The sequence below is a fragment of the Choloepus didactylus genome, chromosome 8 (assembly GCF_015220235.1).
Source record: "Choloepus didactylus isolate mChoDid1 chromosome 8, mChoDid1.pri, whole genome shotgun sequence".
Classification (NCBI taxonomy): Eukaryota; Metazoa; Chordata; class Mammalia; order Pilosa; family Megalonychidae; genus Choloepus; species Choloepus didactylus.
In genome coordinates, this window is record NC_051314.1 from 110,613,913 (window position 1) to 110,755,977 (window position 142,065).

General features: G+C 35.0%; 1 protein-coding gene and 2 pseudogenes across 14 annotated transcripts; 2 read left to right on the forward strand and 1 right to left on the reverse strand.

Annotated features, from left to right (window-relative positions):
• The first annotated feature begins 427 nt into the window (after positions 1-427).
• C2CD5 (C2 calcium dependent domain containing 5) lies at positions 428-97,202 on the forward strand. Of its 14 annotated transcripts, none has more exons than XM_037845255.1 (28): positions 428-598; positions 781-899; positions 10,016-10,102; positions 14,475-14,646; positions 24,446-24,541; positions 25,621-25,776; positions 32,035-32,233; positions 36,210-36,334; positions 42,209-42,336; positions 42,945-42,977; positions 48,691-48,799; positions 60,051-60,165; positions 62,754-62,849; positions 66,081-66,272; positions 69,031-69,217; positions 70,151-70,315; positions 74,143-74,283; positions 76,251-76,314; positions 76,698-76,759; positions 76,987-77,085; positions 77,573-77,662; positions 78,133-78,220; positions 79,160-79,246; positions 86,544-86,594; positions 87,507-87,608; positions 88,938-89,128; positions 93,053-93,199; positions 95,930-97,202. In XM_037845255.1, exons 2-28 carry the CDS (start codon positions 810-812, stop codon positions 96,056-96,058), a joined length of 3,201 nt encoding a protein of 1,066 aa, XP_037701183.1. In that variant the 5' UTR covers positions 428-598; positions 781-809; the 3' UTR covers positions 96,059-97,202. The 14 variants fall into 14 exon arrangements, with proteins under 14 accessions (XP_037701183.1, XP_037701187.1, XP_037701197.1 ...); XM_037845259.1 differs by having other exon boundaries at positions 42,251-42,336; XM_037845269.1 differs by lacking the exons at positions 36,210-36,334; positions 42,945-42,977 and adding exons at positions 37,318-37,469; positions 40,429-40,620 and having other exon boundaries at positions 429-598; positions 42,251-42,336.
• A 19,315-nt stretch (positions 97,203-116,517) lies between these two features.
• On the forward strand, positions 116,518-117,688 carry LOC119542879 (annotated as a pseudogene).
• A 3,581-nt stretch (positions 117,689-121,269) lies between these two features.
• On the reverse strand, positions 121,270-122,161 carry LOC119541220 (annotated as a pseudogene).
• Positions 122,162-142,065: the final 19,904 nt, after the last annotated feature.

Here is a 142,065-nt window from a genome sequence, read left to right on the forward strand (position 1 = left end):
TACCTCCCGCACCCGCACTTGCACTTCTTCCTGGCAGAAAGCTCGTAAATTGATTTCACGAACCACTAAAGAGTCGTTAAAGGAAGACTGAAAAACACGTGTTTCCGCTGCTTCTGTCAGTCCTTCCGAAACGCGGCACTTCCACCTCCGAGGGCAGCGGCCCGCGGATTCGTCACTAAGCAGCAAGCTTCCTCCCAGGAGGACAGACTGCTTTCCTTCAGGGAAGCAGCAGCACTGCACTAACCCCCAGCCCCGACTCGGTGGATCACTCAGTACTCGACTCAATTCCCTACCCTCGCGCTTCTTCGAAGTCTGTACCGCCCCCTTTATCTGTCCTCGGCGAATTTAATTTCTCCCCTGAGAAATGGGCAGAGCGCCGAAATATCGATGCTTCTTCCATGCCCACAGAGCCGCCATTTTTTGGCGGAGGAGAAACACATGTAGGAGCGGTAGAGGTTCGACGGGATGTTGACTGGGTTTTGCTTCTCTTTCCAGTACCACGGGAAAGGGGTGGAAGAACCCACCCGGGCTCTTCCTCCGGCTGCGTCTCCGGAATGAGACCTCAGCGCCCGCGCGACACAGCCCCACCTCTCCGAGAGTGAGTGGCGGGCGGCCACACAGCGCCCGTGCGCCCGTGCGCGCCCCCGCACGTTCTCCGCTGTCAGTTACCCCGCGCGCTCCCGCCGGTGCGCGCCGTTCCCCGCGCGCCCTCGCCCCTCCCCCGTCCCTCCCCCGCCCGGCCTGGTGCTCGGCGCAGACTCGCTTGTTTTCTTTCTGCAGGAGCCCTAGGAGAGGCCGAGGCCGAGAAGATGCCTGGGAAGCTGAAGGTGAAAATCGTGGCCGGGCGCCATTTGCCAGTGATGGACCGAGCTAGTGACCTGACTGATGCCTTCGTGGAGGTTGGTGCAAGGTCCTGCCCCTAAAAACACAGGAGGCGCCAAGCCCTGTGAAGGATCCTACCCGCCTCGCCACCAGCCCCTCAACCCTTTCGACTGTCCTCCTCCCTGCTGTGTGTGTTCAGCCCTCCCTCGAGGGATGACCACCTGGATTGCAGCCCATGTGATGGGTACACGGCTTGCGGGCGCCCGCGGCACACCCAGCCGCGCAGGGAGGCTGTTACTGCTCTGCATGCTGGGGTGACCCGATGTCAGGACTTACAATAGGCCACCTGCCAGTCAGGAGATCCCAAGGCGTGACTGCGCGGCGACGCAAACACACACCCAAACACAAACACGCACACACATCCTTCTTTAGGGGAAGGGTGACTCTCCACACCAGAGTGGCGGAGATTATTACTAAGAATGTAGATATAACCCTTTGCGAGCCTTTGGAGACCTAGTAGATGGAGAGAGCTACTCTTTAGAGTAATATTTTCTGAATCATCAATGTAAGTTCTAAAATACAACGGAAACTATTGCATAGACCGGTAGATTTGATGAGCTGTTGCAGAGTAGTTTATTGTCTTCAAGTAGGAAGTCAATTAAGTGCCTTGGGTTGAAATTGCAAAATTGTTTTTTTAAATCTAATGATTAGATTAAAATCATGTAAATTAGCACAGGCCTAGGGCCGGGAAAGTAATAATGCAGCGTTTGAAAGAAGCCAAGTAAAAATTGTACTAAAAATTATATTATGATGAGCCAGAGCATAAGAGCAATATTCATTTGGGCTATTATTGCTTACAGTTGATTGATAAATGGTAATATACAGCCAGATTTCATCTTTATATAGAATAATGTTCATGTTCCCTGAAGGTTCTCTTACCTAATCACTACACCCCCACCCACCATTGTTATGGTAAGTCTTAATCCCAACTTTATTTTCATTTGAGAAACAGTTACTGATGTGCACTTGGGCCAGATATTAGGTAATGAGAATACACAGATAACCAATGCATAGTTCTCGTGTTCAAGTATTTCAGGGACTGCCACATACAGCTTACATTAATAACTAATAAATTTCATGTATTGAGTCTCATTATTGCCAGGAATGTGCCAAGTACTTTGTAATTCTTAGCTCTTAGGACAGTCCTATAATAGGGGTATTGTTATTGACAGTATCACAGAGGGGGAAACTGAGTCCTAGGGGGGTTAAATGACTTGTTAAAAGATCTTGTTAAGTCTCCAAAGCCTGTTGATCAGTTCTCTTAACCATGTTACTAATACTGCCTCTCTAGACAAAGTGATGGGTGTTATAGAATATGGAAACTGAATTCTGACTCTGAAGGTCCAGAAAACTAAGAAAGTGACTTTGAGCTGGGCCTTGAAGAACACCTGGGATTTTATCAAATAGAGGGACATCAACGGCAAAGGCACACAATGATTTGTGGTATGTTCAAGGAATCTTCTTAGTTTGGGATGTGTCTGAAATAAAGAGGCATTTGTGGGGAGTAGGGTTGTAGGAGATGAGACTGGAAAGGAAGATTGGGGTGAAGTTTCAATTTCTATACTAAATAATTTTACTTTAATGTTATAAGCAGGAGTAGGCCAGGAGATCTTCTTAAAGCAGAAATAAAATAAGATCGTGTTTTCATTATTTTGTTTCTGTATGGTATGACCCTGATGGTGATGTGGTTGATGGTTTGGATAGATGAGAAATGAGGCAGGCAGATCACTTAAGAAGGTTGTAAAATTGTCCCGGCATTGTGCACACAGTGAGTATTAGAAATGGGAAAGGGTTGGAGGAGAAACATTTGAGTGACATTTCTTGGGTAAACAACTTGCTGAGTGATTTTTGCTGGTGAGAGAGTGGGTGGATTCAATGGTGATTCATTAATCCCTTCTTTCAACAAATAGTTGATGAGTGTCTGCTATTTGCCAGGTCCTGTGCTAGGCACTCATCTAGCTGCATATACAATGGTGAGCAAAACAGACTTGGTTCCTGCCTTTATGGAATGTATATTTTGGTGGGAGAGATGTTAAAAATGTAAATAAATGATTAAATATATATAATTACAAGTTGTGAGGAGTATCATGAAAGAAAAAAATAGAGAAAACAGGCAGTGTTTACTTTTGGTTGAGTGGTCCGGGGAGGCCTCTGAGGAAGTGTCAGTCAAGCAAAGACCTGCAGGATGAGAAGGAGCCAGCTGGTCCAAGGAGTATAATTGTGTGAGTAGGGGAGGGGTAGGGCAGAAGAGAGGCTGGAGAAGAGAGTCAGGTAAAGAGAAGATCTGAGGAGATTTCTTATGTTTTGGCAAGTGAAGGAAGCCATGTGTGGCTGGCACGTGGTGAGAGAGAGAGAGTGGTATGAGATAAGGTTGGAGTGTTGTCAAGGACAGAATCTTGCAGGGCCCTGGAGGCCATGATTAATAGTTTGGATCTTATTCTAAATTCAATAGGAAGCATTTATTAAGATGAATATTTTTGTTTCTGTGTGGAGAGTAGATTGGAGAGGGAAGAGCAGAAGCTGGAGGCGTATTAGGAGGTTCTGTAATAGTTCAAATAAGGGCCAAGGTAATGGTTTTGGAAATAGAAGTGGATGGATTCCAGATTTGCTTTGGAGATAGACTCTAGAGGATTTGTTGGTAGATTGGAGTAGGGGAGCAGGGAAAGGGAGAATAAAAGATGACTCTTAACTCCCTGGAGTCATTGGGGTCACTTCCTGAAACTCCCCTGATGTGGGGGTGGTAGGGATAGAGGGATGATAGAGATAGATTGAGGAGGTGCAGAATCAAGACCCATTGGGCATGACAGGTTTGAGATGTCCTTAGGACCTATAATTGGAGTTTTCCAGGAGACAGCTGGATTTGTGAATATGATGTTCAGAAGAGAGGTCTAAGTTAAAGATGAGCTTACACAGGCCAGTGCTTCTCAACCCTGTGGGACCTAATGCTCCCTTTTTATATAATAAGTATTTTATAATCTAACCTTTACCATTCTGGTATGATACAACTAGAAAATATAACTTACATACTCACAATTTAGAAAAATCAGTACAATGTTCAAACTGTAATAAGACAGAGAAATAAAAGTAGTTTTTAATATGTATTTCAGTATGGAGGTACTTGTTAATGACTATAGGAGGAGGCATTATGAAGTAATCAGATTGAGTCAAAATCATTGAGTCTTTGTATAATTAGGAACTTTACTGGGCCCTGGGAGATATGGCAATGAATAAAATAAAAATTTCTTTATTCATGGAACTTACATTTTAGTAGGGGGATGGAATTCATAAAGAAGATAATTAAGTAAAAGGTGTGGTATGTTAGATGGTGAGAAGTATAAGTAAAAGGTGTGGTATGTTAGATGGTGAGAAGTACCCCATATGGAGAAAAATAAAGCAGGGAAGGGTGATAGGGAGTCCCTCAGTTACATGTAAAGTCACGTGAATGTGACTTCCTTGCTCAGGGAATTGCAGTTGTGTAGTTTTGGCATCTCAGATACCATAGCCTTCATTGGCATTGGGTATTTGATAGTAAAGATCTCATGGTTGCATTAAACAAACATACAAAAACAAAATTTTAGGAAAACAGAAAAGGCTAGAGTATGTATATTGCCAAAATTGAGATGATTTCCCATCTACTAAAGAACCAGTTTATTCAGTCTTATTTAATTCAAAGGGGATTTTATTACTCAGCAACTAAGTAAATGTCTGAACACAATAGTATGGATTTACACTCGGTTAAAAAATCTAGGATTATAACTGAGATACCTTGAGTAAAGTAGAGGCATTTTCTTTCCCTACTTATTAGCCAACTTATAGTCAATTCATGACAGCATTGTAAACTAAACAAAGCAGAATTGTCCCTTGATTACATGATGGCTGTATTTCTTGAAAACTATGTGTTTAAAAACCATAAAATACTTTTATCTGTAAAACTGAGTTAGGTTCTAGGTAGTTTTTTTTTTTTCCCCTGCTTTTCTTAGCTGCTTGATTATCTGGTGGGGCATTTGACAGTAATGACATGTAACAAGTCTTTGTTGTTTGCGATTTTCTCTTACAATGAGGACATCTAGCTTCTCTGGCCCTTCCCCTCATAAACACTCCTAGACATTTCTGAAGTTCCCTTGGGAATTGGTTCTGTCCCTTTTGCAACCTCTGACTTAGGGGAAAAAGAAGAGGGATAGATCTTTGAGGAAACTTGGCATTAAGAGGTCTATTAGAAGAGGATGACTTAGGGAAAGAAACTGAGATTGTCAACCACTGAATGGGAGAAAAATTGGGAAGGTAATATCTCAGAAGGCAAGAAAGGATTGTTTCTAGAAAGAGGAAGTCTTCACTGTCAAATGGCACTGAGAGGCCAAGTAAGAGGGCAGAGAAATCATTGGATTGGACAACATGGAGGTTGTTACTGATCCTGACAGGAGGAGTGTTGTGATTGAAGCCTGTACTGTAGTGAGTTAAAGAGGGTTAAAATACATGAGTAGTGAGGATGTAGAAACAGCATAAAGAGGCACTGTTTCAAGAAATATGGCTATGAAGAGGAGAGGAGAAATATTGTGGTATTTGGGGGAGTATTTAGCTATTAGTACTTAAAAAAATAATGTTAGAAGGTACTAGAATATAATTGCATACTGATAGGAATAATCCGGAAGAAATGGACAAATTAATGCAGGAAAAAGGGGATAACGAGGGATTACAATATAATGAAGGACTAAATTGTGTGATGCAGACTGGAAGTACTTAATAAGCTCCTAGGAGAGGAAGATAATGAAGCCTGGGCTAGTCAGGAGAAATATTTGTGCTGGGCTTAAAGGATGGTAAAATTTGGATAGGTAGAGAGAATAAAGGGGAATTTTTCAGGTGAATAGGACAAACTTGGTAAAAGCAAAAGAGGAAGCAGAAACATGAGATTAAAGGGAGGGTTCTTTTTGAATGGGAGTAGGAAATAAATTTGACTAGGTAAGGGGGTTACATAGTAATGAATGGTCTGAAAACAAGAAAGAGAAGTCTCAACAGTAGAGGTTCTTTTAACCAACTTCCCTGCTACTTGCTGCAGTCACCAGTGCTCTGTAGTCCTTCCATAAAGCTAATTCTCTGATACCCCTCTACCATTAGACTGTCCCCCATGTGCCTGTGGCTGTTTTTCCCATCAGTTAGTTGATAGGCTTTACCAAGAAGCAGTTATCTTTATTCCCAAACCTGTTTATGCCAATTGTGTTTGTTGTAATTTATTTATACATTGTTTAAATCAGTGAAATGAGTATGAAAACAGTGCCATGTGAAGGCTTAATGCAAACAGTTACTAAAAATTGCTCTCAAATTAGATGAAGAAAAGATTGTAAAAAATCTAGCATTCATATTTCTTTACACGTTTTCAAGTTGTACCACCGCATTAAAGAAACCCAAACCAGAAATCACAGATGATATATTATGGTTGTAGCATATGCCCAAAAAGATGATTGGGAACTCTAAACATTGGACCCTTACTCAAAGAAGAGGTCTTAGCTTTATATTAGAAGGCCGAGGAATAAATATGTGTCTGTTTTATCTAAAGTGTTTTTTTATTGATTCTCTTCTTTAACCAAGTTACTTGATTAACTTATTGAGTACTGATCCTAATTGCTTTGATTAAGAGAATTTCCACTGTATAAGATGTGAGGAGTTTAGGGAGCCAGAGAAGGCCAAGTAATAGTTAAAGATTATTTTTGCAAAAATCTCCAGACTGCGTAACATAGGTCCTATTCAAGAGAAGCATCAATGGAAATATATCCCAATATTAATGTCTATTTATAAGCCACTTGGCTAAACAAAATTGTCATTTTCTGTTTATCCAGGAGACTTTGAAAGAAAAGGGAGAGGAAAGGAAATTAATACTTAATGAATATTTTCTATGTATGTCTCTACATGCATTATCTCATGTAATGCTCAGACAGTAATCCCCCTTTTCAGAGGAGGAAACAGACTTAATTAAATAGCAGATTAAATAACTTTCTTATGGTAATTTATCTAATAAGTAGGGAAAGAAAATGCCTCTGCTTTACTCAAGGTATCTCAATTATAATCCCAGATTTTTCTTTAACAAAGTTGTAAATCCATACTATTGTGTTCAGACATTTATTTAGTTGCTTAGTAATAAAATCCCCTTTGAATTAAATAAGACTGAATAAACTGGTTCTTCTTTAGTAGAAGGGAAATCATCTCAATTTTGGTAAAATACACACTTTAGCTAGCCTTTTTTGTTTTTTGTATGTATGTTTGTATGTATGTATGTTTAATGCAATTTGGGAAAGACAGTATACTGGGACAAAAACTGAAGAGGGCTCTGAATTCTTATCTTAAAAAAGATATGCTGTTTTTGGCAGTAGAGCTAAAACCCTTAACTGTATTTGATTTTTGAATGGTTTATAAACCCTAGCAACATTTTACTTCAAATAAAACAATTTTTTAGATAAATTAAACAGTAAATATTTCCTTGATGCTTTGAACACCAAAATATAACATAATGCAAATTAAATTAGTAACTAAGCAGTACCTCTCTTCTCTTCCCAGGTTTTTTTTCCCTCATTCCGTTTTGTTTCTTTAACTTTGGTGATTTAAAATTTGAGAAGGTACTCAAGTAATATATGAATCCCTCCCATTATGAAAGGTTCAAACTACTTGGAAGTAAAGCTTGAAAGCCTCTTACATCCTACTATATTCCCTACTCCTTATCATCCCTTGGTCAAAGATGACTGCTGTCAGTACTTGGGCTGTTGTGTTCATCTTCCCCCATTAAAAAAAAAAATACTTTTACTTACACATCATATTTAAAAGAACAAATGTAATTATACATTCTGCTACTTGTTTTTTTCAGTTACTGTGTCTTTGCCATTTTCTCACAACTGTACATATATATACTGTATATATGTATCTACTCCATTCTTTGTAGGGATGTATGTGATTCATTTAACCACATTCCTGTTGAATGAATATTTATTTTTTTTTTGTATATCTTTTAGGAGTTGTGGGGGTGGTGATCATGTGAAAGTACTACTCTAGGATATATTATTGAAAGTAGATATTAAAGTCTGTAATTTCAATCAAAATAAAGTTACTGTCATTTGAATTGTATTTGAATTTTTGATGTTTCTGAATTTTAAAATAAAAAGTGACTAATATATGTACATGGTTCAGAATTCAAAAGGTGCAAAAGAGGTCAGGCTCCCTCTCACCTCTTTTCCTTAACCAAACTGTTCTGCTCTTTCTAGTGGCCACTGTTACCGTGTATCCTCCTAGAAATAATCTGTGTCTATATAGGCATAAATCATAACATTTTTCCCCCACCCCAAAGAATGCCATAGACACTGTTCTGTACTAGAAAGATGTATCTTCATGTTCTTCTGTATCAGTGTGTGGAGAGCCAGTTTCATTCTTTTATTTAGCCTTGCGTCATACGGCTTTACCATACTTAATTTAACCAGTTCCAAATTGGTGAATATTTAGGTTGTTTCCAATCTTTTGCTACTATAATGCTGCTTGTATATGGCATTGTGCACCTCTGAATGATAAATTCCAAGAAATAGAATTGCCGAATTAAAGGATATGGGCAACTGATATTTTGATATATGTTGTCAGACTTTTCTCTGTAGAGATTGTTCTAATTTACGGTCTCCCCAGCAAAGTATGAAGGTGACTTGACAATAGGATATTTTCAAACATTTTGATCTTTACTAACCTGATAAGTAAAAATGTAGTTTTGTATCTTAGTGTCAGTAAGGTTGATCATCTTTTCATATATTTAAAAGACATCTGTATTTCCAGTTTTTTGAATTGTCTGCTTATGTCCTTTGCCCATTTTTCTACTACTCTTTAGAGACGGGGGAAATTAGCTGTTCGTAGCATTTTTGGCAAATGCTCTTTCTTAGCTTGTTATGTATCTTCTGACTTTATCATAGACTTTACCAGTCAGTACATTATTATTTTACATAAATTTTCATGATTTCTATCCTAGAATCAAACTGCTTAAGCACCAAAAATTGTTACTGTGCTTGATAAATTCAAACTGAATGATAAAATAACTAGAAAAATATACAGAAGAGAAAAAAACAATTACAGTTTTGGATACTCTGCTTTTAGAAAGTATTCTGGACTGGCTAAACAAAATATGAGTTTTTATTATACTAAAGGTAGGATTGTAAATCCAAAAGGAAATGAGATTTCATAGATTACCTAACTCAACCAGATTACTGTGTGCAAAACGATATGCTGGGGGTGTTGATGATGAAGAGGATAACTTGTAGTGAATTTTGAGTTTAGGAGAGGTACTTGATGGTATGAACTGATGGAATTAGTGGAAGAGCTTGAAGAGATCAAATTTAGGAAAGGTGAGGAAAGCTAGGAATTAGTTGCCTAGCTATTTTGTGCTTAAGCTTCCTGAACACTTGTCATAGTCCCATCTGAGGTTTCACATTCTTCATTCTTTGTCTGAAATAAGTACCAGGGATTTAGCCTGCTTACTCCTTCATTTTCATATTTACTTACTTTTGGATCTTTATGATTTAGGGCCTGACAAAATTAGCTATGAAATAAGATCGTCTCCCTAGCCAACCCCTTTCATTGTCCCTGAAGACAGCTTTAAACCCTTAAAGGATAAGGGTTTATTACTGACTACTGTGTGTGCACAGTTAAGGGATTTAAAAAAATAACAAATACAGGCAAGTTTGAAAATACAAAGAAATATGATGTTATTATATATTAATGGGCTGTAGTTCTGTATTCCCTTACTGATGTAAGAGGAAGGTCAGTTGGTCTTTTTAACCCTCTGATTTTATTTTTGCTGGTGTCCCACTTTTCCCCTCTTCTTTCTTCTGAGCCCATGTAGTGAAGGCCATACTGATTTTCCATGCTGACACAATGATTATGTTTTTAACTTCCCTTTAGGGCAGATCAAAGCAGAACAGTGGATAATCCCTTGTTCCAAGTATGTCCTATAAGCTTACTGAGACCTACCTGTACTTCCTGCCCTTTTTGTCTCAAGGGATAGTATCTTTTTCCCCCACCATGGTTAATCCTCCCTGTTGCTTGGTTGACATGAAAATTTGGTTTTATTCATATTTTTTGATATTTATGTTTGAATTATTTCTTATTTGTTTTTTAGGTAAAATTTGGTAATACTACCTTTAAAACAGATGTCTATCACAAATCACTCAATCCTCAGTGGAACTCCGAATGGTTTAAATTTGAGGTAAGTTTTTAAATGTCAGCATTTTTTAAAAATGTAATTTTATTGAGATATATTCACACACCACATAGTCTATCCAAAGTATACAATCAGTGACTCATAGTATCATCACATAGCTGTGCATTCATTTCCACAATCAGTTTTAGAACATTTTCATTGCTCCAAAATAAAGACAACAATGAAAATAAACAGGAACACCTGAACCATCCCTACCTCTTATCCCCCCCCCATTATGTATATCTATTTTGTCATTATTTTATTACTCATTTGCCCAAAAAATGGGTAAAAGGAGTGTCAGTCACAAGGTTTTCACAACCACAAGGTCACATGATAAAAGCTATGTAGTTATACAGTTATCATCAAGAATCAAGTCTATTGGATTACAGTTCAACAGATTGAGGTATTTCCTTCTAGTTATTCTAACACACTAGAAACTGAAAAGGAATATCTGTAGAATGTGTAAGAATGACCTCTCAACTCTATTTGAAATCTCTTAGCCACTGAAACTTTGTTTAATTTCTCTTTGTTCTTTTGGTCAAGAACATGTTCTCAGTCCCATGCCAGGGCCGGGCTCATCCCTGGGACTCATGTCCCACGTTGCCAGGGAGACTTACACCCCTGGGAGTCATGTCCCATGATGGGGTGGGGGTAGGGGAGAGGTAGTGAGTTTATTTGCAGAGTTGGCTGAGAGAAAGAGGCCCCATCTGAGCAACAGAAGAGATTCTCTGGCGCGACTCTTAGGCATAATTTTAAGTAGGCTTGGCTTCTCCTGTAATGCCAGCATTTTTTGAGTATTATGGAGTGACTCTTTTTCCTCAGGAGTGATATGAGTACCTATTATTTCAGAGATAGTAGATTTCCTACCTCATAAACACATTTCCTTTTCTGCTTAATTTAGAATATTGAGTTTTAAAACATGACATTGCAGTTAAAATATAGTATGTTAATATAACACAAATGGAAAAATACACTATTTCAAGTGTATCATTATTCTAGTAGTTTTCTCTGGATTTTATCATATACCAAAAATCACTTAAGAACAAGATACAGATTTTTTTAGCTGTTTCCAAAATGCCAGTATGTATTTTTGAAAAAGGCTCAATACTGTCCATTTATCTATTGTGCATTTTAAAACTACATTAGTAAAGTAAAAATATGCAATATATGAGTCAGAAAGCAACAGAATAACTTATTGTTTACATGATTTCAGTCCAAATTAGAGTTACAAAGTGTATCTTCAGTGCTCTAATAAAACATTCGAATACTTATGGCTTTTTCTTTTGTCTAAAGCTAGAAATGGTTAAGAACAAATGATTTTGGTCAATTACATTGCTATTGGAATGGAAGGAAGAGGCCATCTATGTGTGTTAGAGTAGTTTTCATGATACTAAGAAATTAATATGTAAGTAAATGGAAATTTCGTTTTGTTGACACAATACTGGTAACTAAAGTTACCAACCATATCCCTTAAAAATTAGTAAGTTACTATTTTAACTATTACTTCTGATAATAGTGTGTATATATATATATGGTGTGAAAAAATGTGCTGAAAGTGTGTATTTATAGTTAACATTAGTTAAATGCTTTCTTTTAAACCTTATTTATCTGTTTTGAATTGCATTGTACAAGTATAGCAGTATTATGATCACTCAAAATAATGGCTTAAACAAAAGATGTTTAGTTTTCTCTCATGTAAAAGAGGTGTTGAACCAGGCAGTATAGGCTAGTATGAAATATTTGGGACCCAAGACCCCTCTGTCTCCATTATCTGTAGCCCATTGCCTCTATACAAAGTCACTTTAGGCCCCAGACTACCAGCTGGAGTTCCACTGATGACTTCAGTGTCTAAGCAGGAAGGAGTTAGGGTGAGTGGAAAGGGGTGAGTGTGAGTTAAAATTGTATACATTTTAGCTAAGCAAGCCCTCTTTAAGTAGTTTTACCCCACCTTACCTAGTTTTATGTAATATCTTGTACTCCATTAGCTGGAAGGGAGGCTAGGAAATGTAATCTTTTAGTTGGTAGTTTTGCTGTCCAGTTAAAAATTTTAAACATTTAAAAAATTTCTGAAATCTTAATTTTTGGTATTTCATAATTGGAAAAGGTCTGAATCTATTCAATATTCTTAGTTATTTTGTTATAATTAATTCCTAAATTTATGTAGATTATTAGTATTGTTAGCTATCTGTCTCTCTAAATAAATATCAAAAACTATTTCCGGTTCACTTAGCATAGAGCTCTATAATTTCAGGGGAAGATTCGTTGGTGTAGCATAAGAGAGATGGTAGTACTCAAAGATGAATAAAGAAGTGGTTGAAAACCACAAGTGTATTGATGGATTTAGAAATTGGAAGGAGGTCTTTGGAGGAATGGTTAATGGCTTGATTTATGATTCTTTTGTTTTATTAAATGTGTAGATAACATGGTAGTGGTAGAGAGAATGATCTCAGATGACAGACAGTTCAAAATGGAGTGGGATTCAAAATGATTATTTTAAACTTTTATAAGAAAAATTTCAAACATGCAAAAATAGTTTAGTATAATGAACTTCTGACTATCCATCATCCACCTTTAACAGTTGTCTTAATTCTGCTGTTTTTGTTTCACCTATTAACCCCTTCCCTCAGTTTTTTTTTCAGTACCATTTGAAGGCAAAATCAAGATGTTATGAAATTTCACTCATAAATTCTTTTTTTAATTAAAAAATTTTTATTAGCGCAATTGTAGGTTTACAGAACAATCACACATAAAATACAGAATTCCCGCATACCACCCCACTACCAACACTTGCATTGGTGTGGAAAATTCGTTTTAATTGATAACACTTTTTTTTAAATTCTGTTTTTTTACAGTATTTACATTTGTTACAATTGATGAAAGATTACTAAAGTATTACTGTAACTATTGTCCATAGTTTACACAGGGGTATTTTTCCCCCATATTCCTGACATATTATTATTATTTTTTATGCATGTCTGTATTTTATTACTTATCTACCTATACACTGGATAAAGGGAGTGTTAATCATAAGGTTTCTACAATCACAAGATAAAAGCTATATAGTTACACAATCATTATCAAAGATCAAGGCTGGTAATTATTGTATAACTATATAGCTTTTATACTGGATTACAGTTCAACAATTTCAGGTAGTTTCTTCTGGCTATTCTGATACACTAGAAACTAAAAAGAAACATCCATATAATGTCACTCATGAATTCTTAATTTTGAATTAACTCTTTCAGAGGACTCCCTTTTTATGGAAAAAAAACCACTTCAAATTACATTATCACACCAATGATATCAACAATAATTCCTTATGTAGAATATTAAGTATTCAAAATAATCTTCATAAACTGGATTGCTAGCCTAAAATCAACAAGAAGTTAAACAGGGTTTAAAGAAAGGCGTAATGTTTTATATTTAAGCTTAAAAAATTAATTATAGTATGATGGTTGCAGAGATACCACTTGACCAAATCATACGTAAGGAAGATTTAGAAATCTTAGTTAACCACCAACTCACAGTTTGAATTACCAGTATGTTATGTCTGCTGTAAAGACAAACAGTCACAGAGGTCATTTTAAAAGTGTATTTTGATCATAGAAAATACTAATCCTTTTGTCCATTCTAGCCACTACGTTTTATGAAGGATACTGGCAAACTGGCTACTATGTGATATTCAGAGAATGACAGTCAAATAGTGAACTTATCGTCCATGAGGGAGAAATGTTTTTTTTGTGTGTGTGTTTTTTTTTGTTTTTTGTTTTTTTGGCTTTGTTCTTCATTGTAGCCCCTGTGTTTGACACAGTGCCTGGCATATGACAACATGACAGGTACTTGATAATGAGCGAATAAAAGGTGAGAGGCCAGACATTTATTTCAGGATAATGTATATACTAAAAGTTTTAATTCATGAACTTAAATTCTTTTTTCTTACCGATCATAGCTTACCTTTGCATATAGTTTTATTCTCTGAAATTGTCCTTAGAAATTTTGGCATCATTTCGGTCATTAGCATCGTTATTGTCTTTAGGAATATGTGGACTCTATTACAACATTCCTTAACATTTTTGCTAGATACCATATAGAGAGTACTACAACAGAATAATGTGTAGAAAAGGAGTTAAAACCTTTTCATGTGTGTTTATCTCCTTACCTTTGTACTTTGAGGTATACTTACTTTTTCCTTCAGAAATGTGTTACCTTGTTTCGAAAAAGTGGTTTTGGTGTTAATCCCTCTCTACCTTTGAACTTGAAGATAAGTCTGTTAAGTTTTTTTCTCCACAAAGAAGTCATTGAAATTTGGTGTGTATATACATTTGTGATAATTAGTGTTTTAAAATGGTAAGATTTAACTTTTAAAGTATACTTTTAGGTGGATGATGAAGATTTACAGGATGAACCTCTACAAATCACAGTTCTTGACCATGATACTTACAGTGCAAATGATGCCATTGGTAAAGTGTACATTGATATTGATCCTTTACTCTATAGTGAAGCTGCAACTGTCATCTCAGGATGGTTTCCAATTTATGACACCATACATGGTAAGAACTAATAATTTAAGAAAATAAATCATAATCTTTTTGACTTATCATTAAAGACTATTGTGTTGTATTTTTTAAAACATTTTTTATTGTGAAATTTAACATATATACAGAAAAGTGATACATTTCAAAATACAGTTTAATAGGTAGTTATAGAGCAAATTTCAAAGTATTGAATGGGTTACAGTTCCACAGTTTCAGTTATTTCCTTCTAGCTATTCTAATACAGTAGAGACTAAAAAGAAATACCTATGTAATGATTCAGTAGTCATAATCCTGTGTTAAATCATATCTTATCTGTTGCTCCTCCTCCCTCTCATTTCATCACTGTCTCAATCATCAGAGATATCTGGGCAATGACCACTCTAACTTGTTCATATTGAAAAGGGATGTCGACATTATGGGGAACGGGGATGTGGCTGGTTGATGTTCTTGAAGAGGCTGGTGCCTCTGGGTTTCAGGACTTATCTGGCATAGTAACAATCTGGAGGTTTTAAGTGTCTGAAGAATAAACTTTAGAGTGAAACTTCTATAGAGTCTCAGATGGAGACCTGGGTATTCTTTAGGGTGTATGGGAATACTATTGGTTGGGGCTTGACATACTGTGGCAATTTGCAATATCTAGCTGATAACCTCCAGAATGACCTCTTGACTCTATTTGAAATCTCTCAGCCACTGAAACCTTATTTTGTTACATTTCTTTTCCCTCTTTTGGTCAAGAAGACTCTCTCTTTCCCATTACGCCAGGGCCGGGCTCATCCCTGGGAGCCATGTCCCACATGGCCAGGGAGACTCACTCCCCTGGGAGTCATGTCCTATGTAGGGGGAAGGTAATGAATTTATTTGCAGAGTTGGGTTTAGACAGAGAGAGGCCATATCTGAGCAACAAAAGAGGTTCTCTGGAAGTGACTCTTAAGCTTAATTATAGGTGACTTAGCCTCCCCTTTACAGAAGCAAGTTTTATAAGAGCAAGCCTCAAGATTGAGGGTTTGACTTATTAAGTAGGGGGTCCCTGATTTCACATAGCATATATTCTATCCAGCATATTAATAGTCAGTGTCTCACATTATCCTCACTTAGTTGTACAGTCATCATTTCCAATTTTAGACAATTATCATAACCCCAGACACCCTGTAACTCTTATGCCACCCACCCCCAGTTATTTACCCCCAGTATTGGTGTGGTACTAGTAAGGTATTCCTATTAAATATAGTCCATAGCATGCAATAGGTAGTTTTTCCCATATACTACTCTTGTTAACTCTGTACAAGTGTCATACCTTTGAAGTAGATGGTGCAAGAACTTTTTTATATTTGTAGTGCTAATCTCTGAGATACATGACTTAAAACAACCCCTTTCAATCATGTTCACCTTCAATACAGCACTGTTACCTATAATCCTGTTAACAAACTGTCACCACCGCTGTCCATTCCCATACCTTTACGTTCAACCTCATTGGCACCTCTGTACATATTATGTGACCACTCCACCTTCTTTAGCTTCTGTTTATCTCTAGGTCCCCTGTATTTTACATTTTAAGACTGATTTTACATTATCTAGGGGGTTTATATTAGTGGTAACATAAAATATCTCTCTTTTTTGTGTCTGGCTTATTTCACTCAACATTATGTCCTCAAGGTTCATCCATGCTGCCGCATGTTTCAGGGCTTCATTCCTTCTTTCCACTGCATAATATTCCATCATATGTATATACCACATTTTGTTTATCTGCTCATCTGTTTAAGGACACTTGGATTGTTTCCATCGTTTTAACAGTTGTGAATAATGCTGCTATGAACATCAGTGTGCAAATGTCTGTTTATGCCACTGCTTTCAGATCGTCTGGGTATATAGTAAGTAGTGAACTTGCTGGGTTGTAGGGCAACTTGATATTTACTTTTCTGAGGAACTGCCAAACTGTTTTCCACAGCAGCTGTACCATTATACATTCCCATTAGCAGTACACAAATGTTCCACTTTCTCCACATCCTCTCCAGCATTTGTAGTTTCATGTTTGTTTAATGACAGCCAGTCTTAAAGGTGTGAGGTGATACCTCTTTTTGGTTTTCATTTGCATTTCCCTAATAGCTAATGAAGATAAACATTTTTAATCTTTTTTTTTTATTATTCAGTTTTATTGAGATATATTCACATACCATACAGTCATCCATGGTGTACAATCAGCTGTTCACAGTACCATCATATAGTTGTACATTCATCACCACAATCAATTTTTGAACATTTTCATTACTCCAAAAAGAATGAAAATAAGAATAAAAAATAAAAGTAAAAAACAACACTAAATCATTCCATCTCCCCCATCCCACCCTATTTTTCATGTAGCTTTTGTCCCCATTTTTCTAATCATCCATCCATACCCTGGATAAAGGGAATATGAGCCACAAGGTTTTCACAACTACACCGTCACACTGTGTAAGCTATATACTTACACAGTTGTCTTCAAGAATAAAGGCTACTAGGTTGTAGTTCAACAGTTTCAAGTATTTCCTTCTAGCTATTCCAATATACTAAAACCTAAAAAGGGATATCTATATAGTGCTTAAGAATGCACTCCAGAGTGACCTCTCGACTCCATTTGAGATCTTTCAGCCACTAAAACTTAATTTTGTTTCATTTCGCTTCCCCCTTCTGGTCAAGAAAATTTTCTCAATCCCCCACCAGGTTCAGATTCATCCCTGAGAGTTATGTCCTGTGTTACCAGGGAGATTTACACCCCTGGGAGTCATGTCTCACATAGGGGGGAGGGCAGTGAGTTCACCTGCTGAGTGGGCTTAGAGAGAAAGAGAGAGGCCACATCTGAGCAACAAAGAAGTTTTCTAGGGGAGACTCTTAGGCACAATTATAAGTAGGCTTAGCCTCTACTTTGCAGTAACGAGCTTCATAAGGGCAAGCCCCAAGACTGAGTGCTCAACCCACTAAATTGGTAGTCCTCAATGTTTGTGAGAATATCAGTAACAACCCAGGTGGGGATATCCAACATTTCTGTATTTTTCCCCAGTTCCTCAGGGGGTTCTGCAAATATATTTTAATTCTCTGCCCAAATTACTTTGGGATGTAGAAGAAGAACATTTTTTCATGTGCTTTTTAGCTATTTGTATTTCCTCCTTGGAAAAATGTCTATTCGTATCTTTTGCCCATTTTATAATTGGGTTGTTTGTACTTTTGTCATTGAGTTGGAGGATTTCTTTATATACACTGGATATCCGTTATCAGATGTATGGTTTTCAAATATTTTGTCCCATTGAGTTGGCTGCCTCTTCACCTTTTTGACAAAGTCCTTAGAGGTACAGAAGTATTCAATCTTGGGGAGTTCCCATTTATCTATTTTCTCTTTTGTTGCTTGTGCTTTGGATGTAAGGTTTAAGAAGCTACCTCCTATTACTAGGTCTTGAAGATGCTTCCCTCTATTGTGGTATTAGCTCTTATATTTAGTTCTTTGGATCCACTTTGAGTTAATTTTTGTATAGGATGTGAGGTAGGGGCCCTCTTTCATTCTTTTGGATATGGATATCCAGTTCTCCTAGCCCCATTTGTTGAAGAGAGTATTCTGTCCCAGTTCAGTGGATTTGGGGGCCTTGTCAAAAATCAGTTGACCCTAGATCTGTGTGTCTATTTCTGAACTCTCAACTCGATTCCATTGATCAATATGTCTGTCTTTGTGCCAATGCCATAATGTTTTGACCACTGTGTCTTTAGAGTCAGGTAGTGTAGGTCCTTGTACTTTGTTCTTTTTTTAGAATGTTTGTGGTAATTTAAGGCCCCTTTCCCTTCCAAATAAATTTGAAAACTAGCTTTCTAAGTCTGCAACTAGGTTGTTGGAATTTTAATTGGTATTGTGTTGAATCTGTAGATTAATTTGGGTAGAATTGACATCTTAACAACATTTAGCCTTCCTATTCATGACCATGGAATATCTTTCCACCTACTTAGGTCCTTTCTGATTTCTTTTAGAAAACTTTTGCAGTTTTCTGTGTAGATATCCTTTATATCCTTGGTTAAGTTTATTCCTAGATGCTTGATTTTTTGGGTTGCTTTTGTGAATGGGTTTTTTTCTTGATTGCCTCTTCAGTTAGGTCAGTACTAGTGTATAGAAACATTACTGATTTTTGCTCATTAATGTTTTATCCCACCACTTTGCTGAATTTGTTTATTAGCTCAAGTAGCTTTGTTGTTGATTTCTCAGGATTTTCCAAATACAGGATCCTATTATCTGCAAATAATGACAGTTTTACTTCTTCCTTTCTGATTTTGGATGCCTTTTATATTTTTTCTTGCCTAATTGCTCTGGCCAGAACTTCTAGCACAATGTTGAGTAATAGTGGTGACAGTGGGCATCCTTGTCTCATTCTTGGTCTTAGGGGGAAGGCTTTCAGTCCCTCACCACTGAGTACTATGCTGCTGTGGGTTTTTCTTATATGCCCTTTATCATACTGAGGAAGTTTCCTTTGATTCCTACCTTTTAAAGTCTTTTTATCAGAAAAGGATGCTGAATTTTGTTGAATGCTTTTTCAGCATCAACCAAAATGATCATATGATTTTTCCCTTTTGATTTGTTAATGTGTTGATTTGTTAATGTGTTGTATTACATTAATTGATTTTCTTATGTTGAACCACTCTTGCCTATGTAGGATAAATCCCACTTGATCATGGTATATAATTAATTTCTGTGTCTCCTCTGGCTTTTTAATTTGGTCATTTGGCATGGCCATATCTTCTTGGATTTTCATATGCTTTGTAATTTTCTGTCGCTTTCTTGGCATTTGCTTATCTTAATAAGGTTATTTTGGGAGAGATGCAAATCTAATTAGACATCTGTATTAGATTGGCAGAACAGCTATTTGCCAGAATGCACTTTTCCTGTCTTCCCAGCAGATGACACTCTTGGGTCACCTTGTACCATCAAGCCCGCTTTTCCCTGACTGTGGCACCCTGCTGGGCAGGGTCCAAACCAGGTGGAAATCCAATCAGGGCAGCAGTTCTTCATGCCCACTGGAGACTGCCAGCCCTGGGGGTAGGGGGTGTGCACTGTGCAGTTCAGCGGGGAATCTACTTGAGGGCACGGTTGGTCTGATGATTCCCAGGCTTCCCAGTGGATTAATCTCGGGCTGTGGAGCTGTGAGTTTCACCTTCCCCCCGTCCTTAGCCATCTCAGAAGTGCCCTGCTTTTAGTTGGCCTACAAGATCCCAGCCCGCCATTCACCTGTGGGCCTCTGGGATGGGGGAGGTGCTATTGATTCTTCCATGTGGCACCCTCTCTTAGCCCTGCCTCTCCGTGGAGAAGGGATACAGGCGGCAGAATACAGACTGTCTCTTTCACCTGCTAATTGTCAGATTGGCTCTGTTCAGCCCTGCATCCCCTCTCCTCCTGAGGGGAGGGTCCTCCAGTCCTTTGCAAAACCAGGCCCCCGCAGCGGCCTTTCTCGGGGTTGAGTGGTAGGCAGCGCACCCTGCGGCAAGGTCTCTGTGTATGGCTAACACAAGTTTGCTCATTTTGGAGTTCCCTCATGGGAGCTCGGGCTGTGGGACTGGGAAGGGTTATCTCCCCAGCTGGTTGCGGAGATGGAGTGCGGGAATCTGGAGCTCCTCCCTCTCCCGCTCCGGCTGGAATGTAGCTGCCAGCCCCAGAGGCAGTCGTGATTGAATAAACTCACCCCGTCCTTTCTAGTCATAATTTCTCTGCTTTTTCATCCAGATCCCCCCTATATAGTGTAGAGGTCCTTCTTTGACTGCTCATACTCTGGAGCCACTGTTCTGGTCATTTTCTGCCTTTTCTCTAGTTATTCCATGGGGTGGGGGTGGGGGTTGCTCTGACTCTCCGGTTCCACCATCTACCCGGAAGTCTGTGCTATTTTTTTGTGTTTTAAAAATATATGTGTTTAAAAGATGCCTTTTTAAAATAGGCATGTAATAGTAAAGTAATTACCATTGATGAAATTGTTACTTCTCTGAACATAATTTGAAATAATGCCTTTTGTACAATGAACTAAGTAAACAAATTGTTTAAAAATCATCTTGGACTGCCACTCTATATTTCTATAATACATTTTCAAACTGATAATATTGACATTTTTCTGATTAAAAATTCTTTAAAGTCTCACTGATAAGAAATAATTAGAATAAGCAAATTCATAGTCAGAAACTAGGATACAGGTTAACAGAGGCCAAGATGAGAGTAGGGAATGGGAGTTAATACTTATTATGTACACAGTTTCAGTTTGGGGTGATAAAAATGTCTTAGTAATGGATGATGGCAATGGTAGCACAGCATTGTGAATGTAATTAATGCTACTGAATTATATATTTGAATGTGGTTAAAAGGGGAAATTTTAGGTTGTATATATGATACTGGAATAAAAATTTAAGAAAACCATAGGACAGTGTAACACAAACAGTGAACCTTAATGTAAACTATGGACTATAGTTAATAGTATTATTTAATAATATTGTTTCATCAATCAAAACAAAGTTACCAAACTAATGCAAAGTGTTTAAAATGGGGGAAACTGAGCATGTGAGGAGGTATATGGGAATTCTGTATTATCTGCATGATTTTTCTGTAAACCTACAACTTCTCTAATTAAAAAAAAAGAGCAAGGTAGACTCTGACACATAAGGCAGGCAGCAGTGCAGCTAGCCATCTCCCATCATACCCTGCTACCTTAACAGGCTAGCATCTTGGTACATAGCAGTGCACAATATTGTCTACAAATGCCAAAACCACAATATAGCTCCAGTTCAAAGATAGGTTTCCACTAAAGGTTACAAAAGAATCAGTGTGACAAACACAACCAACATAACACAACCCAAATGGCAATTGCAGCCTGCTTTACTCAGGTTTCATCATGAAGGGAAGCTGATTACTATCTTTTCTCCAAATCTCCTGAGTACAGTCTTTGAATAAATCTTGTAGTATGGCTTCAGTCCATTTCTCCTTAGGGGAAAACATCTGCGGGCTTTACATACTATTGGCCATAACTCAACTCCACATCCAGAGAAATAGCTGAAAGTATCTCTTACTCTCAGATGTTCTCTGCAGAAAGAGTGATGGTGCCTTTCCTAACATTGTTACCAATTACATGCTCCTTTCTCACCTGCCACACGCACACACACCTTGAAAGGCTTTTTGTTGTCTGAAACAGAGATCTCAAAATGTGGTCCACGGACACCTAGGAGACCCTGAGATTCTTTTACAGGGTCCATGAGATCAAAACTATTTTCAACACAATACTCAGATGTCATTTGCCAATTTTATTTTCATTTTCTCACAAGGGTGTGAAGGAGTTTTCTAGAGGTTGTGTAATGTCTGATATTACCACACGTTGAATGCAGAGGAAATGTGAAAATCTGTGTTCCATTAAGCTGGACTTTAAAGAAATTTGCAAAAATATAATATGGTGCCACTTTTTGCTAAATTTTCTTTGTTTTGAAAATAGTTATTTTTTATACAAATATTATTTATGTTAACATGTAATGGGTTTATTATTATTACTTTAAATAAAGTAATAAATTATTTTTTAAAACTCTTAATTTCTAGTATGGTAAATATTGAAATATATAACCCACAAACATAAAAACTCTTTGAAGTCCTTAATAATTTTTAAGATTATGAAAGTGTCCTGTGACTAAAAAGTTTGAAAACTGCTGGCCTAAAAGTATAAGTTTTCTTCAGAATGGCAAATGAACCCATCTGTAACTGACACATGCTTCTCTCTCTAATCTTGTATCTTACTGGCTATGTTCCTTTTTTGACCTGGCTATTCCATTGATGGTACTCTATTATATGAAAATAGGATGTTTGCTGAGATTTACATGCAAGTATCTTTAGTGTGGAATCGTTTGTATGCTGTTCTGGTTTGCTAAAGCTGCCAAAATGCAAAATATCAGAAATGGATTGGCTTTTACAATGGGGGTTTATTCACAAAGTTACAGTTCTGAGGCCATGAAAGTGTCCAGACTAAGGCATCAACAAGACGATAACTTCACTGAAGAAAGGTGGATGGCATTTGGGGGTCCTCTGTCACATGGGAAGGCACATAGTGACGTCTGTTGGTCCTTCTCTCCTGGGCTTTGGTTTCAAAATGGCTTTCTCCAGAATGTCTCTGGGCTTCTGTCTTAGCTTCTCTGGGTCCTTCTATTTGTTTCTCCAAGGGCATTTCTCTGTAAACATCTGGGTGGCCTCTCTTAGTTTCTCCAGGGCAAACTCTGGATTTCATCTCTTAGCTTTTCTCCAAACGTCTTTCTCCCAGCATCTGGTTATGTATTGGCTCTTTTAAGGACTCCAGTAAACTAATTGAATGGGTGGGGGCATAGCTCCATGTAAATAATCTAGTCAAAAGGTCCCATTCACAATTGGGTAGGGCACATCTCCTAATCAAAGATCCCACCTACGATAAGTATGTACCCACAAGACTGGATTAAAAGAGCATTGTTTTCCTGGGGTACGTAACAGTTTCAAACTGGCACATATGCTATTATTATTTAGTTCTATTTATAGTGGTAAAATAAATTAAAACAGTTATATAAATAAAGGCATTTATAGACCATGGCATATATACAGCCAGAAAAAAGAAAATGTTTTTAGAAAACACTTAATGGCTTAAGGAAATGTGTATGGTATATTATGAATTGCAAAATTCAGATTATAAAACATGATTCCAAATTTATTTAAAAACAAAAAAGTTGCATATATTTGGTACCATTGGAGACACTGGCAAAATACATTATAAAATGTTTATTCCTGATTAGTGTCAATTCTGGGTGAAAATCCTCTGTTTTCTTCTTCGTTCTCTTGCTTTTTCCATATTTTTAACAATGTACATATGCTTTCTTTATAATCAGGAAATAAAACCTGGTCAAATGTTATATTCCCAGTAAAAGAAGCAGGCCCTTGGAGAATTAATTTGGGCATGGATTAAAGGCAATAGCTATATGAAGAAATAAATTTTCAAAATATTATATATTAAATATTATTTATAGTTTGTTTAATATGTTTATGGACCCTTTGTTAGCAACATAGTCTTCTATTATTATATCAGTGGATGTATTAGCAAGTTGTTTTATAGAATGTCTTCCTCCATAAGTGTAAATTTGACATGAAGTCAGGACAGTCAATTGAAAATATTTAGTAAATGTTTAAAGAGAGGGGCTGGGTCATTCTTATTTATCAGAGCATGCTCTGAGAATCCTTATTCTTGGAATTTCCTATCTCATTTAACTCATTATATTCATTGAAATGAATAAAACTTTTGTTTTAGATCAGATTCTTGCATTAGTTGTTAAGAGCAGAGACTCTGAAATCATAAAGATCTGACTTTAAATTTTGCCTCTGGCACTTACTGTTTGATGCTGCACAGATAATTTAACTTTTATTAAACTGTAATTTCTTCCTCTGTAAAAGGGAAATGGTAATACTACAAAAATTATCTTGGGTTGATCTGAACATTATGAAATACTATATGTAAAGCATTTAGAACATCATCTATAAGTGCTCATCAAATGTTGTCATCGTCATCATTATCATCATCACCACTAATTTAAATGGGGCTCCTTTATAGTTGGTCTTTGTTCAAATAAATGGAAGCTTGTGGTAAAAATGAAAATTATTCAGTCTTTAATACATACATATTCTGCCTCAGAATGAAAACAAGCAGGGAACAAAGCATTACTATTATGCTGGATATGTTATTTTAAAATCATTAAATGGATTTATTTACTTGATTATTTGATTGTACATTATTTTCCTAAGAGAGAAACTTGCTTTTCTGTTTGGAATTCATAGGTATCCGTGGGGAAATCAATGTAGTTGTCAAAGTAGACCTCTTTAATGATTTAAACCGATTTAGGCAGTCATCTTGTGGAGTCAAATTCTTTTGCAGTAAGTAAATGTTTTATTACTCATTTAACAGGGAATTAAGTAATTGTTAAATATGAAATTAAATTAATATTTCAGAAGGCTAAAGGAAAAGCTATTATACTGGGTTTTAATGGCAAAGAGAAAATTGTTTATTTCCCAGAAGCTGTTACTGTTTAAGGACTGTTTATCTGATGTGAGAGTAAATGGTATTTAATTTTTATTAAAAAATTTCAGGATATTTTTCTCTAATATGGGACACTGAAAGGCTTCTATAGGTAGGGAACCCTGAGAACTCCATGAAATGTGGGTATTGGACATATCTGGGCAAATCAAAGCCAGTCTAGGTTAGTAAGGTCAACCCCACCAAGTAGTTGAGTACATAGATCCAAGGCTTCAAGGCTGATTTTTCAAAAACCTGGGATTGGGGAGGAGCTACTTAGAATAGGTGGGCATTGCCTTCATAGCCCAGAGGTATCTTGAATGTCTGTTTTAGGAGAATAGGTTGGTGTAGATGTTCTCAGATTCTCTCTTTTTTGAATCTGATCAAATTTTATTTAAATCCAGTGACATTTGGTGGTCTACATACCTAATGAGTTTTTAAGTAGTACAGTAACTATTGAACCAGTTGGTCAGATGGCCATGGATTATTAGAAACTGCAGGATTGCAAGACTCCTCAGGTTATTTCAAAAATGGAATTATTTGATTTTTGAGGCTGCATTATGTGGTGTTCAGAACTTTTGCAAAGGACTTTTCAATAATTAAAGATGTTTATATTCATTATCTGCCTTCTGCCTATTTATATTATCATCTAGCTGATTTTAATTCTGGTTTATAAACTGTATTGAATGCTATTTAATATAATCTATGACTGTTTCCTAAATTATAAAAATACATGCTTACATGATTATATCTAAGAATAAAATGGATTTTAGAAGATTGTTTGAGTGGAAGATTATTATTATAATTACTTTGAGATTATCACTGTAAAAGATGCTCCTCTATTATATAGCCAGAAGGTAAGAACTTAGATCCACTTTCTTAAAAAATTGAATTTAACCTTGTGAGAAAAAGAAACATAATAGAGAAATTGTTTTAACAGCAACATCTATTCCAAAGTGCTATAGAGCTGTGATGATTCATGGATTTGTAGAAGAACTTGTGGTAAATGAAGACCCAGAATATCAGTGGATTGATCGAATTCGCACACCAAGGGCATCAAATGAGGCCAGACAGAGACTCATTTCTCTCATGTCAGGTATTTAGAAAAACATTTCTTACTTGATTGACTTAATACTCGTAAAAATTTTATTAATGTGGTAGTTGATTTAATTTTAATTTCAATTTTTTTTGTTTGTTTAGAGCAACAGTTCCTTGTGTTTTGTGGAAGTTTTTTCCAATTTGTTTAATACATTCACCTTAAATAAGGGACATTATGTCTAATATGTTTGGAAAATGAACCTTTTTTATATATATTAATACATATATTTTCTCTATATATTAATGTATTAAAGTCTCTTGAGTTATCCAACAAGTCAAGTCAATCAACTTCTTTACCTGTGTTTAACCTAGTGCTTCTTCAACTTAATTGAGCACAAATGCTTTTTTTTTCTTTTTTTTCTTTTTTTGTCTTTTATAAACTTTTTATTTTAAAATAATTTTTAGCCTTAGGGAAACGTCACAAAAATAGTACATGACTTGACCTATATCCTTTGCCCAGATTCCCCTAATGTTACCAGCTTAAAGGACCATAGTACAATGATCAAACTAGGAAATTAACATTGAAACAAAGCTAACAATTAAATGATAGACCTTATTAAAATTGTACCCACTTTTCTCTTAATGTCCTTTTTTCTGTTCCAGGATCGTACACTGCATTTAAGTTTCTGTCTAAACTGTGACAATTTCTGAGTCTTTCATGACTTTTTTTTATTTTTAAATTCAGTTTTATTGATATATATTCACATACCATATAATCATCCACGGTGTACAATCAGTTGTTCACAGTACCATTGTATAGTTGTGCTTCACCACAATCAATTTTTGAACAAAAAACAAGAATAAACATAAAAGTAAAAAAGCACCTGAAAAATCCCATCCCCTCAACCCACCCTAATTTTCCATTAATTTTTGTCCCCATTTTTCTACTCATCTGTCCATACACTGGATAAAGGGAGTGTGAGCCACAAGGTTTTCACAATCACATAGTCACACCGTGTAAGATACATAGTTTTACAATCAACTTCAAGAATCTAGGCTACAGGGTTGCAGTTCTACAGTTTCAGGCATTTCTTTCTTGCTATTCCAATACACTAAAAACTACAAAGGGATATCTATATAGTACATAAGAATACCCTCCAGAGTGACCTCTCAACTTCTTTTGAAATTTCTCAGCCACTGAAATTTTATTTTGTTTCATTTCACTTCCCCCTTTTTTGTCAAGAAATGTTTCTCAATATCACGATGCCAAGTTCAGGCTCATCCCTGGGAGTCATGTCCCACATTGCCAGGGAGATTTACACTCCTGGGTATCATGTCCCACGTAGTGGGGAGAGCAGGGAGTTTACCTGCCGAGTAGGCTCAGGGAGAGAGAGGCTACGTCTGAGCAACAAAGGAAGTTCTCTGGGGGAGACTCTTAGGCACAATTATAAGTAGGCTTAGCGTCTCCTTTGCAGTAACAAGTTTCATAAGGGCAAGCCCTAAGATCGAGGGCTCGGCCTGCTAAATTGGTAGTCCTCAATGCTTGTGAGAATATCAGTAATTTCCCAGGTGGGGAAGTTTAATATTTCCACATTTTTCCTCAGTCCCTCAGTGGGACCCTGCAATTACATTTTTAGTCCCTGCTCAAATTACCTTAGGATGTGTTGGGGTTTCAAACTAACCTATCAGATCTCACTTCCTGTTCAAATTTCCATGTAATTTTGGTGTTTGAATAAACTGACCATACAAGTTAAATTATTTAGTGTGCTGCAGAAAATGTAGATCCTGCACCAAATAAACGTCTCTTCCCTTGGTCTCACATAGAAGTTGAGGTTTTAAAACACAGTCAGTATGACCCTTTACCCTTGGGCCTGATTTGCCTAAGTCCTACTAGATCCACTTCATTCATATCTCTAATTGAAGTCTGAACTCTTTTTTTAACAGTTGCTGTATGAGGTTATACTGACATTCATAGCTGCCAAACTCTAGCTCTGAGACTGAGGTATCACACAGCTACCCAAAGTTCCAGAGACCAACCAGGTCATACACGAAGAGCTCAGCATCATAGAATTTAGAGATAACCGTTACAACTCAGGAATAGACGTGACTGCTGTAAGAGCTTACAATCTAGGAACCTTTACAATAAGCCTTCCCCTGATAACCTGTGCTCTAAGATTCAGTTCTCAGAGTTTACACATTATAGTTAGTCCATGTTAGTGAGGCAACAGCATGCTTTTTAATTGTGCATACGGCAGGTGCCTAATAAGTATTTGTTAAATGAGTGAAGTGTCTACTAGACCACCATTCTGTCAAATACCAGTTTGAGAAATGTTTATTTTGAAATTACATGAAGAGATATATGTAGAGAATATTATCTCAAGCAAATGACTTAATTGATGCAATAATTAATATAAGGGAGATCTAAGAGCTAAGACTCTCATTTATAGTAATTTTTCTTTATGGTACTTTTAAATAATATTTTTTATTATAGTTGCAGAATATATTTAATTACCATTTAATATTAAAGTTCTAGTGATTACTTTTATGAATGAGGTTTGCTTCATTTTTGACTGTTTTTCTCCCCTCCAAGTTTTGAAAATATATTTTTATATTTCATGTTAGTTATATCAGTCTCTTCTTTCATTTAATAAAGCTATGCAATTTAGTGTTAAGCTGTGTACATTGTAGTATAGCTTCTTTTGTATAAAGTGTGTAAAAAGTTCCTAGAGAAACATGAATTTTTATATTTGTTTATGTTCATGGAAATAATTTTTAAATCTTCAAAATATTCATGTTTAATTTTGTTAATTTTTTAATGAAATATAATTAATATGGACAAGATAAATTCTAGTAGTATAAACATTGCCTCCCTTATTCTTCAATAGTGACGGGTTTCAGAAACCCTTAGTTTTTTGTTTCATATAAAAATAAAAAATTATGAAAAATTTAATAATATGGTCTATCCTTTTTTTATCAGATTGTGTGTATATTTATTCAACTGATAGTTGCTGCTAGGATTTTTGGAAGCTACTAAAGAACTCTACAAGTTAGAGTTATTTAAAATTTCCTTAAAAATTTAGAATAAGGAGCTATGATGTATATACTCAGGAAGCAAGAGCTTTAAATGTATCCATTGTTTCCTATTTCAGATATTGTCAGATTACTTTCTGTGGCCTTTAATAGGGAGAAGCTAGTGCTTGCCTGGAAGAGAAAAAGACAGGGAATATTCAACTTAAGTTTTGGGAATGAAACACTTGAAACATGAAAAATGCCGTATTGGCTCAATTCAGGCATACTTGCACAGATAAAAATAATTTTTTTGCATGTGGGAATGCATGGTTGCCTTCCCTGATAAAAAACCATGTCAGTTTTATAGGTATCTAATAAATAGGCTTGGGATATTAGGCAGATAGGTCACACAATTGGAAATTAAATACTAAAGAAATTTGGAAAATATTCTTTGTTAAAATTGAAAGAAACACAAATGAAGGAAGCATTATGATGCCATTTTTAAAATCATTTTTTATTGTCAAATATAACATATATACATAGAAGTAATAACTTTCCAAGTGCAATTTAACATGTAGTTAGAAAGCAAATTTCAAAAAATATTATAGGTTACAGTTCCACAGTTTCAGTTATTTCCTTATTATGAAATATGTAACATATGATGCCATTTTAGATCTTCTAAATTAGTAAAAATCCACCCAGTACTAATGACCCTATGCCAAGATATGTCACAGATTTGTTGGTGACTGCAAAATGATAAAAGCCTATTGGAAAGTGACACGTCAGTATATATCAACAGCCAAAAAAAAAGTTTGACCTGGTTTTCCCATTCTTGGAAATTCATCCTTAGGAGATATTCAGTAACAATAAAAAAGCCCAGCGATATTAATTATAGTGCTATCTTACTTATAATAGCAGAAACATAAAATCAATTTTAAATGTTTCCCATAGTAGAAAGAATAGTTAAGTAAATAAGCTCAATGGAATTCTTAGTAGCCTTAAAGTTAATACTTGTGAAAACTCTAAAACAAAGAAAATGTTTCTGATCACAACCAAATAAAGCAGAAAATAAAAATGTATGTACTTTAGACTATAAATGTGTAAAATACTTAAGCATATTTGAACAAAATTTGGAAGAGACTAAAAAATTAAAAGTTTTATTTGGATGTTGGGAATCATGGATATTTTAAATTTTAAAACCTTAAAAAATAAATCTGTATTAAAAAATGTAGGGATATAAATAAAACGACTTAATATTTATTATTATTAGTTAATTTTTTTTTTAACAGAAGCTTACCACACACTTTAACTTATGTTGTTTTGTTTTGTCTTTGTGACCTTGTGAGTTTGTCAGGGAGTTTTTAGTAGGTCTATTTTATAAGTTAAGAACCGAGGCTCAGAAATTAAGTGATATTTGTATTCAGATAGCTCTAACTCCATAGAATACCAGACTCTCTTATAAATCTTTATCTTGATTGAAATCATTGTACATTCTTGTTCCCACTTTTGTTACTGCACTTATGTAAATGTAGTGATATTGACGTATAGATGCTAAGAGAAAAATCCCCATCCTAGTACAGGTAACACAGAGAAATAAACAGATGTACTACATGTACTGGTAGTATCTTCTAGATTGCCACATATAACGTGGTTTGACAAGTGAGCAAACTATGCAGGAGAAACTTGGTTTCTATTGTAGACAAAATGTGTGTGGTCATTGAAGAGGCTGTATAGTATGTTAATTTATATGTTGAGGCTTGAATATGTAAGACTGTCTGCAAATGAACTATCCCATGTGCAAATGATAGATAGGACCTTCATATAAAGAAAACTTTAAAGATGATTAAAAAGCAGCGATATGGATTAAAAAAAAAAAAGCTTTTCTCAAGGCAAGCCATTGTACCTCTCAAGTCTTTTCATCTATGACCTTTGGCTTCACTCTAGATGAATTTAATCTCTGCAAACATCATGTGGATTGATGCCATATTTGCTTTAAAATATTCTATTTTGATAGAATGAAATGGAAACCAAATAACAAATATAATATTTAATAGAAGAATATCTAATAAAAAATAAATTAGTGAAACGTATGAAGAAAGAAGTAGTTACCCGTACTCTAGCTAATTTTTAATTAGCAGAATAAATCACTGCCTTTAGTTATTTGAAGTGAATACTATCCCTAGTTCAGTGCCAGAATGGTGTCTTGCTGGTGACTTTCACAGATTCTTTTTATTATGGATTCAAGATAGAGGAGGCAGGACTGGCAGAGAAAATACAATTTATGCAGTGCTGGGAATGTTTTCTTCCCTTCCTTTTGACATGCTATCTGAAATTTCACAAATAAGGCTATGGCCTGTAAGTGACTGGTTCCCTGCCCATGGCCTCATCCTCCTAAACACACATGCATTACCATCATGTAATAAGAGAAAATCTGAATCAGAAGCTCGAGTTCCTAACCAGGTAGAAAAGGAAATTGTGTTCATGAAATGGTATGGTAGAAAGAGTCCTGAACAGGGAGGTAGGAAATGCAGGGTCTAGTTTCATCCCTCGAGCATTTGTTTGTAGTTAAATCTTAGGCAAATCACCTATTTCTCTCTCTAATGCCTTCTGTACAAATGTTGTCTTTTCATAGTCTTTCCTTGACAACTTGTAACTCTGTTTATCCCCTTCCCTCTTTCCCTGCCACTCTTACCCCGTTACCTATCTTTGTTTTTCTTCGAAGAACTTGTTTGCCACCTAGATTTATATATGTACTCATATACACACATACACATCAGAAAACAAATAGGTAAACAAACGTTATATTTATACTTAATAAATATGTATATTTGTATTATATCTATGTATATTTATATTTGTAAGTAAATATAAATATGTATTGTATATAATAAAATATACATTATATTTAATTATATACAGTTATATAACATTTATATTTATTTACTTGTTGTCTGTTTCTCCCACCAGTATGTAAACTCCACTAGGTTTGGAACTTTATCTTTCTTATTAACATTGTATCTCTAGTACTTAGAAGAAAGGAAGAATTCTGGGCACATGGTACAAACCAAAAATTTTTTGGTAAATGAATATATGACTGAGAGAACCTTAATTTCCACATCTGTAAAATATAGCTAACAATATCTTACTTTCCTGAAAGGAGGAGGCTGGAGCAGATAATCTTTTAGGATCTCTTCAAATTCTAGAAATCTATGATTGCTTTGAACTGTCTTTTATTACTACCATATCCAGGTTTGTAGTGTGTAATGCAGAGATATAAAGAAGAATGAATTCTCTTCCTTTTTTGTAGGAGAACTGCAGAGGAAGATTGGCTTGAAAGTACTTGAAATGAGAGGAAATGCAGTTGTTGGGTACTTACAGTGTTTTGATCTGGAAGGCGAGTCTGGGTTAGTGGTACGAGCCATAGGAACAGCGTGTACTCTGGATAAATTAAGTAGCCCAGCAGCATTCCTTCCTGCATGTAATTCCCCATCCAAAGAAATGAAGGAGTAAGTATGCATCAATGAATTGTTCTTATCGAGAGAGCTTTTTTATCTTGTACCTACATATGTTCATTGAATTTGAAATATTTTAGTAGAGTTGCTCTATGTACATTTTTTTTTCCTGTGATGATTGTCTTATCAGAGATGATTGCCAAAATGTGAAGCTTAAAAATATTCCTAGTAATTAATTTGTACAGTCTAATATGAAAACCAAATTAGGTAATGTAAAATTACCTGTATTAAATGTATTCTAGATCTTTAGACACATAAAATGAATATTTATGCATTGTGTGGAATTTTACTTATCTTCTGGGAATGCCTGAACTCCTATATCTGTTAATCCAGTAATGCTTATTTTAGAAAACAGGAAATACTGACTGGTACCAAAATCTCAAACTCAAGTGTCTATAGAGGCCACACAGTTTAAATAAAGAAAAGTTTTGGTTGTAATTCAATAAGGAATACTGGCAGCTGTCTAAAGCAGAAGTTAGCAAAGTTTTCTTGCAAAAGGGCCAGATAGTGAATATTTTAGGCATGCAAGCCATAGGTCTCTGCTGCTGTTCTCAACTCTGCTATTTTGTAGTGAGAAATAGCCATAGACAATTCATGGTTGTGTTCCAGTAAAACTTTATTTACCTAAAGAAAAAAGGTGTTTGCCAACCCCCTAGTCTAAAAGGATTTAGATTTATATATATTTTTTAATACTATGAGTCATTTGACAAAACAAAGCTGTTAGCTTGCCTGTGTTCCCTCATTTGCATCTAGGGCATTGATTCTTAAGGGGATGGTAGTGGTACTGTCAACAGGGATTTTTTTTTTTTTTTTTTGCTGTTATGATGATTGGGTTGAGGGGATAGGGATAGGATCCTCTTGGCTTTTAGTGGATGGAGACTAGAGATGCCGACTATCCTATACAGCATGGGACGACCCTGCACAATGAAGACTTGTTCCATCCTAAATGCCAATAGTTTTTCCACTGAAGGACAAGTGATCTAGAGATTCTTGTACATTGCTAGTTGGCAGAATTTTTCTATAAAGGGCCAGATAGTAGAGGTAAACAATTTAGGCTTTGCTAATACAACTACTCAACTCTGCTGTTGTAGTGCAAAAGCAACCATAGACAGTATACAAACAAATGATTGTGACTGTGTTCCAATAAAACAGGTGACAGCCTAGATTTGGCCTGTAGTCTGTAGTTTGCTGGGTCCTGTTCTAGATCATCAGGTAGTCAGCATTCTGTACTCAGAAAACCTAAAACACTTCCCAGTTCAGCAATAGTTAAGTTGAAGAGAAAGCCCTCACAAACTTTTTTAAAATGAGACTTTCTTCTTTATCTTAAGCTTATGTTTGTTTAGTCATTTCCTGTCTCTTGGCTTTTAGTCATTTGGATTACATTTTAGTCAAAAGAGGGAACACAGAATACCTACACTGCCTAATTTTATTTGAAGATACAGTAACAAGAGAAAAAATTGTTTTAAATTCTTTGAAGCATGGATTTGCTTTATATCCTGTTTAAAATATATACTAGAGAGATATGAACTGCCTGCTGCTACTGGGAAAGTCAGATTGCAGGTGTAACTGTTTGAGGGATTCAGATCTTTATTTTCTCTTTCCGTAATGAAGTTAAGTAAAGACCTGGGTCTTTCCTTCTCCTAGTACTCTCCAGCTTTACCTGAACTGCCGTAGGAGTCTAGTTTTCCAGCTGTGATGTCTGAAGTTCTCCTCCTCTTTTCACTACATTACTTAGTGGAGAGAGAAAGCTGTGTCAACTATTGGTATTTTAGAATGAGCTATGGAGAGCAGGAATACGTTTTGCATGCATTCATAAAGAGTTCTATTAATGTAAATCTGGGATTGTGCAAGTTTTCTCATTCTCTAATTTTGTTGTCGTTTGCCCTAATTTATCAAACGTTTACTCCAGGAAGAATTTAAGTTCCTTCATCAAGATTTTCTGAAAAGCATCTTATTACTACTTAAGTCATATTATTAAAAAAAATAATAGTAATAACCCAGTACTCAGGCTGCTTTATTTCAGCCGACTTCTTTGTATTTTTGATAATGAAGCTATTTGGGCTCTATTTCAAAACTTATTTTACAATTCGGTGATTATAACTATTTTGGTACTTACTGCATAACATTGCTGATTCTAAGCAGGAATTTGCTAAAGATTATTTGGATTATGCGCCTGTCTGAATGGATTTAATATTAGAAATACCACAAGGGTGTTAATTTAAGGCCACCTTTCAGGCACAGAGACTGATAGAATTAGAGCCCCAAGAGTACGTTATGGTGGTGCTCACTGTATTTGAATTTTAATTATCATAATTTGAACATTTTACAATGTTCATTTTATTTTACCTTTTTTGCAGTTATGTTCTATTTAGTAAGTTCAAGTTTTACATTTGGATGTTTAGTGTAATGCACAATATAAATCTCTTTTGTGTTTCCAATTTTGATGATAGAAAGTGCTCTTAAATGTGATTTATCACTTCTCTACCTTAAAAAAAAGTTCTAAGAGACTTTAGCTGTAATTTCTCTGTATTTGCTCCTATTTACAGCACTGATTCTTAGACTTTTTAGTCCATTGGTCACTTCAGCAAAGCAGTAAAAAACAAAAAAACAAAACCTCACTTAGTTGTTTGTATAAAAATTAGACACCGATGAGATATTTGATTTTATCAATTACATTAAATATTTTAAATTTATAGTAGTGACAAATTAGAAACATTTGTCCCACTTTAAAATCAGAAATATCCCACTTTAAAATCAGAAATAATTTCAGAAACCAGCCTGGAAACTCCATGAAAGACTGTTATGACAAATAGTGATAGCCCATGGTTGAACCATGGCAAATCAAAGTTGTTGGGAATATTCACTGGGCAGTCAGTAGTGTAGCAATGGAGAAGGAAAAAAGGCTGTAAAAAGTTGGGCTCTTGGCCTGATTTTAATCTGAATTCTTAAAAAATGGTTATAAATTTTTTTCTGGTGTATACTCACGTATGATTCTTTCTCCCCATTGTGCATAAATGAAGCCACAGTGCAGTGAAACAATTGCTAATATGAAGTCCAAGATTCTTATTTATTGTAATATATTTTTCTGCCCCACCCAATATAGTATGCCCTTTTAGCAAAATTTTTTCTTGAAAATTTTAAATGTTATATGCAAATATATATCTGTATATATCTGTTTTATGTATAGCTATACAGACAGAGATGTGATCTATTGCAGGATATAGCTTCTATTTTACAAATTTTCAATTCAGAATAAAATTCAGTTTAAATAATATATTCTGCATGAGAAATCGACAAAATCATGTACATTGCTTCTTTATTACTGTATTTTTAGAAGCAGTGTTCCCTTGTTTTGTTTTGTTCCCAGCATAACCTGGTTTTAAGCTATATACTTGGTGGGCTGAAATACTGGACTGTGTATATCTGCTTATTTCCATTCAGTTCACTGCATTTCCCTGTGCTATCATTTTTCATATTCTTAAGTACCCCCATCTTGAGATTTCAGACAGAAACAGCTGTTAAGTAAACTTTCTTTATAGAAAAAAATATAATTATATCAAGAATTATTCATACCTCAGTTTTAAAGGTAATATGAGAACTTTATATTTGACTTTTCACTTTAATGGATGTTTCCCTCTATAAATATTCTAGAGTAACCTCTGTGGTGATCAAAATAGAAACAAACATTTTTCCAAATCTTAGTTTTTTTCTTGCTTAATTCCCCTGACTATTCTGCTTGCTATTTTTCTTATCTACAGTTATAATTTATTAATCTAATCCTTTAAAACTGTATCTTAACAAATTAATAATTAGCTCTTCCTTTTTTCATTTCAACTTGTTTTTGCATGCTAGGGATTAAAAACTAAGTTCTCTCCCCTAACTAAAGCTCCTTGAAATTATTTTAACATAACTTTGCAATTTGTTGTATGTATGTTTTCTTTTTTTCCACTTTGACCACAAATTCCCTCAGGTCTCCGCTGGTTCATCCTCCAAGCCATGGATGCCGCTCGACTCACAACAGCCCAATTCACACTGCTACTGGCTCACGACTTACTCAGAACTTCTCTGTGTCTGTTCCCACTCTCATCTATACTGGTACGAGACTGTTCAGACTCCAGAGCTGGGGAAAGGCAGGCCACGGGCAGAGTGGCTGCAGAGGGCAGGCAGGCAGGCAGTGTAGGCAGGTACCACAAGTCTTTGTTTCTTCCATTTCTCAGTTGAAGTCCAGCTGCAGTGAAGGACTTCTGTGTTTAGCTGCCACAGAGGCTCTAACTCTATGGAAGTGAAAGTATTCTTCTGGCTTCCAAAGTCTCTTCCATAGATCTTCTAAGAACCCTATCTTACGTATGTGTGCTATGAATTTTTAGGAGAATCCTCCAGTGTGTATTTTTGTAATAATTTCTGCATTGGCTTAGAAGTAAAATGGATGATTGGATACTAGATGAAGTAGCTACCAAAGCTTTCAATTTGCTTATTTTCTTTATGTATAAAACCTGTTACAGTAGGGTCTGTTTCTTTCTGTGGAAGAGAGCTATTGGAAAACAGGTAAGCATTTATTCTGTATAAGATGCAGTGTTCCTGTGTAGCTATAATTTGTTTTCTTCTCTGCTGTGTTTTTAGCTGTGGCACTTGATGCTGGAGGATAAGGAAACATTTTTTTCTTTTGAAGATATCTGTGTGTGCAAATATAAAAGCAACTGAGTATTTACACACACCATTTGCAATCATCATTTTTTCTTTTATAACTTAAAAAAAAGCATTGTTTATTTGAAAATATTTTCAGTCATATATTTATTCTTTTTGTTTCTCTTTTTAATATTTTTGCCCCCTTAGTCTGTCATTTCATGCTTTTTTGCTTTTTACTTGGCTTATTAACTGTTTCAATGCAGATAATACTTACCTGAAGAACGATGAATGGTTAAACAGTAATTGGTTGTCTTTGGCCTCATTCCCAGCTCCACACTTAAGAAATGACTACTGGCCCTGCCCCAATACTTTCCTGGTGTTTGGATCATGCTGCCATTTGTCAAACCCTTTGGCACATGATTACTTAATATTTCTCCACCTTCTTCTGGCAGGATTCCCTTCAATGAAGATCCCAATCCCAATACTCACTCATCAGGACCCTCAACCCCTCTGAAAAACCAAACTTATTCCTTTTCACCTTCCAAGTCCTACAGTCGACAGTCCTCTTCTTCTGACACAGATTTGAGTTTGACACCCAAAACTGGTAAGGCACCTCCACCCACCTTTTTTTTTTCTCTTTCCTTTTTTACAAATTTGTTTTCGTTTCTTATTGGCTTTCCATCCAAACCTTTCCTCCTGTTTTTGGCATTTAAGTTCAAAGAAAATGTGAATACAGATCATTTCCAGTTACTACGATTAAAATATGAAAATTTTGTATAGTTCAGAAATGACCTTGCTCAGAGATCTACATTTTATTGATTTAACCATAGTATAGAATCAAGTCCAAAGTTTATTTTTGTATGTAGACATTTTTCACTTCATGCTTGAATTAAGAGGACTCACATTATCTAGAAGCATTTGAATACAATATAATACTAGTAGATTGTAAAAAAATGTGGAAGCATTTCTGAATTCATTCTCTCTGCCTATTTCTGAAGTTAATTCTAAAGTTTCATTGTGAAAAAATCTTAACTAAAATATCTGTGTTGAAGTACATCTATTATTAACTTTTTGTTATTTAAAATGTTTGGTTTTGCTAGTCTTACTCTGTAAATAGCAGTTTTTACTTATTCCTGAAAATTTCTCAATTTATAAAGTTAAAAAATTTTTCCCTCTTCTATTTGTATTTTGGTGGATTATCTCTCTGTGGGTTTCTATGAATATGTTTTATGATAAAAAAACGAAATTAGCTGTATACTCCTTAAAATAGAATTGGGTTGTTTAAGCCATTAAATTAAGATTCTTAAGAAAAATAAAAAAGCTTAAAATTTTAAAAGTTAATGGTTTCTAACTTTTGTAAATAATATTTTCATCTCACAATTTTCCCACCATATTGATTTAAACATTTGGCATAGTTCTTCCTTGTTTGAGGTAATTTTAATTTGTAGTCTATAATAACCTTATTTTTGTGTTTAAGAAAGAAATTTATAAAATGTCCCCAGTTTTTTTGAAAACAATGAAAAAGAATCTCAGTCTGAAATTGGTGGTGCTTCTAAAGGAAAGAAAGGGTATTAAAAAAAAATAAAGCTTATACCTTTAATTTCTTTTTTTATAGATATAGTTATAATATGTAAATAAAATGATTTATAATACCTATTCTTTGAAAATAATAGCTTTTCATGTATTGTATAATTATGAATAATATAAAAAATAATTTGCTACTTTATGTTAATGGATGCATTATAATGTGGCACAATCTTAATTATATTTATACCCTAAAAACTGAACAATTCCAATTGTAGCAAAGTGTGGTTTTTTGTTTTTTTTTTTGTGGCAGGGGGGTGGGTGTTTGTTTCTTGTTTTTTTTTTTTAATAAAAAAACCCAAAATGAGACTCCAACCTTAAAAATGAGACTCCAACCTTAAAATTCCTGCAAGAAAAGAAAAGACAGGATAGTATTTGAAGAGTAAGTGTTCTTAAAAAATGTTTTTGAGGTTTTGATCCACTGACTGTTTATTGGTATATTCCAGGTCACTTTACAATAGTTTTATTTCTTATTTTTCTTTGCCACACCCCAGATAAATTTTGGAAGTTTTTCTGTGGTCTTTCTTTTTCTCAAATTCATCAAAAAAGCTAAGCATAAAGAAAATTAACTTAAATAAACTTAGGTTTCTGATAAATTTTCAGTGGTATTATCAACTAAGACTTTTTTGTGTCCCATATATTTAGTTTTTCAAAATTCATTTATTGTTTTAATTCATGACATGTTCTCATGTGATTCTATATTTATAAGCTGAGTCTAGCTAAAGTTTGTTTTACTATAATTATTCACTTCTTCAATAGCATATTTATAGAATTTTTGCAAGTTTTAATCCCTTGGCCTTATCATGAATCTCTAAAAATATCTGGGAGAAGCATTCCTGTTTCTCATGAAGATTTAAAACGACAAAACTGATTGTTCTAAAATTTCCAAAACTGTAATCCAGCATATACTCCATGATTCTCTGCCTTCTGCTTTACTGTATGCAAAATGAATCTCTTGAGAAATATTGGAAAGAAATAAGTGAATTAAGATTGATTTATTATAAGAAAAATGGGGAGCCAAGAGTAGAATCAAGGTAATAAAGCTTAGACTAAGTTGTTTTTTTAATCTTGGTAAACTTATCTGTTTTTCTGGTAGGTCTCATTTTATTTTTTAATTTTATTTATTAATTTATTTCTGTAGACTCTAAATTTTGGCAATTTTAAAGAGTTTATTTTCTTATTTTTTTCTAAGTACTCCGTTAGTAGGAATGGAATTTTAGAATGCTTGTGTTAGGACATTGAATTACATCTAAGTCTAGCTAATTTTTACTTTTTAAATCATGCTTTTACTACATACAGTTTTTTGTGTTCCAGAAAATATTTGACCCTCAGTATTCTTAAATCCCTTTAAATGCAAACAGATTTGGCAATTAAAAATTTTAGAGGGAAAAGAAAAGCATTAAAATACATCTTAAAAGCTGAACAGAAAAAAGTTAATATTTTATTTATTTAAAATTAAGAAAGGCAACTGTCTACCTAATATAACAGTGAGTCTTTATTTTTATTCACTTAAAATACCCATAAATGAAATATTTTTGTCAGTACATTTGAAGAATAGTACTTACCACTTTAAATAAATGTTTATATTTTAGACATCAGTATAACAGATTTCTGGCTTTAAAGATTTGTAACTGGTTCATAATTAATCCTAATAATTCTTAAGCAAAAAAGAAAGGTAATTTAAGTATTGAATTGAAGTCAATCAAAAGTAACTGGAAGTAATCCTAAATTAGTGATTTAAAAAGTTTTAATGAGTGCAAAGTTTGTGAAGCTTTTGTTAAGTTTTAGACTATGTCTTTTATTTACATTATGTTGGATAGATGGTCTTGCTAGTGACTTTCATATGCTACAGTAATTTGTCTATACATTTGAAAATTCATTTTTACCGTTATGTTTTGCTTCATCGTTGTTTTCCTTATCCTGCATTTTCTGATCATCTTCTAAATCTGCATCTTTTCTCTGCTACTTTTCCTCCACAGCACCTTACTCACAGGGGCCTAGGACTTACCTGTGTCCCAGATCTCCCTCTCTCTCTTGTGGTTCCCTTCATCTTAAAAAGTCCTGTCTCCTCCTCTCGGAATCTAGCCTTACCCCTCATCATTCTAGCCTTGTCAGCCCAGTTCTGAGGAAAAGTGTTTCTTTCAGTGAAGAGCTATTCCTGGCTGCTTCTGGTAGGATCAAATTACATCAGCTTTTTAATCCATATATTTTAAATCATCTTTGAAAACAATATTTCATACTATAAGGAATTACTGGGTGTTTTACACAGGATGCACTTCTATTATTTTCTTGTTGACAGAGTAACCAATTAGAATTAATGTGAAGGCATACTGAGTATTACTTGAGGGATAATTTGCCTAATAATATTCTTCTAAAATTATTTTGTATTTTTTTAAATTAAAATTTAAATTAAATGTCTAAAGACATAGATCTGGATATTTCCAGTAATTATTAGGTCCTCATTATTAGAGTTTCTGTTTTAGATGCTTTCCTTTACTTCTCTTCATACAACTCCATTTACATTGGACTTTTACCATCATGTTGCTAAACCATATGGTTACATTACTAAATTATTCTGTTTGAATCAGTTTAAGTCTCATTTTGGTGATATTCTTTCATTATCCGTTTTTTTCTATCCATTGCATAAATTATCAAATTATTCTGCTAAATTTTCTAATATTTAATTTATCTCTACAAATTTACATTTTGTTTTGTGGCTTTCACTATGCTTCATTTAAAGACTTTAGTTTTATTTCTATTTTTAGTATTGTATAGTCTCTAAAAATCATGTTTAGGTTACTATTAGAAAAAGAAATTTTTTTTTTTTCAATGTACAGATTGGGACTATACACATGCTAACCTTTGTTTCCTTATCCAAGAACAGCTAAAAATGTAAAGGTAAATTAGCTCTTTTTAAAGTGATTGTAATAAATCTGACTGTGTATCTTCAGCTTTGAAAAGAGTAAGATTGAACCATTAACTCTAGTCTGTAAAGCACTGGGTTCTCACCTATCCCCCTGCTTTCTATAATTTTTTGACCATAGTTGGTCTATTAGTAGTATCAAAAGAATAAAGGTAGGGAAAGAAATTTAAAATTAAGCTTTAAAAAATACATCCATGAGCTTGAGAAATACAATTCTTTCATCTGTAACTATGTACATTTGTGATGTGTCTGTACACGTCCTTGATTTTCAGTTTTTAAAAACCTTTATGTTGATTTTTACAAATGAGCATTGAAAAGTATGAATATAAATACTGTGTTGCCATGAGGCTATGTTTAGAAATAGAAAGTTATCAGAAAATAGATTTGACTACATTTCAAATTGCCTGAAATACATGCTCTTTAGAGAATTTCAGTGAGCACAATTAATACTTTTCCTTCCTGTATTTACTTTTAAACATATATTTAATATTTCTTTTATTTCTTTTTGTATTCTTAAAAAATGTTTGCATAGTAAATGTAATTGTTTTGGTTATTTTTTATTAGAAGACTCAAGTTTTAGAAATTTGAGTATTATTTAAAAATTCATCACCCTAGCAGAATTTTTCTTATAATTTTTAGAACAAATTCAGTCTACAACTCACTGTGGCAAGTAGGGCTTTAACTTCTTGTTTCTAACGAAAATTTTGTGTAAAAACTTGAGTAAAATAGGTACTTTATTTGCTGTACCTAGAAACTTTAAATGCTTGGATCTTTTCAACATATTTTGTGTCATGACATTATAAAGATGAAAACAACTAAACTTTCTGTTTCTGTAGTTGTTTTGTTTTGGTTGTTATTTATGTACCGATGTTCTGTAGGAATGGGAAGTGGTAGTGCTGGAAAAGAAGGGGGGCCATTTAAAGCTCTTTTAAGACAACAGACTCAATCAGCATTGGAACAGAGGGTAAGATTCACTTGACATTCTTTATTCTTATACTGTTAATATGAATTTATTATCTTACATGTCAACTTTTTTGCATAAAACCATTTTTAGTCATATATCTGTAATATTGTACTTGTGAAATCCAAAATGTATTTAAAGTTTCAAAATAATTTCTTTATAAATAATCACTTTTGATTTGAAATAATTCTTTAACTGTTTTTGTTTGTCCTCCAATATTTTACAAGAAAGATTCTATTTGGAAATAACCACTGAATGGCAAAGTCATTTCTAATTCTATATTAAAGTTGTACTATAGAAAAAGAGATAGTCAGCATTTTTATAGGAAAAATATTTCTGTTGTATTTTATTATATTAAACATAATTCTTTAGTATATTAATATATTTATTTACTGAGTTTGGCCAATCACTTAGGTGTAAGAAATGCACAGATTCCATATTTCTACAGATTAACATAAATAATATGGTTATTCAGTAGGCTAATGTGTTTTAATCATTATAAGTTTAATGTTTAGCTAAGCTTGTTCAGTAGGAAAATGAAAAGTTACAGTTTTTGGATGATTTTTCTCTTTTCTTTTTCTTCTTTTTTTTGTATAAACTTCATTGCTAAGGGAGGATCACCTCATAGGTTCTGTAGAAGGCGGGTATGTTTCTGAACATGTTAGAGCCTGTTTCCTGTATTGAAAGCTTTTCTAGTTTTAATCTTGATTATTTAAATTTTATTTAAGCTTTTAACAGATGTTGCCAGCTTTTTTATTTCGTAATGCAAAATTTTTGTTTTTCTTTTCATTTAATAACTCTTGTGAGGCTCATGTTCTTTTTTCTACATAACTAATACAGTGCATGATTTTATATGTCATGTCAGTTATTTTAGACACAGTTAATAGCTTTCATTATGTTTTATTTGAAAGCCATAAGCATATACAGAATTTTTTTCTTACGTGTTCCATTTTATAGTAGCATTTGGGAAAAAAAAAAAAAAGAAAAAGTGACACCCCCCCCCCCCCCCATAACAAGTACCTGTAAAAGCAAATTCCTTTTCTTTGTAGGTTGGCTCTTGACAATAGTATTTTTCAGATCCTATCATTACAAACAATATAACATTTTTTTTCCTGGATTCTCTTTCTATGTTCTAAAAGTATCTGTGTAGGCACTATTTACTTTTAGACAAGGATGGAAAGAACAGAGCTTAACTAAGCAGACTAATGAGATTTTAGCTGAACCCAGCTATGAATCAATAGTTACATTTCAGCTGCTCTCATAATTGCAGGCGTACCAACTACTGCCACCAAAAATCCACCTAAACATCCAAATCATCCACTGAAACCACATATAGAGAAACACTGAAAGCATGGTGGAGAAAAGGAGGACAAAGGGAAAATGGCTGTATCCATTTGTCATTTTTTTAGGCCAAAATGCTCTTATCTTCTCTCCCTTCCTATTTTTATATTTTCTGCAGAGATATTAGCTTTATTTTTCCTCCCCAATCCCTCACAGTAGGACTATGATTTCTTGTAATCTAATTACCATTATAGAATTCACAATAACAGAACGAATTGGGTTGCCACAAAATTTGATATTGTGGAGTTTGCCTGTATGTTGTGCCTGTCACCTTACTGTCTGTACCAAGAATTTTTTAATTCAATTTTATTGAGATATATTCACATACCTTACAGTCATCCAAAGTGTACAATCAGTCGTTCACAGTACCATCATAGTTGTGCATTCATCACTCCAGTCTAGTTTTTGAACATTTTCCTTGTACCAGAAAAAGTGAAAATAAGAATTAAAAAATAAAAGTAAAAAAAAAAAAAACACCCAAATCATCCCCCCCCACCCTATTTTTCATTAGTATTTTGTCCCCATTTTTCTACTTATCCATCCATACACTGGATAAAGGGAGTGTGATCCACAAGGCTTTCACAATCACACCGTCACCCCTTGTAAGCTACATTGGTATACGATTGTCTTCAAGAGTCAAGGCAGTTTGATAGCTTCAGGTATTTACTTCTAGCTATTTCAATGCATTAAAACCTAAAAAGGGTTATCTATATAGTGCATATAGAGTGACCTCTTGACTCCATTTGGAATCTCTCAGCCACTGAAACTTTATTTCATTTCATTTGGCATCCTCCTTTTGGTCAAGAAGATGTTCTCAGTCCCATGATGCTGGGTTCAGATGCATCCCTGGGAGTCATATCCTGCATTGCCAGGGAGATTTACACCCCTGGGAGTCAGATCCCACGTAGGGGGGTGGGCAGTGAGTTCACCTGCCGAGCTGGCTTAGTTAGAGAGAGAGGGCCACATCTGAGCAACAAAGTGGTACTCAGGGGGAAACTCTTAGGCATAATTATAAGCATGTGCCAAGAATTTTTAAATGCTTCTGACTTTAAAGGGAGAAAATGTTAATTGATGAAAATTGTTTCAAATTTAGTTTGGATAAAATTATGTTTTCAAATATGCCTTTAAATGTTCTTGAAAATTTCAACACATTAACGTGTTGGACATACATTATTAGATAATCTTTGTAGTTAACACCAAAGATGTGGAGAACTCTAGTTTTCATTTCAAATTTGGTAAAACTGAGTTTTTAGTATATCTATATTATCTAACCCTGTAGCAGCATATTTTTGAGTTTATGGGACTACTTCTCTACCCTGTTTATCTAGTAAGTAGGAAAAATATTGTTCTTTTTATATGCCTTCCTTTTCACTTGTGGCTGCTTTAGTATGGCTACTGTTTTGAAAAAAATTTGAAACACAGAAATATGAAGAATTCTCCTCATATGTTTTCAGATAATAGGCCTTAACTGCCAACTTGAACCTTAGATCATGCCTTTACTGCAGATCCACTTACATCATGTCATATATATATATATTTAAATATTCTCTTTTACCCCTTGCTAACCACCCTCAATAATTATAGGGTTTTTGTTTTTGTTTTTTGAGGAAAGAGACACTTGATTTGCTTATCTTTTATTTAATGGGTTTTCAAGTCGCAGTTCTCAAAAATGAAAGTGTTATTCTTTTTTCTCCATAAAGCATTCAAATAAGTTGCCAAGATCTTGGTAATAAGTCCCTTGTTATTGGGAGATGAGAAATAGAGATAAAAATTTTATTTTGATATAGTTGCCACCCAGGGACTATTTAACGTAAGGCAAATAGATTTTCCAATGAGACTCTAATTTCACCCTTAAGGAAAAGGAAGTTAGTTTTTAGACTTCGGGATGTATAATTTTCTTCAGTAAAGAAACCTGTTTGACTTAGTTTAACCTAGTATTTCTGAAATATATTTTACCATGGAACCCTCCTTTTAAAATACCTCTTAATGGGGAACACTCTTTGGGAAACACTTACATAAAGCAAGTTCTTTGGGTAAATTATGATCTTCTTGGAAGTAGGGGTAAATAAACTATAGTAGGAATCAAACATGGAGTTTTTTTCTTGAAAGCTTCCTTTTGTCTCTTGGGATAATAAAAAGAGTATTTGACTTTGTAAAAAAAATTATCTTCTCTTTCTAAAAGGTTTACTCCCATTTCTATACTTTATAAAAAGTATACTCTCATATTATTTTTAAAAAGTATCCCAATTTAAAAGTCTGTTCCTGTGGTATTGGGATGGTTTTTCAACTAGCCTACCTTTGAGCACATATTATTAAATATTTTTATGCTAAAAATATTTTTTATAATATCTTTGACTTGGTTTTTGTAAAAGCATCCATTATGTCAAGTCCATCTAGTTCCCATATGGAAAGATACTATAAGATAAGGGCTTTCCAGAGAAAATGTCTTCTACAGTTCCTGAAATTCACATCTAGGCATTGAAAGCAGGGTGGGCTGATCTTAAGGAATCTTCCCTTTTCCATGGAAGAGGATCTATAAATCCATCAGATGTAATAGACTATAGATTAAAACCAGATCCTCATTAATTCATTGTTCTAACCGGAAATGACAAAGAAACCAGATGCTAAGGTTTGTTGCTCAGAAAGAGTCGAAAAATAAAGGGTTTTCTTGACCTCAGTTTCCTTACCTGAAATATGGAGATAATAAGTTACCTCACCTCCCTCTTAGGGTTGTTGGAAACATTATAAACCATAGTTTTAAAAGACTTTGCATAGAGCCTGTCACTTCTAAGAGCTCGGTAGTGGTTGCTGGTGATGGTGGTGGAGGTGATGGTAGGTGCTTAACAGTCAGCTGTGGCTATCAGCAGTGGCTCCTTCTAGTAAGAGAATTGTCTGAAGAGGTAGTTTTGGTTAAGTAACAATGACATTTTCATTGACAGTAGGTTAAAGTTTTTGTTTTAAAGTGAATCAGTGTCTGATAACGTGATTTGGAGACATGTAGGACAGAGTTTACGTCTGCAAGGGCACCTTCACCTCTGGTCAGCTACTCCCCTACTTTTTTTCTGCTAGACCAGCTCTAGCATGATGCTTTCTCTCGCATTCCTTTTTCCCATCCCCCCCAAATTTGAAGAGAAGGAGTAAAAGAATCCCAAATAGAGAAAATCATTTAGGTTCATTTTTTTTCATACTTATCTAAAATCTTATATGCAGATGTTTTCCAATATGTGAATTTACCCAATTTCTTAGTTTTAAAAGGAAGTAATATACTCTTTTTAGCTTACTAACATTTTCAATGTATCTTGCCTAAATATTTAGAAGATTTAGGTGTAAAGATTACATATAAAGTGCTTTTTTACTCTCTGGGGCTATCACATGCCTCATATTTTGAGAAAAATGAAAAGTTTCAGTGTACTTAAAAATCCTAAAGCCCTAATTTATTAGGAAAAATAGGTAAAATTCTAACAATATAAGCTTATCTATACATTTCTCATGTGAAACATATTTTTAAGAATTCAGGTAGAATTTAGGATGCATTTTGACTAAACATTTTTATAATATATTTAAGTGACATCTTCCCTTCCCTTTTCCTCCCTTCTGTCTGCCTGTCAGGTGAGCCAAACCCAACCACTTGCATAGACTGACCCTTTTCTTACGTAGCCTAAGGATTTCTTGCCCTTACTAATATGAATTTACTTCTAAATAGATATAGACATGTATATGTGTGAGTACATGTATGTGTGTGTGTATGTGTGTATATATATATATGTGTATATATATAATACTGTGCCTCCCTGGGTTGCTGAGATGTGCAGGACTTATTTTGCCTTTGTGCTAAAGGAAGCCAAGTTGCTGTGCTTTATGAATTAGCTTTTGTGAGTTTGTATTCTTTGTGCTCTTAAGAAGCCTGTCAGTAATCTTGCTGCTTTTAATGTGCTTGCTTCTAGTAATATTTGTCTCCCTCTGTCTCTCTCTCCTAGCTTTTATTTGCTGCATTTAATCTGCTGCAGTCCAGAAAATCAAATAATGATAGATTTTAGAATTATGTGTTCCTAAAATTATATATTAATATATCGTGTGTTCGTATGACTTTAGTACTTGGAATTCTAGCTGTTCTTTTCACTGTTGAGAGCTGTGTTTTGCCTATTTTCTAGTTCTCAGTTATGTTCCAAAGACCTTAGTGAGGAGTTACATTAATCTCGTAGCTAGAAAAGTCAAATACTAAGTTTTCCTTACTCACGTCCAAATTGTATAATGTGAGGGACCTCTCCATTTGGGCCACCAAAGGAGCTCCTCTTTCTTCCTAGGTGCTATTTCTTAATTCTCTCTTGTATGCGTCTCTTTGTCTTTAAAGCTTGGAAGAGCTTGTGGAATTTTATTGCCTCCCCAGCTCCACACCTCTCCCCTTTTCTTAATAAATTCGTTTGCTTGCATTTGTTCTTGCTACACTGGTGGTGTTGATAAGAGTAAGGAGAGTAACTTCACACAGCTGTTCTCTACACTTCAGCTTGATATTTGCCCATATTCTCCTTCCTTTTTATGTATCTGTTAGCCCACACTGTTCATTCTCTAGTCACCCCTCTCTTAGGCCTCCTTTCTTTTAGATCTCTTGCCCCGGGCTTTGGGAGTCATTACCTATAGATTGTTATTGGGTGTATATGTGAGGGGGAGTCCACCCCACTGAGCAGTAGATATTTATTGGACGTTATATCAAAGTAGGAGAGTGAGAGGAAGGGAGAATGTATTCCAAATGTCTCTAATTGGAACGTTGAAAATGTTTTTCCTCATTGAAAATTTATAAGCAAGGTATTTGGATTCTGTAGAACATTTATTTCGGAAAATGAATTTGGAGCTCTAAACATCCAAGGAAACAATCATTAAACATGTGTAATGTATAATGGATATGATAGTCTTTTGTTTCAAGGGATAGTATATGTTTTCTTACGACGAGTTTTTAAAAAGCAGTTTTTAATACTTTACGCACAATCAGTTGTACCTTTTCCCCATTCTTTCTACTAGGAGTTTCCATTTTTTACCTTGACGGCATTTCCTCCTGGATTTCTTGTGCATGTTGGGGGTGTTGTTAGTGCACGTTCTGTGAAACTTTTGGATCGTATCCACAATCCTGGTATGTTCTTTAAAAGTTTGTTTTTAATTTGTTTAAAAGGTTTTTAATTGTTCATCTACTTAAATTGTGATTAAAGTTGATTATTATAATGCTTTTTTTAAAGCCAAACCTATTTGAAGAGAAATTAAAAAGAAAGTAAAAACTTGCACATATTACTTTAAAAATTTTGTAGTAATTTTAATTAAAAGTAACCAAACTATGTAGAAGTATATTTTAGTTAATTTTCTGTTAAAAAAAAACAGTCAAAACTGGATTCATTTTTAGCCAAGGTATCACTTTGATGTAATCATTAACTTTTGAATCAGCTAGTTTCTTTGGCCCAAGCAGATAAAAAATTTTGCAATTTGATCATTGTAGCCATTAACTTAAGTTGTTAATTCTTTTCACTAGCAATTTTTCTTCATAGATTAATTTACTTATTCCTGAAAAAATGTATTTTTAAAAAATGTACTTGTAAACATTGTATAGAGTAATTAAGAATTTAAAAATAAAACAAAAACTGATGTCTCTGGTTCCTTAGTTTCCTCTATGTATCTTTTTTTTTTAATGTGAGCGAACAAATAAGAATAGTAGGTCATTTCTTTGAAACATGGAGCCATGATTACAGAAAAAGATAGGCATCAAAATCCTACTAATTTCAGGCCCTTGGATTAGAAATGCTCTGGTGATTTTTCTAAATCTAAAATTAGCATGACGAATGATAGGAATTTTCCATGTGGAATGTATTCTTGCATATCACATTGACTGAATAGAATCTCATTCACTTGCTCAATCAAGCCACTTACTTTGATGATATACCTTAAACACTTGTGAATTGAGCAGTAGGACTCTGAAGGAGATTTCATAAAAGGAATACTAGCCAGGATTATTTAACTCTAAAGGTTCATAGATACATCTTTTAAGCATGTCTTCTCTTTTTCTTCTTTAGTTTATTCATTCTCTTTTCCTGTTCCTTATTTTCTGGTAAATTTAAGATCTTTTCTTCATTGTAGTATTTGTATATTCTTCAGTAATTAAAGGCAAATTCAGACTAATGCCAGCTTAATCTATTGCAATCTTGAAGACTATGCCAAGTTCCAACTCATTTTCTTAGGAACTTGAATAATTTGGAAAGTAAGAGGAAATACTGAGTTCAGATCCATGACAATAACTGTGTGACCTGTGTTTCTGTGGACCACTGGCTCAGTTTTGATATATGGCACCCACCATTATGATAGCTCCAAAAGTGGTTTCAGGAATACATTCAATTTTGGAAGTGTCTTCTGTTAACTGAAAGCAATTTTATTTCATTTCATTTTTTTCACACACCCTGAGGAAGTATGGAGTCTGGGAGAACAAATGAGGGCTAATTAAATTTAAGTAGAGAGCTGTACTTAAAATGTCATTACTTTTACAAAAAAAACCCCTGCTTCTGGAGGTTTATCATACTTGCCAGTTTATTCTGGCTGTGTGACAGATGTAAGAATTCAGGCCCAGGGAAGAAAACAGGAATCCTTCTCACAAAATATGTTTTGTGTATTGTAATTGCCAGCTCACACATTCTCTCTTTTCCTCCCTTTCAGAATATCTTTTCATTTGACATGTAGATTTTCAGATACTAATGGATTATTTTCTAAAAGTTATGGGCATATGTATATAAGTACTTTTAATGGTTTATGAGTTATATTTTCATTTTGTTTTACTTTGAATTAAATGCATATCAGTTATAAATTCTGTTGGTTCCAGTATAATATTATTTTAATTTAAAATAAAATCTTTGTTATATGTATTATACACTAAAAAACATTTCTCAAGGAAATCTTACTAATCTTCAGTACCTCTAAATAATTAATTATGAAAGAATGTTAATTTTTTGAAAAAAGCTGAATGTTAAAATAAAACAAAACAAAGTAAAGCTCTAAATTAGCATCTACCATAATGATAATGTATTAACTTTGTGTCACTGAGTTATTCTGTTGAGAGAAACTGATGATGGATTGAGATGCAATATGCTAAAGCCAAAAGTGCTGTTTGCAGTCTCAAATGAGTCTTCTAGCTATTTTTCAACTGGTGATTATGGGAAATTTTTATTTCATATTCAGTATAGAAAGAAATGTTATTTTAAAACTACTACCACTTATTAACTCTATAGCTTATTATTATTAGGATATTTATTTTTTAGAATGTCCTCTTTTGTTAAATATTAAGAAAACAGATGCACACAGCAAGGGAATAAATGGGGTGGTTTACAGAATCAATGTAATTGTCTTAAATCATTAGATTTTAGTTACTGTTAGATGACTATAGCATGCCCCCTCTTTCCTTTCTATTTCTACTATTTATTAACTTTGCTGTCTGTGTCTTTCCAGTTCCTGTCAAGTGGTGTTGTCAATTGTGTTCTCGTTTGTAGTGTTTTTTGTTTTATTCCTACTATTCTGTACCTAAAACTGATCTACTAATTTGCTGTTTTGAACTCAGCCTTTGTCGGAATTATGGGTAACACAAGATCTTACAAACTGCTAGACTGGAATAGTTTCAATTCAGGTATTTTAATGGTCATTCAGTACTACATATGCTGACAAAAATTATGGCAGCTCAGTGAAGTATTTAGAAATTTTCTAGATTAAATAGGTTTAATGACAATTCTGTTATACATAGTTTACAATTCTTATAATTTCCTTGGAAATGCTAATATAAAAATATGTTAATAATTAATCAAAACCATAGAAACACTATAAATTGTGACTGATTTTTTTAGGAGATTAACTTTCAGAATGATAATTTTAAATTATATGTATTATATTTTTGATATTTTTCTGTATCAGGTAGATGGCACAGGAGTTATTTTTAAGCAAATATTTGTTAAATATATTGTAAATATTAAATGACTTAATATTTGAAATAAAGCATATTTAAACTTCATATTGAGGTTTGAATTTAATATATTTAGTATTCTAAAAACTATAAATGTTATCACTTTTAGCATTTTGATTTATAATTCTAGAAGTGTTCTAAAACTTGATAACTAAGAGCAGATTTGGGGGATATTAAAAGCTTTCATAAGTTTCCTTCCTTCCCCCTTCTGCATGAGAATATAATTTTTTAGGTGATTTTATATTTGAATAGTCTATAACTTTTAAAGAAACCAAACCAAGATAGAGAAATTTACAGCTGATGATGTGGTTTAGAGTCAAAGTCAATTAATTTTTCTTTCTGATAGAAGTATATTCTCTGAATATATATATATAAATCTTATATTATCTATTTTTAAATTAAATATAATAGAACCATTTTGATTCAATATCAGAAGCTGGCACTTTTCCTAAAGAACTTTTTCAGTTCTTTGCATCAGAAAGTATTTGTTTATAGAAAAAGAGAGCCAAAAAACCCAAGGGGTTCATTATTTTAGATAATATCCCATAAGCTTTTCAATATTGTAAACTTTTTGTTCATATGCATTCAAGATGCAATTCTGCCATAAGTAATGCATGTTTGACTATGAATGACTCATGTTCATCATACAGATTTACTTAAATTCAGTCTAATAAACAATCTCATCTGCTCTAACCTTTGCAGAACTAGACTGACATCAAGTGGTAAATCTTTAAGGAAATTCCTCTATTTCCTGTACAAGTTTTTGCCAGCATTGCAAAAACTTGGTTAGAATTAAAATTCTCATTTTTAATGTAATGTCTTATAATTGATTTTTAGTGAGAAATTAAAAATATGCTTTGCTGGATTCATTTAATAAAAATAAGAATGTATTCTCAAAACATGAGCAGATTGGCTTAGTGGGAAGTGAAAAAGACTAATTATATAGGAAGAGGACATTGAGAACAGATTGATCATTGATAATTTAAGTAACTGAAAAGTTGTCAAGGCAAAGATGTTTATTTGGTTTCATGTATGTTAGTTGGATGATAGAACAATTTGAAAAGTAGAAAAGGCAAAACTGAAATGTTACAGACATTCAAAGGACATTAATCCATGTAAGCAGAATTACAAGAACTTGGCATGGGAAATATGGGTTAGGAAGCAGTATATCTTGCCATCATTTGAAATAAAGTCAGGTAGTAAATTTATGAAGAAAAAGATGGATCTAATTTATAGAATATTGAAAGAAAATAAAAGATAACACTTGTAGTTTAATATTCTCATAGTACTATGTCTTTACTGAAGTATTAGTTTCTTTCTGGTAATGTACATTTTACAAATAAGTGATTTTGAAATTAGTCTGGGAAAATTAACTTCATAATTCTGATAAAATATGACATATTTGGTAAAGATAGTCAAATTATTTTGTATTTTACCTGTATTTTGGAAATATTTAGTCACTGCTTTTCTATATTACCATAGAAAATCAAGAAATTGCCATAGAAAAACAAGTAAGAAAAATAATTGTTGATATGGTTTTTATTAATGCTAGAAATTGTTCATCCATACTTTATTTGCTGTTTTCTCTGATACCATGTATTATATGATTCATCATCAATTTAATGATAGCTTTTCAAGACAAAAGAAAAGGAAACACTACTATATTAAATATGCTTATTAAGTACACATTCTTGTTTTAGAAACATTGAAATGTGGGAAGATGTTTTAGAGTAGAAAAATGTGTTACACCACACAGTAATATATCATAAAAGTGGTGTATCACTCAAACATTTATTATAATTTATTTTGTGCCATGCACCGTGTTCAATACTAGGTATACAAAGATGACCATCCCCTTGCCTTCATGAAGCTCTTATTCTGGGAGGACAGATGAACATGTAAATGATTTCCTGTGGGGTGTGGGGTGATAAAACATACAGAGTTAAAGAGGAAGATATGATTCACTTTATGTGGCAGAGAAATTTATAGAGGTGGTTATTCTGGAGCTTGGTTTTGAGGAATATATAGAAAACGTGGATTTATATTTCAGACAGTATATTTACATCATGTTAATACTTCTTCCTTCAGCATGAGAATATAATTTTTCGGAAGTATGGTTCTGAAATGTCCAGCATTTGCATAATAGCATCCTGGCCAGTACTTGTTTGATGATGTTTACACAGTTATTTCATACTTAAAAAGTTTACCACCCAGTATACAATGTCTTGGTTAGTGTAGCTTCTTTTTTCTTTTTTTTTTTTCCTGTTCTCTTTTGTTTTGCTGTCTTGTTTGTGTTAACTGCAGTGAAAAAAATATTTTTATATAGCAGGAAGAAGGAAACTCAATATCTGAGAATTTATTTTAAAATTTTTTACCTTTTCTTATCTTGTCTCGTATGTTTGTGGCCCATGACAGACATTAGGAAGGCAAGGTAGATCCTGCTGCTAGGCAGAAGGATGCAGCTTTTATGGATCTTGTGTGTAACATGCCAGTAACAGTGAGTGCATGGTCAGATTTGCATTAAATCATTGACTACAGCAAGGAGAATGGATTTAAAGTCAGCAAGACTAGAGAAAGACTAGCGACCAGTTAGATTAGATAGTAGTCCAGGCTAGGTAAGTTATGTGTTTTGAGCTAGGGTTTGGTGGCGATAGGAAATGTGCCAGGCATTCAGAATTCCGAGTTACTTACAATTAGTAAGTCATTCAGTCCTCAAAACAGGTCTGAGGTTGGCACTATTCTCATCTTGTACATGAGCTAAGTGCAGCATAACGATTAGTCCAAGGCAAGATAGTTAGAAAGTGTCTGAACCTGAGTACTCTGGCTTTAGAGCTTACACTCTTATCCATAAATTCAAGAAACACTTAGAATGTAAGACCAGCAGGACTTAGCAATTAGTAGTAAAATGTGGGGAGAGAGACAGGCTCTTGGTGGCTTCCAACAGAAGTACAGGGAGGGATCATGATTGTTCCACATATCTCCAAGTCTAAAATCCCCGTAAGCTACTGATTCCTGTTCTTTGGAAACTCACGTTTATTTGAAAGCTGAGCTGTAAAACATATTTTAAGAGTAGGTTTTGATAGTTCTAGCTCATTATTTTTCAGATGGCTATCATCTTTTTTTTTTTTTCTCATAACCTTATCACTAAAAGTATTTCTGAATAGCTCAGACATAACTTTTTACTCACTAATGGGTAGATGAGAAAATATATTCTTTCTCTGTATATAGGATGCCTGCCAGCTGAGTTTTTCAGCAAACAGCAAGGGAAATATAAGGTGGCTGTTTAATGTGGTTTGAAAAGTGCTAGTACAAAATAGCTTCCAAACTTGGTAAATATTTTTAAGAGTGTTTTAAGTCCTATGCTAGTTAAAGCTAATTTTTAAAACTAGATAAGTTATCTTTTGTTTTTGCAAACATTTTTAACAAGGTTTTGTTTTACACAAATTGTAGAATTTAGGGCATATTATTCTTATTAGGATTTTCTCAATCTTATAATAGTAAACTTTTACTAGTGATAAGGCAAGCTTTAGATTAGTGGTCTGAAATTAGGAAATGTTACTACCTTCTCTTATCCAACAGAATTATAGTTGTTTAGAAAATTGACCTTATTTTTGGTGCAAAAATTAATAGTAAACATCTAGAAAAATAATAAGCATTATTATTGCTTTGAAAAGATAATTTAATTTTAAAAAAATGTGAGTCAGTTAATGTAAGGAAATATGTATAGAATGTATATATCAGTCTGTTCACCCAAATTAAATTTTTTTGTTTTTAGTTTTCAGTTTTTAGTTTTATTCAGTGGATTTTATGGAGTGCCTACTATCTGATGAGAACTGTATTTGGAACTGGGGACATCATTGTTAAGCCTGGCAGACATCCTATTCACACACCCAATCTGGGCTGTTTCTTACACCACTTTGCTGTGTGTGTGTGTGTGTGTGTGTGTGTGTGTGTGTGTGTGTATGCATGTGTGCATTATTTAAATGGAACTTGGAACTTGAATTCCACTGATGATCTCAGCAATTATTCTTTTCACTACATCTGAGAGATATTCATGAACAGATGTACAAACTAAGCCTTAAGTAGTTAAGCAGGTTTTGATTTTTAGTATTTTAATATGGTTTTCAGGAAATAGAGTTCAAGAAAGTATACATATAGCATGTATGATATGTGATCTTGTCTTCAATACCAGTAATATTAGAGTGATGAATATATATGTAATTGAATATATTCCTATAAAAAATTTCTTTGAGGAGTAGGTTACATATCTTATTTTTTTTTTTTTTTATTGATAGTAAAGATATTCTAGTTTGGTTCAAAATGGATTGTATCCCAGCTACCATCCTAACTAACATCCCAAATTACTGCATCGTGATGTTTACTCTGTATTAACCATATCACTTCTTCTGTAGTAAGACTCTCCTTCCATAGTTTGGTTCTGAATCTCCACCCAGTGTGAGGTTTTGTGCTCCCTTAATCCTGAACTCTCTAATTTCTATTTCATTAGGGTACATTTATCTTCTTCAAAAGATTGTTATGGGCTTAATTTTACTTTCATGTATTTGAGAATGTAGCTTTTCATGTTGTCCATTAACCTGATAGATTATCATTATATTAAAAACCTTTATTTGCTCCATCCTAACACTTTATCTCCTCTTATTTAGTTAAAAATTAGGTTTAATAACTATCTGTTTCCTTTTTTTCTTTCAACCAGATTAAAAGATTATTCTTAAGGGTAGAGTAATTGTCTCCCAGCGCTATGGAAAAATAGGTAGTCCAGGTTTTGTTGTTGCAAATGCATGATTACCTAAGAATCTCAAAGGGATAGAGTTTAATAAAAGGTATATTATATGGAGGGGTTCACTTCTTTGCTTTCTGAGATATAAACTTTTACTGTCATTTTAAAATTCTTTATCAGTTTACCTACACTTCAGAAAGAAGATAAAATGTTAAAAAGATGGCAAGATATCAAGCTATGGTCATACTCTAGAAAAGTAACAGTAGTAAAAATCAATTAATTGTGATGTTAACACAAGTAGACCTTACCCTTGAAAGGGACACCAGAGAAGTATTGATCTAGAGCTCAGTTAATTCCTCCAATTAGATCATATTAAAAGATTTACGATATTATCTATGAAGAGTTTTGACCCATTGAAAAGACAAAGTAGTATGCAGTATAATTTGAAGAAAATACCTTTATATAACTATGTATAATTCTTTAGATATTTGGGAGAAGATAATATTTAAAGATGAAGGAATTGTTTTTCTTGACATCTCTGAAATATTTATTAAACGTGATATCACATCTCAGCTGTATTACCTTTCAGGTGACTAAATTATATCCAGTTTATTCATTTATGACATATATAGTTGCCATAATTTTTTAAACGAGACTCTTTATTTTGCCTTTTATACGAGTGTGATAGACCCTTAATTTTGTACTTTAGTAGGGTAAATAAAAAATTCAGATTCACTATGTTTCTTATAAAAAATTAGTCAGCAGTTTATAAGCATTAAAAATTCCGTTGTAGGGATTTTATTTGTAATAAGTTAGGCTGATTGTAATTACTACTTGAATATTCTCTGACTCACCTCTGGCGTGAGTTTAATATAGTTTTTGAGGAAAAGTTTAACTTTTCTTTAATATTAAATAAATCGATTAATCTTAATTATACAGTTCCTAAATTTAATTGCTAAAGAGTTCACCCTTTGGCTTCTTGCTTACAGTATTAGATAATTATTGTTAATACAATTACTAGTTCGTGATTTAAGTGCTCCCTATTGTATGCTTGCCTTGCTTTCACCTAGAATTTAGGGCCATTACTTTCTGTAACCATTTCAGTGAGCTGCCATAGTTTTCAGTCTGTACTGTCACCTGATCCAAGCATGCGCCAAAATATCCACTGTTTTTGGCTCCTGTCTGCTGAATCTGCTTTGCAAACCCTTTTGTTCTTTGAGCTTTTGCTTTAGCTAAAAACCAAATTTAAGGAATTTTTGAAGTATGGACATACGCCATTTGCTTTCTTAGCTTCCATGTTATGTAAATCTTTAGCTTTTATTAAACTTGTAAATACCTTATTGGAATCAACAATGGCATCCCCATGTGCAACTGTGTGGCTCATGTGTCAAAATAAAGGCTGCTTGTGAATTTGTCAGAAGAATATGAATGCTACACTTGCGCTGCATTCAGTTTTTTGGTTTTTTGTTTTTTTAAATCAGCCACTTATTTCATAGTGTATGGTGTAATTATATGATTATTTTGTGTGTTATCCCAAGGTAAGTTTGATATAAATAAACTTTGTATCTATGTGGTTACACATATCTCATAGTAATTATTATTACTGATTTTTCTGCTTAGACATGCTGGCCATTTCTAAATAAATAAATTTTTAACTTCAAATAAGTAACTTCCTCCATCTTCATTATTTTAGAAACAATGTTGTGGATGACTTCCTGTAAATTTCCTTTTTAAAATAGAAACTTAAGCTACCATGTATTATTTGTTGTACAGATGCAGGCAAACCTAATGTAAGAAATCCATTCTTATTAAAACTAGTATACAATTATTTGCCTTAGCAAATAATATTTATACTTCGAAAAGTAAATAGCAGGTTTTGCTAGTGTGTTTAAGAAAAGTTAGACTTTTATTACATATGGCATTTCAGGAAAATAATTATTTTCTATACTGAGATATATTTCTAATTTCCTTATGCTATCTCTTTTCACAGAATCATAATTAATTTGATAGAGTAGACTTCTTGAATAATAGTTTATCTTATAAAAATTCCCTTTTAAGAGAAGATGATGGCTATTCACATTGGCCCACAAACATATCTCAGAAGAAAAAGAATGGATTTGAGAATGTATCATGTGCTGTTAATGTATATATTTCAGTTTGGAATATGAAGAAGTTCTCTTAATACAGGAGTGTATGTGCAAAATAGGACCACCTAATTGTCTCATACATTTTTAAATTCAAAATATTGATTGGTACCACCACATTGTAGTCTTTTCTATTTCTCTTCCTTATCTTTATTTTATCTCATACTTTGATCTTTCCCTAAGTTTTCTGGAGTCTGCATATCTTTCTCATCATCTGAAACAAAGCTTTAGAGTAGCTCTGTCTTGCATCAAAACCTTAATTCAAGAATTGACTGTCATCATTTGTAGTTCTGGCTCTTATCTCCTCATTTTCCCCCTTTGCTAATCTCCTCCCTGTGGAGGAAACAAAGTCACATCATATCAATGTGAGCTACAACAAGCCTCTTACCCTTTCTTTACTTTGCTGTTGTCAGTATTTTAGTAGTAAGTATAGTTCTACTTAGTCTACTTATTTGGAAAAACATTTTGAAAATTGGATGTATACTGCAATTCAAAAATAGAAAGTGTTTGGATTGTTTGATTTTCAGTTTTAATAGTGCCTTTTATGTGGAAAATTTACAATAAGAGCTTAGCATCCCATTTAGAGTTAATTACATTTTTTCCTATCTCACATTGATCCCAAATGGGAATTGCCACAGAAAGAAACTAATCAGGATATGCTGATTATAGACTGTTTCTGTTTTTGACATCTTTGCACATAAAAAGTTACTATAATCTGCAGCTGCTGTTCACCAATAGTTTGCAGCTAAATGGAAGTGATTAGAAAGTACATGTGGCAGATGCTCCAATTACAATGCTCCATTGCAAGCAATATTGGACTCCCCTATGGTAATAAAATACAATTCTGTGATTATAAGCCATTTTCTTAATTACAGAGTGATACAGGGAGTTTATAGTGTCCTGAAATTTGTCCTTATATACATTAATCGAATTGTTTGTATCAATCCTTTAAATGTGTTTCCTTTTGTTTGTTTGTGTGTTTGTTCTTTGTTTTTGATTGGGTGGTTCCTTTTTTTCTTTTAGAAGGATGGCTACAGATGGCTTTCTCTCTTTTAACATCGACAAATCTTTACCTTGGAAAGAACCCAGAATGTATTGGGTTATAAAAAATAGGTACCAGGAAATGAAATTAGAGTAAAATTAAATTTATGGATATAACACATAAGGTGTTCTCTCAGTGAGATGAGACATAGGATAACCTCTCAGTTTTAAGGTTATAAACTGGAAACTCTGGGTCTATATTTAAATTTTATTTGATAAGAAGCATTCTTACAGGTGTCCCTTACAGTAATAAAGCAAATAGAATTTGGCTGTTAGTTTTACAGCAATCAAGTTTAACAAGTTAAATATTATGCTTTTTAAGAAGTAGCATTTTAAAGATTTGAATTTTAAAAATCTGTTATAGAGCAATACTTCTGTACCCCCCCACACCCCAAATATGTTTATTTTAACTATTTCTTATTCATTTAGACAGTGTGCTATTGAGTAGTGAACTGATTTAAAATTTATTTTTCAGATGAACCAGAAACTCGAGATGCATGGTGGGCAGAAATCAGACAAGAAATAAAATCACATGCTAAAGCATTAGGCTGCCATGCTGTAGTGGGCTACAGTGAATCTACTAGCATCTGGTAAATGAGAATAACAACTTGATTTTCTAGATTTACACCTAGATTTAAATTTATACCTAATTTACTGAATGTCATCGGAAAAGCAAAAAGCTTTGTGCAAATAGAGAGAAAAGAAGGATAGCAAAGTGGTTAGGAGCATGGGCATTGCAGTATATCAGATCAAGGTTCAAATGTTATCTTGCCACTTAATCACTGTGAAACCTTGGGAAAGTGACAACTCTCCTGAGCCTCAGTTTATTCATTACTATCAAATGTGATTATTGAGGAATTAAATGAGAATGTAATACTGGCCCATAGCAGACACTCGAGTTTATGATTCTTCTTGCTCTACCCACTGGGACCCTTGCAATTCCTAACCTATTGTAAATGAACTCCCATGTATTTTTAAAGTTAGTCTGTAAATTCATTTTGCCTCCTTTCACTAATTGTAATGTAATTCTCTCCTGTCAGTAAATCATCCCTCTTTACTCTGCCAAGTTAGGAAGGGGCTTCCATACTCTTGGTTCCCAATTTCTTTTTCTGTTGACTTCATTTGAACAACCTCTTCTTTAAATTTCTCACCATTTGTGGTTCAGAGTTATCCACTTCCAAACTACTCTTCTGCATTTCTTGATTACTTCTCTTCCATCTCCAGTCATGCATGACTTTCTCCTAATAGTCTGGCATTGTAGTTTCTCATTCTCAAGTCCTCTGTCCTCACTTGACTTTCTGTTGTATTTCAGACATCATTATTTCTTGAAACTCTTCTATTTAAAAAATGTGAAACTATAAAATTTCACTCTCAGATCACAACTTAATATGTTTCTACCCATCCCATTTTCTCGTTGACACCTATTTTTGTTCTTGACCCTTATCTTAACCAAGAGTTTTCCCAGTTCATCCTTAGGTTCTGCATTCACTTAACCATTGTTGAACCCTACTTTCAGCCCCTTCAAAAGTTTAATTGATAGCACTTTGGAAACCTTTGACCTTCTGCTATCTTATTTCCACCTTCTATTCTTAGGTAATTCTTACTGCCAGATTTCTCTGCCCTTGTGATGATCATTATTGTTAGAGTAAATGAATTAACTATACTAAACGTGGACATTACAGAGCAATGCTATTTAATATTCTTTGGGCCTTTTCTTTTCCTTTGCAGACCATTTATTATATTCTCAAACTTTCCTGTTCCCATAGTAGTTTTTTCTTAAACTACTGACTTCATTATCCTTTTACTGCTCCACTCCCTGGTAGATTGTCCTTGCCTCATTCATTGATTTAGTGTCATGCACTTTCAGGTCCTAGGGATACTGTTTTAAAAGACATCCTTCTTGCCATCAGATTCATGTTCTCCTGGAGAATTATGACAAGTTTAATAAATTTTATGATAATAAGTATCCCTGGATGCTTTGAATTCCAGAGGGTGGAGTTCAGAACTAGCATTGGAAGGAAGTATCACTGAAATAAGGGATGCTTGAACTGAGTCTTGGAGGATGAGCATGGATTATATAAATGTAGAAAAGAGACATAAGGGGAACATTCCAGACTGAAGGAAAAACATGTGTGAAGAAGGCCAGAGCTGTAGATGCAGCATGACTAGAGATAGGTTATACATGTAAGAGTGAACAGAAATGAATCCATTTAATTTACTTAGAAATTTGAATTGATCTCATGCAAGCTCCTTAATTTCTTTCTCTAGACTTCAAATAAATGTCTTTTTAAAAATCCCATCTCTTTTTCCTGTTCTAACGCATCTTAATTACCATTACCATATAAAACTTGAAATGCATTTCTGCTCTTGTAATTACTTGCTTCAGAAACCTTCAATGGCTCCATGTTATTCAATGAATTAAGTGTTCACTCCTGCTGACATCCTTAGTGCCCACTGGTATCTGAGCATTTCTCTATTCATAGTTCCAAGTGATCATTTTTTTCCTGTCTTTTCCTTATGTTTCTGTTCCATTTACCTCTGTTTCTAGCATTTAACACCCATGCTGTTACTTTTCTCAGTTTCTTTGGGTGATCTCATTCAATACTTGTGTTGATTGTTTAGTTTTTTAGTTTTCAAATTGGGTGATATGTAATAAAGAGTTTTGAAGAATTATTTTGAAAATCAAATTGAAAATCAGTTTTCTGTCATACGTATAGTGATGTAGCTTAAGCTCCTTTTAGTATATTTTGAATAAATTATATTATTTGTTTTAGATCCCTTTATATTATTAAGGTTAAATCAAGCTATAGTAATATAGACATTTACATAGTTGCACTTTTAGAATACTTTTAATGAAGTTTAATAAGCTTTTAAATAGATTATTGCTGGATTCAGCAGTGTTATTTGTTACTGCTTATATTCTGAAACATTTCAGTTTCTCAGCCTTGCCATATTTTAAAGAAAGCCATTGTCATTATATTATACTTTATCTCTTATTCTCCATTTTAATAAAGTTACACTACTTATCTTTCTAGGTTTAGGAGGTCATCCTATATGAATGTTTAGTGCATCATACAATCTAACTTGAATTTAAATGGTCACCTTTGATATTTTAACATTTTCCAACATTACACTGCCTAAGAATATTAACTTGTTTGTGTGCTTGTTTTTGTTACAGTGAAGAGGTCTGTATTTTATCTGCATCCGGCACGGCAGCTGTACTGAATCCTCGATTTCTGCAGGATGGCACCGTGGAGGGCTGTTTGGAACAGAGGTTGTCATGGCAGCCTGGCTTCTTTTCCAAAGGGGCAGAGAGGGGAGAGGTTGACTTTTTACCCTCAGAGCCAAGATGGTTCTTCTCTATGTGGGTGGGTTGAAGTGGTCCAGTGTAGAAATAAGGACAAAGCACTTCACTCATGTTTAACCAACTAGGGCAACAAAGAAGTATTGAATTCTGCCCTCTTACACATTATTGTTTCTAGTAGCTTGACATTTATGGCTACAATTGGAAAATTTAAAGTATATATATTTTTGGTTTTGTCACAATTTAGAAATAATTTCCTTTATTTGATTTTTCTCTTCCTCTCCTTTCCCTTGGTCTCCACAGTCCCCGCCAAAAAACCAGAAAAAGTTCATGAAACAACTTTCATAAAGTTCTTAATTTAAAAAATAGCAAAATATTGTTTTGTACTAAAATTATTTATAAAAGCTTCATGGAAATTGAAGTATAAATTTAATATATGTGAAAATAAAAGCATTAGATAAAATGAGCTTACTGTTTTGGTTTATTTAATTATTGGTCGCTTTAAACTGTTAACTTCCATAAATGTAAAAAAAAGCTTTCCATAAACATGAAAATTATCAGACATATATAGAGAAAACTATTAGTTTGGTACTGAGTCTACCTGAAAAATATAAATCTTAATTATTCCCTTTTTTTCTGTGTTGATATATTAAGTATATATTAAGGAAGAAATAAAATATTCTGTATCTGGTCAAATTTAGTATAAATTTGCAAGTCTCTATATAACAAAGAAAGATAGCTCTGGTACTCAAAACAGAATGCCTTGGCCAGTTTCTTCTTCTGTCAGTATTAATATGGATTTTCACCATTATATATTCCAGAGCTGTTAAGTCATCATAAATAAGTGAAGTTAGGAAAATTTTGAAGTATACTAAACTAAGTTGGAATGTTTTATTGAGAAAACTGCCTTTGCCACTGAGTTGATTCTCCCAGTGCTGCAATATAATTCTCACGTGTCGGTGGATTTAATTCTTGAGGAGAAAGAAAAGCCTAATTTAACAAATGATCTTTCCCATGTCATGTGGTTATTTTTGTTTTGTGGCTTGGATAGATACAGTGAGTGCTTTTATATGGCAGATGCCATCCTTAGTTGTAAAGGAGGAAAACCTTTTTTTCCCTACTGTAAAATTATTCGTGCTCTCTAGAGAAAATTTGGAAAATATAGGAGAGTAAAAGGACAAAAAGATTCCCCATGGTTTCACTGTTTAGAGACAGTCCCTTTTGTACATTTCGTATGTGAAATGCTTTCATAAATTGTACTACTTTTATTTTTTATTCCTTATAAGACTTTGCACCATTTATGTTCAAATTTGTGTGAGGTGTTTAGTTAAATTTGCTCCAGTTTTCATCCTTTTGTGCCTCCTAGTAACAATGGGCTTTGGATTCAAACAAACTGGAATTCAAATCTAGGGTCTACTATTTAGTACTGGTGTGACTGAGCAACTTACGTGGTATCCCAAGTTCGTTTCAGGCTAAGTGGAACTAAAATTTGCTGAGTACCCCCATCTGCTGAGGATTATATCGGTTTATGTGCCTGTGTGTTTGTATGTGTCTGTATGTATGTTTGTGTTTAACTGTAGTTTTCTTACTCTTCCAAAAAAGCCTTTCCAGACAGTTCCTATTTTTCTAACCTTACAGAGGAGGCTCTGAGAGGTTAAATAACTTGCTCAGAATCACAGAGCTCAACTCAGATCTGTCTGACTTCCCTGTCATTTCTGATATACCAGAATGCCATCTCAACAGTAAAAGAATAATATCTGGGAGTAATTTAATGTGAAAATTCAGTGAAATCATATACATACATGCAAAGAATGCAGAAAGCCTGTCTCCTAGTGAGTGTAGTATGAGTTTCCGTCCCCCTTATTAATTAGTCTATTTGCCAAGATTCAACTTCTAAAGGCTTGCTTTAAATTAGGGAATGTTGAGAACCCACATCTTTCCAGAGCGCTCCCTAGATGTGGCTGGATGAATGTCTGGAATTTTCTCTGGAGTTTCCTTGTGTCTCCATTCCTATTCGCCTGATTTCCTCAAATTTAGTGAATAAAAATATGCTAGTGAAACACTTTAATAAGGCTAAAATGAATTCATAAACAGTATATTACAACAAAAAGTTTATAATGAATGGGATGTTTCTGGGTGGCTCATTTGTAGTTTATGCATGATCTGTATATGTTTATGCAACATACAGGCCTTTTGGTTTTTCAGAAATGTTAAATTTGAGATCTCTGAGTATACATATTTTTTACTTTTGTTTTTCTTCTCAAGTAGATTTGATTATACATTAATATTTTTTCCAAATTTTTAGGTTGTCCAGTTTTTAAAAATACTTTCTTAGGATTTTTTTTGTGAATATATTTGTATCGAGTTTGTCAGCCAATAGGAAAATGTCACCTTTGTTGTTCAACCATTTATTATTATTTTTTTTAATCTTCATTTTATTGAGATATATTCACATACCACGCAGTCATACAAAACAAATCGTACGTTCGATTGTTCGCAGTACCATTACATAATTGTACATTCATCACCTAAATCAATCCCTGACACCTTCATTAGCACACACACAAAAATAACAAGAATAATAATTAAAGTGAAGAAGAGCAATTAAAGTAAAAAAGAACACTGGGTACCTTTGTTTGTTTGTTTGTTTCCTTCCCCTATTTTTCTACTCATCCATCCATAAACTAGACAAAGGGGAGTGTGGTCCTTACGGCTTTCCCAATCTCATTGTCACCCCTCATAAGCTACATTTTTATACAATTGTCTTCTAGATTCATGGGTTCTGGATTGTAGTTTGATAGTTTCAGGTATCTACCACCAGCTACCCCAATTCTTTAGAACCTAAAAAGGTCAACCATTTATTTTTATGTTGTATCCTTTCACCAGTGTTTATGCAAATGTTTGTAACTTGTATGCAGAACAAACTTTGGGATAGTAGTGGTCTTTGTCAAGTGCTAAGTCACCAAACATGAATTGGTGCAAAATGACTTTCTGCTTGTATAATCCTTTTCTCTCATAGGAAGGTGTATGGTTCTCATTTAACGGTATTTGTAATTCTTAACATAGTGGTACTCTTATAGCCTGCTTTGGTAGAAGTTCTGCTAGAGTTTACATACCAACTACTGTATGTGTGATATGTTTTTGAAAAAAAATGTGTAGAATTTCTAGAATGCCTGATTTTTTTTTCTTATGTATTTATAGGTTAGAAGAAAATTTGCCCCCAGGCTGTGGATTTTGCCATATACCATATGATGAACTGAATATGCCATTTCCAGCTCATCTCACCTATTGCTATAACTGCAGGAAACAAAAAGTTCCTGATGTTCTGTTTACAACTATAGACCTCCCAACGGATGCAACAGTTATTGGAAAAGGTTGTCTAATTCAAGCAAGGTACGTTTGTGTAAATAGCATTTGGTGTCTCAGAAAAAGTATGGGGTTTAGAGTCAAATAGACTTATTTTCAAATATCTGCTCTGCTGTTTCCTACCTATGTGACCCTGGGCAAGTCATCCTAGCTGAACCTTGTATTTTACCCTATGTAAAATTGGGAGGAAACATACCCTCTTTATAAAATTCTCATAAGTTTATATGCAAAAGTATTTTTTAAACTTTTAAATTTTGAACAAATGTTATAGGGATTATGAATTAACCTGCGGCAGGCTAGGGATGTGACTCACTATAGACTACTTTAATGACATTAAGTATGTTACACATTTAGTGCTATGTGGTTTTTCTTTTACTACTTCACTTAGTTGTTAGTAGTTTCTTATAAAATGCACTGGAGTAAGAAATGTGAACTTGTGGCAGGTATACAGGAAACAGCAGTAACTTTCCATGTCAGGAGCAACTGCCGGGTCACCAAATCCATTGGGCATTTCTGTTCTCATCTTACTTGACATCTCAGCATTAGTTAAACAGTTGATCATTTTCTTCTTCTTGAGGCTCTTTTGACCTCACAAGGTCACAATTAATGTTTTTCTTACCTTTATGTGTAGTCTTTAGCCTCTTTGTTGACCTCATTCTTGATCCCTGAGAGCCTTGGCCCCAGACCCTCTTCTCAAAGCTCTCTTCCTAGTTGAACTCATCAACCCCTATAGTTCTATATACTATCTATATGTCTATGAACCCCAGGTTTATAATGCCAGTCCAGAACTTTCTTCTGAGATTCAGACCCATCTACCTTTTACCTGACACCTCCATTTTGATGTGTCATAGGTGTCTCATACTTGTCCAAATTGAACTGCTGATTTTCTCTACTTCTCTACTTAAATATCTTAATAAACCTCTCCTTTCCGGTTCTTGATGCCAAATCTTGTAGTCTTTGATGTTCTTCTCTTTCCCAACCTCCCCTCCTCAAATTCATTACAAAGTCCTGTTGGGTTTTCTTCTCAAATATATTTCTAATCCATTTACTTTTGCTCTCATTCCTCTTGCATCTTAGACTCTATCTTGGATTGTTTTTCTTCTGCCTGAAATATATCCTTTACTATTTATTTTGGTGGGTCCACTGGTGGTGAATTGTTTTGTTTTTCTGAAAATTGAGTTATTTTTTTCTTGAAAAGATATTTTGGGATGGCAGTTATTTTCTTTTAGCATGTTGAACATGCCATTCCACTGCCTTCTGACTTTCATTGCTACATTGAGAAATTATCTCCTACTCTTAACTCTTGTTCCTTTGAAAGTGACCTGTCTTTTTTTATTGGCTGTGTTAAGAGCTAATCTATTTCTCTCTGGTTTTCTGCAGTTTCACTAAGAAATGCTTAAGTACAGATTTCTCTTTATAATAATTGTTATTCATTGGGCTTCTTGAATAAGATTGGTGTCTTTCATCTGCTTTAGAAAACTTGTGAATAGGTATTAACTCTTCAGTGATTTATCTTTTCTCTGTTCTTGGGGATCCAACTGAAATATGTTAGATTTTCTCACTGCCTCCTCTATGTCTATTACTCCCTTATCTGTACTTTCTGTCTTTTTGTCCCTCCTTGCTATATTTCGGATAATTTCTTATCTATTATCCAGTTGTTTAGTTCTCTCTTCAGATGTCTCTAATATGTTGTTAAGCCTCATTATTGGAGTTTTTATTTGTTGTTAATCTATTATCATTTCTTGAAGTTTTGTTTTGTTCTTTGTCAAATCCAGTATCACTTTTTATAGTCTGTGACTGATTCTATAATTGTTAATTTTAATGTCTGAAATCTCTTTGATGTCTGTTGTTTCTGCTGGTTATTGTTCATGGTGTCTTGTTTCCTTTGTGCTGGTCAGTGAACTTGAAAATTATTTATAGGAACAATTTGAAGCATAGGGTGACAGTATCTTCCTCTAAGGATGATCTGCACTTGCTTTTGTCAGGTTCCTGGGAACACTACCGGTACACGATCACATTAAGCAAGGTTAAGGCTTGAGATTTCTTAGAATAACAGGTGATTTGAAACCAGATTGCAGTTATTTGAAAGGGCTGGTCCACTTCTGATTCACCTTCACCTTGAAGGCGTAGGCCTTTGGAGCATCAACTTATTGTAGGGACATTTTGTGCAGTCCTCAGGCTTTATTTCCTCCTCTTTCTTGTGAAGTTGTTAATAGAAAATTGATATTAAGTAGACTTGTAAATGTCTCCAGAGCAAAATAGCTTTTGTGCTTAAGTTTCAGTTTTCTTTTCAGTTCTGACCAACTATTTATGTTGTTCAACTTTATGCTTTTTCCTCCCCTCTTTTAAACTTTTTAGTTTGAATTAATTGTGATTCACAGGAAGTTGCAAAAATACCCTTCTCCCAGCTTTCTCCCACTGGTACCATCTTATAGAGCTGTTATAGAATATCCAAAATTAGAAAATTGACCTTATTCAGTTTTCACAATTTTTAAAATTTACAATAATTTTTGTGCTTATGCTTGTGTGTATCTGTGCAGTTTTATCTGATGTACAGATATTTTTATACATTTTATTTTATTTTAGTAATTTATTTTTTCTTCTTTTTATTTTTATTTATTTTTCATGTATAGATTTTTGTAACCACCACCACAATCAAGACACATAACTGTTTTCATCACCACAAAAGAACTCTCTTGTGCTGCCTTTTATATTTATTTCCCTATTACCTAAGATCCTACCAAAAATACTGTCCAGTAACTAAATTATTTTCCTTCCTTAACAGGTTATGTCGCTTAAAAAAGAAAGCACAGGCAGAAGCAAATGCTACAGCTATTAGTAATCTGTTGCCATTTATGGAATATGAAGTGCATACTCAACTAATGAATAAACTAAAACTCAAAGGAATGAATGCTTTGTTTGGACTGAGGATTCAGATCACAGTGGGTGAAAATATGTTGATGGGCTTAGCAGTGAGTTTCATTTTTTGTTTTGCTTTGTGATTTCTGTAATTGTAGATTTTCTACTATGTAGTTCAAAGTGTCTATTAAAAAGACTTATCTAGAGAAACTGGCATCAACATCTTTAAGGTTGGGGACATTTTAAAAAGTAAAAATTCTGGCAGTTGGCTTTCAAATATTTTAAAGGGCTCTGACTATAACCTCAATAGCTAGATTTCCAAAAATTAACATTTTTAGCTTGTTTAGTAGGTTGGCCACCATTGTTCTAGACTTTATTATTGCTAAAACAGGGTTTCTCCATCTTAACACTGTTTACATTTTGGGCTAGATGACTCTCTGTTGTGGGGTGCTGTCGTGTTTATTGTAGGATATTCAGCAGTGTCCCTGGCCTTCACCCTAGCACTCCCCCAGTTGTGACAACCAAAAATGTTTCCAGGCATTGCCAAGTGTCCCTCAGAGGGCAAAATCAGCTCTGGTTGAGAACCACTGTGCTAAAATAATCTTTAGGTTTAATGGAGAAAATAAAGTGAAACATATGAGAGACTGCCACTATTAAAAGTAAATTACCTATTCATTCATGAAAATTTATTTTTTATAAACTTTTTTTTTTGCTAAGCTTTTTCTTAATGTAATTTATTTTTTACAATCATCATAAGATAAAAATTTAAAAAGTAGAATCAGGTAAGGAGTGTAAAATAAGGCCCTCTCTCATCCCTGCCCTCCCCTTCCCCAAAGTCCTTCCCAGAGACAAGCAAAAACTGTTACGAGGTATGTTTTGTGAGCCCTTCCAGAGATGTCCAGTGCATGTATTGATCAATGCTCTGTATCTTTTTCCTACAATACAAAGACCACGTTCCTAAATAAGAGAACTTATGAACTATAGTTATGTTTTTGGTTTGATTTTTTTTTTTTTTTCTTCTGATTATTTCCCCTTTGTTTTTCAAGTCTGCAACAGGTGTGTATTTAGCAGCTTTACCAACGCCTGGAGGCATTCAGATTGCTGGGAAGACTCCTAATGATGGCTCATATGAGCAGCATATATCTCATATGCAAAAGAAGATAAATGATACAATTGCTAAGAACAAAGAGTTATATGAAATCAATCCTCCGGTAAGTATAATTAATCTATGAATACATCAGTTATTGTTTGGATATAAGTATTTATGAGGTTAACTTATTTTGTATATAAAAGATGCTTTTTTTCACTGCCTCCATTAGGTCAAAGTCTTATTGTCTTTCCAACCTATATGTTTTTGTTCGAATGTCTTCTTTTTAGGGAGGCCTTCACTGACCACCCTATTTAAAGATCGCAATTTCCCCTTCCACTTTGGGCACTTCCTATCCCCCTTCCCTGTTTTATTGTTCTCAGGAACTTATCACAGTGTGTGTGAGAGAGAGAGTGAGTGTGTGTGTATGTTTGTGTATGTATATTGCCTCTTTCTCCCAGTAGAATGTAAGTTCCATCAGGGCTGTATTTCTAATGCCTTAGAACAGTTTCTCACATTAGTAGCCTTTCAAAATGTATTTGTTAAATGATTAAATGAGTTGTTTGAAGTGCTCATTTTTAGTGGAAACAAAGATTGCTTATCTATGGTGAAAAATATGAAAGAATACTGAGTTTTTCAGTTTCGTCTTTTGTCTTACCATTTTTACCAACAGTCGTTTCTATAGTCACTCTTCTCACCAAGTTTGTGATAGGTATAGTAATCCCTTCTTCTCTGCAGAAGCCTTGTAGCCGTGGTTTGAATTGAAAGAAAGATGTATTGGAGTTAAAATGAAGCTATTTCTTTCTACGAATCTCTGATAATGAATCTTTTTCTCAAAAGCAGTGTTTTAGATAACATTATTACCGTTGCTGTTATTTTATTGTTTACATATTATTTAATTTTGGCTGGTCTTCTGGAAAAGTGCATCTGAGTTTTAGTCTCAGACCTATATCTTTCATCATATTATTTGAGTAAAGTTGTTAAATGAAGGGAGAGTGTTCCAACCCAGCTCAGCCCCAAGACTGTAGAACACATCAGGCGTGGAGTTAGGCATGAGTTTAATTAGGACTTAGGACAGGAAATAGTTCCATGGTGGTGGCCAGCCAGGAAAAACGGAAGTTAATGCTCTGCAAAAAGTTGGGGCGGGGTGTGTATGTGTGTGTCAGCGGATGGTTTATAAGGGTTAGAAAAGACATTCCATAGGGTGTGAGAACAGAATTTTGGCAGAGTCTAGTAACACAAGAGTGTGGAGATTTATTATCAACAGTGATCAGGAGAGGGGAGTTTTAATGCTTTAAGATACCATTTATATATTCTTTCCCCCCTGGGGAGGTCTGATGACCTTTAATGTCTGTCCTGGTCAAAGTAGGCAGCTACATGCAATAATTTACCTTCACTGTGGGGGAGAGGGGGGAACCTGGGCCCTGGTCCTCACAGGGAGTTTTAAGGATATAACCTAGAGCTGCATTGTTTACTGTGGTAGTCACTGGCCATGTGGTCATTGAGCACTTGTCTGAATTGAGATGTGCTGGAAGTATAAAGACACACTGGATTTTGAAAACTTATTGTAAAAAAAGAATATAAAATATCTCATGGATAATGTTTTATATTGATTACATATTAGAAATTTAATGTTTTGGATATATTGAGTTAAAATATTTTATAGAATTAATTTCATCTGTTTCTTTTTGCTTTTTAAATGTGGCTACTAGAAAGTTTAAATTACATGTGTGGCTTGCATTATATTTCTATTGTGCTGATCTAGGCTTCTTTAAATTTAATAAAAATTGATGTGTCAATATATTAACACTTAAAAAAAGCTTTTGTTAAAGCCCTCCATACACTTCTTTACTGACTGCTCTTTGCAGTACATTATATTTCTTTTGTAATTATCCTTTGGTATTTAAATACCTACTAATAACTTTTATGCCCTTTGGGGAGAATGATTTGCAAAACTATGTGTTAGAATTCTGTTTATCTTCATTTATAAATTCTAATGAAATGAGCTGAGCTCCTTTACTTAATAGTGCTTATTACCTCCATAAATCCCTCCTGACCTCCCACAGGAAGAATTGCCCCCTCTTCCAGTGTGCCCCTGTTGTGCCTATATATACTTCTAAGTGTCTGTTACATTTTACTGTAGTTAGTTTTTACGTGTCTTTCTTTACTACAATGTAAGCCCCTTGAAGACAGAGACATATTTAAATGAGAATGTGAATTTATCAGGTTCCTTTATCAATCAGTAAATATTTATGGAGCTTTTACTGTATGTCACAGTTTACATTTCAGAGGAGTTGTTAATCTATTAAGATTTTTAAAATTTCAGCATATATGAATGTCATGTATTGAGTATGATTGTGTTATTTCTACAAATTGACATATCAATTTATGAATCTTCTAATCCATCCTCCCTTATTTCAGATAAGATTCCGTTAACATTGTTTTAGCATAACATCTCAGAATTTGGTCGGGGAAATCAGTGTACAAGATTAATTACTAGACTACTACACACATTACAGTTTTGTCTTTTCAATTTTCTAAAGCATTGTATGCCCATCCTGAAAATGTGAATCAGAGTGTTGCTTCTTTTAGGAAAATAACCCCAGATGAAATCATGCTATTGTTTGATCTTTTTTTCTCAATGTACTTAAAAATATTTCTTAATGCACAGGTGTAATACCACTTATTCAAATTTTGTAGAGATAATTCAGATAACCAAAGTTGTCAAAATAAGCTGCAAAACTTTTAGAATAAGAGTGTCATGATAGGATATCATTATGAAGCAGATAATATCAATATCAGAGAGTAGTTACATTTATTAGGTCTATGGTGTAGTGAACAGAGGCCTAAAAAAATTTTAAGTTACCCTAAAATTATTAAAAGAAGTATGATATCCAGTGGGAAGAACATTGCACTAAGAGGCAAAAGAGTTAGTTTCCTCATTAGTTTCAAACCCAGGCAAACCACTTTACGTCTGAACTGCAGCTCTTTCTCATTTTTTAGATAGTATAATATCCACTCTGTCAAATTTATACAGAGCGGTTAGTTTGGAGTGCACATAAGTTAAGGAATGTGAAAGTATTCCAGATGATTATGTTATAAAAATCTGTGGCGGTAGCCTTTATGTAAGGTATGTACTAACAATGAACATTTCAAACTTTCTTTCTATATAACTTTCACATATAATTTCTTTGTTTTGTTTATTGCTGCTACACCAATATAGACTCTGCCTTTTGCATTTGTGCTCTCATGTCCACATTCTTCCAGTACTCCTTGTGGCCAACAGATATTTAGAACTTCTAGTCAGCCCTGATCTTTAGTTATATGGTAGTGAAGACCTAACTAACCCACATGGGATTGACCTCAAAGATTGTGATTGTAACTATCTATGTTTATTTAGCTTAGTAAGTCCCATAGCAAATATATGCATATTTATATGTATATATGTATACAAACACATGCACACACATATGTATTTCATATGCCACTTTTAACTACGTGGAGCTTTGGAAAAAATTACCAGTGGATAAGAAAAGACATAAAAGGTCAGAATCCTGTTTGGGGACATAAATCTTTAAATCTTTATGGCCTATTAGGACTTCTACATGCCATGTGAAAAATACATAGTCTGGAGTGCTGATTTCTGGTCTGGAAGGACTGCCAGTTCCCTATTCATTGTAGTGTCCTCTCTGTGCACCAGATGTCAGTATAATGTCTGTGATAGTTAGGAATAAATTTCTGGATTATGTGTCAGTAACATTCCTATTACAGATACAAGGAAATACCCTCTGTAAAATGTTACTTAGTCATAAAGATTATACTTAAAGATAGACTTCTCTGAATATATTTTACAGACTTGTTTTTCCCTCACATGTACCTGTCTTTTAATGTAAAAATTTAAAACCAAATTCAAAAAGATAACTTTATATAAAGGAATTATATTTGTTTTAGGAGGTATCTGAAGAGATTATAGGATCCCCCATCCCAGAACCTAGGCAACGCTCAAGACTTTTAAGATCTCAGTCGGAAAGTTCTGATGAAGTGACAGAATTAGACCTTTCACATGGGAAAAAAGATGCTTTTGTTTTGGAGGTAATATTTCATTAGAATATAATGCATTTTTGCAATCAGATCCTAAACTGATGTGTTAATTTTGTGTCATTACAACTGTTATAAATACCAAAAATATAGTTTTATTACGAAATTATAATATACTTGAAATATCAGAATGTGTTAATAGGTTTTTTGTTTAACACCAGATGACTAATATAATAATGCAGATAATTCTGGAATAATTAATATATGGGTTGAAATAAAATTTTTAAATATGAAGTACTTGGAGCTATTTTTATAAAATTGAATGAATTTAAATGAGAAATTTAAGTGCTCTTTTTTCACTTACTATAATTATTACCTGCTTTATATGTTATAAAATGTGCTACACTTATAACATTTTACATGTAATATGTAAAAAAACCAAGTGACTGTAGTGTTTTCTTACTGCTTTTGGAAGATATAATTGAACTTTCATAATAAATATGCACTTATGTGTTTTAGTAACTTTGCTACAGATAAATGAAGTCTGTGCAAAACATTTATGAGCCTCCTTCCTCAGAAATCTGTCCCATCCCACCCCCAGTAAAATGGTTATCTTGAAAAAGATAGATCTTCCTTTGATGTTGGAGAAAAGGAAAGTAAGTGAGGATACTTGGAAATGCTGTGGTAGGATGTCAGTTGACAGGAAAAAATCTGATGTCTGGATCTCAGTAAAGCAGGAAGCTGGAGATAGGATAAAGCTGGGATAAGACAGAGGCTTGAGGCATCAGAAAGAGTGCCAGTGAATGTGATCAGGATGTCAGCTATGGGAGAGAAGCAAGGCCTCACCGAGGGGAGAGTGTCAATTTGTATAAAACCCAAACTGCACAGTTTAATGCCTTTCCTTCCACATTTCTCTATAATCTGAGAATGGAAAAAATGAGGCTTGGTGATAGAATATGTCAGGTCAAGGAAGTAAAGGGTTCCAGTCTGTATTAGAGCATAGTCTCCAAGTATAATCCAATGACCTGTAACAGCAATCCCTGGGAACTTGTTAGAAATACAAATTCTTGGTCCCCAACTCAGTCCCAGTAAGTAAAAATTTCAAGATGGGTCCTAGGAATGTTTAAACAAACTCTTCACATAATTTTAACCATTACCTGAAGTTTGAACGGCACCGATCTAGAACATTATTGCTTTGTCTGACCCTGAAATCCTGGCTAACTAGGGAGGCACATGAGAACAAAGTACTTCAATTGAAGGTAGGCCAGGGGCTAATGGCAAGGGGCAATTCAGTAAGAGAACAGGTGAAGTGATAGGAGTGTGGTTGGAGGATGCTTGAGATCCTATGTTTGGAGCGTTTGGGGGAATAGTGGGTTGAGGTATTGCTACATCTGTGGGTAGCTGAATTAGAATGGGATGAAAGTGATACATGAATTCCCACTGGTGAAGCGAGGGAAAGGTTAGCAGGTCTGCAGGTCAGGACTTAGACAGCAGATACACAGATGAATGTCAGTGTATGTCCAGGTAGATATTTTCACTATTTATTATTCACAATTGAGTACTGTGGTGTAGGAAAAATAGTATTTACACTGATTTCTTTTAGATCTGCCTTTAAATTTATTCCTGCCTAATTATATGGTAAAGCAGTTTTGAATATAGTCAAAAGATTGTTTTTTTTTATTGTACTTTACTAATTTAAATAAGTTGGGATAATGACTGCAAGTCTTTTGAAGAGTGCTTTCGTAAGAGTGTGAGAAAAGATAGTTTTTAAAAAAAATTAATTTGATGCACATTATATGTAAAATATTCCATTTAGAAATAATTGTAATTTTTACTGCTAAGAAATTTATGGATGTTAGAAGAATTTTTTTCAAGTTATATCTTTTAATTTAGGGGAAATGATTCTACTTTTCCTTGACTTACATTTTCCATTTAGTAAATAATGAAAAATTAATTTTTTAAAATTTGAAATGATTCTACGTTTGCTACCTAGATAATAGTTGTAATATTTTTATTTTCAGATTGATGACACAGATGCCATGGAAGATGTACATTCTCTACTTACTGATGTTCCTCCACCTTCAGGTAAATAGAAAAAAATATTGACTTACCTTCAAGATGAAGCTAATTTTGCACATATGTGTTTTAATTTATAATTACTATGGTATTAACTTTATTTTAAAGTGTTTGCCACCATGTTACATACTTATGTGTACTTTGCTGCTGCAAGGTCAAAAATACATGCTTTAAGATATTTATTTTAGATCATAGGTGGAATTGCGTTTTAATCCTTTTATGTTTATAAATGGGGAAAAAAAACCCTATGATTTGTTATGGAAGTTCGTCTCCTAATTATATAGAGTTTTAGAAAAAAGAATAAAAGAATTTTACATTTGGGACTGAAAAATGTTATTCTTTAACACCAAAATAAAGGAAATTTAATCATATATTCTAATTTAATTTGACAGGCTTTTATAGTTGCAATACAGAAATTATGCCTGGTATAAATAATTGGACATCTGAAATACAGGTAATCCTTTTATTCTTAATCTTAAGGAAATACCACATAAGTGACTTTAGTGAGGTCCATTTGTTCCATTTACAGTAGTCTTAATGTATGTTTTCTTTTCAACCTCTGTGTTGCAATTGAATTGCTATCCTTTTTTATACCACATTTGTTATATTGTTCATGATTTGGCAGTTTTTATTTAGTTAAAAATAACAAAATGACATGTTGTTGTATCTCCCCACATTTAGATGTTCACATCAGTAAGAGTAATCAGATTAAGCAGCCTTAACCTGACTAATCAAGCTCTTAATAAGAACTTTAATGATCTCTGTGAAAATTTGCTCAAGGTAGGAGGAATCTTCTGACTACATTTTACTTAAAATTCCTAAGAATCATGAAGTTTTACAAACAAAGTATATGTTTTCTGGAGTACCTTGTACAATTTTTACTTATGTATTATTCTTAAGCAACTCTGTCAGCAGATGAAATGCCAAAGTTGTCTCCCTCTCTTAATATAGCATACTATAACAGAAATATAGTTGGAATTATTTTGTAGCTTTAAACTCATGAAAATCTATTGCATATTTGTAATTCTTAAAAAATATTCTTTCTCCTTAAATTGTTTTTTACTAATTGATAAATATGGTTAAATTCGTATTGTCTGCTTAAATATTAAAAATGTGTTTTAATGTAATAAGAGACAAAATAGAAATGGACCAACTTTGCTTAAATCTTTTTAGCTTTTCAGTGGCCATAAAATTATGTGCATAAAAAATCAGTTTTTACAAATTTTTAAATTAACAAGTGACATTGGTAATATTTTTTATTACATAGAGCCTGTATTTTAAGCTACGGTCTATGATCCCCTGCTGCCTTTGCCATGTAAATTTTACAGTGTCTCTGCCTGAAGATGAATTAATTCAGGTAATTAAGATTCAATGTATTATTGAAGAAGATGTCTAGCTTTTATCAGATCTGTTTTAATATTGTAATTTTGCCACAGTTAACTTAAGTGCCAGCTTTTTTGCCTCAAAACACTGTATACGTATGTTAGCATTAAGCAGACCATGTGTTTCTCTTGTCTGGTCTTTAGTCATCTAGAATCATACATGTGGTACAGTATGTATACAGTGGGGTATGTACTTACGCGGGACTTGTCTAGTCCCTGTCTTTCTAGAGCAGTTTTTGAGCTCTTTCTGGAATATCTAGGTTTATGTATGCTTTTTGGGCTTCATCATATTCTGAATACTTGAGTTTAATATATAATTCTTGCTGAGGATCTTAATCAGGAAAGGCCAATTGGTATAGGTTGTTCCATGGTTCTGAAAAAGATTTGTAAGATACTTATTTGGCAAGGCATATTTTTGCTAATCATAATGTTTCTTTGCTTCTAGGTTACAGTCACAGCAGTTGCAATAACTTTTGACAAAAATCAGGCTTTACAGACCACAAAAACACATGTTGAAAAGTCACTGCAAAGAGGTAAACTCTTAATGGATGGGAAGTACATTTAATGTTTGCCTGTGTCATAAGTCAATGATAAAACTATGGAAGACAGATTAAGTACATGATTACTTCTTGAAGAGATATTACCACTTTCTGTTCATCGTTATCAAAATAACTGGATAACTATATAGCTACTTTGATATTTTTCACACATAGATGAATGACTGACTAGTATTTATGTAGGGAACGCTGCTGTTTTCATAGACTTAGATTATAGCATATTAATTCTGCAGCAATTCAAGGGTTCCTTCCCAGGGTCTGTGGGGAGGTCCTGAAAGCATATGAGAATGCACTAATGTAGTAAGCAAAATTGTGCGCCTGTATATTTTCTCAGGAAAGGTCCCATAGCATTCAACAGATTCCCAGAGATGTCCTTAAATATAGTAAATTCTAGGGAATACCATTCTTAATATATTCCAAAGAAATTCACATTATTAGAAATCTTATATGTTCTTTAGTCTAAATGACTTTCTGGCTAAATGAAGTATTCATAATTAGTAGATTTCAGCATTGAGTTAATATCAAACAGTTAAATGTATTTAAAGATTATGGTACATATTTTTATCAAAGAAGATTGCTAGTAACTGGTTTAGGTCTCCTGGAACTAGTAAGGTAGAAAGCTTTATTGAGTGCTTTTTGTTTGCAAGGCACCGTGCTGAGTAATTTATGTTCACTATTCTTTTAAAATCTTGCAGTAGTTTTGAAAGAGAAGGTAAGACCACTCTCAACATCATACAAATGAAGGGCCCCCATGGTAGAAAACAGGGAGAAAATATCAGAATATATCAGAAAAAAAAGTGTATGTGTAAAATTTAATAAAAATTAAGACTCTGGGACAGATATATATATATATATAAATATACAAAAAAAATAATAGAGCATTGCTAAATAACTTGTGTTTTTCTTACTTTCAAGCTTCTACAGACAATGAAGAACTTTTGCAGTTTCCACTGGAACTCTGTTCAGATTCACTTCCTTCTCATCCTTTTCCACCTGCTAAAGGTTGGTTAAGTGAGGGAAATGCAAATACAAATCCTAGCTCCTAGTTTTCTTTACTTGCTTCTTCATTATAGGCACTTTTACTTAATCTTGAGATGAAGATTTAGTTGTTCATTCCCTCATTGTATGTTTCTTCATATTCATGAAGGGGTGAAAGTAATGTTCTTCCTTCTATTTTAATTTAAGTAATTTCATTGTAAATGTAATTTTCATATGATATTCCATTCTCATACCTTATGTATTAGTTTTATTTTCAGAGATTTGGATTTCTCAAAGTAACTATTCACGCATACTGTATTTGGTATTTGTATTACATTTGATATATTTTTTTCCAGTAATAATTGAACCTTTACAAAAATTTTTGGATTTTCATAGGCAACAAAATGCTTATTGTCTTTAGACGATATATGCAGAGGTTTTAGGGGGTTGCATATTCAGAAAGAAATGAGTTTCTTTGGCTATTACTGAGGAACATTGTTATGTACTTAATAAGCTGCTGTCATTTTGCCAATGGCAAATGCAAGATGATTGCCCCTTTTAATTTAATAGCAGAACTCTTTTGGTACTGTTTCTGTTTCTTTTCTGATTTCAGAGCAATTTTTATTATAACAGTCTTTAGAATTACTATACCTTATTTCCTTTCACTATATATGCAATAAATATGGTTTGTGTTTTTTCCTAAATTTCTTATGCTGAGAAATGTTGCATTTGTTATTTAAAACCATATTAACTTTTCTAATTTTTGCATTTTGTAATATATGTGAAATTATTTTATGATTCCTACTTGTTAATTATTTTGTTTGGTACCAGTTATGTATAATACAGAATAGTTTTTTATTCATGTTGCATATATTCCAATAGAGAATTTATGGAATCAGTGCAAGGCCTATCTATGTAGCTAAGTAGAATTTTTCTCATATTTTGAAGATGAAAATTAAGCTACTTTAAGATTCTGAACTTTCTAACATGATAACGTTGATCCTTTTTCCTTTTTATCATCACCTAAAATTGTAATTTAGAACTTCATAGAGAACTTTAGCATACCTCAACTTCCTCTCTGAAAGAATATAAAAGAAAAATCAAATTCAAAGGTAGTCTGAGTTCAGACTTGTAAATTAAATATAGCACCCAAAACAGAAAGCAGAACTGTCAAGAATCTTCCTTGAAATCACTAGATAGTAGGGTATTCTGTTTTTTGTTTTTGTTTTTTTTAATGCTCCTTTATGCAGAAACTTGTATTTAATTCAAGGTTAGTTCCAAATCACTTTAGGCATAATTCCATTTATCTTTACCTCACAATGGGGAAACACACATAAACACACACACATACGCACACACACATGCACACACCTTAAGCTAAACAACAAAGTTGATCAGTTGCTGATCCATAGTGGACATGGAGGGTCTCTATTTGCTTGATTTATCGTGTGGTTAATAGCCACCAAATTCTCCAAAAAATTAGATTTTAAGTCTGTAAGTTTGCTTTATCTATATTGATTATTACAGTTTCCACAGTAGCCTTCAAAATGTTTTCAAAGGTAATTATATTTGGTGCTTACTGTGGTCACTAGTATATTTTGTGCAAGGTGAAACTTTGTAAATTGAAGAACAAAGGAAGAATTTGAATACAATAGGTCACCTCTGAGTGGTTCCTAAAATATTTGCAGTTCATTTTAGGGAGCACAGAGAAGGGGACATGTGGTGGAGTAAAAGCAACAGGCTGGATTCTCTTGTTAGTTCTACTGATAAAGTATGAGAACTTGGGCCTATTACTTAACCTCTTTAATTAAGCCTTAGTTCCTCATCTGTAAAATGTGAAGGGCTTGAGATCCTTTCTAGCCTTTAAAATTCTCTGATTCCTTGGGTTTCTGTAGCTTATAGTTCTTCAATTATTGACATATTCCTTTTACACAAAAAAGTAAATTAAAAGCCAAATTAGTGCCTAAGACCAGACTGAGCTTCTATAGTTAAATTCAGTTTTTCCAAATAGCTTCTACTCAGTTAAACCAATAATTTTTAAACTCTGCTCCTTAGAGCCACAGGGGTTCTTCAGAGGTGTTTCCTGGACTTTCGGGAGGCACGGGGGGGAGGGGAGGTCAAGGAAGTGGGAGAATGAGAGGATAGGCCTGTCCCTACCTCTCTGAATCTGAAAAGCAGCTTTGATTCAGTGTGCTTTTATATATCGGTCTTCTATATGTGATTTTGTTTGAAGTAAAGGTTTCTAAAAGATTGGAGACATTGAATCAGATCATGCCATCTTTATCATCATCATTGTCACCATTATCTTCATCAAATTATCTAGTACTAATATGTATAAAACTTTTTACACTAAATGCTTAACTACAAAACCTATGTGCTTTTCCTTGAGTATGTTTTAAAATCATCAGTAATCACTAAAAAGTTTTATCTGTATCTTTTTGTGGATAGTTTTGAGTTTTATAAATTTTAGTTTGTGTTGCATGCTTGTTAATTGTCTTAACTTCCTCAAGTCCTTTCAGGAGGACATGGGCTATATATACTAAGTACATTTTTAAGTAATCTCAAAGAATTTTGGAAGGTTTGAGGGTAAGTTTGGTTTTGAAAACATCTATGAAGAATGTAGTAATTGAGTGTTATAACATGAACGTAGCAATTGAGTGTTGTAAAATGAAAAGAAGACTTTCAATAGAGAATAGAAATGTCTGGAAAAAGTAAAGCATGACAACTAGACTTGTTTTCTTATATATAACCAAAAGAGGTTTGAAAGTGTAGTCGATCACTTATACTGATAAGTATATAAGTATATAGTGTTTGTAGTTTTATGAAGTCAGCTAGGCTGATAGAACTCTTTCTATTTTTAATTCAGAAAACTTTGAATTCAAGTTTATTTTTCATGTTCATATCACAAATAGGATGATTTGTTAAAATCCATTGTCTTTTAAGTTGAAAGAGGAGAGTAATTTCAAGAGCTAAGCATAGTGTATTTATCAATACTTCCATCTTTTCACTTGTAGATAAACCTTTCCTTATTATTTTATGTTACTGAAAATGGGTGTGTCATGTGAAGAAAAGATGCTCCAGTTACATGTATTCACTGTGTAGAGTGAGCCTAGGCCTGAGTTGTCCATCCGTGTTCATTTTTTCCTTCCATTTTTTGTTGTATCTGGTTTTGTTTCTCAAGGTAACAAAATAGTTTTATGTATGTCTCAACTTTGTGGTTGATTTGATTTTTTATTTCTAGTTATCTTGATTTTTCAGATTTGGAATATTTAAGGTACTGAGCCTAAATCATTTTTTAAAGGACATTATCCTGTGAAAGTCATCAAAGTTCTTTGATGAATACTATGAGGAACTAAGATGATGTGGTAGCAACATGAATTATTTATTTTCATATGAGGCACTGTGTTACTGAGTGAAAAAAGATGGCTAGAGCAAATTTTTTATATCACTTTCATGTTTTTCTTTGTCATTAATAACTACACCTCAATTTTTCTCTGAAACTGTTTTCAAGAGACTTAAAATTTATAAATATGTGTGTGTGTGTGTGCGCATGCACACATAGAACAAATACAATAAAAATGAGGAATCTGAGTGAAGGTAATTCAGAATTCTTTGTATTATTTTTGCAACTTTTCTCTCAGCCAGAAAATATTAAAAAAAAAAAAAAAGTAAGATGTTTTTCTCATAGTCTGGGGTGAATCTCAGAATTTTATATATGTAATTGTTTTAAAATTTTAACAGATTACCTTAGATGAATGTCTAAAGATCTAAATCTCATGATGTTAGATAGCATAGTGCATGGTTTAAGAAATTACATTAGGTGAATTCAGGTAAATCATATACCACTTTAAATATATCTCAAATGCTTTATAAATCTAATCATAATGGTCTAATAGTTTTCATTAAAAACACTGATAGTTTAAAGTTTTACAAAGGTTTAATTAGGTCAATTTTAGTTTTAATATACTATTGGATGAATTGGTATGAGAGAAAAGTTTTTATTTCCACCTTGGTCCTTCCTGTTTGCATTTGCCTTGTGCTGAGGTGATTTTCTCATGTTCAGTGACAAAAGCTGTATGCTGACAGGACTTCTCTTTTCATCACAGCAGCTGATAATTATAGCTATGTGAAGAGAATCAACCAATGTGATAAGCACAAGTCAAAATCTGGATTTCAATATAAAAGAAAACAGATTTATACCCTTAATACACTGGTCTCCATGGTTAGAATTTTTTTTAATCTTTGTTTTTGTTGCAGACTATGAGTAAACTTTTTTCTTTTTTTATTTCAAATTTGATTTTAAAAGATAGTTTAATTTTTAAATTAGCTGACTTGCATCACATTGTTTTAAATTAGCAATTAGAAATAGAAATCTATAAAAACTATAAAAGTTCTATTTACTTTTCCTGTTAATTAATGATCCGGAATTCTTACAAATCTCTAATTCTTTATACTAACTAAAAATATCTTTATATATTAACAATCTATTGCATGTTTGTTTTCTCTGTTTTTTAAAATATATTTTGTTACTATGACCAAATGGCAGCAACAGTAAAAAATGCTAAAGTTCTCCATGTTATTGGATGACCCCAACAATCAGAGTCAGGTTCTTGCAAGGAGGGAGCTCATGAGGGGAAAAAGAGTGAGAGAGAGGAAAATAGAGACTAAAGAGAGAAAAATTTGTGAGAAAATGATCCAAGAAATGAAAGGAAGGAAAGAAAGAGATGGAGAAGTAGGGATAAAGAATCCTTACTTCTAAGCTTCCTCAAGGCAGTTTGAGGACAAAAAGTGATGTACAGAATCAGAGTAAAGAGCAGAGAGAAATTGAATTGGGAGACAAGGAAAAAGGGTCAGAATCATGAGAAAGGAATGGATGAATGGAAGCGGAGGCAGGGAAACATAAGGAGACTGAAGAAAGACATGTGTTTTAGAATATTGCATACCTTTAATTGAAAGCTTAAAATAACTCAAATAGAGAAGTTAGTTGTCTTTGTCATTTAGTGTATGTATTACATGTGTATGGAACTCAAATTTTTCCCTTGAGGACAATCTGTATCGAAGCTATTTCTATCTTTTTCTGTGCCTCAATTATTTATAACTATAATATGACAGTTTCATTATCCATCCACCAGTATTTGAATACCATATGGTTAAGATTTACACTGAAATTTTATATACATTAAGCCAACTTTTATAGTTAAAAGACATAACGATATAATGCATTATAAATTGATGGAAATGACTTGCCCAAAGGAATATAAAACCGAATTTTGGTTATAATAACTTAAAACCAAGAATGTTTAAATAGGAACATAAAGTGTAATTTATAAAGACTCTGGATTACAAGTATTTTACTTTTTCAGAAGATGTTTTCAGGATCTGCAGGAATTTTTTCAGAGTTTAGTAATTTTCTTAAGCTGTGCAGTTAAGAAGTCTCAAATATTTTTAAATTAATCAGAATAAAGATGATCTGTAAATTCTGAAGATATAAAGAAATAAGTAATAGAAGATTTAGTGATCAATGTAGAAGTTTGTTGCAGCTTTATTACAATGTAGAACTTTATTACATTGTGGAACTTTATTACAATGTCGAACTTTATTACATTGATAATAATACCTTTGTCATGAGTTAAGACAAATTATTTATGAAAATGGAGAAAAATCTTAAACTTTAGAAGTACTGAAGATGTAACAGATGACAGATACTTTTTACATGTCTAAGCTCTTTCTGTGGTCATTTGCCATTAAGTCACATAAAATTGCTACTGTTCAATTCCACATTACCCAAATAATATTGAGGGAAAGACAAGAATTTTGTTTTAATGATTTTCAAAAAAATATTTTAGCCATTGCCTCTCCCTCTCCCACATTTTAATTCATGCCACAGAATTCCTAATGCCAACCCTATTTTCTATAGTTGTACACTCACTAAGTCTATACTGTACAAGACATGAGACCCCGAGACTCTGCTGGGGTATGCAGCCAATTGCTGTCCCCAGCCTCTGCATTGGGTCGGCTTCTGTGCTGAGCTGTCCCCAGAGGTCTGTTAAGCCTTTGATTGACAGGTCTGTTCATTCAATAGGTTACAAATCCAAAGCCCCTCAAGATCCTGAATGAGGACTCCCTCTTTCTAAATCTACATCTGTGGCTATGATGGTCCAGAAACTCCCGTGACATAGTGCTCTCACAGGCATTTTGTGGACCCCACCTAGTGACCCTTTTTATTCAGCTGTATACTGGAACAGGATGTCAGCCATTGCACACTCTTCAGTATTAGCTATGGTCACTTCCTTTATAAAAAAGGAGGGGGGCACTTCCATTGTACCCAATAGCAGAAATGTTATATATAAATTATATTTTTGAAAAATTTAACTTTCATTAATTTAAGAATATTCCTAAAAGATTATCATGTTATGTAGAAACAAAAATATGTATCTACTTGTTTATAACTTTTAAAAAAACTGGCTGACCCAAATTATTCTCAGTGGCATTGTTGTTTATTTATAACTTGGCAACACTATTCTTTTAGCTGTAAAATTATTTGAAACATATTCATATCTGCTAGAGTAGGTAGAGATTGAATATAAAACTACATTATCCAGATTTTTATAGTGCTGTTTAAATTTGTACAATTCCTTAAATGTTTATAATAAACATATAAAATTCAGGAAAAATTCTAGATGCTACTTTCATGAGGTTACTGGAAAAAGTGAATCTTGTTTGGAATTCCTAATTATTTCATGAAGAGCAGTCATTTTTTATAGCCAAGTCTTTATACCACCAGAGGGAGCTGTTGGTTAGAAAATTCTTGAATGAAGAGGTTGGTAGTGGTTGGAGAGGGAGGGTCATGGCTAGAAAGCAGCTTGTGTTTGCCTGTGAGACATCGGTCATTACCTTGCCTGGAAGTTTTAATAATGCTGAATACTGGCCCTTTCTCCCCACCCCACCCCCCAAAACATTTCCCTTTCATGTTTCATTTTATATTTTCTTCTCAATACAGTGACCCCTTTCTCTACCCAGTTTTCTAATATTCTATCATCCTTGTTATGGTGTTTATATTTTCTCAGATCTATAAAGTTTCTAAAACTCTTCTTGGGTTTTAGTTTTCCTTGTCATAGTGTTTATTAACTGAACTAGTTTTCATATATCAGTAGAAACTGCATTTTAAACGTAAATACTTCCATTTGGTTTGCTTTTATAATGAAGCCATAAAAATTTCCTCCTATTCTTCTGGCTCATGGAAGGTATTAACAAACAACAAAGAAGAGATTCTGGCTTGTACTTAGTATCCAAGCTAATATTGTTCATATTGTCTTATTAGAAAACCTGGAGAGTGCAAGTTGTAACTCAGGTATACCAGCTGCACAGAGAGGTGAGTTTGTCTAACTAAGCAAATAGTCATCAACAGTGTAAAATTCTAGGTCGGTGGTGCATATAATTACAGACATTGAGGAAATGCACTGGACAATGCAATAGACATCAAAATGTGGCTTTATTCTAGTTGTAATGTATATAAATTTAATTAAGCTAATATTTCAAGATTTTTTTTAGCATTTTAGTAGTTCCCCAGTTTTAAAAAATAAAATTTTAAATCCTTAACTTTTTTTTAGCTTTGCAGTAGTAAAAGTTATTCTTTTTAAAACAGGGATTTGTTAGGCTCATATCCACCTCTTCTCCCCCGCTGCCCCTCCCTATTCAAAGAGGCTCTGATGTCAAAATCAGTCATGGAAACAAAGTATTCACAAAAATGACCTTTTGGCTTCCCTGTTACTAATGGTGAAGAAACACATTTTGATAAAAGATAAGTCAATTACTGATTTTTAAAGTTGTATTATTTGACATTCAATTCTTGTTTTTATTTTAGAGTAAAAATAGAGAAGGGAATTATTTACAAATTTTAGATTGTAAATTGAAGTGCTAAGATAGAAGCAACTAAAACATTGTGAAGTTAAAAGAATTGGAAATAAAGTTAGCTTAAAGACCAGAATATGGTCCTTTCACAGATACTTACGTTAGACCCCAGTTATGCTTTCCCTAAGAGACAGATCACACACGACTGTGATATCATCACAAAAGCTCAGCCAGCTAATTGAGAACTTGGTTTTGGACAAATCAGTATCTAAAGCTTGACTCTTTACGTCTCTCTTATCTGACCTGGAAAAGGACCATTCTTTTTCTAAGTTACAGTTAAAATTGCATCATCGGAAGGAGTGTTATGACGAGCAAGACACGTCATCCATATTTTTTCTTTGTTTTTTCTTTTGTTTTCTGTCTGTGTTTTCAGCAACGTCAGTTGATTACAGTTCCTTTGCAGACAGATGCAGCAGCTGGATAGAGCTCATTAAACTGAAAGCTCAGACCATAAGGCGCGGATCAATTAAGACAAGTAGGCGGATGTTTCTACCACATTATGATGATGATCTGAGAAGCATATCCCTGATTTCCCAGTGGCGAAGGCTAGACTTAAACCCAGCAATAACAATCAATCATGTATTCGAGTGTGAAAGCTGCAGACTCTAATGGTCATTTGGCAAAAGTTATTGAAGGGACTGTAGGCTTGTTATTTTAATGATAAAATTGTGTTTTCAAAATTTTACTTTTTGTGAAGGTATTCTTAAAAGATTGCAAATAGATATTATATCTTTCTAGCTGGAAGGGAATTAACAGCTCTCTTTTTTGAAGCGGTACTCTTCCAGGACCCAAGATACCGTTTAGTATATGGCATCTTTCACGTTTACTTAGTGTGATACCCAGAGGTCTTAAAGAATGAGGTATTTCTAGAGAGAAAGTAGTTAACTCTTCTCTTACTGCTAGAAGCAGGCTTGCTACTTATGTTCTTTATCTATATCCCATGGGTTTTGGTAGACTTTGAGGTAAAATGTATTTGAGTGAAATTGAAATAGTTTATAGTACATTAGAAGGGAAGGAAGTATGTTTTAAAGGAAAGAGCACAGAATATGGAACCAGCGTAATCTGGATTTGTATCCCAGAAGTGCCATTTTAATAGCTGTGAAACCTTGGGCAAATTATTTAATGTCTCTGAGCCTCAGTTTCCTCAGGCATAAAATGGGGATAATAACTGACTGGGTGTTATAAGGATTAGAGGCATATATGTCTGGTTTATAGTATTTGTTTACTAAATAGTAGTTACTAATATTTATGTTAGTTCATAAACAATCAACTGTCAGTCAGCCAAGGTCATTTGTTAAGTTTTTAAAATTACGAGTTTATTTACTCAAAAAAGGTTTGGGCGGGGGAGCCTATTATTACAACTAGTTAACATAAGGTTTATCTACAAGTTGACAATGATGAAGTCATCTAAAAAAGATGGAAAAACTGCACTGGGAAATATAACAACTTTCACACTCTCCTTGTAATAATTTGTTCCTACAGCAGATAATTTTTAATGCTCTGCCGCTTTTTCTTTTTCTCCACTTTATAACCGATCATTGTGTGTGTAGCTACACTGCATCAACATTTTCTTTTGCAGGAATGCCATTTTCTTCCAAAAGAGTTCCATTCCAGCATTTCCTCTTATGTTTTTCTTTCTCTCTCTTTTTTACTTGCATGCAGTGCATGATAATTTCTTTTCTTTCATGACATGGCTTAGCCTCACAGAAAGCTGAATATTGTCACCACTTATTTGGAAACCTTAGGGAATAATCGAATTACCAGCTTCTGATTTTGATGCCTTTTCTTCTTTCCCCAATTTTAGCTGTGACAGTTGAAAAAGCAAGTCCAATGGGTGAAGGAAATTTCCGGAATCGTTCTGCTCCGTCTTGTGCAAATTCTACAGTTGGAGTTGTTAAGATGACACCTCTTTCTTTCATTCCTGGAGCAAAAATAACTAAATATCTTGGGATAATTAACATGTTTTTTATTCGGGAAACAACTTCTCTTCGTGAGGTAAGGTTTTAGAAGTTATTTCAATGTTTTTGTGAATTTTCTCTGATTGAAGATATTTGTAACAAAATCGAATAGTTTCAAATTGCTATTTTTTGCCAAAAATAGTTTACTGTATATATATTTCAGTAACTTAGGTAGATTGATTCTAGACTAGGCTTAACAAATTTCACATTTTAGGTTATAACAGCTAGTGGAATCTCAAGAGTTGTGTTAGGTTTAAACTCATTAATTGTTAGAAATTCCAGATCCTTAGCATATAGTAAATAATGTACTTGGTGTGGTCAGAGTTAAGAACTAGAGTCCGCCTCTTACGCTTTTCATAACACAAGAAGTTAAACTCAAGAAAAAAGAAAATTATATATTATTTTATGTCTTGTTTTATGAGACAGGGCTACTGAGCAAATTAATATTGTGAATAGAGATTTTTTTAAATTATTGAAGTGTGAAACCCAATAAACTCTTCAAATTTTACTTTAGCAGTTTGTATTAAAAAAAATTATATTCATTATAAAGATGACTTACCTGTGCTTTTTCCCCCTAGTGTTTCACCAGCAGTGTTTCTATACTCTCTGGGAAATAACAGCCAGCATACTATTTTTAACATCATCATGGTCACCATCCTGCACCCAGCACTGTGCCTGACACAGAGTAAAGATAGTACATTTTGAGTACATTTGAGTACATTTGAAGTACATTTGAGTACATTTGAACAAATGACTTCCAACAGATTATTTATGAATTAGATGGATGTTTCCTCTAAGATAAATTAGTTTTTTAATCATATTTAATTATGTTAAGATGGAAAATAAGCTATCTGAAGATATTCTCAAAGATTTTTTAATATAGAATTAAAATAGATTCGGTTATTGCACTATTTTGAATCCATAAAATTTTATTTCCTAAAATGCTTTCTCTATTGCTTAAATTGCTATCTTCTAAAATTTGTTTCATGGTAGATTTCCTTCAACAGAGACTTGTAATATTAGCTGTGTAGCACAATATCCCAAATTCATTCCTGCTTGGTGAGTTATTTGCATAATCATTTACTTTTTTTAAAAATTACTTCTCTGTAGTCTCTGCTACTCCATTGTCAGAATTTCTTGATTTAATAGACAGGAGGAGAACTGATAAAAGTAAAAGAAAATTGTGTACTGAGCTATGACTGAGCTGGAGACAGGCTGAAACAGCTCACTTAATTCCTTAATTATAAAAAGGGATACCTTCACAAAACTATATACAGGGTCCTCTGGCTTTCCAGAAAGATGTGTACTTAAAAAAATGGTTTTCTCACAGTGCATTCTGTTTTCCCTTTAACTTCCAGTATAGAGTTGGAACTTCCTCCCTAGAATGTAAATAACCTCCAGTAGAGTTTGAGGAAAAGTAGATTGAAAAATCTTTTAAGGTATGGCTAGCCTTTGTTTTCGAACACTGAGAACGTGGCCCAAACTAAACACTGACTTGGAATTAAAAGACTTGGATTTTATTCCCTAACTAATATTTATAGAATACTATGTGCAACTGTTGCACTAGATGTTAGCATATAGTTGTGAACCAGACAGATGCAGTCCCTGACCTTGTGGAGTTTACAGTCTAATGGAGTGGAGGATATTAAACAAAAGAGCATGTAACAAATATATATAATTACTAGTGATAGTAAGTAATATGAAGAAATAGGACAAAGGGTCTGAGAGAATATAGCAGGGGACCTTAATTTAGATTTTATGTTGAAGGTAGGTATTCCAGTTTGTTAATGCTGCCATTATGCAAAATACCAGAAATGGATTGGCTTTTATAAAGGAGGTTTATTGGTTACAAATTTACAGTCTAAAGGCCATGAAAATATCCAAATTAAGGCACCAACACGAATATACCTTCACCGAATATACCTTCTGGCCAATAGCGTCTGGAAAACCTCTGTAAGCTCAGATGGCACGCGACTGGCATCTGCTGATCTCGGGTTGTATTCTAGCTCCTCTCTCAGTTCCTGTGCATTTTTCAAAATGTTTCTCTTGGGGCGTGTTGTCCTCTCTTAGCTTCTCCCGAGCAAACACTGGGCTAGCATCTCCAAAATGTCTGCTTTCAACGGCCCTCTCCAAAATCTCTCTTTTAGCTGCTCTGAGGTCCTTTTGTTTGTGAACTCTTTTACAGTACTCCAATGATTAAATCGAGACCCACCCTGAATGGGCAGGGTCCATATCTCCATGGAAATAATCTAATCGAAGGTATTACCCACAGTTGGGTGGGTCACATATCCATGGAAACAACCTTATCCACAGATTCCAACCTAATCAACACTAATACATCTGCCCGCATAAGATTGCATTAAAGAACTTGGTGTTTTGGGGGACTTAATACATCCAAACCAGCACAGTAGGTATCTCTGGGGAAGTTACATTTAAACTGGGCCCTGAAGGAGTTATCCTAGTAGAAAATTGGGTGAGGAGCATTACATCCAGTGGGAACAGCATGTGCAGTGACCATGAGACAGGGAAAGTGCTTGGAAATTTGAGACACTGGAAAAGTGTAGCTTTGACTAGATGGTTCAGTGAGGCTGGCATAAGGAGAATCTGGAGAAGAGGTTGGCAGGGGCCAGATGATCCCTATATCCTTTAAATTTTAGACTGTATTAAGGACCCTTGGTTTTATTTCAAATGCAATGGGAAACCTTTGAAGGATTTGAACTAGGGGAGTCACATGACTGAATTTGCTCTTCTTTTCAAAGATCATTCTGGTTGCTATGTGGAGAATAGGTTGGAGCAGGGAAAGAATGGAAGGAGGAACCCAGTGGGAAGGGTGGTAGTATTGTAGTATTGTAGATGAAGAAAAGTGGGTGGTTTAGGGACATATTCTTGAAAGAAAATCAATAAGACATGCTGATGGATTGAATGTGAGGGATGTGAGAGTAGAATTTCTTTGGGGTGATTTGCAGTTGGGCAGGTGGAAGTACTATTTATTGAGGTAGGAGGAGGAGCAGGGTTCCAGTATGCAGTTGGACATATGGGTGTGGGATGCAGAAAAGGGTCTTGGGGTGGGGATACACACACACTCACACACACATACAGGTGGTATTTAAAGCCGTAAGAGTGAATGAGATTGCCTGGAAGGAGAGTATAGAGGGGATAAAGAAAATGACCCAGCACAGATCCTTGTGGTACTAACAATGGTTTAGAGGCCAGGTAGAAGTTCCTTTGATGAACTGCAAAGGCAATTGAGAAGGAGTGGCCAGTAAAGGAAGAAAATCAGAAGAGTTGACAGTAAAGAAGACAGCAAAGAACTTGTACTGTATTTTGAAGGAGGACATGGTCAAATAAATTGAATGCTGCTGAAATTAAGATGAGAACTGAAAAGTGGCCATTGAATTTAATGACCTTAGCAAGAATAGTTTGAGTGGCATGTTGAGGGTGGGGAGCTTGATTGGAGTGTGCTGAAGAGCAAATAGGAGATGAGGGAGTATAGATGGCATGTGTAGGCAACTCTACCTAAATTCTTGGCTATGAGTGATTGTTGAATGAAGATATGAGTACCAGGAAGGTTTTGTTTGCTTATTTTTAACATTGGTTTATGTGAATGATGATGGGAACATTCTGATAGAGATGTTGAAAATGGAGGAATGATTTAAATTCTTATTTTGCCATTTACTTACTAGCTAAGTGACCAGGGCAAATTACAAATTCTCTGAGCCTCAGTTTCATGATTTGTGAAGTGAGGATACTAATCTCTATCACAGAGACAAGTGTTCAGTAAAGGTTTGTTCTCGTTCATTTTTTCTCATTCATTTAACAAGTAAATTGTCCCCATTATGAAGGAAATGAAAATTATCCAGTATATTAAGATAACTTAGGTTCATGTATATTCCCTGACATTTTATATACATTCAAATATGCATATATATACAGTATGATTTTCTTGTGCATTGTTATTCAGGAAGGAGGAGTCAGTGGTTTTCTCCATGCTTTCATTGCTGAAGTGTTTGCAATGGTGAGAGCTCACGTTGCTGCATTAGGAGGGAATGCTGTCGTCTCCTACATAATGAAGCAGTGTGTCTTCATGGAGAATCCAAATAAAAACCAGGTGAAATGCTGTTAGAATCTCTGATGGGAGAAACCTGAGAATTTCCATCATTACCCTCTACCTCCCAGGAAAGAGAATTCCACTTGAGAGCCCTTTGATTTTATATACCTAAAAGATGTTTTAATGAATTGATGAATAACCATGGTCATACATACCTCAGATGCTGTTTTCACATCTTTAGTGACTGGTTGTTATTCTTACCTACTTCTGGAAGCTCTTGCTCCTGAGTTACTGTTTCCAGCACCTTCTTTGTGGGTCTTTGTGATACACCAACAGTGAAAGAGTGCTAAAGAGACCTCACCCCAGACCTCACCGTTTGGCGTGCTTTGTGCTATGATGCTGTCGAATTCTAACAGCCATGTTGGTGAAGAGTACACCATGATAGGGCCACTGCTTGTTTACTTCTAATACATCTTGGTTGCTCAAGATATGTTTAGATATTGAAGAAAAATAGTAATGCCATGAAAAGGAGATACGATAAATTTTGGTAGTGGAAAAGGCAAGTTAGAGAGAGGGCCTATGAAACACCCTGGGAGGATGTCTGGTAGACAGGGCATATCTAGAGCTTAGTGAGCCTTCTAGACCAAAGCTCTGGATTTGAGCGTTAATGATGCAATTTGGAGCCCAGGAGATGTGTGGCATGGGCCAAAAGGGTACCTAAAGGAGAAGACAGAGTTAGAAAGCAACAGTTCAGAGAGGTAGGAGGAAAACCAGGAGAGAGGCAGAGACCTACCTCAACACTGGTTGTTTGAGAGTGTGAATGTAGAGTGCAAGTTAGGAAGGCACATCTTGAACAGGATTATTTGCTTTGAAAATATGATGTAATCAGGTCACTAAGAAAGCATCTGTCACATCATCAGATCTTAAAATTAACCTTGTTCAACTGGGCAATTTTTTATAATAATTTTATCCAGTACCATAGGATTTTTCCAGTACTTAGTCCTTGTTAAAAAGGTCATTTTTTGCTTAAGTATTTTGTATTTGGGATGGTGATGTGTAGCTTTTGGTTTTTCTGGGCATTTGATTTAAAAAGATTTTATTCAAACTCAGAATATCCAAAACAGAACTTAGATCTGTACCTTGATTTTCCTCATCTGTAAAATCAGGAAAATAATTTGGGAAATCATGAGTTAATATACATAAAGTTCTTAGTTCCTGGTGGGTAGTAAGTTTCAAATAAGTTATTATCATTTAAATGTTTAAAATTCTTGAACAACTTATTTTTTATAGGATAAATCACATGCCTCTTAATCTGCCATACAAGGTTGTCCACAACTTGGCCTTTTCCTACCTCTGCATACTCATTTCTTGCCTTTCCCTTCTCCTAACATATACATGTACAATGCTCCAAATATATTGAATTATGTGTAATTTTCTAAATGAACTATGCTTTTTTCCATATCTAGCACTCTGTAAAGTGTTGACAATATTAACTCCATTTTGTAGGTGAGAAAACTGAGACTTAGACAACTTAAGTGCTTCATACAAGGCTGTATGTTTAATAAAAGGAAGAGCTAGAATATAACCCAGATTTCTTTGGTTCTAAATGAGTTTTCCCACCACTACTTCATGCACATATATGACACTGGCAATTACAGATCACCATGTATGTGCCTCACATTAGTCTCCATACCTTTTATCATCTACCTTTTTTTCCACTTTTATTTTAATGTGAGATTTTGCATATATCCCCCCAAAAATGTACGGAGTATAGGTTGACATACACTCTTAAACCCACCACTTAGCTTAAGAAATAAAATGTTAAAAATATGGTGGAAGCCTCTGTGGACCTGGCTTCCTCCTGAGTAATGTATCCTCCTGATTTTGTTGCTTATCATTTCTATCATGACTTTTTATTTTTAAAATTACACATGTATGTAAATATAGTATTGTTTTGCACTTAAAATATTTTAATGAATTTTTAAAAGAGAGTACTTTGATTCAGAAAAGCATAAAAGCGTATATAATAAAATGTCTCTCCCTATCTTGTGTCTCAGCCAATCAGTTTTCCTCCCCATATGCAACCAAAGTTTTTGCTTTTTAGTGTTTGTTTTAGGTACATATAAGCAAATATATTTATGTATTTTTTATCTGCCTTTTTACATAATTGGTGGCATCAGTGTACATGCTATTCCACAAATTGCTCTTTGACCTAATTTCTCTAAGAGATTGTTTCATTTCAAGGCATAAAGAGCATCCTCATTTTTTGTTGCAACCACGTAATGTTCCATGGTATGGATGAACCAAAATTTAATTGGTTCTCTACTGATGAATGTTTAGGTTGTTTCCAGTGAATGTTATGCCAGTACATACAATGCTGCAAGAACATCCTAAGGCATAAGCAATTGGCACAAGTGTGAGTATATCTGTAGGAAAAATTACTTGCAATAGAATTGCTAGGTCAAACCATATGCACCTTTGTAATTTTCACAGATATTGCCAAGATGCCCCTCCTTTGAGGTTAGTTTGCACATTTTAAATTTGTCTGTCTCAAATTACTGGTGAGTTTGACCATTTTTTCATATGTTCATGGGCTTTATGAGTTTCTTTTTCTGTTAATTGCCTTTTTATCCTTTGCTCATTTTTTCTATTGGGTTGTCTGTCTTTTTCCTACTAATTTTTAAGCCTACACTTACATTTTTTCAGCTGTACAACACTGCTGCTAGTGTAAGAGAAGTGTGAGCGCACATGGTTGAATTTGTGACTGAATATGTCCTGTTGTTCTTATAGGCACAGTGTCTTATAAATGTAAGTGGTGACGCAGTGGTTTTTGTTCGTGAATCTGAATTAGAAGTGGTATCAAGTCAGCATCCTCCTGCCAGCTGCCAGCCTGCGTGTACTGGAGAAGTTACAACCTGAAGTAAATTGGAAGAAAGGAGCTCAACTACGTGAAAATCCCTTGTCTCCACTTTGTCCTGAATTACCTTCCCAGCCTTAAAAAAAATTGAACTTAATTTGAGATATTCAGAAATAATTGATACATTATATGGAGATTTGATTTGTCTAATCTTTATATTTTGTTTGCCTAGTCTGGAGACAGGCCCCATGGAATATTGACCCTTCAGTAAGTTTAGATAAACTTCTCAGAGAACTTGGCATAGCAGAGATGGAAGCTGTTGGTAACTTACGTTGATTTTAATAAAATCATAGTTTAAGAAATGAATTGGGAAGAGTGTCAGGAAACTAGGATAGCTACCCTAGTGTAATTTAGAAAGATTAAGCAAGAAATTCACAAATTGTTAGTGAATAAATAGTCTGATTTGAGGAATGTGTGAGGAAAATGGAGAAAAGTTTTCAGAAAATTACATGTGGGTTACTTAATGTATTTTATTTTGATGAGGAATTTGGTAACTAAAAGGGAAAAGTGCTTTAGCATCTTCTAAAAGGAAGTTAAAATTCCCCAACTTGTATTGGTAATATGCCCTACCTACTGTAAAAGAAGTAATTTATCAAGACTTCGTGTCCTTTGATTGTAAGTTTTAATAGTATATGTAAAGAAGGAATGGGATAAAAAATTACCATAAAATTTCATAGCTGGTCAAATTTCAGTTAGTATTTAGTTTGTCTAGAAGAGGTGGGGCTTCAACTGAGAAAGAAGAGGTCAGTAAATTTTATTGAAATTGTTAAAATGCAATTGATCTAGTAGGAAAATGAAGTGATTTTCTAATAAAACTTTACTGTACTCGTACCGAATAAACAGAATTTTAGTAATATCTTAGGGATTTTTGATGGTGAATTAGACTGTATTTGATATAGAATTTGGAAGTGTAACTTGAATATAAATATGCTGCAAAATGTATACATAGAAATACTTTTTCTGTCAATGCCAAATACCCATTGTAAATGAACCTTAAAAATCACATTCCTCCTTTGCTCGATAAAATTTCTTTATAAGACTCATAATTTTGCTCTTCTAGGATAACAAACTGCCCTAAAGATTAGGAATCATTTTTATGTTATTCCAGGTGTCAATATTTTGCTGTATTTTGTTTATAATTTTATTTTTTAAATAAAAGTTTATAAAGATAAGCAAAAATATTCCTAAATCTCTTTCTTTGTCTTATTAACGTAGTCTGTTTTCTGAATCACTTTCCATCTGATTATCTTCATTTATTGCTTCAGTCAACAAACATCTGTTGATCACCTAATACATGCAAAGCCTTGATTTTAATTTGGGGCATATATCCATATAATTGTGACACTTTTATTTTCTTTGGATAGATAGGTGTTCATTCAACAATTATTTATTGGATAACTCCTCCATCCCAGGGCACTGTTTTAAGCAGTGAACAAAACTCATAAACTTGCTTTCATGGAGCTTACATTTCAGTGGCTATTCAAGTGAATAATTTGTAAATTGTGATGTGTAGTGCTATATAGCTAAAATTTATCTAATGCTCACTCTTTGCCAGATACTCTTCTAAATATATATTTGCATTAACCCATTTAATCTTTACAGAAACCCTATGAGGTAGATACTATTGTTAAGCACCATTTTACCATTTTATATTGAGGAAACTGAGGGGTAGAGAGTTTGTGTGATTTGCCCAAAGACACAGTAAGTTGTGGAGCCAGGATTGAAGTCCAGGCCACCTGCTTCTAAAACCTACACTATTAGGTGAGAAAATGTGGGTATGGTTTGGGATGAGGGCCACTTTCCGAAGAAGACGATCCTGAAGCTCAGTCTTGAAAAATAGGTAGTTCGTGGGAATTGACTATTTGGTCATAGTTTTTACATCCACTTGTTTGCCACTCATCCATTCAACATGTAGTGTGTTCCAGTGACTTTTCTATGTAGGTGAATAATAATATAACTATCACTAATTGAGACCTGTTTAGTATCATATTCTGTGCACATACATTATTGCTAATGTTTAAAACAACAGTTTAAAAAACTATTTTAAACAAGCTAGATGGCATTATTCCCATTTTAATACACTCAACTGAGGTCCAAGCTGATTTCCAGAAAAGCTGGAATTTCCTTAAACATTCAGCCTTGCTGCCCATCTGCTCACGTGGGCTAAGATTTCATTAGCAGCATAATCAGCCCAGGCTAATGTTACCATATGCTCCCAAAGCTGCCATGGTTACGTATGTGTGTATTCCCTCAGAAACATGATCATTTTTAAAGGGTGGACTGGAACTTAGTCGTTTGGAAATGTTGAGGCAAGTTAAATCATTGAGTTCAGGCCTTTCTTCTTTTCTAATATAAGCTTTAATATACATTATCTGTGTAGTGCCTTAACTACATCTCCCAATTTTGATAGGCTTTGTTTTTCACTCAATTCAAATTATTTTATAACTGGCATTTTAACATCCTCTTTGGCTTATGGATTATATGAAAGTGTGTTGGTTAATTTCCAAATATTTGAGGGATTTTCTAAATATATTTCTGTTGTTGCTTTTTATTTTCCTTTTTTAAGAGGACATACATTTTATGATTTCAACTCTTTTAGGTTTATTGCTTATTTTATGGCCCAGAATATGATATAGCTTATTGGATTTTTCATGTGCACTTGAAAAAATGTTTATACTACTGTTGTTGGATGCAATTTTCTATGAATGTCAGTGAGGTCATTTAGTTGATAGTGTTGTTTAAGTCTTCTATATCCTTGCTAATTTTCTGACAACTTGTTTTACTGATTACTGTTATGGGTTGAACTGTGTCCCCCAAAAGGTATGTTGAGGTCCTAACCCCCAATATCTCAGAATAGAAACTTATCTGGAAATAGAGTCATTTCAGATGGAATTAATTAAGTTAAAGTGACGTCATGCTGGAGTAAGGTGGGCCTGTAATCCAACATGACTGGTTATCTGACCCGAAGGGGAGAGAGGCACAGACATGAGGAAAGATTGCCACGTGGCCACCAAAGCAGAAAACGCCATGAATTGCCGGCAAGTCACCACCAAAAACCGGAAGAGGCATGAAACATTCTTCCCTACAGGCTTCAGAAGATGCATGGCTTTACAGACACCTTGATTTGGACTTTCAGCCTCCCAAAATGTGAGAGTTAAATTTCTGTTGTTTAGCCACCTAGTGTGTGGTTCTGTGTTACTCAGCCTTAAGAAATGAAGACAATTACTGAAAGAGGAGCATTGAAATCTCTAAAATAATTGTGGATTTGTCTATTTCATCTTTAAGTTCTATCAGCTTTGTTTCATTTATTCTGAAGCTCTGTTAAGTACAAACACAGTTAGAATTACTATGTCATCTTGGTGAATTGACCCTTTTATCTTTATGCAATCTTCTTTATTTTTGGTAATATTCGTTTGTCTGAAGTCTACTTTGTCTGAAATTAATACAGCCATTCTAGCTTTCTTTTGATTAGTATTAAGATGATTGAAGTTTTGATCTTTCTTTTCCTCAACCTTTCTTCTTTTAATTTTTCTTTTAAATTTGGGTTTGTTATAGACTGTATATAGTTGGTTTTGCTTTTTTTCCTAATCTGAAATGTCTGTTTTGTAATTATGTGTTTTAGACCATTACTTTTAATGGAATTTTGATAGGGTTATATTTAAATAGCTTATATCTTGCTATTTGTTTTCTGTTTGTTCCATATGTACTTGGTTTCTTTTTCACTTCATTTTTCTGCCTGCTTTTGGATTAATTGAATATTTTTTTCTGATTTCATTTTCTTTCCAGTATTGGCTAGATTTGCACCTCTTCTTTAAAAAGTTTTAGTGGTTGCTCTAGGTTTTTCAATATATACCTTTAATTTATTACAGTCTATTTTTGAATAATATTATAGTACTTTGTACTTCAAATAAAACTTGCATAATTACTTTGTAGCTGGAGAATAAACTCTGAATGATTTCAAACAAATCTATTATTTATTTATTTTCATTCTATTTCCTTCAGGCTTTATTAGTGCCTTTGATTCCAGCTTCCTGAGATGAATGCTTAGGTTATTTATTGTCAGCTTTTCTTATTTTCTAATATATTTATCAAAAGTTATAAATTCCCCTGTAATTGCCCTATTAGCATCCCACAGTGCTTTTTATTTATACAGTACTTTTATTTCTTTCAACTTGGAATATTTCTAATTACCATTGTGATTTCCTTATTAATCTATCCATATTTTGGAAGTGTATTTCTAGTCTCCAAATGTATTTTTTTTTCACTTTGTTGTTTTCTAATTAAGTTGCCCTATGATAAAATATTGTGATCTGAATGACAAATTATTTGGAACTTGTTGAACTTTCTCTGGTTGCTTGCGTGATCAATTTGTGTAACTGTTTCACATGTACTTGGAAAGAAAATACATTGTTTATTTGTTGCATGTAAGGTTTTATATTTCCATTTCTATCTATCTATATCACCCTCTATCATCCATCATCTTTCTATCATGGATCTATAAAATCAAGCTAGTTACTTATGTTATTAAATCTATATCCTTACCAATATTTTTGTGGATTTGATCTATCAATTTCTGAGAAAATGTGGTATTTTGATTACATTGATCACCCAAATTAATGGCCTCTGTGTAACCATGCCTTTAGCCTGTGACTCTGCAGCTCTTCCCAATAAGAGATGGAGTCTATTTCTTATACGTCTTGGGCTTGGGGTGACCTTCTGCCTTGGATTGGCCAATAGAATATGGCAGAAGTGACTATGTGCCAATTCTGAGCCTAGATCACAGAGGTATTGTATGCTTCGCTTTCTTTCTGGAACCCCTACCATGCTATGCAAACAAGCCCTGGCTAGTCTACTTGACGATGAGAAACTATGTGAAGCAGAGATAGGTCATCCTAAATGTGCCCATTCTGAATTAGTTGACTGATGAGTAGTTTTATGAGCAATAATAAATTATTATTTTAAGCCAGCAAGTTTTGGATTGATGTGTTATGGACTAATAGCTAACTGACATGTTTTAAATGTCTACTGTAATTATGTAGTTATCAAGTTCTCTTTATAATTCTGACACTTTTACTTTTTATATTTTGAGGTTATGGTTGTAAGTACATGTTATTTCATGATTTTCATACCATGTTGGTTATTTGTATCTTTTACCAATGTAAATATACCTTTTTCCAATGTGAAATATGTTCCCATTAATGTTTTTTTAATCACATTTTTATATTGAGTGATACACAATGCACATTGACAAGCTAGTTTTCTTTGGGTTAATTTTTACCTGGCACACTTTTTCCCCAGCCATTTATATTTAAATTCTCTGTGGATTTTTGTTTTGGTTGTCTTTTATTTATGTATTGTCCACTATACTTTTCTTTTGCTCCTTCTCTGTTTTCTGTTGTATTGATCAAATCTCCCCACCTCTTTTTCCTTTACCAGTTTGGAAACTGTTGAGGTTTCAAGAAACGAATAATATCTTTCTTTTACCCATGTGCTCTGAAGCAATTGGGAGAGAGTAAGGCAGGTGGAGTTCAAATGCCACCTTGATTACCTATATTTTGAGGAATATGTATTTAAGTCTGTTGTCCCGGAATTACACAGACTTCCTAATCACAGTCACTAGCAGTGTTGAGTAACCACATAACTCCCCCATGGGAGGCTGGCAGAGAGCAGAATCTATGTTCTCTGCAGAAAAGCAGATCTCAAGAAGAAGAAAATTGGAAGGGGCTGAACTAAGTGTTTTGCTGCTTCTACCAAATCAGCATTCAGGGAAATCATTTTGTGTCCATTGTGGAAGAGTGAGAAGGGTGGCTTGAGAGCCCAGGGTGATATTTTAACAAAAATCCCTCCTGGAAGCATGAGGGGTAGGGGGATAACTATTCCTCCAAGATAGGTCATATGTTCTACGCCTATTCTTATAATGATTACCTTCATATTTCTTACTTTATTGTGTGAATTTCCTATGGCTGCTGTAACATTACCATAAACTTGGTGGCTTAAAACAATATACATTTATTCTCTTACAGTTCTGGAGGTCAGAAGTCCAAAATCAGTTTCCCTGGACACAAATCAAGGTTTTGGCAGATCCATGCTTCCTCCGTGGACCACAGGGGAGCCATTTCCTTCTTTTTTCCAGCTTCTAGAGCTGCATTCTCTGACACATGGCCTTTCCTTCCACTGGTAAAGCCTGCAACGCAGCATCTTGCTTCAGTGGTCACATTGCCTTTATAGTTTTCCAGGCTGCTATCACATATACACACAATGGGCTGGCTTAAACAATATAAATTTATCGGCTCCTGGTTTTGAGCCCAGGAAAAGTCCAAAATCGAGGCATCTGCAAGACAATCCTCCCTAAATCTATAACCTTCTGGTGCTAGCTACCAGGCATCTGTGGGATTCCTTGGTTTGTACCTTTGTCTCACCTCACATGATCATGCCCTGTGGTAGACTGAGTTATGTACCCCAATTTCAAACACCTTAATCATAGTCTGTGTTCCTGTGGATGTGAACCCATTTTAAATAGGATCTCTTGAAGATGATAATTGTACTCAACGAGTAACCCAACTGAATGACGTTGGGTCTTAACTCTGGTTACTGGAGTCCTTTATAAGCAGAAGAAATTCAATCAGAGAAAGCACGGGGAGAAGCTGGAAACCGGAAGCCAATCAAACTGGAAGAGAAAGGAAAAGACGTTGCCGGGTAACCCAAGGCAGCTTTAGGAACCCCAAGGACCGGTGGCTGCCAGCACCAGGGTGTTTCAGACTTTGGAGACAAAGCAGCGCCTTGCTGACACCTCGATTTTGAACTTCTACCCTGAAAACCGTGAGCCAATACCTACCTGCTTGTTGTTTAAGCCAACGTATTGTTTGATATTTGTAATAGCAGCTAAGACAGAACCAAGACAACTTCTATCTCTGCTGTTGTTAAATCTCCCTCTGCCTTCTTCTTACAAGGACATTTGTGGTTACTTTTAGAGTCCACCCAGATAATGCAGGACAATCTCCCTATCGCAAGGTACTTAACCTCATAGTTAATGCTCCTTTGCCATATAAGGTAACATTCATAGACTCTTGGGATTAGTATATAGCTATATTTGGGGGCCATTATTCAGTCTACCACATATATATCCTTAATATTTATTTCTCTAACAGGTCTTATTTAGAGGGTCTTTATCCTCCTACCAAATAAACAAGGACTTAATTTTGTTGTCTGTGAGTTTTAATTGTAACTTGTTTTAAAACATATACGAATTGTTATTTTTATATTAAAAATACTTAGATTTACTGATGTGCTTTTCAGATGTCTGCTCATTATTACTTTTTGCATACCGTTCTTCTGGGTTTGTTTATCTTCTTGTATTTCAAGTATATTCATTAGAAGTTTATTTACCCAAGTTCTGTGTTTATCTAAATATTTGTATATAAAAATGTCTTTATTTCACCTTTACTCCAGATGTAGTTTAGTTGATTATAGAGTTCTAGGTTCCCAATATATTTTTTCAAAACGTTGCCACAGTTCCTGGCACAGTGCAAGAGAACTGGGAATGAATGAATGAATGAACGAACTTTATAGATATTAAGGGGACAGAATAGCGAAAATATTCCTGAACTAGGTGTCAAAAGAACTGGCTTTATGTCCTGGCTCTTCTAGTTATTACAATTTGGCTTTGGAAAGCCGTTTTAACATATCAGTCTTCTCAACTGAAAATGGGAATAATAATAATAATAACTCACAAAGTCTTCTGAGTATCAAAATAAAAAGAAAATAATGTATTTGAAAATACTTTTTTAATTGTAAAATTTCTTTGGGAATCAATTATTGTAAAATGATATCAACTGGGAAACACTTCCGAAATACTGATTTAAATCTGCAACTACTTATTGAATTTGATAATGTGTCTTGCAAATGATTAGAATATTTGATGAGTTTGGTTTATTTCTCGTTGCTAAACAGAATCATTTTATTGTGTTTCACAGACTTAACTCTTACTTGAGTAATTTAATTATATCAATCAGTAAAAAGTATACTGTCACAGCAAAAATAGTGTATTTTGAACACTTGTGTAGTATATCAATATAATACTTTCATTGTGATTGTTTCAAAGTAGCTTTATGAATAAATGGTTAATTGGAAAACTTGATGTTCCTAGAGGTAATATTTTCCTGAAGTAATATTTCTTCAAATATTTTATTTGAGATTGTTTAAGGGAATTGGTTAAATCACTAGACAGGATGACAGATGAAGCTTAGAATGAATAATGACCTGGAATCTACCTATAATAGTCAGAAATGTTTTTTCTCCCCCTTTCTACTACAAACTGTCACACAGCATTTTATTCCCATAGATAAGATTTTTTCAAAGAAACTACTAAAGATCAGTTTGAGGGAAGAGGATTGATTCTTTTTGGCATAAGGATGAAGGTAATTATTCCGTATCCAACAAAACAAACACACTCACATTATAATAGTGGAGTAAGCCTAGTTACGTTATTCTTATCTGCATTGGGTGGTTATTTCCTGGGATTATTTAGAGAAGCTGGTCTACAGATGTAATTCCTATCTCTTTCTAGCTCTCTGAAATTGAGGAAAAATTATTTCTATTTTTGCTTGGCCACACTCAGTTTTGTTTGATGGGTCTCCTCAGAAATTAAATTGATCAGTGTCCTAATCCTTCAATTTGAAATAAAGTGCTCAGTTATTATTGACTCCCAGTGTAAATGTTAGAAATACCTCCTGGTTTATAATAAGTGTTTCTCCACATATTGGCACTAACACCTCATTTACAGATGTGATTATAATAGTGGAAATAAAAGTGGAAGCATCAATTCATAGTGGGTGGGAGGAGGTGAGGTGATCTTGGTTCAGCAGATTGACTGCTTTTTGTCCCCGTGGGCATTTTCCTCTTATATTTGTCTCTATTATGTTCCAGCGACACAAACCTAAAAGAACTCTGCTAATTGGTTCCAAATAGAGATGAAACTTCTTTCATCCTCGATAGAATGGACATAGGCACCACTTTACCTATCAGATTTTAGGACTAAAACTATTCATAATTTGCTTATAGTTCTTTTTAAACTGTTTCAGCTTATTTTAGTATATTAAGAAATATTCTGCCACTACCAGCACGGTGATTGACACATAATGGGGCACAGTAAATATTTATACGTGTTGAATGAATGAACACTTTTATTTCTTCTTTTTAAAAAAAATATTGAACGTTATTGTTTATAGAGTCCAAGACAGACTTTTTAACATTTTTAAATTTTTTATTTTTTTATTGTGGTAACATATACAGAAAATTTCCTGTTTTAACCACTTTAATGTGTGCAATTCAGTGATATCACAATCACAATATTGTGCTACCATCACCACTATTCAAGACCAAAACTTTTTCATCACCTCAAACAGAAACATTGTACTCATTAAGCAAAACTCCCCATTCCTCCCTCCCCAGTCCCTGAGAACCTGTAATCTAATTTCTGTCTGTATGTATTTAGTGATACTAGGTATTTTATATAAGTGAGGTCATATGATATTTATCCTTTTGTGTCTGGCTTATTTTATTCAACAAGATGTCTTCAAGTCTCATCCATGTTGTAGCATATATCACAACTTCATTCATTTTTATGGTTGAATAATATTCCATTGTATGTAATACCACATTTTGCTTATCTTTTATCTGTTGATGTACATTTACTTTTTGGCAATTGTCAATAATGCTATGAACATTGGTGTACATATTTCTGTTTGTGTTCCTGTTTTCAGTTCTTTTGGGTATATAGCTGGAAGTGAGATTGCTGGGTCATATGGTGAAGTACCATATTTTTAATTTCCTGAAGAACCTCCAAGCTGTTTTCCACAAAGGCTGCACCATTTTACATTCTCTCTAACAATGTATGATAGTGTATCCTTGCCAACACTTATTTTCTGCTATTATTTTTTTAAATAATAGCCATCCTAGTGGGTATGATGTGGGATCTCATAGTTTTGATTTGCATTTCTCTAATTGTTAATGATGTTGAGCTTCTTTTCATATGCTTATTGGCTATTTATATATCTATGGAGAAATATCTATTCAATTCCTTTGCCCATTTTTTAATTGGGTTGTTTGTTGTTGAGTTGTAAGAGTTTCTTTACATGTTCTGTATACTAAATCCTTGTAAGATCTATGATTTTCAGTTATTTTCTTCCATTCTGCAGGTTGTTTTTTTGGTTTCTTTATAATGTCCTTTGATGCACAGAAGGTTTTAATTTTGATGACGTCTAGTTTATCTGGTTTTTCTTTTGTTATTTCTGCTTTTGATAATATATCTAAGAAGCCAATGCCTAATACAAGGTTCTGAGGGTATTCCCCTATATTTTATTCTGAGAATTTATGGTTTTAGCTCTTATATTTGTGTCATTGACCTGCTTTGAGTTAATTTTTTATAGGATATGAGGTAGGGGTCCAATTTCATTCTTTTGCATGTGGACAGCCAGTTTTCCCATTTGTTGAAGAGGCTATTCTTTCCCCATTGAGTGGACTTGGCACCCTTGTTGAAAATGAACTGCCCAGAAATGTTTGGTTCTATTTATGAAATCTCATTTCCAATCCATTAGTCTGTTTGTCCTTATGCCAGTACCATACTTGCATTGATTACTGTAACTTTGTAGTAAAGTTTGAAATTGGGAAGTATGAGTTCTCCAACTAAGATCTTTCTCAAAAAGGTTTTGGCTATTTGGTGCCTCTTGCCAGTCCATAGAAATTTGATGATGGGCTTTTCCATTTTTGCAAAAATGGCTACTGGAATTTTGATTAGGATTGTGTTGAATTTGTAAATTACTCTGGGTAGAATTGACATGTTCACAATATTTAGTCTTCAAATCCCTGAATATAGGATGTCCTTCCATTTATTTAGGTCTTCTTTGATTTCTTTTAGCAATGTTTTGTAGTTTCTGAGTACATGTCCTTTTTATGTCCTTGGTTAAAGTTATTCCTAGATATTTGCATATCTTAGTTGCTATCATAAGTGGCACTTTTTAAAAAAATGTTGTCTTCAGATTGTTTATTAATGTGTATAGAAACACTACTAACTTTTGGGTGTTGATCTTGCACCTTGACACTTTGCTGCATTCATTTGTTAGCTCTAGTAGTTTTTTTTTTTTAATATTCATTTTATTGAGATATATTCACATACCACGCAGTCATACAAAACAAATCGTACATTTGATTGTTCACAGTACCATTACATAGTTGTACATTCATCACCAAAATCAATCCCCGACACCCTCATTACAACACACACAAAAATAACCAAAATAATAATTAAAGTGAAAAAGAGCAACTAAAGTAAAAAAGAACACTGGGCGCCCTTGCCTGTTTGTTTGTTTGTTTCCTTCCCCCACCATTCCACTCATCCATCCACAAACTAGACAAAGTAGAGTGTGATCCCCATGGCCCCCCCAATCCCACTGTCACCCCTCATAAGCCACATTTTTATACAATAGCTCTAGTAGTTTTATTTATTTTATTCAGCATTTTCTCTATATAGGATCATGGCATCTGCAAATTGGGAAAGTTTTATTTCTTCCTTTCCAATTTGGATGCCTTTTATTTCTTTTTTCTTGCCTAATTGTCTGGCTAGAACTTCCAGTACAATGGTGAATATTGGTAGTGACAGTAGGCATCCTTGTCTTCTTCCTGATCTTAGAGGAAAAGCTTTCAGTCCTTCACTATTGAGTATGACATTAGCTGTGGGTTTTTCATATATGCCCTTTATCATGCTGTGGAGGTTTCCTTCTATCCCTGGTTTTCTAAGTGTTTTTATCAAGAAGGGGTGCCAAATTTTGTCAAATGCTTTTTCCTGTGTCAATTGAGATGGTCATGTGGTTTTGTCATTTGTTTTATTAATATCGTATACTACATTTATTGATTTTCTTATGCTGAACCACCCTTGGCATACTTGGGACAAAACCCACTTCATCATGGTATGTGTAATTCTTTCAATATGCTGTTGGATTCAGTTTGGTAATATTTTGTTGAGGATTTTGGCATCTATATTCATAAGGGCTATTGAGCTGTACTTTTTTTTTCTTGTGGTATCCTTATCAGGCTTTGGTATTAGGGTGATACTGGCCTCATAGAATGAGTTAGGTAGTGTTCCCTCCTCTTCAGTATTTTGGAAGAGTTTGAGCAGGATTGGTAAAAACATTCTTGGAATGTTTGGTAAAATTCACCAGTGAAGCAAAAAAAAACTCCTGGGCTTCTCTTTGTTGGGAGATTTTTAGATTATTGATTTAAACCCTTTAGTTGTTATTGGTCTGTTGAGATCTTCTATTTCTTCTTGAGTCAGTGTAAGTAGTTTGTGTTCTAAGAATTTGTCCACTTCATCTAGGTTATGTAATTTGTTGGCATATAGTTGTTCATAGTATCCTTTTATAATCCCCCTTTTTCCCCTGTGGGATCAATATTAATGTCCCAACCCTTTCATTTTTTATTTTATTTATTTGCCTCCTTTCTCTCTCTCTTTTTTTTTCTTTGTCAGTCTAGCTAAAGATTGGTTGACTTTATTGATCTTTTCAAAAAACCAACTATTGGCTTCCTTGATTCTCTGTATTGTTTTTTTATTCTCTATTTCATTTATCTCTGCTCCAATCTTTATTATTTCCTTCTGCTTGCTTTGTGTTTAGTTTGCTCTCCTTTTTCTAGATCATGCAGCAGTGAGGTTAGGTATCTGATTTGAGAGCTTTCTTTTTTTTTGGTGTAGGCATTTGCAGCTATAAATTTCCCTCTCAACACTCCCTTTGCTGCCTCCCAGAAGTTCTGGATGCTGTGTTGTTGTTTTCATTTGCCACAGGGTATTTCATAATTTCTCTTTTGATTACTTCTTTGACTCATTGTTTAAGAGTGCATCGTTTAATTTCCACATATTTGTGATTTGCCAGTTTCCCACTGTTATTGATTTCTGGCTTCATTCCATTGTCAGAAAACATACATTGTATGATTTCAGTGTTTTTGAATTCATTGAGACTTGTTTTGTGACCTAACATATTGTCTATCCTGGAGAATGACCAATGTGCACTATAGAGGAATGTGTATTCTGCTGCCTTGAGGTGAAATGTTCTATATATGTGTGGTAGATCTAGTTGTTTTATAGTATCACTTGAGTCTTCTATTTCCTTATTGCTCTTCTGACTAGATTTTTTTTCCATTATTAAAAGAGGTATACTGAAGTCTTCTACTTTTAATGCAGAACTGTCTATCTCTCCCTTTAAATCTGCCAATATATGCTTTTTATATTTTGGGGCCTGGTGTTAGTTTCATTTTTTTAATAATTTATTTTATTATAGATGTTGTTTACAGAAAGATCGTGTGAAAAATAGAGTTCCCATATATCCCCCTATTACACTCTGTGGTATTTTTGTTACAATTGATGGAAGTATATTATAATTGTAGTATTAACTATAGTCCATGTTTTACATTAGGATGTATTATATTTTTCCCATATACCACCCTATTAACAGCTTGCATTAGTGTGGTCCATTTGTTACAATTCATGAAAGAACATTTTTATGATTGTAGTATTATCTGCAGTCCATCATTTACAATAGGGTTCACTGGGTTGCGGTCCTATGTTTTTTCTTTTAATTTTTAATCTAATAACAAAAAATGACATGAAATTTCCCCTTTTAACCACATTCACATATATAATTCAGTGCTGTTAATTATATTCACGATGTAGTGGTTCCATCACCACCATCCATTTCCAAAATTTACAATCAACTCAAATAAAAATTCTGGACACTTTAAGCATTAATTCCCCATTCCGTACTCCCAATCCAGCCCCTGGTAACAAATATTCTAGATTCTAACTCTATGAATTTGCTTATTCTAATTATTTCTTATCAGTGAGATCACACAATATTTGCCCTTTTGTGTCTGGCTTATTTCCGTCAACATGATGTCTTCAGGGTTTACTCCATGTTGTTGCCTGAATCAGAACTCCATTCTGTGTTTTTTAGTTTTCAATACATGTTAAAAAAATTTTATTAGAGAAGTTGTAGGTTTACAGAAAAATTATACAGAAAATACAGAGTTCCTATATACTCTCACTCACACATATACTTGTCCCTATTATTAACACTTTGCATTAGCGTGATACTTTTGTTACAACTGATGAAACAGTATTATTATAATTATACTATTGATTGACTATAATCCATAGTTTATATTAGAATTAACTGTTTTTGTTTTACAGTCTTAGAGGGTTTTTTAATATAACGGCTTTTTAAAGTTCATATACCATAAAATTTACTCTTTTAAAGTGTATAGTTTCATATATTCACAGAGTTGTGCAACCCTCACCACTATCTAACTTTAGAATATTTTCATCACCCAAAAAGAGACCCCATACCTGTTAGCAGTCACTGCCGTTCTATCCTCCCCCTACCCCTGACAGCAACTAATCTACTTTATCTCTATGGATTTGCCTATCCTTGACATTTCATATAAATGAAATTATACAACATGGGGCCTTTTGTGATTGGCTTCTTTCACTCTGCATAATTAGCAATTATAGCTTGTTTTTTTATCTTTTAATTTTTATTCTAGAAACATATATAACCTAAATTTCCTTTTAATGACCTTCACATATATAATGCAGGGCTGTTAATTACATTCACGATGTACTGCTGTTACCACCATCCATCTCCAAAACTTTGCAATCAACCCAAATAGAAATTCTATACAAATTAAGCATTAACTCACCATTCCCTAACCCCAGCTCAGTCCCTGATAATCTATATTCCAGATTCTAACTCTATGAGTTTACTTATTCTAATTATTTCACATCAGTGAGATCACACAATGTCCTTTTGTTCCTGACCGATTTTACTCAACAGATGTCCTCAAGGTTCATCCATGTTGTGTCATCAACCAGCAGTTCATTCCTTTTTAATGCTGAATAATATTCCATTTTATGTATATATCACATTTTGTTTATCCATTCATCAGTTGATGGACATTTGGGTTGCTTACATATTTTGGCAGTTGTGAATAATGCTGCTATGAACACTGGTGTGCAAATATCTGTTCAAGTCCCTGCTTTCAATTCTTCTGGATATATACCTAGTAGAGGGATTGCTGGATCATATGGTATTTCTATACTTAGCTTTCTGAGGAACTGCCAAACTGTTCCACAGTGCCTGCACCATTTTACATTCCCAGCAGCAATGAATGAGTGTTCCTAATTCTCCACAGCCTCTCCAACACTTGTAATTGTCTGCTTTTTTAACAGTAGGCATTCTACTGGGTGTGAAAGGGAGTCTCATTGTGATTATGATTTGCATTTCCCTAATGGCTACTGATGTTGAGCATCTTTTCATAGGCTTTTTAGCCGTTTGTATTTCCTCATTGGAGAAATGTCTATTCAAGTCTTCTGCCCATTTTTAAATTGGGTTGTCTTTCTATGGTTGAGTTGTAGGATTTCTTTATGTATTCTGGATATTAAACCTTTATTGGATATGTGGTTTACAAATATTTTCTCCCATCGAGTAGGTTGCTCTTCACTTTTGTGGCAAAGTCCTTTGAAGGACAAAAGTTTTTAATTTTGATGAGGTCCCATTTATCTATTTTTTCTTTTGTTGCTTGTGCTTTGGGTGTAAAGTCTAAGAAACCATTTCCAAACTTCAGATCCTGAAGCTGCTTCCCTACATTTTCTTCTAGGAGTTTTATGTCTTGGTTCTTATTTTTAGGTCTTTGATCCATTTGGAGTTCATTTTTGTATATGGTGTGAGATTGGGGTCTTCCTTCATTCTTTTCTACATGATATCCAATTCTCGCAGCACCATCCATCGAAAAGACTATTCTTTCCCAGTTCAGTGGACTTGGGAGCCTTGTCCAAAATCAATTGACCATAAAAGTGAGGTTCTATTTCTGAACTCTCAATTTGATTCCATTGGTCAATATATCTGTCCATGTGCCAATATCATACTGTTTTTACCACTGTAACCTGGTAATAAGTCAGGATGTATGTGTCCTCCAGCTTTGTTCTTCTTTTCAAGTTGTTTTTGGTTATTTGTGGCCCCTTATTCTTCCAAATAAACTTGATAATTAGCTTTTCCAATGCTTCAAAGATGGCTTTTGGAATTTTGATGGGGATTGTGTTAAATCTGTAAATCATTTTGGGTATAATTCACATCTTAATGATATTTAGTCTTCCAATCCATGAGCAAGGAATGTACTTCTCTTTATTTAGCTCTTCTTTGATTTCTTTTAGCAATGTTTTGTAGTTTTCTATGTACAAGTCCTTTATACCCTTGGTTTAATTTATTCCTAGATATTTGATTCTTTTGGTTGCTATTGTAAATGGAATTTTTTTCATTATTTCCTCCCCAGATTACTCATTACTAAGGTATAGAAACACTAATGATTTGGGGGTGTTGACCTTGTATTCTGTCACTTTGCTGAATATGTTTGTTAGTTCTAGTAGCTTTGTTGTCAGTTTTTCAGGACTTTCTATATAGGATCATGTCATCTGCAAATAGTGAAAATTTTACTTCTTCCTTTACAATTTGGTTGTCTTTTATTTCTTTTGCTTGGCTAACTGCTCTAGCTAGAACTTCCAGCACAATGTCGATTAACAGTGGGGAAGTGGGCAGCCTTGACTTGTTCCAGATATTAGAGGGAAAGCTTTCAGTCTGTCACCATTGACTATGATGTTAGCTTTATGGGTTGTTTATGTATACCCTTTATCATGTTTAGGAAGTTTCTTTCTATTCCTAGGGTTGAGGAAATTTCATTTTATTCCTAGTTTTCTAAGTGTTTTTATCAAGAACGAATGCCGTATTTTGTCATATGATTTTCTACATTAATTGAGATGATTATGTGGGTTTTTTTTCCCCTTCATTTTGTCAATATGGTGTATTGCATTAATTTATTTCCTCATGTTGAACTACCCTTGATTACCTGCAATAAAACCCACTTGATCATAGTGTATAATTCTTTTAATGTGCTGTTGGATTTTATTTGCAAGTGATTTGTCAAGGATTTTGCTTCTATATTGATAATGGAAATTGGACTGTAATTTTCTTTTCTTGTTGTATTTTTATCTGTCTTTGGTATTAAGGTGATTCTGACTCTGTAGAATGAGTTGAATAGTTGCTACCTATTCATATTTTTTGGAAGAGTTTGAATAAGATTGGCATTAATTCCTGTTGGAATGTTTAGTAGATTTCCTACCTGTGAAGCCATCTGGTCCTGGTCTTTTCTTTTTTTGGAGATTTTTGATGACTGATTCAATCTCTTTTCTTGTGATTGGTCTCAGGAGATCTTCTATTTCTTCTAGAGTCAGCATGGGTTGCTCATGTGTTTCTAATAATTTGTCCATTTCATCTAGGTTGTCTAATTTGTTGGCATGCAGTTGTTCATAGTATCCTCTTATGATTCTTTTTATTTCTGTGTGGTCAGTAGTAATGTCCCCGCTCTCATTTCTGATTTTATTTATTTGCATCGCTTCTATCTTTTTTTTCTTTGTTACTCTAGCTAAGGGCTTCTCAATTTTATTGATATTTTCAAAGAACCAACTTTTGGTTCTGTTAATCTATTTTTTTTTTTAAATTCTCTATCTCATTTATTTTTGTTCTAATCTTTGTTCTTTCTTTCCTTATTGCTTTGGATTTAGTTTTTTGTTCTTTTTATGATTCCTCCAGGTGGGCAGTTAGTGCTTTAATTTTAGCTCTCTCTGCTTTTTTTTTAATGCATGCATTTAGGGCTGTAAATTTCCCTCTCACAGCATCCCATACATTTTCATTTGTTTTGTTCCTGTTTTCATTCATCTCAAGATGTTTATGATTTCCCTTGTAATTTCTCCCTTGACCCACTGATTGTTTATGAGAGTGTTATTTAGCTTCCATATATTTGTGAATTTTCCAGTTTTCTGCCTGTTATTGATTTACAGCTACACTCCATTATGGTTACAGAAGATGCTTTGTATACTTTCTATCTTTTTAAACTTATTGAGACTCATTTTGTGACCCAACTGTGACTATCCTGGAGAATAATCTATGGGCACTTGAGAAGAATGTATATCCTGCTGTTTTGGGGTACAATGTTCTGTATATGTCTATTGGGTCTAATTCGCTTATCACATTATTCGAGTTTTTGGTTTCCTTATTGATCTTCTGCCTAGATGTTCTATCTGTTGATGAGAGTGGTGTAATTGTCTCCACAGTTATTGCAGAGGTTATCTATTTCTTCCTTCAGTTTTGCCAGTGTTTGCCTCATGTATTTTTGGACACCATGATTCTGGTGCATAAATATTTTTGATTATTTCTTCTTGGTGGATTGCCCCTTTTATTAATATACAGTGTCCTTCTTTGTCCCTTGTAGCAGCTTCTGATTTAAAGTTTATTTTGTCTGATATTAGTATAGCTACCCCAGCTCTTTTTTCAATACTGTTTGGTGTAATATGTCTTCCTATTCTTTTATTTTCGAGCTATATGTGTCATTGGGTCTAAGGTGAGTCTCTTGTAAACCTCATATATTTGGATCTTCCTTTTTTTTTTATCCATGCTGCCAATCTGTGTCTTTTAATTGGGGAGTTTAATCCATTAACATACAGTGTTATTATTATAAAGGCAGTACTTCAGCTATTTTGTCCTTTGGTATTTATTTATCATATCTTTTGTTGTCTCTCTTTTCCTTTATTGCAACCTCCTTTTCTATATAGTTGATCTTCTCATTTTTGCTCTTGTATGTTTTTCTCCAAAGATTTTTTAAATACAATTTTATTGAGATATATTCACGTGGCATAGAAAACATCTGAAGTTTACAATAACGGGTTCACAGTATCATCACATAGTTGTGCATACAGCCCCATGATCAAATTTAGAACATTTTCATTACTCCAGAAAAGAAATAAAAATAAAAAAGAAAACTCTAATCCTCTCATATTCCTGATCCCCCTGCCCCCCATAGTATTGTTCCATAGTATTGGTGTGGTACATTTGTTCTTGTTGATGAAAGAGTACAAAAATATTACTATTAACTGTAGCCCACAGTTTGCTATAGGTACATTTTTTCCCATATAGACCCCTATTATTATTTTTATTTTTTTTAATAATTCAATTTTATTGGGATATATTCACATACCATACAGTCATACGAAGCATACAATCGTTCACAGTACCACCATATAGTTGTGTGTCCATCACCAAAATTAATTTTTGAACATTTTCATTACCACACACACAAAAGTAATAAGAATAAAAATTAAAGTGAAAAAGAACAATTAAAGTGAAGGACACTGGGTGCTTTTTTTTTTCTTTTTTTTGACCCCATTTTTGTACTCATCCATCCCCACACTGGACAAAGGGGAGTGTGATCCACATGGCTTTCCCAATCACATTGTCACCCCTCATAAGCTACATTTTTATACAATTGTCTTCAAGAGTCAAGGGTTCTGGGTTGTAGTTTGATAGTTTCAAGTATTTACTGCTAGCTATTCCAATTCATTAGAACCTAAAAAGGGTTGTCTATATTGTGTGTAAGAGTGCCCACCAGAGTGACCTCTCTACTCCTTTTGGAATCTCTCAGCCTCTGAAACTTATTTCATTTCCTTTCACTTACTCCTTTTGGTCAAGATGTTCTCCATCCCATGATGCCAGGTCCAGATTCCTCCCTGGGAGTTATTTTCCACTTTTAGCCCCCTATTATTAACTTCTTATAATAGTGTTGTACATCTGCTTGTGAAAGAACTTTTTTTTACATTTGTTCACTTTTGTTCCTGTATATTTTAAAAATACTTTCTTTGTGATTATCCTGAGGTTCATATTATACAACCTACATCTATAAGCTACTAATATGAAAAGATACCAACTTAGCTTCAATACCACACACATTCTCTGTTCCCGTATTCCTGTTTTCTCTCTTTATGTTGTTTCTGTTCCACATTCTGTTTATATTTTTAAGCCCATTATTTGAGAGCCCCAGGTACTATTCCTTTTTCTTGTTCCATTGTATTCTGATTCATACAGTAATTAAAGAGTACAGTTGTACATTGAGGATATGGTACTCTATTGGGTTCTGCATATACCCTTTTCTTACCTTTACTGATGATCCTCATTTCTTCACACTCCCCAAAGCCACTCTCTCCTGTCTTTTCCTTTCAACCTGCAGAACTTCCTTTAGTAATTCTTGTAGGGTAGATATTTTGTTGATGAACTCTCAGTTTCTCTTTATCTCTGAAAATTTTAAACTCTCACTCATTTTTAAAATCTTTTTTAAAAACTTCCTCTTCCTTTATTTTTTTAAAATTTTGAAATATATCATATATACAGAAAAGTGATAACATTCAAAGTATGATTTAACAAGTAGTTTGAGAGCCCACTGTGTCCTGTTATCCCGAGTGTGCCTGCGACACAGAGGTGCTCTACCAGGTCGTGGCGGGACAGCCGGCCTCCTGGTGAGCCCCGCATCCCAGCTGAAGATGCTGCAGTCCATGTGGAATTTTCCGAAACGTCACAAAAGCCTCTTCCTGGGCACGATGCTCAGAGGTGCATATATCCTGGGGAAATATGGACAGAAGAAAATCTGAGAAATACAAGAAAGGGAGATTGCAGAGTATATTGCCCAAGCTCGATGGCAGTATCATTTTGAAAGCAACCAAAGCACTGGCAATATGACATTGCTGTCCATGCTTCCCACACTTAGAGAGGCCTTAACGCAGCAACTCAACTCAACTCTGAGAGCCTCAAAGCTCTGCTGAAAACAGGCCCTCAAATAAGCTAGAAACATGGGAAGACCTGAAGATAATATGCTTCACAAGAAGTATCATGGCTGTATACAGTACATTTACACTGGTCATTCTTTTGCAGGTTCAGTTAAACATAATTGATGGATACACTTACCTGGATAGCGCAGCAGTTGGCAAAAATGGCACCACAGTTCTTGCACCCCTGGTCCAACAACAGTATTTATCAAGTCCCCAGCACCTCCTTGGAGACAGCCTGACTGAATTTATCACTGTCATTAAGCAAGCTGCGCAGAACATTCTAGGAAGTGTTTCTCTTAAGCATCCCTTGTCCCTTTGGACTTGGAGCAAAAACTAAAAGATATCAGAACTCTCGTTGAGCAGAAAGCCTCTTCTCCCTGGGTGGATGAGGATGGCCTTGGATCCTTCCTGTGCCTTTATATGATGCTGGACGAAGAAGCCCTGCTGGCTGTCAAGGCCTGTGGACTTTCCCCTAGAGATGTCACAATGCTTAAACTCCACAGGAGACATGCAGGAGAGTCCAGATTTCAGGATGATGTTGACCACCTGCCTGAACCAAGGCTTTAACCAACTCTTGGACCATGTGGCCGAGTTCTTCTGACCCACGGGACAGGATCTGCAGTCCAGGGGCTCCGTGGACAGTCTTTCTAGCATCAGCCTGCCTTTAGCAAAGATAATTTCCATCGTAAATGGACAGATCCATTCAGTGTGCAGTGAAACACCCAGTCATTTTGTTCAGGATCTGTTGATGGTGGAGCAGGTGAAAGACTTTGCTGCCAATGTGTATGAAGGCTCCAGTATCCCCAGCAACTGGAAAAGTAATCTTCCTTCCAGAGAAACTACCGTCAGATTCATTTTCTTAAAAAAAAAAAATACACTGTATTGACTTCCATAGAGTAACAATTTATTACCAAAATGCCTAATAAAATATATATTCTTATTCAAATTCCTTATTTTGTAATTAAATTGGTTTGTTTAACACCTAGATTTATTTTTTCAGTCATCAACAGGCCAATTTTTATGGGCATCTCTGAAATTACACACAGTGTAAATGCCAGAATTGTTAATAGATTGTTACAACAAGGATATCAGCTCCAACTAACTAAAAACAAGTTTCATTTTAACTGGTAATATAATGTAGATACTTTTTTTATATAATATGAAATTCAGTATGCTTTGACATTAATACTGAGGAAAGCTCTGTTTGGGAAATGGGCCTAGAATGTGTGAAGTTTGGAAAATATGCTATTTAATTAATCTGAAAGTTCACGAGACTACAGTAAGCAGGAATGAGTTGGACTTTTCTCCAGGTACCCTTCAAGGGAATAAATTATTTGTCTCAAGTACACCTTGATGGGGAGGACTTTTCTTCATTTGGAAATCAGTGAATTGTGACAAGTATAACCAATCAGCTGGTTTTTCTTTGCTATTGTAATGAGCTTTAGAAAATTACACTGACTTAGAGGCTAAAAAATTGTGCTGATGCTGGCTACTCCTGGCTCTTTAAATCAGTTGCTACCCCTCCCACTTATTTGATCACTGTCTGCATCTTCAGGGCAGTGACCAACCTAATTTGTTCGTATTGAATAGGGGTGTCAACATTATGGGGAAGGGGGCTGCATCTCGTTGGTGTTCTTGGAGAGGCTGTTGCCTCAGGATTTGAGGACTTATCTGGCATAGGAGCACTCTGGGGGATTTATGTTTCTGATAAGTAAACTTAGTGAGTGAAACTTTTATAGAGTTTCAGGTAGGGACCTAGGTATTCTTTGGTATTTTGGGGACTACTGTTGGCTAGGGCTTGGCATACTGTGGGCATTTGGAATATCTAGCTGGAGCTTATATAACCTCCAGGATAGACTCTTGATTCTATTTGAAATCTCTTAGCCACTGAAACCTTAGTTTGTTACCCTTGTTTAACCTCTTTTGGTCAAAAAGACATTCTCAACCCCTTGATGCCAGGGCCAGGCTCATTCCTGGGAATCGTGTCCCATGTCACCAGGGAGATGCATTCCCCTGAGAGTCATGTTCCATGTAGGGGGGAGGTTAATGCATTTATTTGCCCAGTTGGGCTTAAAGAGAGAAAGGCCACATTTGAGGTACACAAGAGGTTCTCTGAAGGTGACTCCTAGGTGTAATTATAGGTGGGCTTAGCCTACCCTTTAAGCCATAAGTTTCACTAGAGCAAGCCTTAGTAGATCATGGGCTTGACTTATTAAATAGGGGTTCCTAACTTCATGTAACATGTATTCTGTCCAAGATAAACAATCAGTGTCTCACATTATCTTCACTTAGTTGTACAGTCATCATCACTCTCAATTTTAAACAATTATGATAACATAAAACACCCCAAAGCTCTTGTCAGCCCCTAGTTATTTATCCCTAGTATTAGGGTGGTACTGGTAAAGTATTCCTATTAAATATAGTCTATAATATTCAGTATGTAGTTTTTCCCATATACCATTCTGTTAACTCTTTGTACTAATGTCATACCTTAGAAGTGGATCATGCAAGCACTTGTGGGATACGTATCTTTAAACAAGTCCTTTCAATTGTTTGCCTTCAATGTGACACTGATACTTATAATCCCACTAACGAACTATTATCACCTCTGTCTATTCCCATACATTTAAGTTCACCCTCATTGACATGTCTGTACGTATTAAGTAATCATCCTTCCTTCACTAGCTTCTGACTATCTCTAGTTCCCTTATATTCTACATTACAAAACACTGATTTTACATTGTTCAGGGAGTTCATATTAGTGACAACATGCAATATCTCTCCTTTTTCATCTGACTTATTTCACTCAGCATTATGTCTTCAAGTTTCATCCATGTTGTCATATGTTTCAGGACCTTGTTCCCTCTTACTGCTGCATAGTATTCCACTGTATATATATACCACATTTTGTTTATCCACTTGTCTGTTGAAAGACACTTGGGTTGTTTCTACCTCTTGGCAATTGTGAACAATGCCACTATGAACATCGGTGTGCAAATGCCTGTTCTTGTCACTGCGTTCAAATCTTCTGGGTATATACTGAGAAGTGAAATTGCCAGTTGATAGGGTAACTCGATATCTAGTTTTCTGAGGAACCGTCAAACTGTCTTCCACAGTGGCTGTACCATTATATATTCCCACTAGCAATGAATAAGAATTCCAATTTGTCCACATCCTTTCCAGCATTTGTAGTTTCCTGTTTGTTTAATGGCAGCTATTTTTATTGGTGTGAGATGATATCTCATCGTGGTTTTTGATTTGCATTTCCCTAATAGCTGGTGAAGATGAACATGTGTTTTTAAGCCATTTGTATTTCCTCTTCAGAAAAATGTCTTTTCATAACTTTTGCCCATTTTATAATTGTCTCCCTCATTTTTTAAGGACAGTTTTGCCAGATAAAGAAATTTTGGCTGGCAGTTTTTCTCTTTCAGAACCTAAAATATATCATACTAGTGCTTTCTTTTTTTCATGGTTTCTAATGAGAAATTGACAGTCTTATTGACTAAGATTCCTTGTATGTGATGAATCACTTTTCTCTTGCTGCTTTCAGAATTCTCTCTTTATCTTTGGTATTTGGCATTCTGATTATTATGTGTCTCAGAGTTGATCTATTAGGGTTTATTCTGTTTAGAGTATGTCGTGCTTCTTGGACAATATATTTATGTATTTCATAATATTTGGGGAATTTTCAGCCATATCCTCTCTGCCCCCTTTCCTTCTGTTGTCCTTCTGGGACACCCATGATGCATATGTTTGCATGCTTCATGCTGTCAGTCAAATCACTGAGACAGTGCTCAATTTTCTCTATTCTTTTCTTTGTCTGTTCTTCTGACTATGATTTTGATTTTCCTGACTTCTAGTTCACTGTTTTTTTTTCTCCTGCCTGTTCAGATCTGCTGTTGTATGCCTCTAGTGTATTTTTAGTCTCCATTATTGAGTCTTTCATCCCCATTTCTGTTATGTTTCTTTTTTTACTTTCAAAGTCTTCTTTATGCTCACACACTGTCTTCTTAATATCCTTAGCCCTTGTCCATAGTTTCCTACATCTCCTTGAATTGAGTTAGGAGATTTGTTTGAACTTATTTAATTAGTTGTTCCAAATTCTGTGTCTCCTCTGAAGTTTATATTTGTTTCCTTGACTGAGCCATGTTCTTGGCTTGTAATTTTTTTGCTGATGTCTGGGCATCTGATTATTTTCATGTGGTAATTCTGAAGGTCAGTTTCTCCCTCTTGTCTAGGGTTTTCTTGTTGAATGGCTTTGTGTTAAGGCCCTTCTTTTGTTGTTGTTGTTGTTTTGTATACAGCATTTTTATTTTGCTTTCAGATAAAAATGAAAAAGAGACACAATTACACTGAAAAGTAACATCTACATCTGGAGAATTACCCATTAGGAAGATACAATGAGAAATACCTATATTTTAGGTCCTTGTACAGTGTTCTTTAACAGCTCTGCTCTTGGAAGGTTATTCATGAGCTGTAATATTTGAGGAGATGCTCATCTGTGGGTTTTAAGGTTTTCTTATCAGCCATATTCACTACCCATCCTGAAGCAAGACCAAAGAAAATCTGCCTTGGGTCTTTTTAAGTGCTTAGCATCCTGAATAGCTCATCTTTGGTGATATCAGGTAAGATACCACGTACTTCTTGGTGAGCTCAAGTCTTGCTTCAGGAAATCTGCCAGGATCTGCCAGATAGCCGTGGTTCTTTGTATTGGTGTAATAGGGGACCAGGGATTCAGATGGAAGCATACCTTTCGGAATGGGTTGTCCACGCAAAAAAGAATGGAACTAGCTTACATAAAATTTCCAGACTTGCTTGGGTCATAGAAGGCTGTCATAACAACACAACCATTTTTTTTCAATTGCAGCAATGGCTAGTGTTAAAGCCAAGTGTACTTCAGTATTATCTTTCACCTTAAAGGTGTCAGCCCCTCCTCTACAAGCTGGACACCATAATCCCTTTTAAGTGGCTGGATTGTCACACTTCTGCCATTGACAAGCTGGATTAAGTCAATGGGTTGCATAGGATCAACTCGACCCAAAACAATAAGATATTGCAGTCTATTGAGACTCAACAGCTGGTACTGGTGTCTGAAGCTATGTCCTTCATTAAACCCATATTTTGGGATTCAGAGGTAAAACGGAGTTTGGCCTACCTCAAAGCCCAGTCAGGGCTGGGTACCCCTCTACCTTTCTCCTTTATGGCCTCTGCCACACTTTCTACCTCTTCTCCAATCCCTTGGTCTTCTCTCTGGTTTTCTGGGGCCAGGGTTTGATTTTAAGTTAGTGAGGCTGACCCACGGCAGGACTCAGAGGAAATCCAGCACTCCAGCCCCAGTGCCCCGTACTGGGCCCACCATGGCATCCAAGGGAGACCTGAGCCCACCAGAGCCACGTGGTCTCTACCCTCTAAAGGTCTTCTTTGAGGCTTGGTCCCACTTATTCCAGACCTTTAGAATAGCCCGTGAATACCAGTTTGGAAGTATTATGTCCCCCAAAATGCCATGTTCTTTGATGCAATCTTGTGGGGCAGACATATTGTTGATTAGATTGGAATCTTTTGATTGAGTGTTTCCATGGAGATGTGACTCAATCAATTGTGGGCGAGGCCTTTGATTCGATAATTTCCATGGAGTTGTTACCCCGCCCATTCAGGGTGTGTGTTAATTGGATCACTGGAGTTGTACAAAGGAGTTCATAGACAGAGGGACCTCAGAGCAACCGAGAATGACGTTTTGAAGAGGAGCTGCTGCTAAGAGAGGACAAAACGCCCTAAGAGCAACACTTTGGAGAATGCCATTTTGAAACACAACTTGGGAGCAAGCAGACCACGGCCACATGCCTTCTGAGCTAACAGAGGTTTTCTGGACACCAATGGCCATCCTTCAGTGAAGATACCCTATTGTCGATGCCTTACCTTGGATACTTTATGGCCTTAAAACTGATTTTGTAACCAAATAAACCCCCTTTATAAAAGCCAATCCATTTCTGGTACTTTGCTTAACAGCATCATTAGCAAACCAGAACACCGTGTTTAACTGTTTAGGTTTTATCAGCTATTCTCACATGATTCTTGCCCTGGATATATGGTACAATTTTTAAGATTGTCTTTTGTGTGCTTTTGATTCACCTCCAGAAGACAGCTTCCTTTTCCCCTGTTCCTTCTATGAGAATCTTTATCTGTTTCATTTGTTTTTGTGCAGAATTTTCTTCCCAGCTTCTATGATTTGTTTAAATTCTCTTCCTCATTCAATGTCCCCCTTTCCTTATAGTTTTCAGTTTTGGAATCCATCCTGTCTTACAACAGCTTTTTCCCCCCCAGTTTTTTTCTGTGAGGGTTTTCTGCCTCCAGTTTCCTCCGCATTAGGGTATTACACCCTGGGGAGCCAGGTGAGGTCAACCCAGAAAGATCAGTTTTGCTTTTAGTTTGTTCGGCAAACAGACTGGATTGAGTGTGTTCGCTTCTTCCCAGCTGTTCTCCTGTGGTCTCTTTATTCCCTGGGGCACTTTTGTATGTGACACTCCTCAGCCACTTGTGTTCTTCCCTGGGTCTCTGTGGACTGGTATCCTTGTATCTGCATGTGAGTGGGGTTCTAACTCACTGCTGTGAGTTGCTCTATAGTCTGCATCCACAGCAGGAGAGATCTGGGCTGGGCTGCTTCTGTGCAACTCCCGTGCTGCACAGGATTGAGTGATGGGGAGGGGTCTGTACTGTTGGGTCCAGAACACAATCTTCTACCTGATTTTGGTATTTTTGGTCATGCAGAACTTTCTTCTATCATTTGCTATTCGGTGTTAAGGCACACTTTTTTTGACTCCCAATTCTTCCATTAATGCCTACATACATATTTATCTGATTTTTGTATTGTACAATTTTGTATTCCTTCTCATTTCCCTTTGTGTATATTTCTGAGATATTTTCTTTGTGACTACAATGGAGCTTAAATTTATCATCATAAATCTATAACAGTCACATTTTTTGATACCAGATTGACTTCAACAGCATACACAAACACTGTTCCTATGCTCTTTCATCTCCCCCACATTTTCTTGTACTTGATACAAATTGTATTTTTATCCATTGTATGCCCAAACCATAGATTTGTTATTACATTTATGCGTTTGCATTTTAGGGACTATAACTAGTAAAAAGTTGAGTTACATATCAAATACACAGTAAATAATACTGACATTTATAATTACCACACGGTTACTTTTATTGGACATCTTCATTTCTTTATGCTATTTGATCCACAATTTAGTGTCCTTTCTTTTCAGTCTGAAGGATTCCCTTTAGCATTGTTTGTAGGGTAGGTCTAGTGGTGATGAACTCTGCTAGCTTTTGTTTATCTGGGAAAGTCTTAATCTTTCCCTCAATTTTGAAAAATGGTCTTGCTGGATACAAAATTCTTGTTTCGTATTTAGTTTCCTGGCTGCTAGAACATATACCATTGTGCTGGTTTGAATCTATTATGTACCCCACAAAAGCCATGTTCTTTTAATCCAGTCTTGTTAGGGCAGACCTATTGTGGGTTAGACCTTTTGATTAGATTGTTTCCATGGAGATACGATGCCATCCATTCAAGGTGAGTCTTAATTAGTTTACTGGAATCCTTAACAGAGCTCAGAGATGCTTAGAGAGGAAATGCCCAGAGATATTTTGGAGACAGCCGTTGAATCCAGAACCAGGAGAGAAGCTAAGAGAGAAAACCCGAGTTTGTCCTGGAGAAGCTAAGAGAGGACCCCAGAAATTTAGAGAGAAATGCCCTGGGAGAAACAAGCAAGGATGCACAGGAGTTGAGAGAGAAAAGCTAAGACAGAAGCCCACAGACATTTTGGGGAAAGTGATGGGATAAGAAGGTAACCCTGGGAGAGGCCCAGCAGACTCTGGTCATGTGCCTTCCCAGTTGACAGGAACTCCAGATGCCATCAGCCTTTCTTTAGAGAAAGTATCATCCTATTGGTGCTTTAATTGGGACGTTTTCATGGCCTTAGAACTATAAATTTGTGAACTAATAAACCTCCATTGTAAAAGCCTATCCATTTCTGTTATTTTGCATTTCAGCCCCTTTAGCAAACCAGAACAACCATAAAATGAGTTAGCTTAACAACAGGAATTTGCTGGCTGTTCTCTGATCCAGCATCTTGACATGGGCATGGGCTCATGGTCTGAGGAATTCTTCCATTTACAGGACTCTGAATATCCCCTCTAATCCCTATGAAATAGACTTTCTACCCCTGCTGGGTGGTCTATTGTTGTCTTAAAGCTGGTAATCCTTTGCCCCAGGCCACTTTGATCTAATTGTTTCTTATATTGCTGTAGTTATCAGCAAACTGCTTCTGCTTATAGGGCAGGTTCTGTGAGGGCATGCCAAAGATGGGTTTCCTGGTTCAGTCCTTCAGCCTTCCACTCAGTAGACTGACACTGACATGCAGGCACCCCAGTGTGTGCATAGGGGTTAGTTACTCTGTTCCCTCTGGAACAGGGCCAGGCACCCACAATGAGAGTACAGGTTGACTCCATACCACCAGAGAGTGTTGGGGAAGGGGCCAGCAAAGGAGCCACAAACGTCTCCTCCTATTTTTTTTTTTTAATTCAGTTTTATTGAGATATATTCAGATACCATACAGTCATCCACAGTGTACTATCAATTGTTCACAGTGCCATCATACAGTTGTGCTTCATTACCACTGTCAATTTTTGAACATTTTCATTACTCCAAAATAAATAAATAAATAAATAAAAATAAGAATAAAAATAAAAATAAATAAAAGAGAACACCTAAACATCCCATACCATCCTATTTTTCAATTAATTTTTGTCCCCATTTTTTTACTCATCTGTCCATATACTGAGAAAGGGAGTGTGAGCCATGAGGTTTTCACAATCACACTGTCACACTGTGTAAGCTACATAGTTATACAATCGTCTTCGAGAATCAAGGCTACTGGGTTGCAGTTTGACATTTCAGGTATTTCCTTCTAGGCATTCCAATACACCAAAACTACAAAGGGATATCTAAATAGTGCATAAGAATATCCTCCAGAATGACCTCTCGACTCCATTTGAAATCTCCCAGCCACTGAAACTTAATTTTGTTTCATTTCTCTTCCACTTTTTGGTCAAGAAAGCTTTCTCAATCCTATGATGCCAGGTCCAAGCTCATCCCTGGGAGTTGTGTCCCATGTTGCCAGGAAGATTTACACCCCCGGGAGTCATATCCCATGTAGTGGGGAGGGCAGCGAGTTTCCTGCCAAGTGAGCTTAGGGAGAGGCCACGTCTGAGCAAAAAAGTTCTCCTATTTTTAAGCTGTGTTTTCTTGATTTCTCACTTGCCCAGTTACTCCAATCCTTTAACTATTTTCCAAAGTTCTAAGGAAAATAGCTCTGCCAGTTTGGGCTATTGTTTCAAGGATTCTATGGTAGAACAGAATTCTGTAGCATCTTACCTTGCCACCTTGGTCAACTGTCAATCTCCTTCATTTTTGAAGGACAGTTTTGTTGGATATAGAATTCTTGGTTAATGGTATTTTTCCCGTATGCTTAAATATGTCAACCCACTGCCTTCTTGCACTATGATTCTGATGAGAAATCAACATTGAATCTTACTAAAGAGCCCTTGTATATGATGAATTGCTTCTTTCTTGGCTGCTTTCAGGATTCTCTTTTTGTCTTTGTCATTCAATAGCTTGATTATTATGTTTCTCAGTATGGTTCTCTATGAGTTTATACTATTTGGAATTTTTTGTAGAGCTTTTTGGATGTGTATATTCATGTCTTTCATTAAATTTGAGAAGTATCCAGTCCTTATTTCTCAAATATTCTTTCTGTGCCTTATTCTCTTTCTTTTCCTTTTGGGACTTCTGTAATCCATATATCAGTTTGCTTAATGATGCCCCAAGGGAGACTTTTATTTTAAGCATAAAGGTGTTTAAATTAAAAGCCGATTAATTCACTTAGTGCTTATGTGTCTCAAATAGCTTGTTAATTTTTTTTATCAAATGATCATGATCATTTGAGGGTTAAAATATCCTAGAAGTTAGTTACTTTGTGGTTTTAGACATTTATTATTCTTTGTTCCCAGTGTTTTAGGTAATTTTACATTTTCACCATTTTTTTTCTGCCAACTTGAATTTAGAAACTCAACTTGGTATTTTAAAACTGAAGTCACTCACTAAGAACCTTTTCGCTAATCCTTTTGTAAACATCCTGGTATTAAATACCTGCTATTTGAACAGGAGTGGGCCAGGAAAGGAAAAAAAAAACAATTATGTCAATTGTCCCTTGGTCCAAACCCAAATTGATCACGCTCTTCTATCCTAAATTGATTTTTTCTGCATCTTAGATGCTTTGGCAAATGTTTTGATGATTAAGAACTTGTCATTAAGCATTCCTGCTTTTTTGCCTTTCATAGGGATTTTCAAAATACTTTCTCCCTATGTCACTTACTGCACAAATAGTTGAATGTTCTTTGTTTCATGAAATACCACCCATCTGAAATAGACTTCCATTTTAAAAGGCCCAGCCACAGAAGTATTCACTCTAAAATCTGCATTCACTGTTGAAATGGTAATTATGCCAGAAGAGAGAGAAAAAAAAAACATTAAGTAGGCTTTGGCATAATAGTCATACATCAGCCTCCTGAGATGTGATGTCAGGAGTCCTTGCCCTGCCACTCATCATGTATTATTACTTCCTCAGCTAAAATATTATCTTCTCCAAGAGGTTAGATACCTGATAATCTAAAGAAGCCACCCTGTCACTCCCTTTAACATTACCTAAATTCATTTCTCTTCATGGCACTTATTACTCCCTGATTTTTTTATGTTTCTTTATTATCTATTTATCCTCCTAGAATTTAAGCATCAATCAATTTTTCTATCATTTTTCATTGCTGTATGTCCAGCATCTAGAAGACAGCCAGGAATATATGATATTTCTTCAAATCTAAGATGACATCCATTGTAAGATGCACCATCATTTTTTGGATAGAAGAAATAAAAAGTGCCACCAATTAAGTTAGAGTACAATGCTTTCTTGTCCCCTTAGATTTAAATTTTAATTTATTGAAGAGTTCTTTTACATTTACTTAGAAAGACCATAGATTTATCATATATCTCACTGTACACTGTCTATAAAAGTGAAAATAGAAGCAAAATAAATTGGTTAAACTAACCCTGAAACAACTTACTCAGAGTCGAATTCTTCATTATTACTTTTCAATAAACAGTTGCTAATATTCATGATTTTCCACATAATGTTAATTGTTTATGCCATCAAAAGCACTGGTGAAGCAGTGTTTCTTTAAAGAATACTCCATTATTGTCTTTGAGATTTTCTTCCCATATGGTGACATTCATTCTATAAGTTTGGATGATCACATACAGGTAATGCCTGGCAGACAGCAATTATAAGATTCATACTGATTTCAGAGAGGTCAAAATGTGAAAAATTGCACATCTTAAAAAAACAGGGTCGTAAGCACTCAGTAAAGGAATAATTATTGAATACTTGAATAAATGACTGTTGTTAGCTCTGTATATCCTTGGGCTAGCCAGTTCATTCCTTATGCCTCATTTTTCTCAGTCAGAAAAATAAGATGTTGGATTACATGCATTCTAAAATCACCTTTTGCTAAAAAAATTTGTAGGTACCCTGGAAATGGCAGAAGTGTAGCAAATGAAAGGCAAGATAATATTAATGAACAATTAAAAAATAATGCTGTGCCTGACTTCATTTTCAAGCCTTCAAAGTTCTAGGCCAAACATTAAGAATACCACCCAGATGTTGTTTTTGTTGTTGTTGTTGTTGTTTTGTTTTTTGTTTTTGAGATAATTCAGAGGTTGAGATAATCTCAGAAGACATTAGTGGTGTGAAGTGTGGGGATTCTTGTCACACTTGTCCGGCCCCTTCCACTCTCCCTGGTGGCAGCTGGTTTTTACATGATGCACAGAACATTGTCATCAGAGAGAACAAAACTATTCAATGAACGGATCAACAAATAGGAAGAAACGTGTGCTTAGCTCAGGATGTGGGGAAGGGATGGTCCCTAGACTCTGTCCCAAGATGAGAATATATCTGGAGGCTCCAAGCAGAGACCAGGCCTCTGGTTGCAGCCTTGGGTGAGCTCTCTAGACAACTGGGGAATTGATGGTCTGGCCTCAGGTGACCCAGTTGGCAGAAGCTGAAAAACTTTGGTTGCCTACTAAGATCTGCCTGTACTCAGTCCCTAGGTTTCTATATCTCCAGCTGTGACTGATTTGTCACTTTGTAACTACAGAATTGCTCCCTTATAAGCTACAGCAATACCTAAAAATTTGGGGGCTAACTCCATGATTCACCATATAACCCATATATTTGCATACCACCCAGCTTAAAATGACACTAGGCCCTACCCAATATGGCTATTTACACCTGTTAATCCCTGTAGCCTTAAATTTGCTATACATCGCACTATATTTCTGAATGCCCTATCTTCAACACAGTGACATCAGTGAAAGGACTGAAAACTAGACTAAGGAAAAGTGGGTCAGTTTCTTTTTTTGTTTCCCATACATTCTTCTCTATTTTAATAAATTGAATATCTGACTCTATTTTAATAAATTGTTTCCTACCTGTTTCTTTCCCTATGTTAAAATTGTAAGGTCCTCCCCAGAGAACTGAGTAAGAACAATGGAGTAGATTATTATATTATTAACTAAAATCAGGACTTTTTTTTAACCATCCTTGAAGAGATAATAATTTATTATGGTTTGATGACTCAGGAAACATTCTATTTTGGTTACACAACACAGAGAGAAGCTGTTTTAAACTTCTCTTTGACTCCTTCATATACGTGGCTTGGTGCTACTGCTTCACACTGGTGTGGGAATCTTCTCAGCATAATTTGAATTTCTTTTCTAGGTCTGAAACAAAGAAGGAATAGAAAGGAGTCCATTTCAATACTTAAAGACCACTTCAGGAATCCTTACCCTATCCTACCAGTTCTGAATGTATTACATTTTCTAAAAATTGCTGAGTAAACCAGTGAAATGTTTTATTAATACTATAATCTAAGCTTCCTAATTGTTGATATTTCTGTAGCTACTGAAAAGGCCATGCAATTATATACTGAATATGTTTTCTTCTTTGAAACTGCATAGCCCCAGAATTTCTGACTAATGGTTACCCTCTTCCAGATACATTATTCACTGTAAACTAGCTTTCCAGAAATCTAGATTGTGGAAAAATAATTGCCTGTCACATTTTAAACCACATGTATGCTAATTTATGTAACAAGCATTTCCAATGATCTTTCACTCCTGGTCAACTCTTATTAATTAGCACTGAACTTTTTTTTTTTTTTTTTTTTGTAAAGTTTAGGAAAATAAGAAATATAACAAATAAATAATTAGGGAAATTTGACTAACAAAGAATTTGACACAAGTCATTAATAAGGTGACTAATAAACAAGTAAAATGGAAACTAGGGAAGAGATTTATTTACTGGATCAACTGCTAGAATGTAAGTCTTTATTGCTTATGATTCAACATAGATTCTAGGCAAGAAATAGAGGTGAAAAGAGGCCTGTCTCCTGAAAGAGGACATGAAAAGCATCACTTACCAGTTGCAGGGAACACCTTTGAGATTAAATGGGACACTTTTGCTAGGTGCCCTGCTCCTCATATATGGAACTTCTCAATGGATCATGTCTGAAATTACATCCCTGGAGGAGCCTTCAGAGACCAGTCTTCTGTCCATTAAATTTTTCCTTTGTTAGTTTTTAGGAAAGCATATTCCAAAACCAGTCTTGGAAATCCTGAAATATTATATACAGAACAAATATAGAGAAAAGTTAAAGCAACAACAAAGTACAGTTGTGAAGGGGGCCTGTGGGTCTTCGGGGTCCTTGCCCAACACTGCAAGAATGCGTAGACACACCAGGACTGGTCGCAAAGGAAAGCAACTTATCAGCTGGTTGAGACAGGAGACATCCCAGACTCAAATCTACCTCCCCAAAGGACTGTGAGAATCAGGTTTACATACATTATTAGAATCAAAAGGGAACTGGGGTGAACAAAGAAAAATTAAGGGGACAACGTTGAGAAATTCTTCGGGAAACGAGAAAAAGTAGGGAGCGCCATTGGAAAAAGTAGGAAGTACAAGGGGTACAATCTAGTTTTCTGATTGGGTTGACATAATTGCTAAGATGTGACTAAGATGTATAGATGTGAAGATAAGTCGAGGCCTGGACCTCCATGTACTGGTCAGGGTGACCAGTCCATCCTTTGTTGGAAGAGTCAGTGTGACTGGAAAAGATTAAAGATTAATGCACTGTTATCCTCAGGACTGGGAACTAAGAGACCTAGTTGCAGGGACTTTTTCAATTGTATTAGAGATATAGAACATAGAGCTGCCAGGTCAAGACCTGTCCATGAACCCCACCATCCCACACTGACTTCTCATTACATTTTGCATGAAATTAAAATTCATCAAAATTCTGTGACCTGTTCCTGTCTCCCTCTCTGGACATTGGCCCCAACTGCTCGTCTTCCAGGTCCCTGCTTCTGCTTCCTCTGCTTCAACTCCTGGAAAGTAGCTGTGATGGTTAGGTTCATGTGTCAACTTAGCCAGGTGATAGTACCCAGCTGTCTGGTCAAGCAAACACTGGCTTAACAATTGCTGTGAGGACGTTTGTGGCTGGTTAATAAACCAACAGGCTGGTTTATTAACTCATCAGTCAATTGACTGCAGCTGTGACTGATGACTCACCAAAGGGCATGTCTTCCACAATGAGAGAATGCAGTTGGCTGGATTTAATCAGATTAATCAGTTGAAGACTTATAAGCGAGACAGATAGAGGACCTTCACGTGCCCAGTGAAGCGTTTCCTGAGGAGTTCCTCAAAGTTGCTGGTTTGTTTCCTGAGGAGTTCGTCGAACACGTTTGGTGAAGATCCCAGTTCATTTCCTGAGGAGTTCGTCGAAGTTGCCAGTTCGTTTCCTGAGGAGTTCATGGGACATCTTCCTTGGAGTTGATGTTTGCTGACTGCTCTACAGAATTTGGACTCATGCATACCCACCGTTGCGTGAGTCACTTTTACAAATTTTATAGTCAGAGACACCTCTCATTGATTCTGTTTCTCTAGAGAACCCTAACTAATACAATTTGGTACCAGGAGTGGTTCTTGAGAAACAGAATCTTAAAATGGGCTTTTACAATTTGTTTTTTACTCTGATTAGATTCAAAGGCACTAATGACTCTATTTCCAGTAATCAAGAGGGCACTGACAGTCCATGGCATGAATTGGCAAAGGAGATACGCAAAATACCACCGTTTGATTCTCCTAATCATACTCTAGTATGAAGCAAGGCTCTGGGTGACAGTGTTTTTGACACCTTCACAGAGTTTTGCAGAATTAAGAGGTATAATGATGTTGGCTGGCTGCTCTTAGATACTTTGGATAAAGTTGGAAGAGAAAGGGATGAGCTAAAGGCTTCAAATTCAAAACTTAAATGCCATATGACAGATGTAAATGTTTCTATGTGTGCCCTGAAAGAAAATCTTATTTCCTGTGCCCTGGAGATGGAAAGGAATCCGGGTGCTACCCCGATGTTTGAGGAGGGTGGAGCCGAGAAGATGGTCTCCCCAATGTGTGGATACGTTGGAGAACTCACCCAAGCGTTTGGAGAGGAAAGGGCTGCTGCAAAGGCCCTTAGGAAGGGTTAGACTCCCGCTCTCTCAAGCCCCAAGGACGCAACATCATTCTGTAAATGACTCTCAGACTTTGAAATCTGATGGAGTTTGTCCTGCGGATTTTAGGAATTGTTTTGGTCCCTTAAACCCTGTTTTCCTTACTGTTTCTCCTTATGGCAATGGGAATGTTTATCCTATGAATGTCCCTCCTTTGTATATTGGAAGCACATAACTTGTTCTAAGTTCACAGATTCATAGCTAAAGGAAAATTATGCCTTAGGACTGACCCATGACTGTAATTGATTTTGATGGAAATTTTGTACTTAACTATTGTTACTGAAATGATTTAAGTTTCTGTGATATTGTGGGATAAATGTATTTTGTATATGGAAAGATAATATTATTTTGGAGTCCAGGGGGTGGAATGTGCCAGTTTGAATGTATTGTGTCCCCCCAAGCACCATTATCTTTGATGTAATCTTGTGTGGGCAGACCTATCAGTGTTAATTAGATTGTAATTCTTTGAGTGTTTCCATGGAGATGCAACCCACCCAACTGTGGGTGATGACTCTGATTGGATAATTTCCATGGAGGTGTTGGCCCACCCATTGGGTGGGTCTGAATTAAATTACTGGTGCACTATATAAGATCAGACAGAAGGAGCGAGCTTGCTACAGCCAAGAGGGACACTTCAAAGAAAGCACAGGAGCTGCAGATGAGAGAGAGTTTGAAGACGGCCATTGAAAGCAGACTCTTGCTCCAGAGAAGCGAAGAGAGGACAAATGCCCCAAGTGCAACTAAGAGTGATATTTTTGAGGAACTGCAGCCTAGAGAGGAATGTCCTGGGAGAAAGCCATTTTGAAACCAGAACTTTGGAGCAGACGCCAGCCATGTGCCTTCCCAGCTAACAGAGGTTTTCCAGACACCATTGGCCATCCTCCAGTGAAGGTACCAGATTGCTGATGTGTTACCTTGGACACTTTATGGCCTTGAGACTGTAACTGTGTAACCAAATAAACCCCCTTTTATAAAAGCCAATCCATCTCTGGTGTTTTGCATTCTGGCAGCATTAGCAAACTAGAACAGTTGCTATAGGATGTTGATTGCTCAACCTTGTGTCCCTCACATGTAAGTGTTTCACAGATATTTATACACATCTACAAAAGATTGAAAAGATATATATCCTACATATATTTATAGACACATATGTGAGTATTTGAGTAGCAGTACTTTATCATTTTCAAAGTGCCTCTACATGCTCTTCCCCCTTTGATCTTTATTTTGTTTCCCAGTTTTCTGGAAACACCCATATTTTTGATATTAAATTACTAGGACACTAGAAGTTGATGGTAGTAATTTATAAAATAAATTAGTCACTCAATATGGCTTGGTGGTGGCATAAAAAATAAATTAGTACGGAAATAGATGGGGAAGGTGTGTTTATTGCTGTCAGATAATACATGAAAAACGTCATTGACTTTTGTCAGAGAAGTGGCACTGAAAATGAGTGTTTTAGCATAATTCTTCCAGAAGCAAGTTAAACAAAAATTGTACATAAACTCAAAATGGAGTGAATCAGCTAGCCAAGATTCAATTAGCATATGGGAATGAAGCTGTTTGGCGGAAACCATGCATATATAACAGCCCTGAACCACAGTAAAGAGCTGCGTATCTTTAGATTGGAAAGTCTATCACCTCTTCAACGTCATGTGTATGAAGGTGGTAACATTTTCCATTGTGGCACCACTTAATGAGAATAGAGTATCTGGGCTAATATGCAGTGGAAAGGAAGAATAATTGACATGTGCATTCAGATTCTGTTTATGCTCCTGCAGTAAATGGAAATCCTTTTTGGGGGTGAATGATAACAACCGTTCCTGCCTCATCTGTGAAAGAAGGGGAGCACACTCTGTCTTCAGTGTTCATGCAAAAAGAAGTTTTATTCTGCTCATTTCTAAGGTCTTTATAGCATACAAGGTAGTTTCCTACGTGACTGTTTTCAGGTATATCTGGGAGGGGTACATTTTTTCTAAAGCCATGAGGTGTATTTACATATCTTTAGTCTTAAGGGACAATTTCTTTGGGGGCTAGATGGGAAACAGTGGGGGCGGGAGACAGGAGCACGGAAGGAGCCCAGCAGGAGCTCAGAGATTATTCCCTCATCTAAATTGCAGTCCGCTTTCAGACATACAAGGCTTTTGGCCTTTTCCTAGCCCAGTGTCCGCTTTCAGACATCGGAGCTTTGGGAAGGCCCTGCTCTATAGTTTGTTCAGCCAGGGGGCCTTCCGTGTCTCCACACTCATCCTAGTTCCAACTCCCTAATTCCATACCTTGTGAGCTTGGTGTCTGCTACATTGGCTGTGCTCTATCCCTGGGTTTTGAGTTCTACTCTTCCCAACTTGTGGTTTGACAAAACATCAACAGAAAGCTCTTATACGTATTTTACTTATCTCTGAGGTTGAGATGTGTAATTAAATGGTTTGGTTTAAAAACCCAGAGTTTTGAACAAGTGTTTAAAAGAGATATTTGGCTCCACTTACAATGGGACAAAGTTGTCCACGAGTTACTGTGAGGCAGATTATATTTTCCCCAAATTGACACAGCAGTATTTCCAGTTCCATGTTTTTCTAGAACCTTGCCTTTCCCTAATGAGAGTAGAGTGTTTCCCCTCCACTTGAAATTAGAAACAGATTAGAAAGTAGAAGTGACACTGTATGACTTCTGAGGCTAGGTCACTTTCTGCCTTCTTTCCTCTCTCTCTCTCTGCACACCCTACATACTTGTCCTTGGAATGCAGCCACCATGTTTGGGGACGCTCAAACTAACCCATATGGAGAGACCACCTAAGGAGACCAGCTGTCCCAGCTGAGGTCTCAGCTAACAGCCAGCATCATGAACAGACGTATGAGAGAGTGAGTTCTCAGTTGATTCCAGGTCTCAGCCTTTGAGCCACCATAGCTGTTACCAATTGGGAGGAGAGGCATTATGCATGGCATGCCCTTGCCAAATTACTGATTCTTGGGTAAAATAAATGTTGTTATTTTAAGCCATTACATTTTGGAATGATTTGTTAAGCAGCAATTGTTAACTAATGCAAATTTCATGCTCTTTGCTCATTAACTTTCATTCTGGAGCCTTGCAGTAGCCAACTTCTGTGTGCTTTGCTTTGGGCTTTTGCATGTGTCATGCATTCCACTTGGAATGCTCTTCTCCTCTTTTAAGCAAATACATGTTCTTCATCACCCCTGACCCCCATAAAATAAGTCATAATCACTCCATAGGGAATGTACTTTGCATATCCCTACACGTGAATGAACTCCTTTCATTCATGAGTGTTTAGTTTTTCTTTTTTTCTTTGCTTTTTCCCACACAGCCAAGTCCTGAATATTCAGTGAGACTGCAAAAGATTGGGAGAGGGGGAGTTTGGGGGGTGGGTTCAGAGCTCTGGTTCAAGGCCAAGACTACCTAGGAACAAATACTGGCTCTATCACTTACTAGCAGTATCACCTTGAGCAAGTTACTTAGTGTCTCTGTGGCCAAGTTTCTTCATCTGTAAAATGGAGCTGATAAATTAATACCCATAATTTCCTCATGTGTCTATAGCAGTGTCTGCCACATAGTAAGTGCTGTATAAGTGTTAGCTATTACCATTACTTCTTTGTTTAAAAGCAAAACTCTTACTATTTCACTAAGTTTTGTTAAAAATACTTCTTTAAGACTACTTCTTTTGGCTACTCTAGACACAAGAATCTTAACAGAATAGTAAATAGAATCCATCCAGCCCTGGTTTCTAAAAATCATAATACTTTTTTCTTTTAAGTTGTATTTTTTACAATGATTTCAAGAAAAAATATATATATATTTTGAGAGCAGCTGAACAAACACTGTCATGATAGACAATTAGCCATAAAGGGTATAAAGAGTATCGTGATATATATTCCCAGCCACTCCTCACTAAGGAGTTACTGATACTCCCTAATCCATGACCAAGAGAACCAGAGCAAAGAAACTGGCTCTGGTCTGGTCTAGATTCTTCTTTCCATTTCTAGGTTTCCTCTCAAATGCCCACAGTATATTGGGGCACTTACTTCTTGAATCAAATCCCAAGCCCTCATTGTTAATGTACTTGTTTAAAGTACAAATACAAATGCTGAGCTTTTCTCAGTTGATTTCTATGGAAGGTTTTGCTTCATTCCAATGGGCACTCATAAATCGTGGCTGCCTGCTGTCTGTAATGAGCTGAGATGGGTGCATTATGTGGTTGCTCAGCTTAATGCTTCTCTTACACTTGAGCAATCTGTTTTGTGTTCCTGTTCTTCCAGGCATCTGCCTTCTCCTTAGATGTAAGGGTGAGGCAAGGGCTTCTATTCCATTCCTATCAGCAGAGACAATAATTTTCTCATTGTGGTACAAACTGAAAATGGATCCCCCATTTTCTGTGTGCTTTGTTCCATATTCATACCACTGTAGACATTCCTAACTATAAGTCTTACAGTGGCATTACTGTTTGCTGAGTGGGCTTCAAAGACATTCCAAAATGTCTTGTTTCCTATCTTGCTTATGTGATTACACATAAAATTAGCATGATTATTTTCACCAACTTGGAGTATAAATAAAGCCATCTTCTTCTTTGTCTCTGTTTTTTTTTTTTTTTCCTCCCTAGTTTTACTTATTTCCCCGTTGGACTCCATGGCACGTCAACTCAACTACTGTTTTCTCTGGAACCCTCGATGCTCTCACCCTCTATTTTCTTACTACTACGGTCTGACAAGATCCCAGTCATAGACCACTCTGACCATCTGCTTTTTTCTTGCAAACTGGTACTGGAACAACATTGACTGGGCTGTCAGCAATACTTAGCAGACCTCATCCTTTCCTTGGCCAGCTCCCTCCCTCTCCCCTTTTTCTGGGTAGCCATTTCAAGCCTTATCTGTTCCTCTCTACTCTCTCAGAGGAAGAGAAGTTCTTCCTCTTATGTCAGGCTAATCCCTGAACTTGAGTTCTAGGTTCTATCCATGCAGTCTTCTCCTAAAACAGCTTCCAGCTTCCAGTCCATCTGTCCTTTTTTTTAACCTGTCCCTCTCCTTTCGAACTTTTTTATCTTCATTATTATATATTTGTTTTAAGTTTTTAAACTATGTTTTGTGGTGACATATATACAACTCAGAATTTCCCCCCTTTAACCACTTTCAAACGTACAATTCAGTGGTATTAATTATATTCACATTGTTTGTGCTACCATCGCCACCATCCATTACCGAAAAGTTTTTATCACTTCAATCACAAAATGTGTAACTATGTACTTGTTCTTGATGTCAATATATAAAATTGTTCCCACCCCTCCTGTGATGGTTAATTTCACATGTCAACTCAGCTAGGTTATGGTGTCCATTTGTTTGGTCAAGCAAGCACTGGCCTGATTGTTACTGTGAAGTATTTTGTGGTTGGATTGGCATCTATAGACAGTTGATTGCATTTATGGCTCATTGCATCTACAGTCAACAAGAAGATTATCCTCAGCAATGAGGAGAGTCTCTTCATCCAATCATTTGGAGGCCTTAATAGCCATAAGAGAAGATTTCAGAAATCAAAAAGAAGAACTTCTGCCTCTGCTTAAACCAGCCAGCTCCTCCTGGGGAATTCACCTTCACCTTCATTGGAGTTTTCAACTTACAGCCTGCCCTAGGAATTTGAATTTGCCAATCCCCATGGATGTGTGAGCCAATTCTTATAATAAATATCTTAAAATTTCTTTATCTCTCTATCTTTCTCTCTCTCTCTCTCTCTATCTATCTGTCTATCATCTATCTAAATATATCCTGTCCAGTTTCTCTGGAGAACCCTGTATCTATTTTCAGCTACTGGTCATTCTTTTGTCCAACAAACTTATTGAGAAAGCAGTATATCTTGCTGTCTTTACATCTTCACTTCCCATTTACATTTTCATCCACTGCAATCTGACTTCCACCATGACTTTTCCACAGTAATTGCTCTCACAAGGTTGAAAACCTAAACCATAGTACCCAAAAAATGACTAAAAAACATCTTTTAGTGATTTTATTCAAATAGAAGATTTGGACACTGTTTACCACTCCCCTCTAATAGTACCCTCTCTTTTCTTGGCTTCTGTGGCACTGCTTCCAAGGGTGGGTATTTATACAAGCCAGGAGGTAGGGCCCTGCCACTGTACTTTCCTACCCTGACAAACAGCTGAGGCTCCTTGTTCCCAGTTTCTGGATTTAAGGTATGGTCAGGCCTTTTCATTAGACCTAACCTTTCCCTAGGGCTGCAGAATAAAACATACTGAAACATATACATATAACAGAAAGGGGGGCGGCATGTAGGCAAGGGCTGGGAAATGGCTCCTAGGTGTGTCTGTGATTTCCCCTGCAACCGAATGCTATGAAAATATGTGAGATGAGGTTTCAGGAAGTAGAACTATGTAGGGTGGAGTAGAAAAGGCTAAGGAGCTATGCAGTAATTGCCACAACTTGCAACTGGCTCAACTCAGAGATAGAAGGGAAATGAAATCCACAAAAGGGAACTTGAATGTCTTAAAGTGAGTAGAGTGAATCAGTAGTTTCATGAAGACCAAAAAGAAGAAATACACTGAAATCTCAATGGAAGTTAACACACCAGCTCCATGTTTGATGTCTTTCATTTCCACCCGAACAAACCACAGCAACAACTGAGATGATAAAAAAGCTGGGGTGATAGATATTGGTGATGATAGAAGTACAATATTGTGAATGTAATTAATACTACTGAATTGTACACTTGAAAGTGGTTATAATGGAAAATTCTGAGTTGTATATATATTACTACAATAAAAGTTAATAAAATGGCTAACATTTATTTCGTGTTGATTATGTATCAGATACCACTCTGAATGCTTTACATCTATTAACCTTTTAGTCCTCCAGGGATTCTATAAAGGAGGGGTTTTACTCTCCTCATTTTTAAAATTCCATGTGCTTCATGAAGACCGTGGAGCTCAGAGAGGTGAATTATTTTTCCCAAGGGCACACAGTTAGTAGTGGCAAAATTATTTCAATTTAATCTGCCCGAGCTTATCTTCTCAATAAAGGTGGCATTTCACCAACCTGAGTGGCCATAGAGGCTTCTGTTCTTATTTTTAAATCCTTTTATATTGCCTCCTCGCTTGCCATAAGAAAAGGACAAAAAATGCAGGTGTTACTATTGATCAAACAACAAGTGCTTCTCCTCTGGGGTACCCTACCATACATCCCAAAGACAAGACCCCAGTTTGGAAGTAGTAAAAAGTCTGTGGCAGATTACCAGGAACAAGTCTTAAGGAATTTGGATAATAACGCTTTGATTCTTGAAGAATTTGGCAAAATAAGGAGAAACGGCCAAAAATACAGTCAACTTTTTACAACAAAACTGTTTTTTACTGAAAATTAAATCATTGTTAGGGCTGGAGGGTGGTGGTGGTGGGGGAAGTCAACCCATGTGAAATTGAGGCAGGTATTTGAAAAAGGAAGGGAGCTGATTACACACCAAAGGTTGCATTGGGCCATGGAAAAATAGTGTTTACTCATGGTGCTATGTTTCTATGACCACTGGTTACTAGATGGCCCATCCAGTCACCAGAGATAACAGGTATCATGGGAATAAAGAAATAATTAAATTAAAGATTATTCCTCACAGCTTCTCCCTGAATCTTTGTTGTATTTGATTCTTTGGTTAAATGATCAAAGAGTATGTAATGATGATAGACACAGCTTAATGAAAGGAACTACCCAAGCAGAATATGGATCTTCAGTTGGTTGCATATTAGGATAAAAGCAATTTCCCAGAATTTGAATATAATAGTGTCAAACTTGAAATGGATGAATGTGGAAATATAATGAGTTTATGGGGAGAAAGGCAGCTATCCAACTATCTTGCCTGGATATGCCTTGTGAAGAGGGAATCAACCCTGGATTGGTTATATGATGATCATCAGCAACAAGCCATCCCACACCATGTACTTTTGACTCAAGCAATTGTAGACACTGTGATATGGGGAGCTCCTTATACTTGAGTCCCTTATGAAATCCTCTTGTTAAGAGAATAGTAGACCATACAGGACACCGTGGCCATCCTGTTATTGCATGTATTTCGTGTATGCGGGCTTTACTGATGAGAAAAATGTGTCAGCTTTGCACATTGCCAGGTTGCATATTATTGTTAGCTGGGAGGAAGAAAAACTACTTCAGTACAGGCAAACCCTTCTATCTAAAGGGTCTTGTAAAATTCATTCTATCTGTCTCAGTTTGGATGAATTTAAATCCAATGATGCTGATGGGGATGGAAAAAGAATGTGTTAGGGTGCTGAATTCATTCCATCTGTTAAAGAGGTAAAAGAAAAGATGATTAACTTGAATCTGACTAGGGGTTCCAAGGCTATATGCTATGTCTATATTGAATATATATAATTATTCATGGATTATTGGATCCTGGTGAACAATGTACTGAAATACCTGCTGTATAGTAGAAGGAAAATATCAGAGAACCAAAGTGAGTCTTTGGAGTATGGTGATCTTGCGATGTTAAGTCCTAGGGTTAGGGCAAAATCACTGATTGAAAGATGGAAAGTAAAATAAAACAACAAAATACCCCCCAAACCCTGCAGTGGCATAATCTATACCTGAGTGTATATTTGGAATAATTATGATTGTGAATGGAGGGCTTTACCAATGCCAGCAATTTCATCCTTTGCCTAATTTTAATTAGTCATGCTAAATAGGAATTTTTAGAATTACCCAAACCATCCTCCATAGTAAATATAAAGCAGTAACAAGTCCCAGGAGGAAAACAAGTAATTTCATCTTTAATTTAAAAATATAGTTACTCATTCCTGACAATGTGCTTTATAACCATCATCTCTGGCTTGTAAAAAAAGTGTGATTCATGGAAACTGTTGTCCACTGTTGCTTGGATAAACTAATAACCTCCAGCAAGTCGGACATCGGGAAAGCTGTTCAGGAAGTCTCATAGGATAAGATGACTGGGGTGTTGTTCAGTCTTGGTTAATGATTTGTTTTCTCTCCTGATGTTACAAAGAATCCAGGCGCAATTTCCTTTTTCATGAGAATGACTGACAAACATTCAATATCCTCTCCTAAGGGTAACTGAATTCTCCAGTATATTTTGAGAACCTGGTGAGGGAAAGTTTAGATCTGATCACAATTCAGTGCAAGTTTATGTATTACATTGATAATAACATGAGAGATTCCCTCTTAAAGGAGGAAGCCCCAAAACTTTTGAGAACAGTAATGGCCCATATATCTAATTAAAGATGGTTAATCAGTCTGGCTAAAAGACAGGGTCCAACTCAATTAGCTAAACACGTGAGACCACAGAAGGTAAGGGCCACAAACGGCAAGGAATAAGTTAATGTGTTTGCCAAGTCCCACCAATAAGAAAGATGCACAACAACTGTTGGGCATTTTAGATTTGGGAATATACACACTAATTCTGAACATCTTGTTAGTTCTAATACATCCAGGGACAAGAAAGAGATTTGAATTTGAATGGGTTCTGAAACAAAAATAGACTTTGAGAGAGTTGCAGAGGGCTGTCAC

Bases quoted from the DNA above. Each gene is read 5' to 3' on its own strand.
- C2CD5 (XM_037845269.1), top strand. From the start codon at position 810: ATGCCTGGGAAGCTGAAGGTGAAAATCGTGGCCGGGCGCCATTTGCCA. The intron at 70,316-74,142 runs GTAAGTATAATT...TATTTGTTTTAG, and splicing joins TATATGAAATCAATCCTCCG to GAGGTATCTGAAGAGATTAT. The intron at 77,086-77,572 runs GTAGGAGGAATC...TTTATTACATAG, and splicing joins TCTGTGAAAATTTGCTCAAG to AGCCTGTATTTTAAGCTACG.